The sequence below is a fragment of the Orcinus orca genome, chromosome 18 (genome assembly GCF_937001465.1).
Source record: "Orcinus orca chromosome 18, mOrcOrc1.1, whole genome shotgun sequence".
In the NCBI taxonomy this organism is placed as follows: domain Eukaryota; kingdom Metazoa; phylum Chordata; class Mammalia; order Artiodactyla; family Delphinidae; genus Orcinus; species Orcinus orca.
In genome coordinates, this window is record NC_064576.1 from 47,045,949 (window position 1) to 47,190,127 (window position 144,179).

A 144,179-nucleotide genomic window follows, 5' to 3' on the forward strand; every position below is an offset into this window, starting at 1 on the left:
GTTACAAACTATTAGCAATGTTCTCAAGGATCCAAAATCTACCAAAATATACAGGCAGCTGATGTTCATTCTTAATCTAGTATCTGGTTTGTGAAACGGAAAATCAAGAAACCAATTATGTCACTGATTTCAGAGATTGACCGAAAAGGTAGATGCTGGATGCTTCAAAAACTCTCAGGGAGAAAATAGATGGATTGAGTGATTTTTAAAAATAATGTTTGTACCATAAACCTCTGTCTCTGTCACAGAGAGTTTGTGGCTGGACATGCTGGTTGAGTATTAAGCCATAATCCATCTCTTGTTATCAGAAACAGAAATGTATAGAATGGAGTATTTTTGAAATAAAAACATTTCATCTCTCTGTAGAGATTTCTAGCCTGACATATCCAAGACTCATTTCTGCTGGTCTATTTCTGAAAATCTAGTGATTATGACCGGACCTTGGGAAAACATGAAGCTGCTTGAGGGAAAGTACAGATGATTACTATTGTGAAACATTTCATGTATCAACAAGAAATCACTAGGATTCTTGCCTTTGGTTGAATAAACTGGTAGATTTTATGATAAATGTCAATAACACTATGCTTGAAATTGTTCATTAAAGGAAAAAGTCAACGAAGATAACTATTTGACCTCATGCACTGAAACCACTGATCAACCAGAAAGTCAAAACATTTTTTTGTGTGTGTGGTTTGTTGTGCTTTTGGTTTTGTCTGCAAATATACGTATTCTAAGTTGACTTTAATGTATTTTCTAAGAATTTAAGCACACATTTTTTTTCTGAAAAAATAGGATAATATTAACTATCTTTTTCCTATGGGCTTCTGAAAATAAGATGCTTTAAATGGCAAGTATCTGAATAACAAGATTACTAATATGACTTTTTGTCACCAGAATTGGACATTTGTTTCCGATTTTCAATAAATGGTCTCCTTTGCTTCAGATTTTCAAAAATCTGCTCAGTATTCCAAATGTTTCTGATATTTATATGTCTCATAAAGAAGAATTTTTGAATGAAGTGAAAATAGGAAGTTAAGCCAAGTCCTTTAAACTATTTCCTATTTATATTGTTCTAAATGTACTTCTTCTCAAGGTAGACTTGGAATTCCAGTTCAAAATTTCTATTTAAATTATGAATAGCTTATTGTACACAAAGCCTGTGAACTATAAAATAAATAATAGTGGGCTGCACTTCCATTGCCCTTTGGTTTACAGTGGTGATATCTCATCCCAAAGGGAGGGCACCATTGATTGATGACACTTGCCTTGTGCCTTTGAGCATTTCTCACATATAATGTACCATGGTACATATAAAAATTCATTTCAGAATCTGTCATTCCTCAGTAAGGCACATGTTAATGTAAATTATGTTTGCTGAGGGAGGAGCTTCATGATGGCGGAAGAGTGAGAGGTGGAGATCACCTTCCTCCCCACAAATACATCAGAAATACATCTACATGTGGAACAACTCCTACAGAACACCTACTGAATGTTGGCAGAAGACCTCAGACTTCCCAAAAAGCAAGAAACTCCCCACGTACCTGGGTAGGGCAAAAGAAAAAAGAAAAAAAAGACAAAAGAATAGGGACGGGACCTGCACCAGTGGGAGGGAGATGTGAAGGAGGAAAGGTTTCCGCACACTAGGAAGCCCCTTCGTGGGCGGAGAATGCCGGTGGCGGAGGGGGAAGCTTCGGAGCCACGGAGGGGGGAAGCTTCGGGGACACGGTGGAGAGCGCAACAACAGGGGTGCGGAGGCCAAAGCAGAGAGATTCCCGCACAGAGGATCGGTGCCGACCATCACTCACCAGCCCGAGAGGCTTGTCTGCTCACCCGCCGGGGTGGGCGGGGGCTGGGAGCTGAGGCTCGGTTTTGGAGGTCAGATCTGAAGGAGAAGTCTGGGGATGGCTGCGTGAACACAGCCTGAAGGGGGCTAGTGCGCCACGGCTAGACGGGAGGGAATCTGGGAAAAGGTCTGGAACTGCCTAAGAGGCAAGAGAGTTTTTCTTGCCTCTTTGTTTCACGGTGCACAAGGAGAGGGGATTAAGAGCGCTACCTATATAAGCTCCAGACATGACCCATGGCTATCAGTGCAGACCCTGGACACGGGCATGAGACGCTAAGGCTGCTACTGCAGCCACCAAGAAGCCTGTGTACAAGCAAAGGTCACTATCCACACCTCCCCTCCCGGGAGACTGTGCAGCCCACCACTGCCATGGTCTCGTGATCCAGGGACAGCTTCCCCGGGAGAACGCACGGCTGCCTCAGGCTGGTGCAAAGTCCGACTGACTGCTGCCACCACAGGCTCAACCTGCATCCGTACACCTCCCTCCCCCAGCCTAAGTGAACCAGAGCCCCCTAATCAGCTGCTCCCTTAACCCCATCCTGTCTGAGCGGGAACAGACACCCTCAGGAGACCTACCTGCAGAGGCAGAGTGAAATCCAAAGTTGAACCCCAGGAGCTGTGCAAAAAAGAAGAGAAAGGGAAATCTCTCCCATCAGCCTCAGGAGCAGCGGATTAAATCTCTACAATCAATTTGATGTACCCTGCATCTGTGGCATACCTGAAGAGACAACAAATCATTCCGAATTGAGGCGGTGGACTTTGGGAGCAATATATATATATATGTATCTTTTTTCTCTTTTTGTGAGTGTGTATGTGTATGCTTCTGTGTGTGATTTTTGTCTGTATAGCTTTGCTTTTACCATTTGTCTGAGGGTTCTGTCTATCCATTTTTTGTTTTGTTTTGTTTTTAGTAGAGCATTTAGCACTTGTTATCATTGGTGGATTTGTTTTTTGGTTTGCTCTTTCTTTCTTTCCTTTTTTTAATTTAATTTTTTTCTTTTTAATAATTATTTAAATTATTAAAAATAATGTATGGATGACAGGGTCTTGGTGCTCCAGCCAGGAATCAGGCCTGTGCCTCTGAGCTGGGAGAGCCAAGTTCAGGACATTGGTCCACCAGAGACCTCCCAGCTCCACATAGTATCAAACAGCAAAGATGTCCCAGAGATCTCCATCTCAACAACAAGACCCAGCTCCACTCAACTACCAGCAAGCTACAATGCCAGACACCCTATGACAAACAACTAACAAGACAGGAACACAACCCCACCCATTAGCAGAGAGGCTGCATAAAATCATAATAAGTCCACAGACACCCCAAAACACACCCCAGATGTGGACCTGCCCACCAGAAAGGCAAGATCCAGCCTCATCCACCAGAACACAGGCACTAGTCTCCTCCATCAGGAAGGCTACACAACCCTCTGAACAAACTTTAGCCACTGGGGGAGACAGAAAAACAACGGGAACTACGAACCTGCAGCCGGTGAAAAGGAGACCCCCACACACAGTAAGTTAAACAATATCAGAAGACAGAGAAACACACAGCAGATAAAACAGCAAGGTAAAACCCCATCAGACCTAACAAATGAAGAGGAAATAGGCATCTACCTGAAAAAGAATTCAGAATAATGATAGTAAAGATGATCCAAAATCTTGGAAATAGAATGGAAAAAATACAAAACGTTTAACAAGGACCTAGAAGAACTAGAGAGCAAAAATGGCAATGATGAAAAAAATGATAAATGAAATTAAAAATTCTCTAGAAGGAATCAATAGCAGAATAACTGAGGCAGAAGAACAGATAAGTGACCTGGAAGATAAAATAGTGGAAATAACTACTGCAGAGCAGAATAGAGAAAAAATGATGAAAATAATTGAGGACAGACTCAGAGATCTCTGGGAAAACATTATACATACCAACATTCAAATTATAGGGGTCCCAGAAGAAAAAGAGAAAAAGAAAGGGACTGAGAAAATATTTGAAGAGATTATAGTTGAAAACTTCCCTAATATGGGAAAAGAAATGGTTATTCAAGTCCAGGAAGTGCAGAGAGTCTCATACAGGATAAATCCAAGGAGAAACAGGCCAAGACATATATTAATCAAAAATTAAATAAAAGAAAAAATATTAATAGCAACAAGGGTAAAACAATAAAAAACATACAAGGAAATCCCCATAAGGTTAACAGGTGATCTTTCAGCAGAAACTCTGCAAACCAGAAGGGAGTGGCAGGACATATTTAATGTGATGAAAGGGAAAAACTGAAAATCAAGATTACTCTACCCAGCAATGATCTCATTCAGATTCAATGGAGAAATTAAAAGCTTTACAGACAAGCAAAAGCTGAGAGAATTCAGCACCACCAAACCAGCTCTACAACAAATGCTAAAGGAACTCCTCTAGGCAGGAAACAGAACAGAAGGGAAAGGCCTACAATAACAACCCAAAACAATTAAGAAAATGGTAATAGAAACATACATATTGATAATTAGCATAAATGTAAATGGATTAAATGCTCCCACCAAAAGACATACACTGGCTGAATGGAAACAAAAACAAGACCCGTATATATGCTGTCTACAAGAGACCCACTTCAGACCTAGGGACACATACAGACTGAAAGTGAGGGGATGGAAAAAGATATTCCATGCAAATGGAAATCAAAAGAAAGCTGGAGTAGCAATTCTCATATCAGACAAAATAGACTTTAAAATAAAGACTATTACAAGAGACATTGAAGGACACTACATAATGATCAAGAGATCAATCGAAGAAGAAGATATAACAATTATAAATATTTATGCACCCAACATAGGAGCACCTCAATACATAAGGCAAATGCTAACAGCCATAAAAGGGAAAATCAACAGTAACACAATCATAGTAGGGGACTGTAACACCCCACTTTCACCAATGGACAGATCATCCAAAATGAAAATAAAGAAGGAAACACAAGCTTTAAATGATACATTAAACAAGGTGGACTTAATTGATATTTATAGGACATTCCATCAAAAAACAACAGAATGCACTTTCTTCTCAATTGCTTATGGAACATTCTCCAGAATAGATCATGTCTTGGATCACAAATCAAGCCTGGGTAAATTTAAGAAAATTGAAATCATATCAAGCATCTTTTCTGACCACAATGCTATGAGACTAAATATCAATTACAGGAAAAAATCTGTAAAAAATACAAACACGTGGAGGCTAAACAATACACTACTTAATAACCAAGCGATCACTGAAGAAGTCAGAGGAAATTAAAAAAATACCTAGAAACAAATGGCAATGAAAACATGACAACCCCAAACCTATGGCATGCAGCAGAAACAGTTTTAAGAGGGAAGTTTATAACAATACAATCCTACCTTAAGTAGCAAGAAATATCTCAAATAAACAACCTAAACTTACACCTAAAATAATTAGAGAAAGAAGACCAAAAATACCCCCAGAGTTAGCAAAAGGAAAGAAATCATGCAGATCAGATCAGAAATAAATGAAAAAGAAATGAAGAAAACAATAGAAAAGACTAATATAACTAAGAGCTGGTTCCTTGAGAAGATAAACAAAATTGATAAAGCATTAGCCAGACTCATCAAGAAAAAGATGGAGAGGACTCAAATCAATAGAATTGGAAATGAAAAGAGAGAATTAACAACTGACACTTCAGAAATAGAGGATCATGAAAGATTACTACAAGCAATTATATGGCAATAAAATGGATAACATAGAAGAAATGGACAAATTCTTAGAAAAGCACAACCTGCCAAGACTGAACCAGGAAGAAATAGAAAATATGAACAGACCAATCACAAGCACTGAAATTGAGACTGTGATTAAAAATCTTCCAACAAACAAAAGCCCAGGACCAGATGACTTCACAGGCCAATTACATCAACCATTTAGAGAGGAGCTAACACCTATCCTTCTCAAACTCTTCCAAAATACAGCAGAGGGACGAACACTTCCAAATTCATTCTACAAGGCCACCATCACCCTGATACCAAAACCAGACAAAGATGTCACAAAGAAAGAAAACTACAGGCCACTATCCCTGATGAACACAGATGCAAAAATTCTCAACAAAATACTAGCAAACAGAATCCAGGAGCACATTAAAAAGATCATACACCATGATCAAGTGGGGTTTAACCCAGGAATGCATAGATTCTTCAATATATGCAAATCAATAAATGTGATACACCATATTAAAGAATTGCAGAGTAAAAATCATATTATCATCTCAATAGATGCAGAAAAAGCTTTCGACAAAATTCAGTACCCGTTTATGATAAAAAAAGCCTCCAGAAATTAGGCATAGAGGGAATTTACCTCAACATAATAAAGGCCATATATGACAAACCCACAGCTAACATTGTCCTCAATGGTGAAAAACAGAAATCATTTCCACTAAGATCAGGAACAAGACAAGGGTGCCCACTCTCACCACTATTATTCAACATTGCTTTGGAAGTTTTAGTCACAGCAATCAGAGAAGGAAAAGAAATAAAAGGAGTCCAAATAGGAAAAGAAGAAGTAAAGTTGTCACTGTTTGCAGATGACATAATACTATACATAGAGAATCCTAAAGATGCTACCAGAAAACTACTGGAGCTAATCAGTGAATTTGGTAAAGTAGCAAGATACAAAATTAATGCACAGAAATCTCTTGCATTCCTCTATACTAATGAGGAAAAATCTGAAGGAGAAATTAAGGAAACACTTCTATTTACCATTGCAACAAAAAGAATAAAGTACCTAGGAATACACCTACCTAAGGAGACAAAAGACCTGTATGCAGAAAATTATGACACTGATGAATGAAACCAAACATGATACAAACAGATGGAGAGATATACCATGTTCCTGTATTGGAAGAATCAACATTGTGAAAATGACCATACCACCCAAAAGCAATCTATAGATTCAATGCAATCCCTATCAAACTACCAATGGCATTTTTCACAGAACGAGAACAAAAAATTTTCACAATTTGTATGGAAACAAAAAAGACCCTGAATAGCCAAAGCAATCTTGAGAAAGAAAAATGGAGCTGGAGGAACCAGGGTCCCTGACTTCAGACTATACTACAAAGCTACAGTAATCAAGACAATATGGTACTGGCACAAAAACAGAAGCATAGACCAATGGAACAGGATAGAAACCCAGAGATAAACCCATGCACATATTGTCACCTTATTTTTGTTAAAGGAGGCAAGGCAATAATATACAGTGGAAAAAAGACAGCCTCTTCAATAAGTCGTGCTTGGAAAACTGGACAGCTACATGTAAAAGAATGAAATTAGAACACTCCCTAACACCATACACAAAAATAAACTCAAAATGGATTAAAGACCTAAATATAAGGCCAGACACAATCAAACTCTTAGAGGAAAGCATAGGCAGAACACTCTATGACATAAATCACAGCAAGATCTTTTTTGACCCCCCTCCTTGAGAAATGGAAATAAAAACAAAAATAAACAAATGAGACCTAATGAATCTTAAAATCTTTTTCACAGCAAAGGAAACCATAAACAAGATGAAAAGACAACTCTCAGAATGGGAGAAAATATTTGCAAATGAAGCAACTTACAAAGGATTAATCTCCAAAATTTACAAGCAGCTCATGCAGCTCAATATCAAAAAAGCAAACAACTCAATCCAAAACTGGGCAGAAGACTTAAATGGACATTTCTCCGAACAAAATATACAGATTGCCAACAAACACATGAAAGAATGCTCAACATCATTAATCATTAGAGAAATGCAAATCAAAACTGCAATGAGCTCTCACCTCACACCAGTCAGAATGGCCATCATCAAAAAATCTACAAAGAATAAATGCTGGAGAGGATGTGGAGAAAGGGAACCCTCTTGCACTGTTGGTGGGAATGTAAATTGATACAGTGACTATAGAGAAAAGTATGGATGTTCCTTAAAAAACTAAAAATAGAACTACCATACGACCCAGCAATCCCAGTACTGGGCATATACCCTGAGAAAACCATAGTTCAAAAGAGTCATATACCATGATGTTCATTGCAGCTCTATTTACAATAGCCAGGACGTGGAAGCACACTAAGTGTCCATCGACAGATGAATGGATAAAGAAGATGTGGCCCATATATACAATGGAATATTACTCAGCCATAAAAGGAAATGAAATTGGGTTATTTGTAGTGAGGTGGATACACCTAGAATGTGTCATACAGCGCAAAGTAAGTCAGAAAGAGAAAAAGAAATACCGTATGCTGACACATATATATGAGATCTTAAAAAAAAAAAAAAAAGTCATGAAGAACCTAGGGGCAGGACAGGAATAAAGACACAGACCTACTATGGAATGGACCTGAGGGCGTGGGGAGGCCAAAGGGTAAGCTGGCACGAAATGAAAGAGTGGCATGGGCATATATACACTACCAAAGTAAAACCGATAGCTAGTGGGAAGCAGCCGCATAGCACAGGGAGATTAGCTTGGTGCTTTGTGACCACCTAGAGGGGTGGGAAAGGGAGGGTGGGAGGGAGACGCAAGAGGGAGGAGATATGGGGTTATATGTATATGTATAGCTGATTCACTTTGTTATAAAGCAGAAACTGTCATACTATTGTAAAGCAATTATACTCCAATAAAGATGTTAAAAATAACTAACTTAATAAAATTATGTTTGCTCCTGTTGAGTGGTTAAATTCTTTCTGAATGTGAAATGAGATACTTCTTTTAAAATGTATATGCTGAAGCAGGTTTAGAAATGTGGCAAAGTTGACATTTGTACACAGATGCCCAGCTGTGCAAAAATTTATCTGTAACTGATTTGAACTTTCTTATAACCACCATCCATATAGTGTTAGATGAAATATAAACTTACTAAGTAAATATATCAGAGTGTCATCTAGCTTAAGCCCTTCTCCTTTTGGATTCATATTGAGTCAATACAGAGCTCACCCTGTTTGGGGGGTGTTTTTTCCTTGGGAAATATTACAAAGTGCAACACAGACTGGAGGGGGAGATTTCTGTGGCCTTTCTCAGTGTGTGGGTGGAGAGCTTGAATCTAGGCATGGGCCCTTGTGTGGACTTTGGTTTCATTGTTCGCCTCTGTGATACGTCTTTTGTTCCATCTACTCATTGAGCTTCCAGCCATCATTTTGGGAAGAGCTGGGAAACTTGGTGACACTTGGAGTACCTCCTGGGCTGAGTTGGCCTCTCCTAGGCTTTCCTTTTTTCTATGAATTCTCTTAGTCTCAACCAAATTCTCCTTTTGCCCTTGGCTTACACTTTTCATCTCAGCCTCTGGCAGTGTCCTGTGGGAGGCAGGCTAGCTTTTACTTCCTAGTTACTTCTAGTGTCCCCTGTTATTATATCACATCTCACAGTAGCCCTGGCAATCTCAGTGACCTTAATCCCAGATCTTCCTTTCCCTACACACATCCCACCATCTCTTCTGTGCAGCGGTTAGTTCATGTTGGTGGGAGACATTCTAGGTGGTATCTTCCCAGTAGGGCATACAATTACTTACAGGACCTGATCTCCTTAGGTTACTTTCCTCATAAACTGTCTAGTGTCTTTTTATCATACCTCCTTTCTACTCACACATGCTAGGAGAGCAAAAAATGAGGATTAACATTTCTCTTTTAGTCTCTCTCTTTTTGTCCTCTACCTTGGATAAAACTCCTATTCCTCCCTTCTCCCCCCTTTTCTTTTGTCTTCAGGAATGTTTCCTATATTGTATCTTTCTCAATTCAATATAACATTTCCTAGGGAGGTATCTAATTACTGAGAAGAAAATTATGTCAGGAAATATTAGAAAACATTATCCTCATTTTTCACTATATTGAGTGGACATGAATTACTGAATTATATCTTAAGGGAAAATTCTCTAGTGCCATTAAGTTGATATATATATATATATATATATATATATATATATATATATATATATTTTTTTTTTTTTTTTTTTTTTTTTTTTGCGGTACGCAGGCCTCTCACTGTTGCGGCCTCTCCCCTTGTGGAGCACAGGCTCCGGACACGCAGGCTCAGCAGCCATAGCTCATGGGCCCAGCCGCTCTGCGGCATGTGGGATCTTCCCGGACCGGGGCACAAAACCATGTCCCCTGCATTGGCAGGCGGACTCTCAACCACTGCGCCACCAGGGAAGACCAAGTTGATATATTTTTATATATTATATGTTTTAGTTCAATAGTTACCAAAATAGCCCAATCATAAGCAAAGTAAATAAATTATTTGCTTTTGAAATTTTAATAACAAAATTTAGACATGCCTGTGAAGAGATGCTTTGCTGAGACCTACCACTGTCATAAATATATGCCACATGATTGAGTTTTGAAAAATATTTTTAATAATACTTATTTGATACTTTTTATTTTTCAAAGTACTTTTACATTCATTACCTTATCTTCTAACCTTCACAACATTCTTGTGATGTAGGCAAGGTAGCTGTTATTATCCCATTTTATAGATGGGGAAATGAAAGTGAAAAATGATTAGGTGAATTGCTCTGTATCACATGGTAAATGGATGTTTGTGTTTGAGCAAGGAAGGATCTATAATCTCCCATTCTGCTTCTGATTTGGTATTACATCCTTGAAACTATGTTTGTAATATTTTATTACCTGATAAATAAAAATGAAGAGACAGGGAAAAAAAGGAAAATTAAACCACATTTTTCTCATTTTCTTAAAAAGAGAATTACCAATACGCTTGCTTCTTCTGCACAGACCTTATATATCTGTGCAGGAGTCTTTAACCCAACTTCCCTTGCTCCAAATGCAGGTAGGCTTCTTTTCCTGTTGTACTGACAGCCGTGTCCTGCACACCTCCCAGCCTTGCCCATTTTAAGGTTCCTCTGGACATTCTCACCTCCTCCTTTCTTGACCTTCTACTTGTTTACAGTCTTTGTTTATCACTTGGAAGTGACATTAGGTGTTGTCCCTCCAACTGTGACTCTGTCCTCTCCATGATCATATCTAATGTTGATTTTATTACTATATTTTCAGTTGTTCTGCTTACATACTTGTTGAATCTACCCTGGTGTTTGATATCCTACACAATTTCTCACAACCTATTTCTTCTTTGGTCTAATCTGACATACATGCAAATCAGTACAGAAAAAAAAAGTTTTATTCCTTGCTTCAGATGAAATGTTAAATGTATAGAGCCTATTGGCCTGGATGACTGCATATGCTGAGAATGTCAGGCACTGATTTGCCTTGTTACCATCAAATCTACATAGCTTTCTTTAGTTTTGGTGAATCTTGGAAACCAGCACATTATTCACAATGAACAATAATTCATCACAGTGAGTAGAAAGAAGAGTGATTAAATTCCCTTTATCACCCTTCGTATCAGTCAGCATCAAGGAAGTAAACAGATGACACACTTAGAGGGAACCATTTACTAAGGTGTGGGCAGCATTTAAGGAATAAAACAAGAGGTGTGGTCAGCAGCTTCTAAGATGATCCCCAGTGATGCCAATTTTGTGGTAAACACTGCCTTATGTAATCCCATCCTCTTGATTAAATTGTTTATAATCCATAGAATATCTTTAGTTTGAGGGTGTGCCACCTCTATGATTAAATTACACAAGATTCTGATTTCTGTGTTGCTAGCAAATGCTTTCCTTTGTCAGTTTTGATGAAGCAAGTAGTCATGTTGAGGAGGCCCACATGTCAAGGAACTGAGGATTATCTCTGGTCAACAGCCAGCAAGAAATGCAGGCCCTTGGATCAACTGCTGAAAAGGAACTAAAAACAGTCAACAACGATGTAAATGAATTTGAAATAGATTTTTCCTAGGCTGAACCTTCAGATGAGCTCCAGCCTTGGTCAACACCTTGATCTCAGCCTTCTGGGAGACCCTGAAGCAGAGGTTCCAGTTAAGCTGTGCCTGACTCCTGACCCATAGAAATTTTGTGATGATAAAAGTATGTTGTCTGAAGCCACTAACCCTAACCCTAGCCCAATTTCTTATGTAGCAATAGATAGTATAGATGGTAAAAGTTGGCAACTGCTAACACCCAGGAGCCTGAAGGGGAAAAGGAATAGGCAGTTCCAGACCCAGAGAGCATAGATGTATGGAGAGGGATAACTGTGGCCGTAGAGGGAGAAATGGCCTAGTCAAAGCAACTATCAGGAGGGAGCTGGGAATAAATACCTGTCCCCACTCTTTCTCTGCCTCTGAATTTCCTGCTAGAATTTTATTTTGGCCTAACTGAACCAGTTGTGAGAAGCTCATTGTTGCAGCCTGGATGGATACAATGCAGGATGGACAGTGTATCTGTTTCTTAGGGTTGGAAAGAGCTACAAACCAGGTGGCTTAAAACCACAGAATGGTATTATCTTATAGTTATGTAGGTTAGAAGTCAGAATCCAAGATTTTGGCAAGACCATGCTCTCCTTGAAGCCTAGAGGAGAGCATCCTTCCTTGCCTCTTCACAGATTCTGGTGATTTGCCCATAATCCTTGATGTTCCTTGGCTAGCAGCTGCTTTGACCTCTGCCTCTGTCACCATGTGATGTTCTCCTGTCGGGTATTTGTGGCCTCTTCTTATAAGGACACCAGTCATATTGGATTAGGGCCACCCTCATGCAGCATGACCTCATTTTAAACTTGATTACCTCTGCAAAGACCACATATCCAAAAAGACCACATTCACAGGCACTGGGGATTAGAATGTCAACATCTTTTGGGGTGATACAGTTCAACCCCTAACAGACAGGAGGCAATGTATGTCTGGAGGGGCAAATAGAAGACATTCAGTACAAAACTCCATGGAAAAAAGGTACATTCTGGGTGCTTACTTATGATGTTGCTATTAAATGTAAGCTTGTCACTAATAAAATGAACTGAATGAGCATTTTTCTCATCATTCTTGAGGACAGATTTCTTTTACAATCTATGCTTTGTGCAGAAGAGCTATCACAGGAAAGTGACTGTACAGCTGCCTGAACACAACAGACACAGAAGACAGGTTTGTGGCCTTCATTGAATGCACCACCCTGGGCTTTGAAATTGGCATGTCTTTTATAAATCTTCCAAACCCACTAGAATGAGACTCATGCAGTTTTGAAAGTTGTGGGAAGAGAAAACTATATCACCCGTAGTAACTACATCTTACAGGACAGAATATCTAGACTTGTGAAATGCATTTTATAAAGGGTCACACATTATTCAAGCTATTCATTTGTTCTCTTTTTTTAAAATTTTGCATATTTAGATTGGAAATAATTTCTAGCAGGAAAATGTTTCATGGATTCTGTGGCTATATTTTTATTTTATATAGACTTTTCATGACATTAATAGAAAAATATCTGCAGTTTAGCTACTGTATTTTTTTCTTTTCAGAGACACTAAAAATGATTTTCTTCAAGTAAAAATAATTGGGTAAATTTCAGTGGCATAAGAAAGTAGGAAATATCCCATTATCAAATATTAGGACTTTCCATGTTTAAATTTTAATTACTTAATTTGGGAGACAGCTATAGTGATTTAAAATTGTGGTAAAAGTCACTGCAAGCCTTCAAACTCACAGTCAATTTACAAAAATATGCCAGTTCTGAATTTATTGACCATCTGTCAGTCTTCATTCACTACTAGCTAGTTGTCAGTGTTTATTATTTGATGCAGTCTATAATGAGTCACTGTAAGGAGCAACCCATATCTCCATCACAATGATTAATGAGGTCATTTTCTATCCACAACCACCTCAGACATCATTCTTTCCTTCCAGGCAGGGACAAATGGCAATTTCCAAATCAGAGGGTGATTCCCAGAGCCATCCCAAAGCACAAAGTTACTTGAGTAATGTGCTAATTCAATTAGCATGTAATCAATGCAGCTACACTCAGTCAAACCTCTTCTATGACAAAGCTTTCCAAAAGTAATCATTAAAAGGGACATTCTGAAAATTCAGGGCTTCTTTTTTTACCCACACACTATAGTTATTTGCCTATAATGTGCACCATGTTGAAAGATGATTGAATTTGAAACAGATGAAGTGAAATCTTGGGGTACTGTTGGCTCTGGTTTTTTGTGAGATACCACAGGTAGACTTAAAGCATGCATACAGCTTTCTCATTGTGAGGCAGGCTGTTACAGTGGAAGGGCATAGACATTTGAGTCTGGCAGGTTAGAATCTGCTATCGATTAACTCTGATGCATTGGACAGCTATTGTTCTTTCATCTTCACTGCCTCTGCATGTAAAATATGGATAATTTTCATTACCTGGTATACTTGTTAGTAATATTAACTGAAATGAGATTGGAAAGCACCTGGCATACAGAGACACTCAATAAATGTCTGTTCCGGGTCTTGGTATTAGTGGCAAAAGAAAGTAGAGTACAGGGAACCAAAGGGAAATGATTTGGGAAAAAAATCTCAAGTCCGAGTTTCAGCCAGGTGAACCTCCATGTAAGAAAGTTATAGAACTTTATATCTTTTAAAAGAGCAAACTCTTATGGTTTAGGACAAGAAACTCTAGGATTTATGTAAGGACAGTGCTGATCATTTGATAGTTCCCTTAATCTGTTTTAAGGGACATAAAAACACTTAGGAGAAAGGGCAAAACATAGAGACAAAATGAATAAGGGGATATCTGTCTATCTATCTATCTATCTATCTATCTACCTATCTATCATCTACCTACCTATTAAGATATATGAGTATATATTTGGAGTGTGTTCATACACTTGTGCTATTCTTAAAATAGAAGCAGAGCTATCATATTGGAGATGGAAGGCATCCTGAGACATAAATAATAAAAAAAACAGAAGGAACAAATATGGTTGTATCTAGCTAAGAGCCATACCATGTCAACAGAGGGTGTATTTAATATGATTTGAACTATTAACATATCCCTACTCCTTTTAGTAATATATGACAAAAAGACCCTTCTTCCAGACAAGTGATTGTTATTACCTGGATGCATATGTGCAGAATATAGAGTAAACTAAAGCAAGTGATGAAAGTAGCATGGCAGGAAAAGTTTGGTCCAGAATGAGGATGTCTACTTATTCTGACAAGGCTAAGTCAAAATTAGATGTAGAGCTTCTCTAAATGGAAAAAATCCATCATTTGAGGTGAAATAGTTCTTCAGGCTGTGTGTACAGAGATGAGCTTCCAGGTTCTGGTGTTAGGCATTTAAGTTATTAGATAAGTCTTGATATTGGGTATAACTTAATAATTTGAGCTGTAGTTCCATCATTCACTTTAATTCCTGATCTGGAATTAGGTATTTGCCATTATGATTGTAACCTTCTCACATTTTCTTAATATTTATATGGGAAAAGTTGAAATTTCTGATTGGTGGTTCTTATCTAACACTATTTTTCTATCAAGTAATTCCCTAAGAATTAGGTCTGACATTACAAGAGCCCATTTTTACCTTAACAACTTTGATAGTTGGCTTGAAGCTTGCAAAATACCCAAGGTAGAAGTAGGAAATTACACAATCCAAGAGAAACTTATGGTGAGGTGGGGTCATCACTGGAGCAAGGTCTACTGACTCTCTATTATCAGACTTCAACCATCAGATCTCATCAAGATCCCTGGATGAATTTATCAGGGCCTAGGCATGATAGTTTTGTTGATCCAGTGGTATAGAAACTTGATTTTTGCCAGTATTCTAGAAACATCAGAACCTGAAGGGGTTGTTTCATACCTACCAAACTCACATGAGAATAAAATATTCACCAGAATGCATTTTATGATATTGTGGGAATTATCAGGCAGATTAGAATATTTGCGAAGCCCCTGTATGAAAGCAAATTTTCATGGAAGCAACATTATAATCAGAGGCAGTTTGGTGAGAAAAGAAAGAGGGAAATATTTAGTTGAATAACACAAATATTTACTAACATAAAGAAAAAGCATGCATAGTAGAATCTCGTGATTTGGATGTTGATAATTTGAATTAGTGATATTTTATTTTGGACCATTACTAATGCAGAGTTAATGATATTTTAGGCTGAAGTTACACATACCTAATCTATTAAAAATAATAGACATAGGAAGTTAAGTTAAATATATGTAAGGAGCAAGTGGTTTGATATATATACAAAGTAGAACAACATCATTTGAATACAATGTGTTAATTAGAAATATAACCAGAATCACAATAATTTTTCTTTAGAATGAAAGGATTTTAGGTCTGGAAAACCCTCAAGAGATCATATTATCCACTTCTTTTCTTTTACAGATAAATAATCAGGGTGAATGATGGTTATTAACTAACCCAGTATCACATAACTAATTAGTATTGAGCTGAATTTGGATGCCGGGTCTCCTGACTATTAGACTACTAGAGCTTTACTCGATCTACTTATCCAAATCATCTCTAATCTGTACAGGCAGCAAAATGCATTTAGCAGGAAAAATTAGTTTGTTTTAAAATAAGTATTTGAAAGCTGTAAGTTTTATCAACAATTAATATAAAATTTAGACTTTTTGCTAATTTCTCAATCAGTCCATAACAGTAAAACTTTACTCTACAACCAAAAAGTAAATAAATTTCCCATTATCATAAAATAGTAAATGTGATGGCTAATTTTATGTGCCAACCTACTTGACTGGCCTAAGTGATGCCCAGATGGCTGGTAAATCATTATTTCTGGGTTTGTCTGTGAGGGTGTTTTTGGAAGAGTTGAGCATTTGATTCAGTAGACTGAGTAAGGAGATTTACCCCCCAATGTGGACAAGCATCATACAATCCTCTGAGAGGCTGAATAGAACAAAAACATGGTGGAAGGGCGAGTTGTCATTCTCTTTGCTTGAGCTGGGACTTCCATCAGTTCCTGCCCTCAGATATTGACACTCTTGGTTCTTGGGCCTTTGGTCTTTTATTGAATTTTATTTCCTGGTTCTGTAGCTTGCAGAGGGCAGATTGTAGGACTTCACGGTCACCATAACTTCTTGAGTCAATTCCTATAATAAATCAATCTCTCTCTCTCCCACCTCTCCCTCTCTCTCTTGCTCTCTCCAAATATATATCTCCTATTGATTCTGCTTCCCTGGAGAATCTTGTATATATAGTACACTTTTCACATTTTCTTATCACTCATTGAACACTCTATTGTGCTGTTCAGAAAATTTGTGTTGAGAATTAGAAGTAAAGTGGTATCATAAAAGCCAAAATATAGTGGCCTTCAGGAGTAAAAGCATAAATTACAATTTAAAAAAACCCTGAACTCCCAAGCATTTAGAAAATCACCTTTGAAGAAATTTCTCCACATATTTTCTTAGTGAAGAAGAGTGTCCTCTTTCTCTACTATTGTGCTGATAACAAATCTAATTGTAAAAATATAGAGTGATTTCTTCAATTTTCTTTTAAGCTTCACAATAAAGATAGACTTAGAGATTTCTTCAGGAGCAGGGAGACTTTAAAAAGAAAGAATAATTGATGACATGTTAGTGAATATATCTAGATACCCTTCTCTTACTTCTCAGGTGCACTCAGATCATTTAAGTAATTGTGTTCTTGGTAGTTTTTCCTCCTGGTTCTTATTAGAGACTGTTAGTTTTGTTAGGATTCAGTGTTCTTTGTGCTGGAGTTTTAATGTAGTTTTAGAATTATGATGTTGTCTTGAGAATGTTTACCTAGTAAACATCTCAAGATGTTGTCTTGAGGATGATTACCTAGTAAAAAGATGTATATAATACATAAAACATTTTCTTCTAATGTTTAAATCAATGCTTTCTCTTAACTTAGTTAGATACATCTATTAACTATTAACTATTAACTATTAGTTTATTCACAATTAATAATGACTGCTAACATATGATCTAATAAATATAGAAGGAATCAGAAAATCACCATTTGACAATTTTCATATCAATAACTGTTTCAGGTACAAATCATCATTGTATGGTAAAACTAGTGGATATAAGTGTAGTAAGCAATAGGACATTTACATAGCCTCAGAAGATCTCCTTATAAGGTACTTATTGATTACAAATGGAGATGCCCATTACACCATCTTAATCTAGTGATAAAGTTAATATCACAATTTATGGGACAGATTGACTTCATGTGCCTCCTGATATGTTGCAATGAGGAGAATACAATATCACTCTTGTGTTATTTTTGCCAAAAGGGCAAAAACTGAACTGAGTCTAATCATGAGAAAACCTTGGGGAAACCAAAATTAAAGACATTCTACAAAATCATTGGGCTACATTCCTCTTCTTCTTCTTCTTCTTCTTTTTTTTTTTTTTTTTGAAGGAGGTAAGAATTTAAGGGATATGCACAATTAAACTAAAATTTCAACAAAATGTCTAATAGAAGTCTTCATGACTAGGTTCAAAGTAGCACAGAATGATGAATTCTGTCCAGGGTCAAGAAAAGGATCATTAAAAGGAGATGCATACATTAAGTTGAATATGAATAAGGGTTCTTATGTAGGGTATATAGTGGGTCAGGGGTGTTGTGAGAAGAGAGTTCTGTCAGTCATTCTAGTGAGTTCTCAAACCTAAAGTTTGAGAAGCCCCCAGATTTGTATTCAGTTGATAAGAAGTACAGATGGCCTAGGGATCCCCAATGTGGCTCGTGTGGCCTATATTCTTTAAAATGTCCAGGTTAACAAACACAAAGAAATATACAGAAATTTTTCCAGATTGAAGGAAACTAAACTGACCTGACAACTAAATGAAATGTATCATTCTGAAGTGGATTTTGGACGAGAAAATGTTGTTTTCTTTTGCTATGAAGGATATTAGTGAGATAAGGGATGAAATTTGAGTAAGGTCTATAGATTAGGTGACAATATTTTATCATTGTTGGTTTCTGAGTTTGATAATTTTATGAGGTATTTGAAGTAGTTTCACATGGTCCTAAAAGTAGGGCATCATTATAACAATTACACAGATAAGGACACTCATACCTAGGAGCAACCACTTAACTGAGACCTGTTCAAGTCACATAGCCAGAAAATGGCAGACATGAAATATGAACTGAGATTGCTTAATTTCATTTCCAACACTTTCTCTACCACATCAGACCATCAGTCTACATTGTAGCAAATGACTTCATCTTCTAAGAGCATTGAATGGCTTTAGAGATAAATGTGTGGAGAGGTCTATCTAGGAGTGATTTTAGTCTCCTGGGTTATAAAGTCAACACATCATGGAAACTGTAGATTCTGAAAGTTTTTGAGTTCCCTGGACAGGGACTTTATTATCTTGATGTCTTTTTTTGAAGCATCTAGAAGAGTGTATAGCAGTACTCAGTGAATAACTTTTGAATAAACAAATGAACGTGAAACAAAATTTTGATATAAGAGACACAGAGGCATGGTGGAGAACAGGTCAGGAAGATTATCAGAGGACTCTAATAATAACAAGATTAGAGTTAGAGTTTCCATTTCCAGTCAATGGAAAGAACTTCTCCCTCTGATCTGTACACAGATTGTTTTGGCAACATGTGTCTCTTGAAGGAGTAAAGACAAACACACCCACATTGAGACCCATGGCTTCTGAAAGGTAGGAATTGAGACAGCAGTCTAAACTACCACAGAGAGCCAAGAGGAAAGATCAGTTTTGAGGTGAGAGTGAAGGGAATTACTGGATCCTCTGTATGAGGTGGAGTCCTGGGAAATTCTGGGAAACTGAACACAGTCTCGAAGTGTCATCCAAGGCCTCCAATTTTTCAGGGTTGCAGAAAGCATCATCGCTGGTTGTCAATGTGGTAAATTAGTTTGGAGGTCAAGCCTTCCCAACAATTTTCACTGTTTATTTGGATTCTCTTCACTATACATCTGACATCTGTGTAATCTATTTTGTTGTTGTTTTTATTGTTGTTATTTAAACAAAACCTCTTAAGTTGGTTTTAAGAAGTTAGTCATTCAAATATTGAGAAAGGTGGGATGAAGCAGGTATGACATAATATTATTTGCCTGTGGAAGCTTATGAAAAATTGAATTCATAGATGTGTTACAAATGAATGAATTTCAATCACGTAAGTGTCACCCTAAAGTTTATGACAACACAGGGTCCTGGCAATCCTCAGACAACATATGTGCCAGAGCCTAGCCAGACATGAGACATTTAGGTCCAGTTGGATCATATGTCTTTATTATTTCTGATATCAAACTTGAATAGGTGGGAAAAAATAGACTTTCCAGTCACAACTAAAGTTGAATGATGACTGCATTATAGGCAATGCAGTGACCTATAATTCAAATAGTTAGAGATCCCCATTTATTTTCTAGTTTTCTGGTATTTCACCATTGAAAATTTTAATCAGCATCCTTTGGTAAATAACACATTCCTAAAGTAAAAATGCGCTGAAACTAGCTCCAACGACATCCAGTATCTTTAGAAATAAATTGGAAAGCATCACCACTTTAAGACAACGTTTCATGAAATAGCAATGCAATGTTTCACTCCAATTAACTGAATTGTAGTGCACCTTTGGATACCAGTTCAGTAGAGCAGATACAACTAATGACAGGGTCTAATTATAACATTGGTGATATCACTGACATTAATAGCTTTATCTAATGGAGAAAAAATTAGAATAACAACAGACTATGAGATGTACTATGAATCCACTGCACTTGAGGAAATGAGCTACTGGTCTCAGCTGTATAATCAACTGATTTATGAACTCAGTAAGTCACAATCTGTTTCCCATCAGTAAAATGTTGGAGATTGTACGAGATCTTGAAAAACTAGATTGTAAATTCTGTTATTTGAATTGTGTCTTCATTATGGTACAAAGTAGTGTGAAAAATGATAGAATGAGTTTAGCGTTTCTACCTCAATAGGTACGTATTTATTTACCTTGGGCCTTCAATTTTTCATCCTTCCATTTTGCCCAAAGATGCCACACAATAGAGGCCACTGCTGGCCTTATAAGATTAAGAAATATTCAATTACTCCGTTTTTACTCTGCTTTCTGATGCCCCATTCTTCTAAGGTGCTTAAATAGACAAGCTCTATAGGTCAAGTCCTTTACCAGGACTTTTTGCTTTCATTTTGTCATTAATTGCTCTCTCTCAGACTTTAAAAAAGAAGTAGAAGATTACTAAAATTAATATGCCTTTAAAATAATTTTTAAAAATTGCTGGTTGTATTTCAAACATTGTAACTGGTGGTAGACATAGTGTGGGGAAGGTGCTTATATCTGTCTTCTTTGGATCTCATTGTAGGTGAGCAGACTGCTCCTCTAAATTTGTGAGAACAGCCCTGATTTACACTGTTTCCATGGCTTTTGAATCATGCATATTTACCATCTATCTGATATAGTATTATAGACAGATAGTCCTGCATTTTTTATTATTGCTTGTTATTACACTGTGCTATTTGTTAAATGTTGCTTAGTTGTAAAGAATTTTTTATAAGGCAATGTTTGCAAAATGATCAGAAATGTTCAACTTAGTAGATACAAACTATTATTTTCCCTTACTCTTTTTTGTGATAAGTCATATTCCTCATTTAAGAAAATTAAACAAATGTGAATTAATGAAAATTAAATTCCTTTTTATTAACAGCTGTCTCTTTCCCCTTGGTATTTCTACTGAGAAGTTCTCATTACAAATTTTTAGCCAGAGGTCTGCTGAAAATCATCGAAGCCCTTTAGAAATTTAGGTGTCAAATCCTTCTAGATGTATATTTTAACACTCCGGACTTGTTTGAAACATTTATTCCCTTTAGACCTTTCAGTGTCATGCTTTTAATCAATTTACCTTGAAGAACTTACTTTTTTTCATTTTCTTTTGACTAATAGCCCTGGATTTTTATTCTATTCTTTTGCCCTTCCCTATACAAATTCACTCTGCCAGTTCCTGTCAATATCAAGGGGAATAAACATTATATCAAATAATCCCCTCTCCTCTTTAAAGCACAGGACATTTTTGTGAGGTGTTAGTGAGGGCATTGGGTATTGAGACTTACAAGGCGATCTGAAGACAGCATCTGGGTTACCCATCACCAAATTTCTTTCAGGTTTACTTTTTACAGCAACATAAACTTTTAAATATTTTTCCATATATCTGCATTATGATGAAAATTTATTGAATTAGGATCATCTTTTTAAAAATTAGCTTAGTATTTCATGTTGTTATTTTTGAATTTTCTTTTGTAGCATTGGAAATATTTCTGTGTTCAGTAATCAAAGTGCTCACTCCATGTATTAATTGACCTTTCTCCCTTTATTCACTCATTCCATGCCTTTGGCTTATTATCCCTTTTCTTTGGATATCAATATATTAAGTGTAAATAATTAGTCATTTAGCCATTTTTCTGGTCTCACTTTTGCTAAATTCTTTCCATTTATAATTGTGCTGGTATTTTTAACCACCTACATATTCTTCATATTCTTAGTGTCTCCCCTGAACTTGTTATTTTCTGTTGGGTTTTGAGTGCCATCAGTTGCTTAGCAAGAGGTACTTTTGGAGTGTGGCAGGAGGGACTCCTCTGGGTGGGACATGTGTGAAAGATGTGTGACAGCTGGTTGCTTAAGCAGCTGCTTGATAGCAAACGGAGGAGGGAGCCTTCAAGTACGTGGGCAGAAGGACACAGTGAAGCAAAACTCAAGCAGTGAGGCATAGCTGTGAAACCTGGGAACGTGTCAGCAAGACCCGCCAAAACTGGAAATCAGGGCCTCATTTAGAAATTCAAAATAGCAGCTAACTTTACTGTCTCTTAAGACATGTCATTTTCAAACAAGGCACATTAACTGTCTGGTTTGTAATCAAGGGCAGTCTTCTGTTCTTCACCAGATGAGCAACATTTGCTGGCTGAATATCAGTTTCCTTAGTTCCAAAGGTAAAATTTGATTCAAAAGATCTTATATCTGAACATTTTAGTCAACTGATTGTTTACAAAGACATTTAACTTACGGTGTGAAATGCTCTTTCTTTTGGTAGGTTAGTAGGTATACATCTGATAAGATGATGTTGCCTTAAAGGCAATTTACAGAAAGATTTGGAGAAAGCTTTAAGGAACACAGCTCTGTAAAATAACTAGTTCAAGTATATCTACAGTCAGGCAAAATATAGAATATATGAGCTCAGATACTAAGGAATTTGGCATTCTAGAAATACTGTATATGAATTTAAGATTTTATATGTCTAGGGTTAAAATAAAGGGATATTTGAGATTTAAAACCTGAGGATCTTTATGTTTCCTGTATTACCTCTGAATTAGTGTCTATTTATTAATCCAAAGCAAATATTTTTTAGTATCATACTTGTGGGCTAAATATTTAGTGGGATAGGGTAATAAACAATGCTAAGTTTCTTAAGGTGCTATCACTCCATTAGAAGATAAAAATCCACATCAGTAAAGTGTGGTATAAGAAGGGTACAAATTAAAACCTCACATTTGATCTAGTAAACAGTCCTGGCAATTTTCAAGATAAATTGGAATTGGAGAAATGAATAAAAAATGTCTCCCTTCTGAGAGTGGCCGGCATAGTCAGAAGTGCTCTTACTCTGGGCCTGAACATCATGATGTCATGAGGAGCTACAAAAGTGCCATGGGACTGTCAGAGTACCATGCTCAAATGGTGACAGAGACCAAGTCATGATATACATGGGGTTCACCTTCTACAAAGATGCAGAGGTCTTTAGGAACCTGATGAAATCCTCCGCTTTATGATGATTTATTATTTCTATGTGCTACAGAGCATTTAAAATGCCTTGAAATTATTTTTAAAAATCAATTGCACCATAATTTTCTTTCCATGAAGTGTTTTGTTTCAAGGGTTAGTTCTCCTGTAACTTTCCAATTTCTTTTCATAGCTCTTAGGATAGTCAGGTTTTTTGAGGCAGATTTAATTTGTTTTTTATTTACCTAGAAGTCATAATTTTCAATCATATTTTCCAATTTGCTTTCAGAGAGTTGTAAAAATAGTTTTAGGGATCTTTCAATTCCTGTGGAGATGTATATATATATATGGCTATATGCTCTATATGCATATGCTTTATAGAACATATATTTTATATATATATATATATATATATGCTCTAAATTTGTTTTACTGTTTTTTTTCAATTCATTTCTTGATATGATAGCAACTTTTTTTTTAATTTTTGAATTTTATTTTATTTATTTTTTTTATACAGCAGGTTCTTATTAGTCATCAATTTTATACACATCAGTGTATACATGTCAATCCCAATCACCCAATTCATCACATCAACATCCCCACCCCCCCGTGACTTTCTCCCTTTTGTGTCCATACGTTTCTTCTCTACATGTGTATCTCAACTTCTGCCCTGCAAACCAGCTCATCTGTACCATTTTTCTAGGTTCCACATACATGCAATAATATTTGCTTTTCTCTTTCTGACTTACTTCACTCTGTATGAAAGTCTCTAGATCCATCCACGTCTCAACAAATGACCCATTTCCATTCCTTTTTATGGCTGAATAATATTCCATTGCATATATTTACCACAACTTCTTTATCCATTCGTCTGTCACTGGACATTTAGGTTGCTCCATGACCTGGCTATTGTAAACAGTGTGGCAATGAACATTGGGGTGCATGGGTCTTTTTGAATTATGGTTTTCTCTGGGTATATGCCCAGTAGTGGGATTGGTGGATCATATAGTAATTCTATTTTTAGTTTTTTTAAGGAACCTCCATACTGTTCTCCATAGTGGCTTCATCAATTTACATTCCCACCAACAGTGCAAGAGGATTCCCTTTTCTCCACACCCTCTCCATCATTTGTTGTTTGTAGATTTTCTGATGATGCCCATTCCAACTGGTGTGAGGTAATACCTCATTGTAGTTTTGATTTGCATTTATCTAATAATTAGTGATGTTGAACAGCTTTCATGTGCTTCTTGACCATCTGTATGTCTGCTTTGGAGAAATGTTTATTTAGGTCTTCTGCCCATTTTTTGATTGGGCTGTTTGTTTCTTTAATATTGAGCTGCATGAGCTGTTTATATATTTTGGAGATTAATCCTTTGTCCATTGATTCTTTTGCAAATATTTTCTCCCATTCTGAGGGTTGTCTTATCATGCAGTTTGTAGTTTCCTTTGCTTTGCAAAAGCTTTTAAGTTTCATTACGTCCCATTTGTTTATTTTTGTTTTTATTTCCATTACTCTAGGAGGTGGATCAAAAAAAATCTTGCTGTGATTTATGTCAAAGAGTGTTCTTCCTATGTTTTCCTCTAAGAGTTGTATAGTGTCTGGTCTTATATTTAGTTCTCTAATCCATTTTGAGTTTATTTTTGTGTATGGTGTTAAGGAGTGTTCTACTTTCATTCTTTTACATGTAGCTGTCCAGTTTTCCTAGCACCACTTATTGAAGGAACTGGCTTTTCTCCATTGTATATCCTTGCCTCCTCTGTCATAGATTAGTTGACCATGGGTGCGTGGGTATATCCTGGGCTTTCTATCTTGTTCCATTGATCTATGCTTCTGTTTTTGTGCCGGTGCCATATTGTCTTGATTACTGTAGCTTTGTAGTATAGTCTGAAGTCAGGAAGTCTGATTCCTCCTGCTCCATTTTTTTCCCTCAAGACTGCTTTGGCTATATGGGGTCTTTTGTGTCTCCATACAAATTTTAAGATTTTTGCTCTAGTTCTGTAAAAATGCCATTGTTAATTTGATAGGGATTGCATTGAATCTGTAGATTGCTTTGGGTAGTATAGTCATTTTCACAATATTGAGTCTTCCAATCCAAGAACATGGTATATCTCTCCATCTGTTGGTATTATCTTTAATTTCTTTCATCAGTGTCTTATAGTTTTCTGCATACAGGTCTTTTGTCTCCCTAGGTAGGTTTTTTCCTAGGTACTTTATTCTTTTGGTTACAATGGTAAATGGGAGTGTTTCCTTAATTTCTCTTTCAGATTTTTCATCATTAGTGTATAGGAATGTGAGAGATTTCTGTGCATTAATGTATTCTGCAACTTTACCAAATTCATTGATAAGCTCTAGTAGTTTTCTGGTGACAGCTTTAGGATTGTCTATGTATAGTATCATGTCATCTGTAAACAATGACAGTTTTACTTCTTCTTTTCCAATTTGTATTCCTTTTATTCCTTTTTCTTCTCTGATTGTCATGGCTAGGACTTCCAAAACTATGTTAAATAATAGTGGTGAGAGTGGACATCCTTGTCTCATTCCTGATCTTAGAGGAAATGCTTTCAGTTTTTCACCATTGAGAATGATGTTTGCTGTGGGTTTGTCATATATGGTCTTTATTATGTTGAGGTAGGTTCCCTCTAGGCCCACTTTCTGGAAAGTTTTTATCATAAATGGGTGTTGAATTTTGTCAAAAGCTTTTTCTGCATCTATTGCGATGATCATATGTTTTTTATTCTTCAGTTTGTTAATATGGTGTATCACATTGATTGATTTGCATATATTGAAGAATCCTTGCATCTCTGGGATAAATCCCACTTGATCATGGTGTATTATCCTTTTTATGTGTTGTGGGATTCTGTTTGCTAGTATTTATTGGGGATTTTTGCATTTATATACATCAGTGATATTGGTCTGTAATTTCCTTTTTTTGTAGTATCTTTGTCTGGTTTCGGTATCAGGGTGATGGTGGCCTCATTGAATGAGTTTGGGAGTGTTCCTTCTTCAGTCTTTTGGAAGAGTTTGAAAAGGATGGGTGTTAGCTCTTCTCTAAATGTTTGATAGCATTCACCTGTGAAGCCATCTGGTCCTGGACTTTAGTTTGTTGGAAGATTTTTAATCAGTTTCAATTTCATTATGTGTGATTGGTCTGTTCATATTCTCTGTTTCCTCCTGGTTCAGTCTTGGAAGGTTATAACTTTCTAAGAATTTGTCCATTTCTTCCAGGTTGTCCATTTTATTGGCATAGAGTTGCTTGTAGTAGTCTCTTAGGATGCTTTGCATTTCTGCAGTGTCCGTTGTAACTTCTCCTTTTTCATCTATAATTTTATAGATTTGAGTCCTCTCCCTCTTTTTCTTGATGAGTCTGGCTAATGGTTTATTGATTTTGTTTATCTTCTCGAAGAACCAGCATTTAGTTTTATTGATCTTTGCTATTGTTTTCTTTGTTTCTATTTCATTTATTTATGCTCACATCTTTAGGATTTCTTTCCTTCTGCTAACTTTGGAGGATTTTGTTCTTATTTCTCTAGTTCCCTTAGGTGTAAGGTTAGATTATTTATTTGAGATTTTTCTTATTTCTTGAGGTAGGCTTGTATAGCTATAAACTTCCCTCTTAGAACTGCTGCTGCTGCATCCCATAGCTTTTAGATTGTTGTGTTTTCATTGTCATTTGTCTCTAAGTTTTTTTTCTGTTTTTTTTTTTTTTTGCAATACACGGGCCTCTCACTGTTGTGGCCTCTCCCGTTGCAGAGCACAGGCTCCAGACACGCAGGCTCAGTGAACATGGCTCACGGGCCCAGCCGCTCCGCGACATGTGGGATCTTCCCAGACCAGGGCACAAACCCATATCCCCTGCATCGGCAGGCGGACTCTTGACCCCTGGGCCATCAGGGAAGCCCCTGTGTCTAGGTATTTTTTGATTTCCTCTTTGATTTCTTCAGTGATTTCTTGGTTATTTAGTAACATAGTATTTAGCCTTCATATGTTTTGTGTTTTTTATGTTTTTTTCCCTGTAATTTATTTCTAATCTCATAGCATTGTGGTCAGAAAAGATGCTTGATATGATTTCAATTTTATTAAATTTACTGAGGCTTGGCTTGTGAGCCAATATGTGATCTATCCTGGAGAATGTTCTGTGTGCACTTCAGAAGAAAGTTTAATCTGTTGTTTTGGGATGGAATGTCCTATAAATATCAATTAAATCTATCTGGTCTATTGTGTCATTTAAAGCTTCTGTTTCCTTATTTATTTTCATTTTGGATGATCTGTCCATTGGTGTAAGTGAGGTGTTAAAGTCCCCTACTATTATTGTGTTACTGTCGATTTCCTTTTTTACAGCTGTTAGCAGTTGCCTTATGTATTGAGGTGCTCCTATGTTGGGTGCATATATATTTATAATTGTTATATCTTCTTCTTAGATTGATCCCTTTATCATTATGTTGTGTCCTTCCTTGTCTCTTGTAACATTCTGTATTTTAAAGTCTATTTTTTCTTATATGAATATTGCTACTGCAGCTTTCTTTTGATTTCCATTTGCATGGAATATACCTTTCCATCCCCTCAATTTCAGTCTGTATGTTTCCCTAGGTTTGAAGTGGGTCTCTTATATACAGCATATATATGGGTCTTCTTTTTGAATCCATTCAGCAAGCCTGTTTCTTTTGGTTGGAGCATTTAATCCATTCACGTTTAAGGTAATTATCGATACGTATGTTCCTACGACCATTCTTTTATTTGTTATGGGTTTGTTTTTGTAGGTCCTTTTCTTCTCTTCTGTTTCCTACTTAGAAAAGTTCCTTTAGCATTTATTGTAGAGCTGGTTTGGTGGTGCTGAATTCTCTTAGCTTTTGCTTGTCTGTAAAGCTTTTGATTTCTCCATCGAATCTGAATGAGATCCTTGCCGGGTAGAATAATCTTGGTTGTAGGTTCTTCCCTTTCATCACTTTAAGTATATCATGCCACTGACTTCTGGCTTGTAGAGTTTCTGCTGAGAAATCAGCTGTTATCCTTATGAGAGTTCCCTTGTATGTTATTTGTCATTTTTCCCTTGCTTCTTTCAATAATTTTTCTTTGTCTTTAATTTTTGCCAATTTTATTTCTGTGTCTCAGCATGTTTCTCCTTGGGTTTATCCTGTACGGTACTCTCTGCCCTTCCTGGACTTGGGTGGCTATTTCCTTTCTCATGTTAGGGAAGTTTTCAACTATAATCTCTTCAAATATTATCTCTGGTCCTTTCTTTCTCTCTTCTCCTTCTGGGACCCCTATAATGTGAATGTTGTTGTGTTTAATGTTGTCCCAGAGGTCTCTTAGTCTGTCTTCATTTCTTTTCATTCTTTTTTCTTTAGTCTGTTCTGCAGAAGTGAATTCCACCATTCTGTCGTCCGGGTCACTTATCCATTCTTCTGCCTCAGTTATTCTGCTATTGATTCCTTCTAGTGTAGTTTTCATTTCAGTTATTGTACTGTTTATCTATGTTTGTTTGTTTGTTCTTTAATTCTTCCTAGTCTTTGTTAAACATTTCTTACATCTTCTATGTCTTTGCCTCCATTCTTTTTCCGAGGTCCTGGATCATCTTCACTATCATTATTCTGAATTCTTTTTCTGGAAGGTTGCCTATTTCCACTTCATTTAGTTGTTTTTCTGGGGTTTTATGTTGGTCCTTCATCTGGTACATAGCCCTCTGCCTTTTCATCTTGTCTATCTTTCTGTGACTGTGTTTTTTGTTCCACAGGCTGCAGGATTGTGGTTCTTCTTGCTTCTGCTGTCTGCCCTCTGCCTTGTAATTTTTAAAAGTTATACAGGTTTGTTTAAAACTGAACTCCTAATTTTTTGTCTATTTTTTGATTGTGTGTGTTGTATATTTTATAATTAATAAAATTCTCTCTTGTTTTTCTTCAGATATGTAAACATTTACAAATATTCAAAGACTTAGAATATACAAGTACCTTGTCTTAAGTTGTACTAGTGTTCACAAATATTTGCTGTCACATCCTGAAGGAGGGATATATTTCTATGTCCTGTTGACAGTAGATGTCATCATGTGACTTACTTTGAGCAATGAAGTATGAGAAGAGTAGATGTCATTCTAGTTGAAAACCATATGAACTAGTTCACAATTTACTTTGTTCTTTTTATTTTTTATCCTTCTGCCATGACAACCAGAAATGTTTCATATAGAGGATGCTCTGTCAGCCTGGTGATATGGAACAGAGCTGCATGCACCCCAGAATGCAGAGCCAAAAGGCAGAAAACAAAACACAAAACAAAACAAAACAAAGAAAAAACTTTGTTGCTATAAACCAGTGAGATTTGGGTTTGCTTCTTACAGAAGCATAACCTAGATTCTCTGCCTCATGTATATTACTGAAACAAATAAAAAAGAACATAAAGAGTCAAGTTAACAGTGTGAGAAGTTAAATATCTGAAGAGAGTATTTCTTGATATACAAACTATTGTATTATTGGGCAGAAGTTTGGAATAGATTTTAAAATATCAAATTCTGAATTAGAGAGACTTAGGTTTGGTTCTCCATTCTGATACTTACCATACATCTGATCTTGAAAATTTTGCATAACCTGTTTAAGGTTTATTTCCTCATTTATAAAATGCAAGTAATAACACCTGTATTGTATAGTCCTGATAGAAAGACTTTAGTGAAATGAAATGTTTAAAGTCCCTGGCACATAGCAAATAGTTGTAAATGGTAGTTACAATATTGTTGACAGTACATTAAGACTATTTATCACTTGGAAAGTATCTTTTTCCTTAGAGTCATGTGTACTTTGGATTCTTGGAATTTGTATTTGGCTTTGGAGATATTTTATTTGTAGTTCTCAAATATTATAATGATTTACTAGTATTATCCTTTAACTTTTTAATCTGTTATTTCCAAAATTCTGTTTTACTTTGGGACCCCATGACTTCTTTCCTCTGCATTTCTTATTTATTGTGCTGTTGATTACCTTGGAGTTTAGGATTTCTCAGATTTTTACACATCTTACAGTTTCTTAAAGCATTAATAATTATGTATATACATAACTGAATTTACTCCCAAAGTCATCAGGAGGTAAGCACAAGCAAACACACAGTTTATGCTGTAATATGAAAAGCTTTCAGTAGGCACTGTGAGAAAAGAAAGACTTTAATGAACTCTCAAAGTTGCTTTGATTTTCTCCAACCAAACAGAATAATTAGAGACCATTTGAAATCAATTTTCAAAACATAAATCTGTTTTTTTTTTTCATTACCGAACAAATTTAGTGATGTAAGACAACACCTCTAAATTATTTCACTGTTTCCATGGGTTTGTCAGGAATCTGGGTGTGGCCATCAGGGGTCTCAAAAGAAGTTGCCAGGGCTGCAGTCTCATTTGGAGCTCAGGGTCTTCTTCCAGGTTTATTCAAGTTGTTGGTAGAATGCAATCTCTTGAGGTTATAGAACTGAGGCTCTCAGCTCCTAGAGGCTACCTGCAGTTGCCTGCTATGTGACCTTCTCCACAGGCAGTTCAAACTGTAACAGCTTACATCTTCAAGGTCATTAAGAAAGTCTCTTTTGTGGGAGGTGGTCAAGATAGTGGAATAGGAAGACCCTGAAGGAGTTTATTACAAGTTACTGAATATTGTTCCCTGTGCTATACAATGAATACAAGTTTTAAGAAGAAAAAAATGCAAATTTAAATCTCTTTGAAAATTAAAGATGTATGCATCCAAGTCTTTTTATTGTTTTTGCTGTCTCTTAAGAGGGCAATACTTGAAATGGACGGTTTACTACATCCTGTTTCTTCTTTTTCTTGAATAACCAGTTTTCCTCATCTTATTTCAGCCTTCCGAACCTTCACAATTTTAGACCATATCTATCTCATCAAGCCATTCCAGGACAACTCTCTTAGAGGCAATCTGTAGCCACATTTAGTGTGTGTAATTTGGAGATATTGGGATTTCTTTAACTTTCAAACTTGACTTAGAATTTCTGTCATTTCTGGGCTTGTTACCAGCAGTCACTAGTACTAAAATCACCAGGTAATGAAGAGGCTTAGTTACTCTGGTCATTAGGTTCAGGGCTAGTGCTTATCCCAAAGTCTTTTGAAAGTGAAATCATCATTCTCTTAACACAATTTTCATCAGTCACTGACCAAAGTACTAGGCTATGCTTCTCACTAGCATCCCCAGAATGCTTGGGAATTCATTGCCCTTGGTTCCATCTTCTCCTTTTTCTTTTAAACACTTTCATTATGCCCCTGGAAACATTGCTTCATAGTCATTACTCCTATGTCCTCATCTTCTTCTTCAAGTGACTATCTGCTTCCTTACCTTAACAGAAAAGAGAGCGCTCCCATGATACTTTTTCCATCATAATTTTTTCAAGGGGTGGTTTTTCATTCTTTCAAAATTTGAAACCCAAGGTCAGCCATAGGATTAGTGTCTTTGTCTCTTCTTATTTGCATGTCAATACATTTATCTCCCTATGATTTTCTAGAAAGTTCTGTGCTTCTCATGTTCACACTATTTAACTTTCTCTCTTGCCTCACACTGTCATTCACCAAACTCTGTCACTCTTTCTCATTAAATAGACACTTTAATGAGCCTTTTCACTCCCAGTCTTCCCCTCATTCAAATTATTATTCTGACTGATTTAATCATTCACACAGACAATGTTCCAGTACAAGACCCTCATTTTCTTCACCTCCAATCTCCAGTGACACGCACATTCCATTTACTTCAGACATGCTGTTCCACAGTCTCTCCCTGCACTTTGTTATCATCTGAAATTGCTCTGCTTCCAAAATCACTAATCAAATCCCCCAGCTTACTATCACCTTTTCTCTTTCTAGTCTACACATCACTACTTCCACAATCATCATACTTCCACCACATTAGGGTCTCCACAGTCAACTGACATTTTAATTTTCCCCAATCCCTCTTCTTCACTTTCTTTATTTTTCTTCTGCTTTTTTTATTAACCGATTTTAATTGAAGTATAATTTACAATGTTGTGTTAGTTTCAGGTGTACAGCAAAGTGATTCAGTTATATATATATATATATATACATATATATGTATATATATATATATTTTTTATTTTTCTTTTTCAGATTCTTTTTCCTTATAGGTTATAACAAGATATTGAATATATTTCCTTGTGCTATACAGTAGGTCCCTATTGGTTATCTATTTTATATATAATAGTGTTTATGTATTAATCCCAAACTCTCCTATTTTACCTCCTCCCCCACTGGTATATCTTGAGTTTATTTCTGCTTTGTAAATAAGTTCATTTGCACATTGTTTTCAGATTCCACATTTAGTGACATCATATGATATTTGTCTTTATCTGTCTGACTTACTTTACTTAATATGATAATCTCTAAGTTCATCCATGTTGCTACAAATGGCATTATTTCATTCTTTCTTATGGCTGAATAATATTCCTTTGTATATGTATAGTACATCTTCTTTATCCTGAATCCAACTTTCAGCAATAATCTTCCTATTACCTTAAGGAATTATTCATTTTTCATTTTCTTGCCTCCCCTGGAAAACTCTAAACCAGGTTAAATGTTATTGTCATCTTTCTTCATGCCTACCTGAGTATCTGGGCCTTGGAGGCACATCACAGAGAAAGTTAGTGTCAGTATAAATTCATGATCAGTAACCTCAGCTTGGTTCTTAATCCTGCCCAGAAATCCATTACCCATCACTTTCTTTGGCTTCTTCTAATCTCAACAAAAACTATTTCAAGTCTTCCCCACTATCATTAAACCTCATAATTCCCACATTTCCTCTTGCTTTCTCAACAGATATCTTTTCTCACTTGTTTTTTTCTTTGTAATCACACTTTCTGAAGGATTATCTATGTTGCTGTCAGCATGTCTCTACCTTCTACTCCTGAGTCACTTCAGTCTAACTTCTACATCATTACTCCTCAAAAGAACTTGCATTACATCACTAAATATCTCCATGTTTCTATGTTCAATGGGCACTTTTTAGTTATCTACTACTTTGGCCTTCTAGCATCATTTAATGATGCTGACTATATCCTTCTTAAAACTTCCTCCTCCTTTGCCTTTCTTAACATCATATTGCTCTGGATTTCTGCTGCCTAAGTGCCTTCTTCTTTCTCTTTCTTGTCAGGCTCATCTTCCTCCACCTGGCTTGTAAAGTTGAAATTTCTTAAGGCTTAGTCTACTATTCCTGCTTTTCTTATGCCATATTCTTTTCCTAAGCAGCTCCATTCATGCCATAGCCTTAGTTACCACATATAAAATGATGATCCCTAAATATATATCTCTACCTCAGTCCTCTTCTCTGATTTTCAGAACTTACTGCCTGAGTGCCAACTTAACATTAGCTAGTTGACTGTTTCAAAGTATCTTAAAGTCATCAGGTACAAAATTAAACTCTTTATCACCAAACTATTGCCCAGTTTAGAACATTTATTACACTTTACTTGTTAAACAAGGAAGTTGGGAACAATCCCTAAATACTTCAACTGCCATAGCAAAACCATTCTATTTTCTTTTCTAAATATTTCATGATCAATCCAGTTCCCTTTATCTTCAACAACACCATGATAATCCAAAATACGCTTGTAAGTTGCATGTATATTGTTCAGGGTTCTTCAGAGAAATAGAACCAATAAGATATACATATGTGTATATATAAGAAGATTTTTTTTTATAAGAATGGGCTCATGCAATTATGGAGGTTGAAAAGTCCCAGGATCTGCCATCTGCAGGCTGAAGAATCAGGGAAGTTGATGACATAAGTCTCAGTCCAAGTCCAAAGGCCTGAGAAGTGGGGGGGTTAATGATGTAAGTTCCAGACTGAATCCAAAGGCCCAAGAACCAGGAAAGCTAATATCCAAGGGCCCAAGAAGATCGATGTCCCAGCTTAAGCAAAGGGAGAGAAAATTTGGCCTTCTTCTGTCTTTGTGCTCTATTTAACCCCTCAGTAGATGGAACTACACCCACCCACACTGGTGAAGATCGTCTTTTTTACTCAGTCTGCTAAATCAGGTGCTAATCTCATCCAGAAATGTCCTCACAAACACACTCAGAAATAATGCTTTACCAGCTGTCCTGGTGTCCCTTAGCCTAGACAAGGTGACACAAAATTATTCATCACAGCCTAGAATACAGAATTAACCAATAACAGTTAACTTTTCCCCTGTGATATATTCTTTTTACTGCAACAAGTAATTTTAAAATACCAACCATGGAGACCCTCATCAAGCTTAAAAAATTTTAATATCACCAATTTTAGAAAAAAATAAAGACTAAAGTCCTTATAATGGCCTGGAAGGCCCCAGTAGCTGACTTCTTGCTACCCTTGCAGTCTCTGGTCTCCCATCTTCGTCTCTGCTTTTCACTACATCGACCTTCAGTCCCTGGGAACTGGCTGTTCATTTCCACCATTTCTCCCTCTCACTTCTCCCTCTCACTTCTGCTCATTTCCTCCCTCTTTGTATGTTAACTCATTCATTCTTAATATCATAGCTAATTATTTCTCAGGAAACTTTACTTGCTTTCCAGTATAAATCAGATATATGTGATATATTTCCTCACAGAACTGTGATTATTTCCCTCAGTACCTCTATCTCAATTCATAACCGTACATCATCACTGTGATTATTTGGTTAATATATGACTCCCCTATTAGAATTCAGACTCACTGAGAATAGGGACTGTGTACTTTTTACTCATCATTTATATCACCAGCATATAGCCTAGTGGTTGTCACATTATAGACATTCTATAAATATTTGTCTAATTAATAAATTAATCTTGGCAGATAATACAAAACAGAGGGGCATCTACTTAAGTTAAACAAATTTGGAAGGAAAATTTACCTGGCCAGATAAAATTAATTACTAAATTCAAATCCTGTTGCAAAATGACTTTTTTTTGCTTTTTCTAGTTTGTTCCAATATATGTGTCTATTAAGGTTGGGTATATATTGGTAATTTTTAAGTAAGGCAGAGCAATAAAGAATGACTAGGGGAGTTTTTCCAAATAACCATTCTTTCCCCCACTCTCACCCCTAAGGAATAAGATATCCTTGCTGTGAAGTGCAATGAGGTGGGGGATAGGGATAGTAACAGAGAAATCTGTTGTTTTAGGGTGGCTTAGTAAGTGATCCAAAAGTCAATGAATAAAATACTCTTAACATGACTATTTGGGAGACTGAATCAATCTACCTGGAGAGCAAATGATTTGTTAAGTTCAGCCACTCAAAGCCATTAAATTACTGAAGATATTTATGTGTTTATATTCACACACACACACACACACATACACACACACACATATGAAAAGAGTTCTGTAATGCTGTAGGGTATAGGATGAGACAGGAATTATTAAGTTGGTGACATAAACATAGATCTGATCATTGATAGCCATGTGTGCCACCTTAAGGAACTGTTTACAGGTTATCAACAGGGAAGCAACAAAGTCAAATTTTTGCCTAGAATTCCTGATTCTCAAACAGTAGGAGAGTGTGGGGATAGAAGTAAGAGGCAATGCTTCAGAAATTTTTGTGGGATTCATTCAAATTACCTTTGCCTGTATAACATCTGGAAGTTATCGATTATGCATCTGGCAAGGAGGGTGTCACCTCTTGCTTTCCTGTATAGTTAAGAATTTTTGGAATAAGTGGAAATGAGCTCTACCTTTGAGATGTGATGAGGATAAACAATTACAAAACTTTAGGAACCACTTAAAAATGTTATCCCTCTATTGGCTGAATGGAGATGGGTTTGAGAAAGGAGAGAGACCATTTGTTCATTCCACAGATATTTGTTGAGGGTCACTGTATCCCAGTTAATATACAGCTACTGCATGACCATGGCATAGTTTTATATCTTCCTTCATGGAGCTTGCATTCTGATGAGGAGATAAATAAGAAACAAGTGAACATATATAAATGAAATTTTATTTAGTGATAAATGCAATGAAATAAATAGAGTCCTATGTTTGAGAGTAATAGGGAGAGGTGAAAATTATTTTTTTTATGAAAAGCCTTTTGGAAGAAGAAATATCTAATCTTATCACTGAAGGACAAACATCCAAAAGAAAGGTGTTCAGACAGAACAATTGAGCCCAAAGGTGAGCAGAGGGTAGGAAGTTACTGTACTGTAAGAACTGAAAGACATTGTAGCCTGTGGCACAGTGAGCTGCAACTACAGATCCAGAGAGCAAGTGTCATGCCCTGAGGTGGAAGGGTGACCAGGGGCCAGGTCATGCAGGTTTGGTTCATGATGACAAATTTGTACTATGTTCTAAGTGAAAGGAGCAGCCGCAGAAATGTTTTCAGCAGTGTGATAAATGACATTATAGCTCCCTTGTGGAGAATGATTGGAGGGGGCAGGAGTGGAAGATCAGTAAAGAAGTTACTTCAGAATTCCAGAAGAATTATGGATGGGGCTTGGGCCATAGTGAAAACATTGACAGTGAGTTGGTTTGAGATTTATATCAGATCTTGATTCTTCACTCTTGTTTCTCTGTTGCCTAGAAAGGAGATTTGGTTGTTACTTGTTAGAGAACAACAGCAGAAGTGGCTATGGAAAGAAAGGCTAGGGTTTTAACTGAATGAAGAGGAACAGCTGATAGGTCAGAAGATGGCAGAATTGAAGTGGAAAACTGGTAAAATGGCTAAAATGGTTTGTACTTCAATGAGCAGAATTTTGCAGGCAGGAAGGGGAGAAATGATCTGGAAGAAGCAGGAGGACAAGACGGACAACTACTCCATCTCTTCACTGAGACTGAGAAAAAGAACATCTGCTTGAAAGGGCTAAAGGAGAACTTGTGACTTCAAAGCATTTCCAAGTTAGAGTTAAGGCAAGGAGGTGTAGGGATTATTCAGAGAGAAGGATGAGGACTCAGAGGAGTTTACTAATCCTACACTGGGAGTGATGGAACAAGAGAGGAAGCATGTGGGACTGTGGAGAAAATATTCTTATGTTTCTGCACAGCCAGGGCTTTCTGAGAAAATTTTACTGAAACTTGGGATCTGAACTAAAAGACAAACCTGGAAGTTAAATTACGACTGAGTAGATAGTGAGAAACCATCCAGAGATACTGACCTTTCTGGAGGTATGTGTTTATATTTTAAGTGGGGATGAGACCTGGGCCGGTGGTGATACCTCTGGGTTGTGGATATGAGTGTTACCTTTCTCCTTGAGAATTTATTTACATTCCAAAGGGTTAGAACCCAGGATCCTTTCCTTCACATTTCTAAGGAAACTTTCTCAGGAGGGGAGGCAGCAGCTGTCTCTCTCTTGTATAAATGCATAGATTTATGTTTTCTAATTTCTTCCCCTACAGTAAAGAGGGCCTATGAGTAGAATTTTATCTACCTTTCACCATATTCCCTAGAGGTAAAAATTGGGACACAAGAGAACTACACATTTATTATTTGTTATAAATAAATAACAATAATTTATTCTGCTTCAGAAACTTTGCCTGTTCATTTAGGATATTAATACATATAGATATAAAAACATAGCAGAGATTTTTTTTCAGGAAAAAAAAAAGATAGTGAATTCTGCCAGATTTTGGCAATATCCAGACGAGCCCCAGTGATGAAAGGAGGAATGGGGAGTCTTGTTATTCCAGAGGTGATTTCAGTACAGTTTTGCTTTATTTTTTTATTGTTTAATATCTTTATTGGAGTATAATTGCTTTACAATGGTTGTTAGTTTCTGCTTTATAACAAAGTGAATCAGCTATACATATACATATATCCCCATATCTCTTCCATCTTGCATGTCCCTCCCTCCGACCCTGCCTATCCCACCCCTCTAGGTGTTCACAAAGCACCGAGCTGATCTCCCTTTGGAAGCAGCTATGCGGCTGCTTCCCACTAGCTATCTATTTTACATTTGGTAGTATATATAAGTCCATGCCACTCTCTCACTTCGTCCCAGCTTACCGTTCCCCCTCCCTCCGTCCTCAAGTCCATTTTCTAGTAGGTCTGCATCTTTATTCCAGTCCTGCCTCTAGGTTCTTCAGAACAATTTTTTTTAATTCCATATATATGTGTTAGCATACAGTATTTGTTTTTCTCTTTCTGACCTACTTTACTCTGTATGACAGACTCTAGGTTCATCCACCTCACTACAAGTAACTCAATTTCATTTCTTTTTATGGCTGAGTAATATTCCATTGTATATATGTGCCACATCTTCTTTATTCATTCATCTGTCAATAGACACTTAGGTTGCTTCCATGTCCTGACTATTGTAAATAGAGCTGCAGTGAACATTGTGGTACATGACTCTTTTTTAATTATGGTTTTCTCAGGGTATATGCCCAGTAGTGGGATTGCTGGGTGGTACGGTAGTTCTATTTTTAGTTTTTTAAGAAACGTCCATACTGTTCTCCATTGGGGCTGTATCAATTTACATTCCCACCAACAGTGCAAGAGCATTCCCTCTTCTCCACACCCTCTCCAGCATTTATTGCTTGTAGATTTTTTGAGGATGGCAATTCTGACTGTTGTGAGGTGATAACTCATTGTAGTTTTGATTTGCATTTCTCTAATGATTAATGATGTTGAGCATTCTTTCATGTGTTTGTTGGTGATCTGTATATCTTCTTTGGAGAAACGTCTGTTTAGGTCTTCTGCCCATTTTTGGATTTGGCTGTTTGTTTTTTTGATAATAAGCTACATGACCTGCTTGTAAATTTTGGAGATTAATCCTTTGTCAGTTGCTTCATTTGCAAATATTTTCTCCCATTCTGAGGGTTGTCTTTTCATCTTGTTTATGGTTTCTTTTGCTGTGCAAAAGACTTTAAGATTCATTATGTCCCATTTGTTTATTTTTGGTTTTATTTCTATTTCTCTAGGAGGTGGGTCAAAAAGGATCTTGGGCTTCCCTGATGGCACAGTGGTTGAGAGTCTGCCTGCCAATGCAGGGGACATGGGTTCATGTACCTGTTTGGGAAGATTCCACATGCCGCGGAGTAGCTGGGCCCGTGAGCCATGGTCGCTGAGCCGTGTGTCTGGAGCCTGTGCTCCGCAACAGGAGAGGCCACAGCAGTGAGAGGCCCGTGTACCAAAAAAAAAAAAAAAGGATCTTGCTGTGATTTATGTCATAGTGTGTTCTGCCTATGTTTTCCTCTAAGAGTTTGATAGTGTCTGGTTTTACATTTAGGTCTTTAATCCATTTTGAGTTTACCTTTGTGTATGGTGTTAGGGAGTGTTCTAATTTCATTCTTTTACATGAAGCTGTCCAGTTTTTCCAGCACCACTTATTGAATAGGCTGTCTTTTCTCCATTGTATATTCTTGCCTCTTTTACCAAAGATAAGGTGACCATATGTGTGAGGGTTTATCTCTGGGTTTTCTATCCTGTTCCATTGATCTATATTTCTGTTTTTGTGCCAGTACCAGGCTGTCTTGATTACTGTAGCTTTGTAATACAGTCTGAAGTCAGGGAGCCTGATTCATCCAGCTCCATTTTTCTTTCTCAAGTTTGCTTTGGCTCTTAGGGGTCTTCTGTGTTTCCATACAAATTGTGATTTTTTTTTGTTCTTTTTCCGTGAAAAATGCTGTTGGTAGTTTGCTAGGGATTGCATTGAATCTGTAGATTGCCTTGTGTAGTATAATCATTTTCACAATGTTGATTCTTCCAATCCAAGAACATGTATATCTCTCCATCTGTTTGTATCATCTTTAATTTCTTTCATAGTGTCTTATAGTTTTTGGCATACAGATATTTTGTCTCCTTAGGTAGGTTTATTCCTAGGTATTTTGTTCTTTTTGTTGCAATGGTAAATAGGAGTGTTTCCTTAATTTATCTTTCAGCTATTTCATCCTTAGTGATATAGGAATGCAAGAGACTTCTGTGCATTAATTTTGTATCCTACTACTTTACCAAATTCATTGATTAGCTCTAGTAGTCTTCTCGTAGCATCTGTAGGATTCTCTATGTATAGTATCATGTCATCTGCAGGTGAGACAGCTTTACTTCTTCTTTTCCTATTTGGACTCCTTTTATTTCTTTTTCTTCTCTGATTTCTGTGGCTAAAACAGTTTTGCTTTAGTTAAGTCAGAGAAGATGAGAGTCTGGTCACTTTCTCTAAGGAGGGGAGGAATTTGAAGACATGTTTTAGAAGTTTAGATTAGCTGGTCTTGGCGATGGACTAGGTGTGGAATTTTAGGAAGAGAGAAGAATCAAAAGCAACTTTAGATTTTTCCTTATATAACTAGGTTATTGGTATAAATTGACATTAAAAATATAGGTATAAGAAAATATTAAGGGAGAAGATAACAAATCTGAATTCATTTGATATTTTGGTTTTTTAATACCAGGGTTATTAAAATATAATTTACATGAAATAAAAACAACTCTTTTGGGGAAGTATAGTTCTGTAAGTCTTGACAAATATATGTGGTCATATAACGTCTACCAAAATCAAGTTAAAGAATACATTCATCACCATATGTAAGTCCTTTTACAATAAATCTCTCTCATAGATCTTCTATATCTGATAAACACTTAGCTGTTTTCTGTCCTTAAGCCTTTGCTTTCTAGAATGTCATATAAATAGATTCATACAGTATATAACATTTTTTGTCTCACTGCTTTTAATTAGCTTCATGCTTTTGAGATCCATGGGATGTTGTTTCATATTATCAGCAGTTTGTTTTTCTATTTATTTATTTATTTTTTGTTTACTGCTGAGTAGTATTCCATTGTATAGTTAAATTACAATTTGTGTATTCATTCTTTAGTTGATGGGTATTTGTGTTATTTCCAGTGTTTTAGTGATTATGAGTAAAGATACTCTAAACATTCATGAAAAGTCCTCAACTCAGAAGAGAAACCTGAGCTAATTAAAACTTTCAGAGAAATCGGCTTATGTGGAATATATAAACCTTATGAAGTATGTGTACATTAAGGTGATTAAAGGGCCAAAAAGGAAATCCTTAGAAAATCAGCTTTTAAAAAGCAGACAAAGAAGAGGAAGCCCTGACAGAGACAGAGAAAAGATGATAGGGAGACATAGTATGCACCATAACAAAGTGTTGGATCACAGAAACACAGAGAGAAGAGTTATAAGCAGTCAAACAAAGTTTAAAAAGAAAAAGATGTGAAAACTGTCTCATGAAACAAAAGCCAAGTTAAAGTTACCAATGGTGAGCAGGGTTGGGTAGATTCGTCACTGTTAAAAAAATGAATTTAAGATAATTGAATGTAGGGAATTAAAAATATCTTCAGTTTTAGGTGGCATCAGGTTTAGACTACCACCTTCAGAAAAAAATGTTTTGGGGTTTGAGATTCCATATTACCGTTCGTATTCATTGTCACCTTACTGAGACTCAGGTGTAAGAGGAAGAGTTGGACAACTCCATCCAGGAGGTCCAGTTTCTACTAGATCAACTGTCCTTCCTGACCTGTCTTTAACTTAGGTAGGCAAGGGTTCTAGTGAAGAGGACTCATCAAGCTGGGAATGAGTAGAAAATCATGTCTTTAAGAAGACTGAATTCTTCCTACAATCTTGTAAATGAGTCTAGAAGTGCCTCCTTGCTCAGCCAGGACTTTGATCTCCAATGAAGGCTCAACTCAGCCATGCCTGGATTCTTTACCAACAGACACTATGAGAAAATAAATATGTATTTTTTTAAGCTGTTCAGTTTGGGAATAATTTGTTATACAGCAATAAATAACTAATATATGTCCAGGTTCTACATTTAGGAAGACTCTTTGTAGCTTGAATTGGTCTCTGGTGGACATTTTTGCATTAAAATTGGTAAATGCTATAAATCAGAGCTTTTGCTCCCCTTGGAGAGCTGGTTGCTAAATATTTACTAGCACACCACTACATACAAAATCAAGGATTTTGGAAGGCAGAGCAGGGATTCCCTAGATATGGGAATAAAGTTCAAGAATGGAATTGTGTGTCTGGGCAAGGAAAAGAATTGGCCTCATAAAGCATGAGCAACAGACAAAGGGTGCCAAGAATGAAGCTTAATAGAGAACAAAAGGCATCTTATACACTTCACATCCAAGGCCAGAAGTGGTCTCTTCAGGCAGGTGTGCATGGCTCAAGTATGAGAATACAGTGGCAGGTGCCCAGGTATTATTATGTGGAGCATGAACTGGTGAGCAATGTAAATTTCTTCTGCTTTATTTTCCAACAAGCAGACTTATCACTACTAAATTATCATTTTTAAAATAGCATGATACTTAGCATTCTACTGAGTGCAAAATTCTAATTATTATTTTAAAAAATCCCTGAATATGATTAAAAATTGCCCCAAACAGAAAAATCTAGAACATTAGAAAATTAGTTTAGATTAAAATAAAAAAACAATTAATTTACTCTGTTAATGAAATTAGCAAATGAGATTTGTCTAACAGCAATTAAATATGTTACATTCATTTAGGATTGTTTTTCTTTAATGTGGGATATTCTATTTTAAATTCATGTATACTATTAATGATAATTATGAAATAAACCTCACACCACTATCTTTGTATTAAAATTAGAGAGGCATTTTGTTTCTCTGAATTTTATTAATTACAGCTACATATATATTACTCATCATTTGTGGTAGCAAGCTGCTGCTATTGGAAAGATTGAATAATAGAGTGTTTCCACAAGCAAGGAGACACAACACAGAAAAAAATACAATGCTCGAGAAACTAAGTATATTGACACTCAGGGAAGCAGACAGGCGGCCAGGTAAATAGTGTCAGAGGTGTCAGCATGAAGCAGAATATGGGATTCAGAAGCAGAAATCTCCAGTTCCTGGGGTGAGAGGAAGATGAATGGCTGGTAAAAAGACGGAAAAACTCATGCCACAGGAACTAGAAAACTGGTCACATTATAAAGATGGGACTAAAGCCAACACAGGGGAGAAAGGTGGGAAAAAGCTTCAAATTAGACTCAGGAAGATGACAGAAACTCAATTCTACAAGTGAGCTGTAAGGCTAGACCCTGGTTAACAGCCGGGGTCTGGGCTGTCAATCTCAGTCTCTATAGTATTGGACAGAACTCCTTTGGTGTCCACCAGCTACAGAGTCAGGATTGGCTCTTGGAAGAGTGAAGCAAAGCTGACTCCTCAGTGAGCCCTCAAAGTGCTTAACGGCAAAGAAAAGAAGATGGCTGAGGACAAATTAATTTCATGGTCTAAGCCTGAATTTAACTATTTGTCTGCTATTGCTCTGAACACCTTATAAAATTTTTGCTTTCATCTCTATGGGCAAACAAAAAATGAAGAATATTGATGAAATTTAAGCAAAAAGCCACCTTTGTCCAATTTTCTTGATATTTTAAGAAATGGTATCTTCGCAATATAATGTTAAGCATTATTCTATCGACTTTGTTGTTGAAATACAAATTCTGTAGCAGTCCTTTTTTGTGTGTTTCCAAGTTTATTACTGAGCATATTTGAACTAAGTACTTTGGGCTGACGCCTTTTATAGATTGATTCTTGGATTAAATGGCACAAAGGATTTAATTAACAGGTTGTCTCTTCTTTCCTCCTGATCATTGATGAAGTTTTTAAAAGAGCCTAAAGGGACCTAACATCAGTCCCAGTGACACATACAAGACCCTTCCAATCAACTCGATAAACTGTATTTGTCACTACTCTTTAATAACTTTTCAAACAGCTTTTAGTTCATGTGTTAATGTCAGCATGCAAACTAATGTTTATTTTTCAAGCATTATTTCTTGAGACACCCTGTCAAAATATGTACCTAAAATCAAATTTACTATCTCCAAAATATTGCTTCTAAAATAATACAGTCAAACAAAAATATAAACTTTACAAATATTTTAAGATATTATAGATATCAAAATTTTGTAAATTGGTATTTAAAAATTTTTTCACAAATATTATCATTTTGTAATAATACAATGAAAGATGAATTAATCTTAAAAAAGCAAACATGATGAAAATACAGCCATTCTAATTCTTGATTCAACATTCGATCTAACAGGTGAACTTTGTAGTTGAGAGAAAGAAGTTTCATATAAAATTTTTAGATACAATTAGGAAATCAGAAAATTATTTAAATAATATTTTCTAGGTAATAATTCTCAAGAAGACTTCTTAAGTGCAATATGTCCTTCTTTTCCAGTTATCTAAACTTCCCAGAATCCTTTTAGGTAACATTTATATAAGTAAAATAAGCAATATGTGCAGATATTTTTGGTGAGAATTAGAAGCTGATTTGCAATTGCATTTCTGAAGAAAAATAATGACATTGGTGGCACCCAAGAGTATGACATTTTTAATGTTTTCTTTTGTAGGCAGAATAAGCTTGGCATTAACTGCCAATAGAAATTCATTTTTTTAAAAGAATTTATAGAGTGCCCTCTATCTGTCACTACTCTGAGTTGACTTATGCAGCCATTTTATGAATAATGGTATTTTATTTCAAAGATACAGTTTACCAGTTTGACTGTGTAGTCAAGCATTAGTCTACATTAAGCATTATTATCTATTTTCAGGTTTTATATTCCCATGGTTTTAAAACACATTCTTGGCCATTTTCCAAACTCAACACTATTTTAAGACCAAGGTCTTTGCCAAAGTTAGAATATTTATAATGAAATGAACACTCTCTGCTGTTATCAAATGACAGTATTTCCTACTAGTTATCTTAAATTATAAATACAGTTTTCTATTTTACCAACAAATAAGTAATCATATCCTAAAATAAATTTGAAGCCTATGCCTTTGAAATGATCTTTCCAAGATTTTTATGGCTGCTCATTTTTCTTTGAATAAGCAATTTATAGCAAAAAGAGATTTAAAATATTAAATAATTATACCATGTTCATTGATGAAATAAAAACTGCTACTTCCAAGTGAGAAAGGATAGGAAAAACTTTAGAAAGGGACTTGGTAACAGGGCCAGGGAAAAAAGATTTTTAGATTCTTATCATCAAATACTACAAGGCTTGATGTTGGTAAGACCAAACAAGGAAAGGCTTTCTACCTTATATGAACATTCTTTCCTCTATCTCAGGATATCTTTTCATGAATTATGCGAGAGAACAATACTAATGATGTACATGCTGATTGACTGGGATGTTCTCACTATGTTAATCTGGCCAATCACATTGAGTTTTGTCTCATCATCCACACAGTTCCTAGCAGAGAAAATTGTCGATAATCAGAGAAAATCAAGGTAGAAAATTGATGCTTTTTGGACACTTGGAGCAACATAGGTCAGGATGCCCTTCAGGAACGCGCTAACAAGATCATCTAGGAAAGGTACTGCCAATTTGGTTGTGCAGTGTCATTTGATTGTTGTTAAAGCTTTCAAAAGACCTGAAAGTTAGACAGACAGTTTTCTCAAGATGGTTACAGGCCCAGGATTAACTTTTCACTGTCACCCTTTTCACTGCTTTTTTTTTTTTTCCAGTATTGCTCTGTCAATAAATATGGAATAAACAATCTACACATTTGCAATTACATAAAAGAATTGGGGATAGTTTATCCTTCTCTTTAAATCAATATTAAGCAGCACTAGAATGGAACACTCTTTCACACACCTTTGTTACATTATTTTCAGACATAGCACTGGGCTGAGAGCTTAGCTTCATAACAGTAGGGAAAGTAGAACTGGTTCAAACTCTTTCACAGCCTTGTGTGACATCAAGCAAGTTACTCAACCACTCAGTTTCCTTATAAGTAAATTAGAGTAACAAGATACACTTTACAGAACTTTTATAAGGATTCAGCAGATAAGAAATACATAGCATTTGGTATCTCTAAAGTTATTTAATTCAGAACATACTTATTATTGTTGACTGTGTTGTCAGTTTCCCTCTCTGAACTTTATGTTGTAAGAAGTTGGCAAAGAATTTCAAGCACACAAGGTCTCATCTCCAAGCACTAAAATCCTTAAACAATACAAATACATAGGAATATAGACACATGCAAAACATTAAAATATAGAAGATCTATACATGAACACTTCATTTTTCAACACTAGCTTTAGACCTAGAATAGAAACATGTTCTTTGGTTTGCCCATGTAGATTTTCCTTTACCTAGGATTCACCTCTGTAATCTTAATAAGCACAGTTCCTTTTATTTGTTTTATAACACCTTATGGCTTAAATGTATAAACAAAATTATAAAGTGTATTTGAAGTGTGAGATATAGTTGAAATACATTTGTGATATGTGTTATAAGTGTTAAGGAAGTGAGAGTCATGTGATTTGCTCAGGAGACCTAGAATTTCATCTCTGTTATAACAGAGTGTTCTTCAGCTGCTGAGATAGTAACACATAACATGTGTCACACCTCTCACTTCAGTAATCAACAAACATACAACAGTACCACTGTTTGAACAACACCGAATGCAATGCATTGGTACCATAAGGGTGTTATACTGCTGTTCCACATATTTCACTGATTAAAATTCTCTTGAATCAGATTGTATCCAATTCAACAGGTAGTCTCATACAGCACCTACTATTTACATTTCAAATGACAGCATTTGCTTAGGCAAAGTTCTTATTGAGAGAAAAAGTATGCACCACCATAGCATAATTCCATGGATAATATTCTCATCATGAAACATTGCTCATTTTTACAGTGAAATATGTGAAATTTTAATCAATACTGTCACATAACTTTGTTGACCCATCTGTATAGGTCTTGTTTTTCCACTGAATTTATAAGTGCTCAAAGATATTAATATTTACTAGGATCCATTCAGAGCAAATAAGAGGGTTTTTTTTTCCAAATCTAGATATAAGGAGTTAACCTTTTTAGTTATATTGTTACCCATCAGCTTCAGCTTTGTGTAAAAATCGGGAGATTCTATCTGAAAAACTATACCTTCTCCTCATTTAGGTACTTGATATGAATAGGCATTTTTAAACAATCATGCTTCAATAATCTGGAAGTCAAAATTTGACCATATCAAACACAAAGAGAAGCAGCAATGACTAGAATGTAAGTAATATGGACCACTGACTATCAAGAAATATTATGAGTAAAGCTCCAAATTTGGTGTATTGAAGAACACATAATTCAGAATTTGGGGATTTTTTTTCACACAATTCTAATCATATTGCTTATCTAATTTTTGAACTATGAATCTAATAATTTGAAAGCAGGTATCTAGCAAAACATTTTTAATAACAGAAGTAGAATCTCACAGAATGTATAACAATACATTAATGCATTCAACAAATATTTATGTGCTTCTACTATATATAAGGGGTGAGATTCAAAGATGAACAAACAGTATCTTTGGCATTAAAGAAGTTAAGAATTACTGAATTTTGTTAGTTATCTTCTTCTTAGGAAAAATAATTAAAAACTAACACATAAAGAAAGTTAAATTTTATGAGTTGCACAATTTTCCTAGGTGAACATCCTCCCAAGAATCATACAAATTAGGTGATAATGTATAATTAATCTACTGCTGTAAGTGAGAGTGGATAACACCACAGCATTGAACCTTAGTTTCATTCACAGAAATTCTGTTTACCATACTTCCTTTAGGTATGTATTTATACCATGTAATGATACATTTGTCATAATTTTAAGTTCATAATTCCTACAAGTGAGTTGTTCTTAATCTCTTTATCTGCTCATCCACTGTATGTATTGCTTCAGCAGTCTCTCCTTATGGTTTTCTGCAGTGTCCCAGATACCCCAGTGGGTTCTAAAGAGGAGAAAAAAATGAAATTTCTTTGTAGAAAGTATTCTTATTCTAAATGTAAAGGCTAAAATGTAAATAATGCATAGTAAAAGCTGTAATACAAATATGAAGGAAGTTATTAGTGAGAAAGCTGGGGTAAACATTTCCAGCAGGTTAGCTGGACAAAACTTCATAGGAGATGGGAAAATTGAGTGGGGTACTGAAATATGAGTAGGAGTTTGTCAGATGGAGAATGATTGGGAAGAAAATATTCCAGAGTATGGAACATAGAGTTTGGATGTAATGATAAAAATTGATAAAGTATTGAGGATTTCTTTAGGCAAATAATCCTAGAAGTGAATAAAAATATTAGCCAAGGGCATGGATTGTTTCATGTCAAAGAAGTTAATGTCAATGTGGCTTTCAGTTAGGGCAAATATCAAAGAGATTATTGAAATAAAAAGCTATTGTCCCTAGACATTCTTATTAATTTGGAAAAAAGACCCCATCAGTCCCTACTCTAAGCATGGAAATCTATTATTCAAATCATTGAAGACTCCTAACTCTAACTTTTTTATGTTTTTGTTTGTTTTGTTTTGTTTTTGTTACAGGGATGTTCTATCAGTTGCTAAGGAACTCTTAATAACATGTATTTCCAGCATAACTAGCTTCTTCCTAAAGAATAGAAACAAATACCATGTAGGAATAGGGACGTAAGATCTTAAAGTCTGTTCTTTAAAAAGAGACACATACTTATTAGTACTTAAGATAATAAAATTGGTAGGCAGATACCTATATGAGGCCTGTGATATACCAAGAATTATACAAAATATAGGACCACAAACTTTTAGAGTTAAAAAAAATATAGGGATTATGAAGTCCTACTTCTTTCACAATTAAGAAATTTTTTCACAATATCCTGACAAATGGTCATTCAACATTTTATCAACTTTTCCCAATGCTGTCTTCTTTTAAGGAAATACATTTACCAGTCTCTATCATTTAAATGTCTTTCTTAAATGGAGATATAATCTGCCTCTCTATAACTTTGCTCACAGATCTTAGTTTTAACCTCTGAAAATGTTTAGAATGTCTACTTCCCTTTACACAAAATAGGCTTTCAAATATTTTTTTGATTTCAATCAGGCACTCCACTCTCCAAGCTAAATATTCCACATTCTCAGCACCTTTATAGACATGATTTTGGGGACCCATTACCACCCATGCCCCCATTCCCTGCTCATTGCTGAGTTTGTTAACTCCATGAACTAAAGGTATAGAAGGCTCACACTATAGCCTTGTTCCTCTTTTTGGAATGGCTCCTACTGATTCCATGTTTACTTAAACCTCTTATTTTTTACCCAAATTGCAAACAATTACAGTTTCTTCCAGCCTGAATTTTTATACTTAATTGAATCAAACAAGGATATGTGAAATTTAAATGAAAACTTTAAATGTCATGTTTCTGCTATCCAAAAATTTAGCCATCCCACTAAGATTATTGCACTCTGAAAATACACTAAATATGGCTTCTATGGCTTCATCTGACCTGTGATTAAAAACACTGCACAGGACAGATGCATCAGAAATACATCTACACATTGAACAACTCCTAGAGAACACTCACTGAACGCTGGCAGAAGACCTCAGACCTCCCAAAAGGCAAGAAACTCCCCACATACCTGGGTAGGGCAAAAGAAAAAAGAATAGACAGAGACAAAAGAATAGGGACTGTACCTGCACCAGTGGGAGGGAGCTGTGAAGGAGGAAAGGTTTCCACACAATAGGAAGCCCCTTCGCGGGCGGAGACTGCTGGTGGCAGAGGGGGGAAGCTTCGGAGCCGTGGAGGAGAGCACAGCAACAGGGGTGTGGAGGGCAAAGCAGAAAGATTCCCGAACAGAAGATAGGTGCCAAGCGGCCCTCATCAGCCTGAGAAGCTTGTCTGCTCACCCGCCAGGGCGAGCGTGTCTGGGAGCTGAGGCTCGGGCTTCGGTCAGAGTGCAGGGAGAGGACTGGCAGCGTGAACACAGCCTGAATGGGTTAGTGCACCACGGCTAGCCGGGAGGGAGACCGGGGGAAAAGTCTGGACCAGCCGAAGAGGCAAGAGACTTTTTCTTCCCTCTTTGTTTCCTGGTGCGCAAGGAGAGGGAATTAAGAGCGTTGCTTAAAGGAGCTCCAGAGACGGGTGCGAGCCGCGGCTAACAGTGCGGACCCCAGAGACGGTCATGAGACGCTAAGGCTGCTGCTGCTGCCACCAAGAAGCCTGTGTGCGAGCACAGGTCACTATCCACACCTCCCTTCCGGGGAGCCTGTGCAGCCCGCCACTGCCAGGGTCCCAGGATCCAGGGACAACTTCCCCAGGAGAATGCATGGCACGCCTCAGGCTGATGCAATGTCCCACCCACCTCTGCCGCCACAGGCTCATCCCGCACTCCGTGCCCCTCCCTCCCCCCAGCCCGATGAGCCGGAGCTCCCGAAATCAGCGGCTCCTTTAACCCTGTCCTTTCTGAGCGAAGAACAGATGCCCTCAGGTGACCTACAAGCAGAGGCGGGGCCAAATCCAAAGCTGAGCCCTGGGAGCTGTGCGAACAAAGAAGAGAAAGGGAAATTTCTCCCAGCAGCCTAGGAGCAGCGGATTAAATGTCCACAATCAACTTGATGTACCCTGCATCTGTGGAATACCTGAATAGAAAACAAATCTTCCCAAATTGAGGAGGTGGACTTTGAGAGCAAGATTTATTATTTTTTCCCCTCTTCCTCTTTTTGTGACTGTGTATGTGTATGCTTCTGTGTGAGATTTTGTCTGCATAGCATTGCTTTCACCATTTGTCTGAGGGTTCTGTCCATCTGTTTTTTTTTTTTTTTTTCACTTAAAAAAATTTATTTTCTTAATAATTATTTTTATTTTAATCACTTTATTTTATTTTATCTTTATTTTATTTTATCTTCTTTCTTTCTTTCTTTCCTTCTTTCTTTCTTTCTTTCTTTCCACTTTTTCTCCCTTTTATTCTGAGCCGTGTGGATGAAAGGCTCTTGGCGCTACAGCCAGGAGTCAGTGCTGTGCCTCTGAGGTGGGAGAGCCAACTTCAGGACACTGGTCCACAAGGGACCTCCCAGCTCCACGTAATATCAAATGGTGAAAATCTCCCAGAGATCTCCATCTCAACACCAACACCCAGCTTAACTCAATGATGAGCAAGCTATGGTGCTGGACACCCTATGCCAAACAACTAGCAAAACAGGAACACAATACCACCCATTAGCAGAGAGGCTTCCTAAAATCATAATAAGTCCACAGACATCCCAAAACACACCAACAGACGTGGACCTCCCCACCAGAAAGAAAAAATCCGGCCTCATCCACCAGAACACAGGCACTAGTCCCCTCCACCAGGAAGCCTACACAAACCACTGAACCAACTTTAGCCACTGGGGACAGACATCAAAAACAACGGGAACTACGAACCTACAGCCTGCAAAAAGGAGACCCCCAAACACAGTATGATAATCAAAATGAGAAGACAGAAAAGCACACAGCAGATGAAAGAGCAAGATAAAAACCCACCAAACCTAACAAATGAAGAGGAAATAGGCAGTCTACCTGAAAAGGAATTCAGAATAATGACAGTAAAGATGATCCAAAATCTTGGAAATAGAATAGAGAAAATGCAAGAAACATTTAACAAGGACCTACAAGAACTAAAGAGGAAACAAGCAATGATGAACAACACAATAAATGAAATTAAAAATACTCTAGAAGGGATCAATAGCAGAATAACTGAGGCAGAAGAACGAATAAGTGACCTGGAAGATAAAATAGTGGAAATAACTACTGCAGAGCAGAATAAAGAAAAAAAGCATGAAAAGAACTGAGGACAGTCTCAGAGACCTCTGGGACAACATTAAACACATGAATATTTGAATTATAGGGGTTCCAGAGGAAGAAGAGAAAAAGAAAGGGACTGAGAAAATATTTGAAGAGATTATAGTTGAAAATTTCCAGAATATGGGAAAGGAAATAGTTAATCAAGTCCAGGAAGCACAGAGAGTCCCATACACGATAAATCCAAGGAGAAACACATCAAGACACATATTAATCAAACTGTCAAAAATTAAATACAAAGAAAACATATTAAAAGCAACAAGGGAAAAACAACATAACACACAAGGGAATCCCCATACGGTTAACAGCTGATCTTTCAGAAGAAACTCTGCAAACCAGAAGTGAGTGGCAGGACATACTTATAGTGATGAAGAAGAAAAACCTACAACGAAGATTACTCTACCCAGCAAGGATCTCATTCAGACTTGATGGAGAAATTACAACCGTTACAGACAAGCAAAAGCTGAGAGAGTTCAGCACCACCAAACCAGCTTTACAACAAATGCTAAAGGAAATTCTCTCAGCAAGAAACACAAGAGAAGGAAAAGACCTACAAAAACAAACCCAAAACAATTAATAAAATGAGAATAGGAGCATACATATTGATAATTACTTTAAATTTCAATGGATTGAATGCTCCCAACAAAAGACACAGACTGGCTGAATGGATACAAAAGGAGGATCCATGTATATGCTGTCTACAGGAGACCATTTCAGGCCTAGGGCCTCATAGAGACTGAAAGTGAGGGGATTGAAAAAGATATTCCATGCAAATGGAAACCAAAAGAAAGCTGGAGTAGCAATTCTCATATAAGACAAAATAGACTTTAAAATAAAGACTATTACCAGAGACAAAGAAGGACACTACATAATGATCAAGGGATCAATCCAAGAAGAAGATATAACAATTGTAAATATTTATGCACCCAACATAGGAGAACCTCAATACATAAAGCAAATACTAACAGCCATAAAAGGGGAATTCGACAGTAACACATTCATAGTAGGGGACTTTAACACCCCACTTTCACCAATGGACAGATCATCCAAAATGAAAATAAATAATGAAATACAAGCTTTAAACGATACATGAAACAAGATGGACTTAATTGATATTTATAGGACATTCCATCCAAAAAAAACAGAATACACATTTTTCTCAAGTGCTCATGGAACATTCTCCAGGGTAGATCATATCTTGGGTCACAAATCAAGCCTTGGTAAATTTAAGAAAATTGAAATTGTATCAAGTATCTTTTCCGACCACAATGCTATGAGACTAGATATCAATTACAGGAAAAGATCTGTAAAAAATACAAATGCATTGGAGGCTAAACAATACACTACTTAATAACGAAGTGATCACTGAAGAAATCAAAGAGGAAATCAAAAAATACCTAGAAACAAATGACAATGGAGACACGATAACCCAAAACCTATGGGATGCAGCAAAAGCAGTTCTAAGAGGGAAGTTTATAGCAATACAATCCTACCTTAAGAAACAGGAAACATCTCGAAAAAACAATCTAAGCATGCACCTAAAGCAATCAGAGAAAGAAAAACAAAAAACCCCAAAGTTAGCAGAAGGAAAGAAATCATAAAGATCAGATCAGAAATAAATGAAAAAGAAATGAAGGAAACGATAGCAAAGATCAATAAATCTAAAAGCTGGTTCTTCAAGAAGATAAAAAAAATTGATAAACCATTAGACAGACTCATCAAGAAAAAAAAGGGAGAAGACTCAAATCAATAGAATTAGAAATGAAAAAGGAGAAGTAACAACTGACACTGCAGAAATACAAAAGATCATGAGAGATTACTACAAGCAACTCTATGCCAATAAAATAGAAAACCTGGAAGAAATGGACAAATTCTTAGAAATGCACAACCTGCCAAGACTGAATCAGGAAGAAATAGAAAATATGAACAGACCAATCACAAGCACTGTAATTGAAACTGTGATTAAAAATCTTCCAACAAGCAAAGGTCCAGGACCAGATGGCTTCACAGGCGAATTCTATCAAACATTTAGAGAACAGTTAACACCTATCCTTCTCAAACTCTTCCAAAATATAACAGAGGGAGAAACACTCCCAAACTCCTTTTACGAGGCCACCATCACCCTGATACCAAAACCAGACAAGGATGTTACAAAGAAAGAAAACTGCAGGCCAATATCACCAATGAATATAGATGCAAAAATCCTCAACAAAATACTAGCAAACAGAATCCAACAGCACATTAAAAGGATCATACACCATGATCAAGTGGGGTTTATTCCAGGAATGCAAGGATTCTTCAATATATGCAAATCAATCAACGTGATACACCATATTAACAAACTGAAGGAGAAAAAAACATATGATCATCTCAATAGATGCAGAAAAAGCTTTTGAACAAAATTCAACACCCATTTATGATAAAAACCCTGCAGAAAATAGGCATAGAGGGAACTTTCCTCAACATGATAAAGGCCATATATTACAAAGCCACAGCCAACATCATCCTCAATGGTGAAAAACTGAAACCATTTCCACTAAGATCAGGAACAAGACAAGGTTGCCCACTCTCACCACTATTATTCAACATAGTTTTGGAAGTTTTAGCCACAGCAATCAGAGAAGAAAAGGAAATAATGGAATCCAAATTAGAAAAGAAGAAGTAAAGCTGTCCTTGTTTGCAGATGACATGATACTATACATAGAGAATCCTAAAGATGCTACCAGAAAACTACTAGAGCTAATCAATGAATTTGGTAAAGTAGCAGTATACAAAATTTATGCACAGAAATCTCTGGCATTCCTATATACTAATGATGAAAAATCTGAAAGTGAAATTGAGAAAACATTCCCATTTTCCATTGCAACAAAAGGAATAAAATATATAGGAATAAACTTACCTAAGGAGACCAAAGACCTGTATGCAGAAAATTATAAGACACTGTTGAAAGAAATTAAAGATGATACAAATAGATGGAGAGATATACCGTGTTCTTGGATTGGACGAATCAACATTGTGAAAGTGACTCTACTACCCAAAGCAATCTACAGAGTCAATGCAATCCCTATCAAACTACCACTCGTATTTTCACAGAACTAGAACAAAAAATTTCACAACTTGTATGGAAACACAAAAGACCCCAAATAGCCAAAGCAATCTTGAGAAAGAAAAAAAGAGCTGGAGGAATCAGGGTCCCTGACTTCAGACTATACTACAAAGCTACAGTAATCACGACAGTATGGTACTGGAACAAAAACAGAAATGTAGATCAATGGAATAGGATAGAAAGCCCAGAGATAAACCCACACACATATGGACACCTTATCTTTGATAAAGGTGGCAGGAATGTACAGTGGAGAAAGACAGCTTCTTCGGTAAGTGGTGCTGGGAAAAGTGGACAGGTACATGTAAAAGTATGAGATTAGAACACTCCCTAACACCATACACAAAAATAAGCTCAAAATGGATTAAAGATCTAAATGTAATGCCAGACACTATCAATCTCTTAGAGGAAAACATAGGCAGAACACTCTATGACATAAATCACAGCAAGATCCTTTTTGACCCACCTCCTACAGAAATGGAAATAAAACCAAAAATAAACAAATTGGACCTAATGAAACTTAAAAGCTTTCACACAGCATAGAAAACCATAAACAAGACAAAAAGACAACCCTCAGAATGGGAGAAAATATTTGCAAATGAGGCAACTGACAAAGGATTAATCTCCAAAATTTACAAGCAGCTAATGCTGCTCAATAACAAAAAAACAAACAATCCAATCCAAAAATGGGCAGACGACCTTAATCAACATTTCTCCAAAGAAGATATACCGATTGCCAACAAACACATGAAAGAATGCTCAACATCATTAGTCATTAGGGAAATGCAAATCAAAAGTACAATGAGATATCATCTCACACCAGTCAGAATGGCCATCACCAAAAAATCTAGAAACAATAAATGCTGGAAGGGGTTTGGAGAAAAGGAACACTCTTGCACTGCTGGTGGGAATGTGAATTGGTACAGCCACTATGGAGAACAGTATGGCGGTTCCTTAAAAGACTACAAATAGAACTACCATATGACCCAGCAATCCCACTACTGGGCATATACCCTGAGAAAACCATAATTCGAAAAGAGTCATGTACCAAAATGTTCATTGCAGCTCTATTTACAACAGCCAGGAGATGGAAGCAACCTAAGTGTCCATCACCGGATGAATGGATAAAGAAGATGTGGCACATATATAAATGGAATATTACTCAGCCATAAAAAGAAACGAAATTGAGTTATTTGTAGTGAGGTGAATGGACCTAGAGTCTTTCATACAGAATGAAGTAAGTCAGAAAGAGAAAGACAAATACCATATGCTAACACATATATATGGAATGTAAGAAAAAAAAATGTCATGAACAACCTAGGGGTAAGACGGGAATAAAGACACAGACATACTAGAGAATGGACTTGAGGATATGGGGAAGGGGAATGGTAAGCTGTGACAAAGTGAGAGAGTGGCATGGACATATATACACTACCAAACGTAAAACAGATAGCTAATTAGAAGCAGCCGCATAGCACAGGGAGATCAGATTGGTGCTTTGTGACCACCTGGAGGGGTGGGATAGGGAGGGTGAGAGGGAGGGAGATGCAAGAGGGAAGATATATGGGAACATATGTATATGTATAACTGATTCACTTTGTTATAAAGCAGAAACTAACACACCATTGTAAAGCAATTATACTCCAATTAAAATGTAAAAACAAAAACAAAAACAAAAAACACTGCACAGGAAAAGACCAAGGACACCTTCTTGGTCTTGCCCTTAGAGACTGGTTTCTAGATTGAACAGAATTCATAAGTCAACTCTGTTCAGCCATTTATGAGTCTACCTGTGTTGAATATCATGTAGAAATATCATGAGGGATTGTCAAACACCACTCTCCCAAATGATTTCATACTAAACCTAATGACTGGTCCTTCTCCACCCATGAGGTGAGCTGTATTTTTGCCTTTTTCTTTGTTTGTAACAAGTTTTTTTGTTCATTCAGTTTTTACTGAATAGAATGTAAGACATGCAAGCGGTGACCTTATTATGTAAGGGATACTGTTATGCAGAGATACAAAATATCTTATCCATTCTTCAAAATATTTAAAATAACATCAAAGAGATTTGAGGATACTTGAAATAAGAAACATATACAAAGAAAATTACTAAAATAAAGGGTCAGATTCATGTTAGTCAAGAATACTTGTTGAACTTGTATATTATAATAAACTAAGGCGTATAATTTGTTGCTACTTATTGTCTGTTCAAAGCAAGTGTTAAATAGAGTGACTTTTTTTTCCCTTAGTGTCTATACCATATTATGACTCTAGATAAATTATACGATTTTGGCCTTCAGCATTAGAATATAAGTTTCTTAAGGGCAGGGACTAAATCTTCATCATTAAGCAGTCTCAGATTCTTCTAAGTACAGAATCTGGTACTTAGAATCTATTTTTTTCAACAAAGATGTAATAAATGAATGTTTATGAGTTTCTTGGATTGCTAACTGCAAGTTGTATCACTGCTACCACTAGCCCAGACAGCTAAATTAATAATCCTGTTGGATGGACTTCACTCACACTTTTTATCTGCAGGTTGGGAGTGTCTGTCGAAAATAATTTTGGTTTTAGCACAGTAGATATTAAACTGACAGTATTTAGCCAGCAGGCTAGTGGCTTATTAAGGCAGCTCCTCAAACCTAATGAGAAATCCATGTCATCAGCACAGAAGTAGGTGCTTGTCTTCTCATTTCTTGTGGCAGGAAGATATTCATTCAGATAATTTGAAAGCTGTATCAAATTATTTTCACATAAATTAAAAAGAAGGAGGGCTAGGACACAAGTCTCTTTCTTGACTTTTGATTGGAATTTGATGTTGAGAGTATGTCCCTACCTGCTCTGATTCTCACAGTGGTATGGTTCAAACTTTGAAGGAACCTTCACAGTCTGAGATCTGTGCTGAGATCACATAGTTTGGCCCATAGTGATTCCCGTCTATAGAATCAAAGCTTAACTGTAGATCAATACTGCTGACAAAGGCTTACATTGTTCTCAAATATTTTTCCAGTAAGGTGAAAATTTCTCCACAAAGCACAAGGTGAAAAATTGGGTAGATGTTTAGCAATGGTCCACAATGGAATAGCTTCATCTGAGACCCACATTTCTCTCATAAAGGATATTTTGTTGAGGGATCCAGTTCTATAGCATTCCAAAGGATAATCGTCCCCAGGGAGGTTCTCATTCACCCTGTCTAAATTAAGAGTTGTCTGAACATATTTGCAATTTTTAAATATGCTTTTAGCAAACACAACCCTCCGCTCAAGTCAAATAATTTGGATTTATCTTTCTAAATCCAAGAACCTAAAATAGTACTTTTTAAAAAAAATAAATTTATTTATTTGTTTTTGGCTGTGTTGGGTCTTCCTTTCTGTGTGAGGGCTTTCTCTAGTTGCAGCAAGCAGGGGTCACTCTTCATTGCGGTGCACGGACCTCTCACTATCATGGCCTCTCTTGTTGCGGAGCACAGGCTCCAGATGCGCAGGCTCAGCATTTGTGGCTCATGGGCCCAGTTGCTATGCGGCATGTGGGATCTTCCCAGACCAGGGCTCGAACCCGTGTTCCTTGCATTGGCAGGCAGATTCTCAACCACTGCACCACCAGGGAAGCCCCCTAAAATAGTACTTTTTTACCCACAGTTAACAAATAGATTTTGTCAGTTGTGATTCCTTGAGATGTAAGGGACAAAACATCCAACTAAAACCAGAATTAAAATGAAGAATATGCTGGCTCACTTATCTGAAAAGTCCTGAGGTATGGCTAATGTCAGTCTAAGCCAGATCCAGTGGCTCAGCTGTTGCTGCCCATTTCTCTTTCTACTCTGTGCCCAGCACCCTGTTGTGTTTGTTTCAGCTTGGTCCTCACACAGTCTCGCTTACTGTCCACTGAAGTGCCGCCCTTCTCTACACTTTCCCACTTGGTCCCTTCTTTGGTCCAGAGATAAGTGGGAGAATTAATCAATTTCCAGTGACATTGAAACTATGGCTTTTTAGTTTATAGACTTTCTCAAATGAGCAACAGTTACTTAACAGTCTTCAAGACACTTTTAGATCCATGATTTTACCTGATCCTGACAACACTCCCATGAAGTAGGTAGAGCCCTAATCATTGTCTTCATTTCACAGTCAGGGAATTAATTTCCTGATTGAGGTCACAGTTAACAAGGGTCTAAGCAGAGAGTAAGTAAAGTTTCTCATCCTAGACCTTATGCACTTTTACCTCTATCATGATACACCTGAATTGTTCAGAAAATGAGATGACACTATTGTACAAAAAGGAGCCCAGTTTTGATTGGGGTTGATTGTACTGTTCTGGCATATGCTAGCAATGAACCTGACTTCTCATCTTATGCTGGCACATCCTGTTTCACGTTTGAAAAGGAAAGAATAAAAAGGTGCATGAAAATAAATAAAACAAAGATACATTGACAGATAGTACTTTAAAGGAAAATGAGATGAAACAGTAAAAGTAGACAAGGTGAAAACATAGAATTCAACTGAACAGACAGAATATCCTCAAAAGCCTAAGCTAAGTCTTTTGTCTGAATTTAAAATAGTTAAAAGCAAGAAGTTAGTGCACTGCCAGAGCAAGACTGGGGGCTATTGTAGCAATCAAAGACTAGGGTTGTACAGAAGACTATAGGTGGAATTTCCTGATCTAATATCAGCAAATCACTGTGGCATGTGAGGATAGAAATAAGGAGGTTTTTTCAAAAGTTAGAAGTTAATCAAAGGTGAAAAGAAGAAACATAAATCCCCAAAATTTTACAAATTTGGATTTCCTACAGTTTGAACCAATTTAATCTAAATCTCAGAGATAAGGTAACTGTAACTAACATTTTGTTTAAGAGTGAAAGCATTACCTGCTGTCAGAATGAAGAAACTCTTTTAGGAATGTAGGTATTAGCTAATAATGTGGGTTTCCAACCTCAACTAGAAAACAGAAGTAGTTGGAACTCCTATTAAAAATGCAAATTACGACTATGATAAGTGTCTAGTTTTTTCCAGAACATTGATTTGTTCATTTCATCAAATGTCAAATGCAATGTTTTGTCATTGTCAGGCATCCTGACCAATTCCACAACACGTTAATGCTTCTATGAGTTGAGCTTAATGTGTTTCTGTGCTTATCTTGATCCTTACAGCAACAGAAATTAATAGTAAAACTTACTATGTATATGGCTCTTTTCATCTTCAAAATACTCTAGAAATATTAACTAAGTTATGTCCCTCTGCACAAAATGTAGTACAAACCTTATTACTGCAGGGGAAGAAAATCTGTCAGAAATCTGCTCTGGGAGCTGTTGTACTGCTTGCTGTGGGTTATGCAGACCCAGCACTTTGTCAGAGTGCCAGTGGACATTGACAGATAACAGATAGAATTTGGCAAGAAAAAGCAAGAGGGTCCCAGAGCCAGAAGAACAGAGGTTGTAGATATAATATTCATATGCCTTCCTTTGATATTCTGCTTTTTACCAAAGTTGGTATAAGTATACAAGTGTATTATATGGTATTTATTATAGATTCAAGCCCAAATCACAAAAAGGACCCAGTTATTAAGAACTGTTAAGGTCTCATAATAAAATCTTGTTGACTTTTCCAATGAGAAAAATACTTATATATTTAAATGAAACTTTTCTTTTGACTCAATATTCTTGTCCTTTTGTTTTAACTATCATGCAAACTGATCTGAAAGTTTCCCTTTTGTGGGGGTGTTGTAAAATATTCTAGAGTATTATTATAGTCTATATCCACAAATTACCACTGATTCCTCTAACTCTCTATCTGGGTTTCAGCATTGTGTTTCTATCACAAGTTTTGTTGGCTACTCAATAACCAAGTTCATGTTCCAGTTTATCTTTAACAACTTCTCTAAACCAACTTTATAGAAAGGCGAAACTTGAATGAGGTATGATTGGTAGTATTTCCTCTGTATACATATTATCTCACCAATACATTGCTTCACTCATTATTCAGTCAGTCAAAAATTTCTATTGATGAAATAATGTACACAGAATACTTAACATGGTCACAAAGTGAGTACTCAGAAAAAAATGCTTCCTATTTCAATTATATAATATGTACTGAAAAAAATATTAAGTGCCTAATATGTGCCTGTCACTATTTAAGTTGCATTATTTCTTTATCTTTTTACTCTTACATGAAGAGCCTCAGTGCTGAAAATAATTATATAAGCATCTGGATACTGTCCACCTGCTTCTATATCCTGTATCCTTCTAAACTTGACCAAATTCTTTCCTTATTTTGCTCTTATTCCAAAAATTACTTAGTCTTAGGGTATGCATTGATTCTTTCTTACCCAATGTCTTATTTCTGAAATTATCACCTACAATGAGCCCTGTTGCCTAGCTAGAAGTCACTGATTTCTTATTCCTTTCTAAAAACATCTGTTTGCCTCAGGTCTTGACCTCTACTTTTCATAGTCACATGCTTCCTGCAAGGCTGATTCCATTTACTAATACAAGAGTGCATTTTAACTGGTGTAGCCAGTCAGTGCCTGGAAATCCCCAGGTGACTGTTAACCTTCTGGAGGTGAGTTTGAGCTTATATCTTTAAATGACCCAATTGTATTGAAGGGAAGGACAGTTGAGAGGGAAAAACTTATGAAACAGAAAGCATGCTTCCTCAGTTGTTGCTGGCAGCCATTTTAGGACCATGAGGAAAACTCACTTTAGGATGAAAGTGACCCGGCTGATGGAAGAAGAAATAAATTTCCTGGATACTATCTCTAAAACACTAAATCAACTATTCCTATCTATTTTGGGACTGTTATGGTTGAAATAATTATATTTTCTTATTAACTGAGCCAGTTTGAGTGGAGGAGTTTGCTACTTGAGCAGAAGACTTTCTAACTGTTCCATTGTGGAACACTCCTAGTCTCTTCAGCCCCAGTGACATGACACCAGCTATCTGCTGAAAGATCCCTCTAACCACAACTGTGCAATAATTTGGGGGTGAATTGTAGATTCATAAGGTGATAGATCTTAATGTTTTATCATCCAATCACCCATCTGATATTTGACTCTTTTCTATTCATCTCCATCAAATGGACATCTTTTCAAGGTGATACGTTTTATCTTTGAAAAGCAAAACTCAACAGATTTTTAAAAAATTGAGCCAAGAAAGATAGATCATTATGCTAAGAACTTTTAATAAACTTTCATTTAACCATAACCACCATATAAAGAAGGTTACTGTTACTGTTGCTGTTGTTTTTATACCCATTATAGAGTTAAGGAAATAAAGAGTTCGAACAGTGAAGTTGTCCACAGCTATAAGGCTTTTAATAAACATCACAGATTATACTTTAGTTTCGTTCAGATTCTCAAGCTGAATGATGTTCTTTGTAATTATTCTTTGAATATGGTGTTAAACCAGTTACTAATTCATTGGCCTTTCTTCTTTCAAAAAACTTTTATCACTACAGCTCTCCTTAATTCCTATTCTACATGAGAATCTTTGTCAACTGTTTTGATAAACAGTGATGTACTCTATCACAATTTTTTCAGTCACAATTCTAATAACTTGAAAGATTATTCTGATAGAATTTATAGTAAGATGATTTATCTTTGAGGCTGACAGCTGAAGGGAAAGCCAGGGACAGGATCTAATAACCTCACACTTGATCTGAATCATCATAAACATCTAGAAAGGGTGTGTGTGTATGTGTCTGTGTAGGTGTGTGTGAGAGAGAGAGTGAAAGATACTATGAGTATGTGAATGAGTGTGTGACTGTATTTGTGTGAGTGTGTACAAGATGTTTGGAGCTAGCAAGAATTGCCCTTGACCCCGTCTTTTCCAAACTTTAATACTTCAAAAGTATATCCAGAAATGTCCAGGTTTTGCTCCCCTTTTATTGTCTCCACATGGAAATTAACACACTAGTAAATCTGAAGCTCCATGTATAGGCCAAGAAGGATTCAGAATTAATCTCTCTTATACCCTAAATTAGCTGAGAAGTGTCAGACTGTTTCCACAAATTGGCTGAAATTTCCACAAATTATTTTTGAAAGCAATGAGCATTCCAACTTTTCCATCACCTTTCAGCGTTCATTTTCAATTCCCAGACAACTTGCTGAGTCGGGCTGCTGGGTCCCAGTCCTATTGTCTGCTCAATACCCTGAAAGAATTTCCCCCACTTTGCATTCCCTGGAGCTCTATTTTGACACTGTCTCTCAGTGTCAGTTGTAAAATTCAGCTCCTCTTGCCTGCAACTTATCTTGTTTTCTCATATTTTTTTGGTCAGGTTCCACACTTTATTCCATATAAGTTAATTATTGCCATACCCCCAGCTTACCTTGCAATCAAAGTGGGTAGGTGATTAATGGCAATCCACAGCAAATTAAGACTGGGAGCTTAGGGTTAGCTTTAGATACTGAAATACCAACAGAAAATAAGATAGTCAGCCAGGCATATTTACTGGCCTAACACAGAGGATTTAGGAAAAGGCTACAGCTTTGGGAAAAGTATGGAGACATGGAGACTCAGGGTTTATTCAAAGCACATGGGCTTCCAGACCTTAGACAGTTCAGTGTCATTTATGCTACATCTTACCCAACAGTAGGGTGGAAAATTCTGACATATTCTTTCCTGGTCAGTCTTGACTAAATAATTTTGTAGGGACAGCTGGACTGATCTGAAAAAAGGCAGTCTCATTTTACCAAAGACTAATTTCATTTTTATTATCCAAAGGTAAAAAGAAAATCCTGGTTAAAGAGACTGAAGAAAAAAAGGACCTTCTAATATCTATATATTAACTTTTAGCAATGCATTATGATTCACAAGCAGGGGGGCTTACTTCATCCTGTCTGAATATCATCATAATCATCATGTTCATCAGCCTGAAGTGACATTTCTTGATTATTAGAACATCCCACATATTGTGCATAACACTTTATGTACATTGTTTTCTTGGTTGTCTACCAACTCTGGGAAGCAGAAAGTGAAGTTTAGGGAACTTGAGTAAATTGTCCAAGGTTAAATAGGTAAAAAGTGACTGATAGTAGTCAGCACAAGCCTTTTGGATATAAAGCCTGTGTTGCTCACCACTGTCTTTCTAAAGTGATTAGAAATCACTCCCTGACATACCCCATCCTTTTTGTTTTTTTTCTCTAGGATAACTGTCTGCCATTTGGACTTCCAGATGCTGTTTTTGGTTGGATTGTTATAGATCATTGTGAATTCTTCTCAGCTACAGGTTATGTGCACCCATCTGGCCTCCTGTCCCTTGGACAGATTTCAGGTTGATCTTCTGGATTCTTCTGGATTCTAAACCCAAAGTCAAGGCTGCCTAACTTTGTCCTTTGGTTTTGACCCATAACCTACCTGGGGCCTTGGCACATCTTCCCTCTCCTTAGCCTGGCCTACCTTCTATTGCCTGAGCATTAATTCTGACAGCCCACACCCTAACTGCTACCTAGTTTCCATTGACAATTGCTATAAATTCTCAGTATTACTTAATAAATAAGAGTGAGCTACCAGTGTTGTATATTAAAATGTCAAAGTTAAGTTGAATCTAGGTCTAACAATATTTTTCGTCTACAGTGCTGCATTGTTACTTACATGTGTATGAGATAGTACATGAGAAGGGAACTGATGCCAAGTAATTAAAATGAAATGTTTTTATGCAAACTATTACATACAGAATGGATAAACAACAAGTTCCTACTGTATAGCACAGGGAACTATATTCAGTATCCTGAGATAAACCATAATGGAAAAGAATGTAAAAAAGGATGTATATATATGTATAACTGAGTCACTTTGCTGTAAAGCAGAAATTAACACAACATCATAATCAACTACAGTTCAATAAAAAAATGAAATGTTTTAATCTCTGATTTCCGTCTTTCAAAATTTCATGTCTGAAGTTTATAATCATCTGCTCCATGAAAAGTGATAGTAAGTGTTATGACTCTGGCCTACTGATCCTGACTAGCCTTCATTCCTAAAGACTGGAAACCCCAAAGCTGAACAACAAAATGTTATAGCTCATGATTTGCCCATAAGCTTAGACGGAGCCCTGTTAGGACCCAGTCTCATACTTTAAACTTATGTTTTTTATCTAGCTGTTTATTCTGGATGAAAAATAGTGTGTAGGGTTCAGATTGCTCTTTTTATACCCCAAGGAATCCACTTTTCAGCTGTGAGACTCTGAAAAAATTACTATTGACCCTTGAACAATATGGAGGATAGGGGTACTGACCCTCCATGCAGTTGGAAGTCCAAGTATAACTTATAATTGGCCCTCCATATCTGCACATATCTGTGGTTTCCACCAATCACAAACTGTGTAGTACTGTGGTACTTACTATTGAAGAAAGTCCCCATATAAGTGGGCTTGTGCAGTTCAAACCCCTGAGTTCAAGGGTCAACTGTACTCATCTTCTCTGTACTTCACTTTTCTCATCTCTAAAGTGGACTAAAAATAGTACCTATACCATAGTAAAAATTAACTGTCTAAATTTCTTAAGAAATTGTCATACAAACAGAGGTATTATTATTTTATTAATGTGTTATTTATAAATGATTATTACCAACATTTATTATTTATTATTATTAATATTTTTCATTAATGTCATGTTTGAAGTTCCAAACCCATATATCTTACTGTTCACTCAAAATCTTCAGTCACTGAAAAATCAACACCTCTGATCTGGGTACATTCTCTTTTCTCTCCACCTTCTACCTTCCCCCCAATGTTTCCACTTTAAGTGGAGAAGTCCATGATTCATCCAACAGCTCACGTCAAAAATCTGATTTTCAACCTTGCTAGTTCCCTCTACCTCAATGCAAACCCTCCAATCTGATAATTCATCAAGTACTATCCATTTTACTATGTAAATCGGTCTCAAACCCCTCCACTTCTCTCATTTCTACTGCTGTCTTCCTACTCTACTAATCCAAGTGTGCTCCATGGGCTAGTGCCAGCCCACAAGCTTTCTTATTCTTGGGGAGATAAACATTGAAATGTAGAGTAACAATTTAGGAATTTTTAATGGAATTTTAAATTGCAAGGCATTCAAGCATGTGATCATTTTCCTAGTCTTTCACATTTTACTGTATTTAAGATCATTTAAACTACAGCAGTGCCCCCTAATGTGTCTTTCTTCATCATTTACCCCACTTTGACCCAGGTCTCACTAAAGCTGAGGGCTTTTTCAAATGCCAATAGTTCTATTACAATCCATGGCCTCTTAGGTTCCCTCAATAACCTCTCATTGATATTAGCAAGAAATTAAAACTCCTTATCAAGAATCACCTGCCTCTTGGCTACTTATCTAGATTCCTCTTACACCCCCATCCTTTCCCACCTAACATCACTCACTCTGGCCCTCTCTTCTGGGGTCTTCAAACATGCTGTTGCCTTTGCCTTGTGTCCTGTGCATCTTTCAGTTTTTCCTAAAGCAGGACTTTCTCAAGGGGCATTCCCTGAACCCCAGAACAGGCAGAGTCTTATATGGCCTTATATTACCCTAGAGTTTCCTTTTGTGGCTCTTGTCACAACTTTAAGTAATTATTTGTGTAATTTTGTCTTCCAAAACTAATGCCCTCTGCCATTGGATGTGTATCCTTGAGGACAGGTGGTGTAGTGCTGTGTAAAGGTTAAGAGCAGAAGCTCTGAAGCTATGGGTGGGGTGCCCGTGTTTGACTTTAGGCTTTATCTTGTATGTCCTTCTATGTTTCACTTTCTCCATCTTAAAATCACGATGACTGGACTTTCCTTAAAAGACTTTTACAAGGAGTAAATTAATACATTTTATTAGTTAATGGTTCTTCAGAGAAACAGAACCAAGACAGTTATTATAAGGGAATCGCCTCACATAATCATGCAAGCTGAAAAGTCTCAAGATCCGCAGTCAACAAGTCACAGACACAGAAGAGCCAACTGTATAGTTTCATATGTGATCAAAGGCCTGAGAACCAGGGATACTGAGGGTGTAAGTTCCAGTTTGAGGGTAGAAGACTGATGTCCCAGCTCCAGCAATCAGGCAGGAGAGGTTCCCTTTTACTCAGCATTGTTGCTCTTTTCAGGTCTTCAGTTGATTGGATGAGGGCCACCCACTTTAAAGAGGGTAATCTGCTTTACTCAGTCTTCTGATTCATATGTTAATCTTATCCAGAAACACGCAGAATACTGTTTGACCAAATGTCTGGGCATCTTGTGGCCCAGTCATTAATATTTATGAAACTCTTTGTACAGTGCTTGGCACATGATGAAAGATAGGAAATATTGGTAAGTAATGGCTCTGTCAGCTTTACGTAACAGTATGCAGTTAGTAAGTGCTTAAAGAATGAATCAGTAACAAAGGGAGTAGGCAGTATGTGTTTTTAAGCCACTTCATCAAAGAGAAGTTATTCTTCTTTTGGAAAAGCCTCAGTGAATTATTTTGTGTGTCTCATTCAAATGTCAATATGTCTAACTGGCCAATCTGGCTTTGCTCTCATCATTAATTTGAGCCTGACTCTGAATCTCCATTGAACCCATTTTTTCTTCTTCCTTTTTTCCATCTTATGTAGCTTTCAGGTATGTCTCCTTCTCAGCTCAAGCCAGCATCTTCCTCTGTTAGACCACTTTGGTCCGATTCTAGGTGGTCTCCTGTCTCAAGTGGTGTCCTTTTCATTCTTCCCCACAGCTGCTTGAGTACTTTTCTAAAACAAATGTACAACCATGTCACTTCTTTGCTAAAATATGTATAATCCTTCCCCACTGCTCACCAGATGAAGGCCTGATACCTTGACATGAGATAGAAAGTGTCAAAATTTGGGGCCCAACCTTGGCTTTCTAACTTGAATTTCAATCTCTCTTATATATACCATGTCCAGATCCATCAAGTCCATCTTGCATCCTCTCACTGAAATCTTCCTTCCCTCCTTGTTTACTAAATAAAGCAATACCTAACCTTTAACATTTTGCTCAAATATCACTCTTTTCCTCTCTCCCAGGAAATGTGACTTGCTTCTTTCTATATTTCATACCTCTTAATACATTTGACAAGAACCCTTTGTTATCTGCACATTGTGCTTTAACATTAAGATCTTAATTACAAATACATGCATTTATTTTTACACGCCAGTCAGTTTGGATCTTCTCAAGGATAAGGGTTGCATTTGGTGTACATTTGACTACCCTCTCTCCCATAATCTTGTGCCTGGAACAATAGTTGGAACATAATAAGTGTTAGTTAAATATGTATTGAACACTTGTATCCTGGGCTCCTCCATGTACTCTCCTATCCCCCCACTGACCACCCTGTCATCTTCCTTCCATAATGAAGTAATGCACTTCATTACTTTATCAAACTGGTATTGTTTCTGAAGGCTTTCCAGAGGGCTCCTTCAAACATCAGAACTTGCATTCACCAACCACTTTCCAAATTCTACCCTAACCAGTGGTTGGGAGTGATGGAGATAAGGATGTGGTAAGAAAGTTTTGCCCCAGTTGATATCACACCTGCTTTGACTTCCAGGGCATTATAAGCAATGAGAAGCACATCAATACTTTGTGAATTATCCTTCTGTGAACTTTAGCACAGACAAAACATATCTCAGTAAACACATGTAGATAAAATTTATTTCTTCTTCCCACTGATTAGTTTATTTTTCAAAACATGTAAATAAAAACTGTGATCACAGTGGGAAATGGTGAAGATAATCATTTTTCCCCTCAAAAATTCTGCTCAAGAAGAAAACAGTAATAAAAACTAATGTGCATTGTGCACTTGATGTATGTCAGGCACTGCATCCTGATGGATTTATATACACCATCTCAATTAATAAACACACTAAGCCTAGGAGGTGGGCAGTTTTAGGATTGCCATTTCACAGATGAAGATCTGGTGCTTACTGAGATTAAGAGAAATATGCCAGACTCACAAACATAGAAAACAAACTTCTGGATACCAAAGAGGAAAGGGGGTATGAGAGGGATAAACTAGGAGTTTGGTATTAGCAGATATACACATTGCTGTATATAAAACAGATAAAAAACAAAGACTTACTGTATAGTGCAGGGAAATATATTCAATATCTTGTAATAAATGATAATGGAAAAGAGTATGAAAAAGCATATCTATGTATAACTGAATCACTTTGCTGTACACCTGAAACTAACACAACATTGTAAATCAACTATACTTCAATTTAAGAAAAAGAGAGAGAAACATGCAACAGTAGTAGAGGAAGAGGAGAGGATATATTATCTTGAGATTTGATTTGCTTGGAAACTGAATTTTGACAGTATGCTTGTTCTGCTGTCTTTCAGGCATTATTTAAAGAAAATAATATAACTGCATGAAAAAAGTTGCAACTGCAATGTCCTAGCTTAGGAACAGACTAGCTTGATTAGAGTTGCTGATGATGGGTTAAAGGAGCAGAAGATATGTGTCACAATTTGTTTGCTCACTAAATTAGCCATTCAGGTCTTTATATAGAATGTCTGTCTCCCTCAGGATTACACATCTCTCATGTGAAGGTGTTAAGACAAAAAAAAAATAATACCATCTACTAGGATAGGAAAAAGTTAATTTCACTGTGACTCTCTTCTTTGTAGTACAAGTTCCTTGGTTTAAGATCTGAGGCACTTCAAAAGCATTGTGAATTTGGAGAAGTAATACATCAGCTAAAATCTAGAGGCTGAAGGCTTGCACTCCTTCACCCCATCAGGCTTTGTGTGATATGTAACAGAAAATGTCTTTTCATTAGTGGAGTTGATAAAGTTAAAAGTTTTCTTGATTAATATTCTCTTGCAAACATCAGTTACTGCCATGGATTTACACTGCAGATTTGCCATAGCAGTTCTAATTTCTTCTGTACTAAAGATTCAGCTGATACAGATTTTATTTAATAAGGATAATTGTTGTTGAAGGGCTGAGTTTGTTAATATTCCTGAGGTATCTCTGCTTGCAGATCTAAAAAAAGTTAGAATCTCTGCTACTTGACTATGACCGTCAGTGATATTATGGGGATTTTTACAAGTCTCATTTAGGGAGATGGTGTGGCAACAGGCTGTTGCATTGTTGGAGGCAATGCAATGTGTAGCAAAGGTACATGCCAGATAACTGTATTAAATCCCAAAAAAGAACATGAAAGTTTCTGCTATTCCACTTACCTTTTTGAATTGGCACTTTGTAATAATATATCAGTGAATGTATTTAATTTCATGTATAAATCAAGTTTATTTAATTTCGCATTCTCATGTAAGGTATTTTTTAGAAGTAACTTTCTTATCCCTATAAGGTAAATTAATCCTATCAAGTCTTCATTTGTTGCAACAGGACAACTAATTCACAGGTGTTCCATGTGATTAGACTCATTTCGTATGGTTGATCACTGGGTTTTTTCTTCATCATCCTGTCCCATCTCTAGTCTTCTCTCTCACTCTCTAATTGTGTTCATTTCTTTCCATAACTTCTTCTGAAGAAAAGTGTATTTTTCCCAAAACCAGATTTATAAAAGTAAAAATGATTAATTCTTCAAAGGAAGGTTTACTTTTAAGATGAGTTATTTATAAAATTTTTGAAGGCTATCTAAATTTGTGGTCAATTATCTTAAATCCTTAGATATATAACAGAGCAGAAAAATGGGTGCATTAGTCAGGAAAGCATGACTTTTTCCTGGCAAATTCAATCCAAATTAGGTTTGTTCTTATTTTATAGAATTAAATATTCTTATTGTATTTTCCAAGGAGGGTCAATTACACTCTTTTCAGGAGGAGAGTCTTGCATTCACCTCCCAGTTTTATCTTTTAATAGGAATTGAGATCCATTAAAGAAAGAGGCTTTTCTGTGGCACTCAGTATTTGAGGGCAATTTCTTGAAGAGACGTTTTCTGTATTATTTCAAAAGCTAACGTCACTCCTGTGTTTGTAAAGCCTGCCTCCTCCTTCCTATCAGGCCACCCAAGTTGTAAGTTTGTAATAGGTATATTTTCTTTTCCCACTAAACTTCTTGAAGCATTTTTCCTCAAAAGCAGAGAATTTACATTAACTACCTACAGTAATACTACCAAGACAAGAAGATCCTCAGTGCTGATGATCAATCGTTTTTGAGTCAGCCTCTTTTGAGACCCTTGAAAGACTGATTAAAGCAATGGACTCTGTCCTGAGTTCAAGAATGTAGGATATTTACATTAAAATTTTTTTTTAATAATTTTATTTTATTTGGCCGTGCCGTGTGGTATGTGGGATCTTAGTTCCCTGACCAGGGATTCAACCCGTGTCCCCTGCACTGGGAGCTCAGAGTCTTAACAACCGGACCGCCAGAGAGGTCCCTATATTTTTTGAATACTGTTTCAGGAAGTTCATCTTCAAGAAGGCTATCTTTGAATTCCAATTAAGAATTGCCATTTTAGGACTTTGTTCAGTCTAGTGTCCTAGGATCTCTAATTTGGAATATTATTGAGAAGAAATGAGGAAGAATTAAAAGGACATTATTATTTGTCAAATGATGCCATGTCAAATGACAATAGCTACCATTTCCTGAACCATTATTAATGCCAACTACCACTTCCTGGAATTTATGTGCCAGACACACCTGCTCTATACATGTTATTATTATTATGTTTAATCCACTCAACAATTCCTGCAAGTTGCCAACATTACTCACATTTAAAAATTGTGAAAATGGAGTTTCAAAGACAATAAGATGCTTGTTTACAGACATGCAGTGAGAATATCTTCAGTTGCATGAAAGACATCACCTAACAAAAGTGTGCAATGTAATAGAGGACTGTTGTTCTCTCATGGCTAGAAGTCTGCACATAGGTAGATGCTGGCTTTGAGCAAGAGCTTCAGAGCACTGGGGCTCTTGATCAGTATGCCAGGTATGTTTTGACTTTCTTCTCATGCTTAAAACATGGCAGCCTCAGCTCTAAGCAAAGCAGTGACCAAGACAGAAAAAAAAAAAGGGGGCTTTCCTGAGGGAAGACATTCATTTCCAGCATTTTTTCATCATATTTTCCTTACATCTCATTGATTAAAACTGGGTCACCTTTTCCTCCCTAAACTAGGAGGGATATTGAAAAAGTTAATCTTGTCTTATGTATCTTCAGTGGTTCTAAACCAAGGGCAATTCTATCCTTCAGTGAACATTTGGCAATGTCTGGAGACATTTTTGCTTGTCACAACTTTGGGGTGAAGGTGATATTGTAAGTATCGGATAAGATTTCACAATATTATGTATTACAGTTTTGCATTTTCTTTTTCAGTGTCTCATTTTTAGTTAGTACTGAATATCTGCTTGAAAATTTCTTTGGCATCTTATAGAAAACATGAAGCCTCAGGTAAGATTTGGGGTTTGCTTCCTAAACATAATTCTCCTACAATATTGAAAAGATTTTGTTATAAGTACCTACATGAGGCTCACTATATTTAGGTTAAATTTAATTAATTTATATTAAATAAGAGAAAATGCAGAATATGTATTTTTTACCTTGCACAAAGCTCAAAAAATAGGATACAGGTTTTATTTGATCAATCTTTAGCCTTATCTTAAGTATATTATTTGTAAAACTATTTCTATGGATTCAGGGAGTAGTCTCCCTGAGACAGCTGCAGTAACCCTGACTAAAAGGTAAATAGAAAAAAATGAAGGCTCAGGAGCACAGAGTATTTTTAGGTGAGACTACTCTATGGGTACTATAATGGTAGATACATGTCATATTAAATCTGTCCAAACCCATAGAATGTACAACATCAAGAGTAAATTCTAGGTACTTCCCTAGTGGTCCAGTGGTTAAGAATCTGTCCTCCAGTGCAGAGGATGTGGGTTTGATCCCTGGTCAGGGAACTAAGATCCCACATGCCGTGGGGCAACTAAGCCCGTGCACAGCAACTACTGAGCCTGCATGCTCTGGAACCCGCGTGCCACAACAAGAGAGAAGCCCACGCACCATAACGAAAGATCCCACATGCCGCAACTAGGACCCAATGCAGCCAAATAAATAAATAAATTGATTTAAAAAATATATACATGTATATATAATAAAAGAGTGAATTCTAATGTAACCTATGAACTTCCGGTGATAAACATGTAACAGTATAAGTTCACTAGGTGTTACAAATGTACTACTGGGGAGGGGGTGTTGATAACAAGGAAGGCTATGCATGTGTGGAGGCAGAGGGTGCATGGGAAATCTCTGTCCTTCTGTTGTTCAGTTTTGCTGTGAACCTAAAACTTCTCTAAAAATGAAAGTATTTAAAAAAATGAAGGATCAATAATAGGTCAGCTAATAGAATATATAAATTGGGATGGGTGTGTAGAGACTTATTCCATGGTATTTAATTATGAGTTTCAGAAAGGATGGCTCATTTTCTTAAAGGTCTTACTGAGAATCAGCTACAGATAATGAAAACTAGTACAGTTTCAGAAGACCAGTGTCCTACTGATCTCATCATGTCATTAGAAAGGAACAATTGCTTGTCACAAAAAAATGTGTTCTTTTTTAACTTTACATAGTTTGTTATTCAGATATTCCTGATTCTCTTGGATTGTGTCAATTACTCTAAATTTTTCATTAATAACATTAATAAAATTTCATAAATAACATAACTTTTATTTTTTTTTACATCTTTATTGGAGTATAATTGCTTTACAATGGTGTGTTAGTTTCTGCTTCATAACAAAGTGAATCAGTTATACATTTACATATGTTCCCATATCTCTTCCCTCTTGCGTCTCCCTCCCTCCCACCCTCCCTATCCTACCCCTCTAGGTGGTCACAAAGCACCGAGCTGGTCTCAGACAAAATTAGTTAACACATGTTGCTTTTGGCCACGAGGAAATGAGGCTGTAATTGGGTAAAAGCTTCAATGTGTGAGTTTCTGAGGTTGTGGGTATATGTGTCTGTTAGACTAGTGTATAAATGGATAATTTAATTGATCTTATTGATGGTGATTTACTTATATGGCATTTTAATTTAGGGATTTAAAAAGACTAGTCTCTCTTCCTTTTGGGCAATCATAAAAAATCAAGCAAAGGAATGGTAGGGAAAAAATTCTAAAACTAAAAGGCAATGCTGGGAAACAAATCCAAATCTTCTGACAGTAGCAGCCTTTCATGCCAAAGTCTTGCTTCCTCTGGTAAATCATGTCTTCCTGTGTTTTTCTTTGTGTCAAAGTGTGTCATAATAATGGAATATTTTCTGAGCACCCCTTTGCAGCAGGTGCATCTGTTAGGATTCATTTACTGTTTGCATCAATCTGAAGAGGTAGGCACAATTATTCACCCCATAATACAGATGCAGTCACAGAAGCAGCAAAAGGAACTTGCACATGTTTATTTAGCTGGCAATTAACCGGGGGAGGTAGAATTCAAAAGAGGACAAGGTCTTGGGTTAGACCTTTTCTTAATTCTTATGTTGTGAAAATGAAATGTTTGCAAAATTATCTTGGACTTTCTCCTCTTTCTCATCCCCTTGCAGCTGGTCAATCAACAAATTCTGTTACTTTGACATTTGAAAGTTTCACATCTCCTTCCTTTAATTCCTTGCTAGGGTTTCAATATGTCTTCTTCTTTACATCTTCTACATTCTCAGATGCATCATCTCACTGATTTAGATGCTCAAATAAAGCTCATATCATGTCACAACTACCCACAATGCTCAGTAGCTCTCAATGGCTTTCAATAGCTCTCCTCCAACCTCCAAATCCTAACTCGGACTTGCCCTGTCCCCAGGGATCTGTCCCAAATGAACTTTCCAGTTTTATGGTCCATGATTCTTTCTCAGATTCTTGAGATATATTACTCCTATTTCTTGAAGATGCCCTTTTCTTTCTGACCCTGCTTCTGGTTATGGTGTTTCTTTACCACCATCTATCTTTGTCTTTACAAAGAAAAGTGCTTGAAATACAAAAGGTACTCAACAAATATTTCCCTGTTGAAGAAATAAAAATTGAGCTCAAATGTCCTGTCCTTCACAGAGTGTCTCCTGAAACTGTCTCCCTGACCTCACGTACATTTTTGGTCCCCTTTATTAATTCCTATGGACATAATGCCACTCACCATTTTCAAAATGCTGGTATTTCCTTCAGAAGGCAAGAGAGGTATAAAATAAGATTTGCTAGTAATCACTAGAGTATCCTGAAATTATAATTTATTATTTTAAGGAGTTGTGGTATAAAGATAAAGATACTGGAATTGTTCTCAGATATCTTAAATTTGAGTCCTGGTTCTGTCAAATAAGTCTGAGAGTTTCCCAAGCTTCAATTTTTTATAATCAATAAAATATATCCAATAATATTTTTGTCACGAGGCTATGGTGACAACTAAAGGGATATTAAATAAAACATTTTATAAGGTGAAAAGTGCTGCATGCTTTCAAAGCAATGTTATTCTCAAGTTTAAAATTTTCCTACCATTCTTAAAGGCCTACTCTAGGCCAGGTACTTCACACGCTTGATCTCATCTTGTCCTCCCAATAGCTTCATATTACTCTTCCTATTTTACAAATATGTACTGTAAAATCAAGTTACAAACTCAAAAATCATAAGGCCAGGAGGTCAAAGCACTTATGTTAAAATCAGTCTCCTTATTCTAAATCCTGCATTCTTTCTGCCACCCATAGGAATGCCTTCACCTGGCAAACATTCACAGCACGGAATGTCGAGGTTTAGAGCATGATCTCTTGAGCCAACAGTGCCTGAGATCGAAGCCAAGATTTACCATTTATGAGCTAGGTGACCTGATCCATGCTCTTGATCTCTCTGTGCATTAGTTTTCTCATTTGTGAAATGGGTATAATAGTAGTAATTTCTCTATAAGGTTGAATGAGTCTTAGCCTTTATGTGTCTTAGGTCTGAGTTTTGAGAAAAAGAGCTGCAGGCAGAGCTTACTGTGCAAATAATTTGTAGAAAGAGAGAGATATCAAAGAAAGGAGAGAGAGGGAGGAGGAAGGGGCAGGGGAGAAAACTAAGCAAAGACAGGTTCTCAGCAGGAGACTAATGTCAGCCTTATCCCACTGGGAACCATGAACCACAAATGACATCACAGAGTTGGCCCTACCTTGGGCGAAGGTGATCTTTCTGTGTCAGTCATTGGCTGCAGCTTGGTCCAGGGAGGGCACAGTGCATAAACTCCTAGGCTCATTGGCTTCCTTTCTAAGGAGGGCCCTTTTCTGGAAAATAGTGAGCTTTGAGCAATTTGCAGCCAACGCATATCGCAGCTGGGTGTTGGGAGCACCATGTCACTGACGCAGTTCTGGGCAGCACACCAACAGAATCCACTGCAACATACAAAGTGCTTACAAACGTATCTGGCTCATTGTAAGCTGCCAATAAAAGTTAACTTTCATTACATTATTTTGCTCGTAAGTCTTCTCACACTGTTTCATATGTTTAAATTTGGCTTTCTAACTAGAATGTAAATTCCTTAAGGTCAGGGACCAATTCTAATTCTACCTACTGTGCAGCTATAAATCAATGCATTGTGATGGCTGCCTAGCAGCTCTGATTTATGTCTGGCTCTGAGGGTATGACCTCAGCCTACTTTCTTTTTTCCTACTCAAATGCATGTTTTTTATTAAAAAATGAAATGATAAATTAGAAATTTATTATTAAACTTGATCTTGGGGGGGAAATCTTCCCTTTCAGAGGTATGTATGGAAGAATATAATTGTATTTTTATCTGTACCAGACACATTTTTGGCTAACTTTGTGCTCAATACAATTCCTCAAAATGTGTTATTTTATTTGTGAACTGAGTTTGTCAATATTTAAAGTGGAAATGCTTACACAAGGCAGACATACTTTTATTTTTGCCAATGCAGACTAGTTCTGGAATAATTACTTTTTAATATCTAAAGCAATTCAATTGATCAGAATATTGATCCTGTTCTCATTTTTGATCATTGTGCCATTGATTTAACATTATCACTGCCTTACCAAGTAGAGTAGACTATGAGATGTCTTGCGCATTCATCTTTGTTGAAAGACCAACGCATGAGACAGGATTTAAAAGCTTTTTAAAATGCAAGTTGCTGGAACTGCATTTTCAATCTGCATTCTCTCCTGCTGTTATATGGAATTTATTGAAAATGTGCCTCTTAGAGGTCATATCATTTCTTTCTTCAAGTGGAAAAAAAGATATAAGTAATATATTAAAAGACCTCTAGGATAATATCAAGAAATTAGAAAAACCTCATTCTATATTCAGTTACTCCTCCTCTTGAACATTATGACTCATCAAAAATAAGAATTGCAATTCATCTGTTTCTAGATAACTTCAGAATTTTGCATTTTTACGTTTTATTAGAACCAGGCATATAGGACATCTTTTTTCCCCCCTTTTTTTCCTCTGTATTTTTCCCTTTTGTCAGTCTCCTCCTATTAAATAATTTAGAAAGACACAGACTGAATTAAAAAGGAAACTCTTACCATTTTATCTAATTTGAAATCTATTAATTGATTAAAATGCTTCTCAATTCATCAGTTTTCCTGAATAATTTAGTGTATTATTCTTTATTAGGAAAACATTCTCCATATGGACAATATTTAAAATGTATCATTTGCATGGTGCTTTTCAATAAGTGTAACATACAAAGAGTTGGTGTCTAAAAAATATTTTTTGGTATTGAAAAAAATGATAAAGTTTTTAAAAATAAGAATGTAGCTAGTCTAACTTACGTATTATTCTAGTTTTCTAATCTACACATGTGCTACAATAGATTCTCTTTATGACTAAGATAATATATACGTATGTATTAATTTATTCAGGGCTGAGTGCTGTTCATTATTTGCCCTTCTAATCTGGAGAGAAGTTCTTAATCATTTCTGGTCACAGTTGGAAGAAAATATTTCCACCTTTTTTGATTGCCTGTCTTACAGTTTGAAGTACTTTAGTAAGTCTTTAAACATGAACCATTTGCTTTCACCTAGGCAGAGAGAGTCCCTTTTCATTTAGTCTAATTAATTGTTAATAGATTTTTCTCTTTTAGTTATTAAAAAGTTTAATGATTCAAGAGCCATTTGGGAAAGGATCCTATTTTTAAGTATTATAGGTGAGCCAAGCATGAAAATGTCTGAAGCCAAAATAGGAGTAGAAGGGGGTGGTGGGATTCAATGGCAGTGTTGAATCTGGGGGGGATTTATAAAGCAGTGCTTGAGGGAGATCCACCTGGTTGATGGGGACAAAACTGTAGGCAGAGAGAAAAGTATAGTATAGACTAATGCAGGTTACCAGGATGTGAAAATGGAGCTCTTTCTGTTCGATTTTTGCATGAAGTCCTAAGACTGAGAAAAAGGATGTCAACTGCCTGTATGACTTGCTTATAGCACTTGTCAAGGAACTCTCCCCAGACTGCCTTGTGAGGCTCATCCCCTCTCCCAGGGATGGATAAAGCAGGTCTAGGGCCTTGTCGGATGGCAACAGAGGTTAGGATTCCTTGGGAGGCATTGTCAAAACTCAGAGCACTTCCTCTTTCGTCTGAGATGCTTCTGTTCCCCTTAAACCCAACATGAAGAGCTTCAAGGGGACATTTTGAAGAGCTTGATATTTATCTTCTGGGGTTTGAGGAATCCAAGGGAATGTTTTTATACATATCTGAGAAATCTTAAGATGAGAGATTGTGACTGTCAAGATGGCATAGTTTTGAGAGTGAGGGTGGAGGGAGGAGGGAGGAAATGGCTAGAGAGAGAGAAAGAGAGAGACAGAGAGAGGCAGAGACAGAGAGACAGAGATTGAGTCAGGTATGCTTTGGAAGTGAGCCCAAAGTAGTGGTGTGGGGAAGGGTTGCAAGCACTTTCCTTGAAGTCAGGTGGACCTCTGGGAGGGTGTTGGCCTGAGGCCTTGAGAGTGCCTGAGGTCCAGGTGAGAAGGAGGTAGTAACCAATCAGAGCAGTGGTGCCGCCTGAGGCCCAAGGAGTGAACGAGAGCATTATGGTGGGCTTCCCCGGGAAACCACTTATATCAAAGTTACTGCAGAAGAGCTGAAAGACCCAGAGAGAAAGTATCAGTTTTGAATGCCCTCTTAAAAGCCAGAGGATCCAAACATAGATCACCAAATTTCTAGCCCCTAACTCTTTCTTCCCTTGGGCCTAATCCTGGAAGGGGCAACTTCCGGGTGGAGGCAAGAGCTGGCCGACTACAGAACAATGAAGTCCACCAAACCTCACCCACACCTGGTATAGGTTTACAGATTGACGTGCTATCAATCTGGTTGTGGGAGAATTTCCAGATTAGATAAGAGCTTAGAATTTTGATTATTACACTGAACTGGAGTTATTAGTACCAGAATGAAGTGTTCTTGTGAGTCAAGGTACCTGAAAAGCTAGTCAATCTGACTGAAATGTATCAAAGGACAAGGACAGAATTACTCTACAGAGTGAGTTTGAAGAGACATTGAGACAAAAGAATCAAGTGACTTTGTGAGCTTGTCTGAAGTTCAGTTCATTCAATAAGATGCTTACACAGATGTGAATGATTTAAATTCAGAGCCAGGATTAAGACACTGGGAATGAAAAAGTAAGAAATGGACAACATAGAAATAAGAGTAACGATAGGCGATGTGTGATCAATACTTGATATGTTCCAGGATATCATCTCATTTATTTTTTACAACAACGCTCTGTTGTAGGAACCATTATCCCCATTTTAAAGAGGAAGAAACTGAGACACAAAAATAATCTGCATACAGCTGCAGAGTTAAGCAACTTTTATTCTTCTTATTTGAACCCAGCTTATGTTGCTAACTACTACCTGGTACTACACTTGTTTTAAAAAAGGAATCAATAGAATTTGGTGAAAAAGCAGATGTCAAGAGGGAGGCAGAGGGACAAGTCCACAAGGACTCAGAGGTTTGGAGCTGGTCTGGATAAGTAAACATTGATTCTATCACCATGAATTAGAAAATGAAGGGAAATTAATGTCAGTATGAGAATGAAAAGTTTGGTTTTAAACATGATTTCTTCAAAGGCATTGCGGGGCAGGTATCCAGCAAGAAGGAAGAAAGGTGGACCTAAGTTGCACAATGGCAGAGATGCAGACACACAAGGGTAAGACATCCTTAGGAAAGTGATACTGTCATTTCTTCTAGGGAGTTTGCGCCTGCCTTTGTCTACATTCCCCTCCCATCTCGTAGATGATGCCAAAGCAGTGTACGGCTTTATCTATGCACTTTCTGCTCTATTTCATAACAGATGTCTCTGTTACGTGCTCTTTCCTAAAAGACACTGAGTTCTTTGAGGGCAGGGCCTGTGTCTTATTCCCTTTTTTGATCACCAGGTCCTAGCAGAGTGCCTGCTGTTTAGTAGTCAATCAATTAATATGTGTTGAATTAATGAGGGAGTAGATGAACAAGTGAATGTGAAATAGTGAGTGGGGTGACCTCATTGAAGAAGACAATATAGAGAAAAGTGAGGTGTGAAGGCAGAATTTTAGGAGCTGACACCAGAGATGAAGTAATAAAGAATGCAAAAACGGATGACAGATCAAGCGAAGGAAAGTAGGAAGAGTTCTGGAATAGGAATGCAGAAAGAGCTTCCAGAAGATTTATGATGCCCTGTGCTTCAGAGAAGTCAAGGAGGGTGTGGGCCCAAAAGACCAGAGGACTTAATGAAGAACTGGTTGACTGTGATTTTCAGGAGTGTAGCTACTACAAAATGGTGGAGATAGGAGACAAGGAGCTCCTAGAAAGAGGGACTAAAAACAGCGACAGTAGAATTAAAAAAAAAAAAAAAAACAATTACAGGGCTTCCCTGGTGGCGCAGTGGCTGAGAGGCCACCTGCCAATGCAGGGGACACGGGTTCGTGCCCCGGTCCGGGAAGATCCCACATGCCGCGGAGCGGCTGGGCGCGTGAGCCATGGCCGCTGAGCCTGCGTGTCCAGAGCCTGTGCTCCGCAACGGGAGAGGCCACAAGAGCGAAAGGCCCGCGTACCGCAAAAAACGAAAAAACAATTACAATTGGTGAAAGAGAAATAGAGAACAGTGGAAAGGTAGATTAGTCAAATGAAGGATTATTTACTAATTTATGTGCTAATTAATTGAAGAGAGAGAAATAAGCATGTTTAAAGGAAAGAGCCACTGTAACATGGCAAAATAAAGTTGCTGCTGAGAAAAGAGTTGTGAAGTCCTATCACTAAGGAATTATTCTTTCTAGAGTGACTTGTTTTTGTTCCCACATAACGCCTTTTAGAGAATCACAAACCTGGACAGAACTAAGGCTTGTGAGAGCAGTGTTCTGTGAGTTGAGCTCAATAGTGGGTATTTGTCATATTTTGTCACTTAGCATCTTTTAATCACACTCTCTCTATATTTTTTAATTCCCTGCATCAGAAGGCAGTCCTCATCTTTTCTGCCTCTGTGGCAACTGGGATGAAGACTTAGGATCTTGATTCAATGACTCAGATGCACCTGAGCTCAGACACACCTAAGCATCAAGAAGTACTGTGGTGGATCTGCACTGCTGCTGTCCTTAAACGAGCGAAGGTTGAAGACGTGTCCGGTTTCAGCTGTAGTGAGGTGATTGTTCTAGGGATCATGCTCTGGATTCAGCTTTGGTAATACTTTAATATATTGCATATTCCAAATACGGATTTTACCAGTCCTTCCTCAGTGTGCAGGGTTTTCTATTTCAGCATCGCTTAGAGACCCTCTCTGTCCAGATGCTATCATTCTTTATACACATGGCTATTGTTGCATCATTTTTAACAAGAGCAGAAGTTCACATCTAAGTCCTACTTTCCCTCACATTTTATTTTATTTTTTCAGGTTTTATTAAAATAACCTCTTCTTTTCCTCCACCATTCACTTTATCTCATAGTTCTTACATCCTCCAGTTAGTTCTCTCTTTTAAAAAAAGTTCCCAAGAGAATTGAAGAGTGACTTTTGATAGACTATGGCATAGTCATATGTGTGTATGCATGTGTGCATATTTGTGTGTGTGTGTACAAGTATATGTGTAAGTCTGTGTCTATGCTTATGTCTACCTCTATGTATATGGGGGAGTTGGTATAAACTTGTAGTTTCTTTTCACTAAAGAATTGTTGAGTACCATACCGAACAGAGCCAGGACAATACTTTTAGTTTGTTTTTGCCTGGACTCATTCTTCTTCCGGTACTGTGAAAATCAGATGCTCTTCCTCTGTTTATGCCACATTATGCTCGCTCTACCACTGTCTATGAGAAATGTCACTTCCTTGTATCACTATTTACAGGAAATATTTGGTTGTTTCTTACGCGTTCACTCAAAGGTTACAAAAGACAAATTTGATAAAGGTCACAATATTCTGTTGCTATTCCTTTCAAAGTGCTGATTTGGATAGTAATTTTAAAATTGTTTTTGTTATAATCCAAAGAACAACAAAATTATTTGAACCTTGAGTCAATGTAAATAGAATAATGTAAGTGTTAATTTATCCACTTACTCAATCAACAAGAATTTATTTAAAATGTACTAATACTTATTTGGAGGCGACAATGTAATTTTTTAAATGAAAAATGACATAAAAAAATCTGTACTTCATGGATCTCAGCGGGTCCAAGTATGAGAATTAGGGGCATTTGAAATAAAACTTTTAATCCCATGATGACTACATCAATGTTTTAGCTAATTCCTATACATAAAGAATTCATAAACCAAAGACTAGGGAATAAGAAAGAGTCTATGGATGGGCTTTAGAAGGTCTATGAACTCACTGGATCTATATGATATTCTTTTCCTTTAAAGGGAGAGGGTCCATAGCTTTTATTATATTTTTTTATAAGTCCATATTATGTTATATTTTTTATAAGTCCATATTTCAAGAAAGTTATGAACCCATAATATAATACAATATAAAAGTAAATAGCTTAAGAATGCCATAAAAATTCCCCAAAGTATCTTTCATTAGTTTATCTTATCAAGCATATTTGGATTTTTTTGCTGAAGCTCTAGAGATTTTTAACACAAAAAGCAAAAACTATAACTTCCTTATCTCTTTCCTCCTTTTCCCTCCCATTATTAGATATTCTGATAGAGAAGGACAGAGCTGGGATACATATTTGGTAAAAAAAAATCAATGTTACCATCTAGATGCTGGGTTTTCTAGCCAGTTGCCTTTGTTTTCTGTCCTGTCCATTCTATCCTTGTAAAATAAGAATGATGGCATTATTCCTCACTTTTAATTGGAAGGATATCTACTACTTGAGGTCTGAGCAGAAAATAGATCACCCATGGGGAGCAATATAGATTTTATACTCCTTGCGTATTCCTATATGAGGTACTTCCAAGTTTCAGTGGTTAAGGAAGTTATTTTTATAAATATTTCTATGTCCAACCTGTGCAGATTTATACTTGTAATATTATTTTTATAATTTTCTATTTTTATTACTATATTCAATATAGTATTCAAACAGACCACCTGAACTCTGTAAAGGGAATCAAAACTTGGTGATTACTTACTATGGTTTAAATGCTGAGTTAGATATTTTACATGTAAAATTGTATTCACTATTTGTAATAATCTATGGTATGGATATTATTTCACAAGTGAAGGAACAGGTTCAGAGTCAAAATTATTGTCTTGTGTGGCATTTCTGAATGTTTGAAATATTTGAAAACTATATTTATTGAGTAGGGTTTTTTCATTAAATGTTTTGAACACAGTCTCATTTAAACATGAAAGCCAGCAAAAAGATATTCACTGAACCCTCTTTATATTTTCCAGAATTAGTAGCTAAAATTTAATATGTGATAATATAATCAGGGAAGAATGAGAACCTTTATGGGTGATGGTTTAATTTGAACTCAATCATTAATTATTCTAAGGTATAACGTCAGAAGTTAATTAATTTTGTTTTCTCTTTTTTCCCAAATTTTTGTCTTGCACTGCAGAGTATTGCAATGATGCTACTAAAATTTCAGATATTTTTGTGTACTAAGGCTCTCTAAGGTTTGCAATGAATTCACATGCATTCTTTATGCTATTAGGAAGAGAAGAACAATTGTTTCACAGAGCAGGTGAGGGAGAAAGTACTACTGGACAGGGCACCCAAAGAATGAAGCTGTAAGTGGCATTCTGCCTTTGCTTTGGATGGTGTTGTTGGCATCAGAAAGAACAATACCAATGACTAATTTTATAACCTAGTTCATGGTTTCATCACATATCTTTTTGTTTGTTATGCTGCGACATGAATGAATTATACTTCTGAACCTTTTCCTAGGTAATTACAGAGTAAATGCAAGTTAGATTATGTGAGCTACTATAATCTTGTCAGTATGTTTGGCTAAAGTCTTTTTTATTTAATGCTTTTTTTTGTGAAGGCTTTTCAAAGAACTGCAACTTTTAATATTGTTATTCTTCATTGACCTAATAATGGGGAAAAACAAAAAAAATTAGACAATTTGAAAAATAAAAACTTTCTGAGATTAGAAAAATGTTATCACAGAACTTCATTAAGTAATATTCTTTTATAATTTCACAAAGACTCATGACATGTTTTCCTGTTTATAATGTAAACTTGTAGGAAGTTGTCCATATTCAGATATCTAACTGAATCCATCATGGCATTTGAGAAGCTCACACCAAAATTGATTACAATTGTCACTCATATCGTTTGAAAGGACATCAAATATATTTTTTCAGCTGAGCATCTCAGACAATAACACAGACTATAAAGTCCCTTAGTTCAACAAATAACCCACATTTATTAATATCATATATAGCAGCAAGCACTGTGATAGGTCCTGGATGGGGAGAGGAACTCAGCACCTGTCTAAGAGGAGTTTAAGTAAGATATAAGGACACGATAGTACAGAGGAAATCAGTTAGGCTGATTTAGGGGGTGATAAAATAGAGTACTGAATTTCAAATAGAGCTCCTCACAGACCACTCCAAGTTGTATAATATTACTGCCTTGCTCCTCCCCTAATTGGCTTCAGTCTATGCAGTGAGTTATCTGATGTCATCTGCTTTACGTATTGGGTTAACTTTATGTAGTGCATCAGCTGACTAAGACTTTGAATCCAGAACGTCGTGACTAAACCACTGACTTTGATAACATTAGGGAATGTTCTGAGTTTACAAAAATGAACCTCAAAATTCCTTTATCTTTTCTTTTATAAAACTGTACTGTGATGAGCCCCTCTGTGTATCTATCCTTACCTTCTGGTGCTTTTGGTTATATGAGACAAATCTCAGGAACTGGATTGTTGGAATGAAGGGCATGTGCATTTTGAATTTTAGCAGATATTGCAGGGTTACTTTCCAAAATTGCTGCAACAATGTATGAGAGTACATTTTACATTCTGACTCAGCATTAAGTGGCTGTCTTTTTTACTTAATTCATACTTTCCTGACACCTATAAACACGGAGCATGTTTTCACATGTTTATCAGCAATTTGGATTTGCTCTTTGCTGAATTGTGTGCTCATATTATTTTCATTTGTATGTTGTAGGTTGTTAAGCTCTTTGTTATCATTTTGCAAAATTTCTTTATGCATTCCAGAGAGTTAGTCTTTCATCTGTCATTTGCATTGCAATTTTTTGTAAATTGTTACATTTCTAGCGTTTAATATATTTTGCATAAAAACATTTTTATAATATCTATATTTTATTTCTTAGTTTGGAAAGATCTTTTCAATCTTGTAAATAGAGTCTCCTAAATATTCGTCTAAGATTTTTTATTGGGCCTAAATTTTTTGAATGTTTAAGTAGTTTCTTTTTTTTTTTTTTTGCTTTTATAAATAGCAGTGTGCTCTAAAATAAGTTACATGATGTTTACCCACCAGACCACTAACATGGCTAGTTATTAAATCAACCAACCAACCAACCAACCAACAAAACTTCAATCATAACAATTTCTCACATTAATGTATTTAAATATTTTTGAGAGTCTATCCTGATCGAGTCAATTCTAGGGGACTCCCTAGTCATCATGGCATAAATAAAATACTCAAATTTCATGACTTAGAATTATCTCAAGTGGAAAAGTGTTACCGAACTTGAAGAAAGATAAGAGATAGAGATATACCTATGAGTTCTCCATTTGTGCTCCTATAATACTCCCTTAATTTATCTTATTGCATTGTGTCAGAATAATTGTTCTATACTATGACTTCCTGCCTATAAAGATCTAGGTTATAGTCTTATATTCTTTGCATCCTTGGTGCACAGAAGGATATCTGAAACATAGTGGGAGCATAGTATATGTTGGACTAAATTAATAAATAAGTTAAAATTTAACCAGTGATAAGACTTCATACTAAGAATAGTAGACTAAATTGGATCTGACTAAGGCTCTTTCTTTTTTTTTTTTGTACTGAATGTTTAAATTTTATTTTAGTTATTTTTTTATACAGCAGGTTCTTATTAGTTATCCATTTTATACATATTAGTGTATATATGTCAATCCCAATCTCCAAATTCATCCCACCACCACTGCCACACCTGCCACTTTCCCCCCTACCGTGGTGTCCACACGTTTGTTCTCTACATCTGTCTATTTCTACCCTGCAAACTGGTTCAACTATACCACTTTTCTAGGTTCCACATATAGGCATTAATATACAATATTTGTTTTTCTCTTTCTGACATACTTCACTCTGTATGAAAGTCTCTAGATCCATCCACATCTCTACAAAAGACCCAATTTCGTTCCTTTTTATAGCTGAGTAATATTCCATTGTATATTTGTACCACAACTTCTTTATCCACTCATCTGTCGATGGGTATTTAGGTTGCTTCCATGGCTATCATAAACAGTGTTGCAATGAACATTGGGATGCATGTGTCTTTTTGAATTATGTTTTTCTCTGGGTATATGCCCAGCAGTGGGATTGCTGGGTCATATGGTGATTCTATTTTTCGTTTTTTAAACTACTTCCATACTGTTCTCCATAGTGGCTTGATCAATTTACATTCCCACCAACAGTGCAAGAGGGTTCCCTTTTCTCCACACCCTCTCCAGCATTTGTTGTTTGTAGATTTTCTGATGATGCCCATTCCAACTGGTGTGAGGTGATACCTTATTGTTGTTTTGATTTTCATTTCTCTAATAATTAGTGACTTTGAGTAGCTTTTCGTGTGCTTTTTGGCCATCTGTATGTCTTCTTTGGAGAAATGTCTTTTTAGGTCTTCTGCCCATTTTTGGATTGGGTTGTTTGTTTCTCTAATATTGAGCTGCCTGAGCTGTTTATATATTTTGGAGATTAATCCTTTGTCCATTGATTCTTTTGCAAATATTTTCTCCCATTCTGAGGGTTGTCTTATCATGCAGTTTGTAGTTTCCTTTGCTTTGCAAAAGCTTTTAAGTTTCATTACGTCCCATTTGTTTATTTTTGTTTTTATTTCCATTACTCTAGGAGGTGGATCCAAAAAGATCTTTCTGTAATTTATGTCAAAGAGTGTTCTTCCTATGTTTTCCTCTAAGAGTTTTATAGCATCCAGTATTACATTTAGATCTTTAATCCATTTTGAGTTTATTTTTGTGTATGGTGTTAGGGAGTGTTCTAATTTCATTCTTCTACATGTAGCTGTCCAGTTTTCCCAGCATCACTTATTGAAGAGACTGTCTTTTCTCTTTTGAATATCCTTGCCTCCTTTGTCATAGATTAGTTGACCATAGGTGTGTGGGTTTATCTCTGGGCTTTCTATCCTGTTCCATTGATTAATATTTCTGTTTTTGTGCCAGTACCATATTGTCTTGATTACTGTAGCTTTGTAGTATAGTCCAAAGACAGGGAGTCTGATTCCTCCACTTCCTTTTTTTTCCCTCAAGACTGATTTGGCTATTCGGGGTCTTTTGTGTCTCCATACAAATTTTAAGAATTTTGTTCTAGTTCTGTAAAAAATGTCATTGGTAATTTGATAGGGATTGCATTGAATCTCTAGATTGCTTTGGGTAGTATAGTTATTTTCACAATATTGATTCTTCCAATCCAAGAACATGGTTTATCTCTCCAGCTGTTTGTATCATCTTTAATTTCTTTCATCAGTGTCTTAAAGTTTTCTGCATACAGGTCTTTTGTCTCCCTAGGTAGGTTTATTCCTAGGTATTTTATTCTTTTTGTTGCAATGGTAAATGGGAATGTTTCCTTAATTTCTCTTTCATATTTTTCATCATTCGTGTATAGGAATGCAAGAGATTTCTGTGCATTAATTTTGTATCCTGCAAATTCATTGATTAGCTCTAGTAGTTTTTTGGTGTCATTGTTAGGATTCTCTATGTATAATATCATGTCATCTGTAAACACTGACAGTTTTACTTCTTCTTTTCCAATTTGTATTCCTTTTATTTCTTTTTCTTCTCTGATTGCCTTGGCTAGGACTTCCAAAACTACATTAAATAATAGTGGTGAGAGTGGACATCCTTGTCTTGTTCCAAATCTTAGAGGAATTGCTTTCAGTTTTTCACCATTGAGAATGATGTTTGCCATGGGTTTCTCATATATGGGCTTTATTATTTTCAGGTAGTTTGCCTCCATGCCCACTTTCTGGGGAGTTTTTATCATAAATCGGTGTTGAAATTTGTCAAAAGCTTGTTCTGCATCTATTGAGACGATCATATGGTTTTTATTCTTCAGTTTGTTAGTAGGGTGTATCACAGTGATTGATTTGTGTATATTGAAGAATCCTTGCATCCCTGGGATAAACCCCACTTGATCATGGTCTATGATCCTTTTAATGTGTTGTTGGATTCTGTTTGCTAGTATTTTGTTGAGGGTTTTTGCATCTATATTCATCAGTGATGTTGGTCTGTAGTTTTCTTTTTTTGTAGTATCTTTGTCTGGTTTTTGTATGGGTGATGGTGACCTCATAGAATGAGTTTGGGAGTGTTCCTTCCTCTGCAATTTTTTGGACGAGTTTGAGAAACATGGGTGTTAGCTCTTCTCTAAATGTTTGATAGAATTCACCTGTGAAGCCATGTGACTCTGGACTTTTGTTTGTTGGAAGAGTTTTAATCACAGTTTCAATTTCGTTACTTGTGATTGGTCTGTTCATATTTTCTATTACTTCCTGGTTCAGACTTGGAAGGGTATACCTTTCTAAGTATTTGTCCATTTCTTCCAGGTTGTCCATTTTATTGGCATAGAGTTTCTTGTAGTAGTCTCTTAGGATGCTTTGTATTTCTGCAGTGTCTGTTGTAACTCCTCCTTTTTCATTTCTAATTTTATTGGCTTAAGTCCTATCCCTCTTTTTCTTGATGAGTCTAGCTAATGGCTTATCAATTTTGTTTATCTTCTCAAAGAACCAGCTGATCTTTGCTATTGTTTTCTTTGTTTCTATTTCATTTATTTCTGCTCTGGTCTTTATGATTTCTTTCCTTCTACTAACTTTGGGGTTTGTTTGCTCTTCTTTCTCTAGTTCCTTGAGGTGTAAGATTAGATTGTTTATTTGAGGTTTTTGTTTCTGAGGTAGGCTTGTATTGCTATAAACTTCTGTCTCAGAACTGCTTTTGCTGCATCCCATAGGTTTTGGATCATCGTGTTTTCATTGTAATTTGTCTCTAGGTATTTTTTTTTATTTCCTATTTGATTTCTTCAGTGATCTCTTGGTCATTTAGTAACATATTGTTTAGCCTCCATGTGTTTTTGTTTTTTTACGTTTTTTTCCCTGTAATTGATTTCCAATACTATAGCATTGTGGTCAGAAAAGATGCTTGACATGATTCCAATTTTCTTAAATTTACTGAGGCTTGATTTGTGACCCAAGATGAGATCTATCCTGGATAATGTTCCATGTGCACTTGAGAAGAAAGTGTAATCTGCGGTTTTTGGATGGAATGTCCTATAAATATCAATTAAATCTATCTGGTCTATTGTTTCATTTAAAGCTTTTATTTCCTTATTAATTTTCTGTTTGGTTTATCTGTCCATTTGTGTAAGTGAGGTGTTAAAGTCCCCCACTGTTATTGTGTTACTGACAATTTCCTCTTTTATAGCTGTTATCACCTGCCTTAAGTATTGAGGTGCTCCAACGTTGGGTGAATATATATTTATAATTGTTATATCTTCTTCTTTGATTGATCCCTTGATCATTATGTAGTGTCTTTCCTTGTCTCTTTTAACATTCTTTATTTTAAAGTCTATTTTATCTGATATGAGTATTGCTACTCCAGCTTTCTTTTGATTTCCATTTGCATGGAATATCATTTTCCATCCCCTCACTTTCATTCTATATGTGTCCCTAGGTCTGAAGTGCGTGTCTTGTAGACAGCATATGTATCGGTCCTGTTTTTGTATGTATTCAGTGAGCCTGTGTCTTTTGCTTGGAGCATTTAATCCATTCACGTTTAAGGTAATTATTGATATGTATGTTCCTATTACCATTTTCTTAATTGTTAAGGTTTTGTTTTTGTTTTTGTTTTTGTTTTTGCCGTAGCGGGCCTCTCACTGTTGTGGCCTCTCCTGTTGCAGAGCACAGGCTCCAGATGTGCAGGCTCAGTGGCCATGGCTACAGGTCCATCTCCTCTGCGGCTTGTGGGATCTTCCCAGACTGGGGCATGAACCCTTGTCCCCTGCATCAGCAGGCAGACCATCAACCACTGTGCCACCAGGGAAGCCCCTATGGGTTTGTTTTTGTAGGTCCTTTTCTTCTCTTGTGTTTCCCACTTAGAGAAGTTCCTTTAGCATTTATTGTAGAGCTAGTTTGGTGGTGCTGAACTCTCTTAGCTTTTGCTTGTCAGTAAAGCTTTTGATTTCTTCGTTGAATCTGAATGAGATCCCTGAGGGGTAGAGTAATCTTGGTTGTAGGTTTCCGTTTCATCACCTTAAGTATATCATTCCACTCTCTTCTGGCTGGTAGAGTTTCTGCTGAGAAATCAGCTGTTAACCTTATGGGAGTTCCCTTGTATGTTATTTGTCATTTTTCCCTTGTTGCTTTCAATAATTTTTCTTTGTCTTCAATTTTTGTCAATTTGATTACTATGTGTCTCAGTGTGTTTCTCCTTAGGTTTATCCTGCCTGGGACTCTCAGTTCTTCCTGGACTTGGGTGGCTATTTCCTTTCCCTTGTTAGGGAAGTTTTCGATTATAATTTCTTCAAATATTTTCTTGGGTCCTTTCTCTCTCTCTTCTCCTCTGAGACCCCTATAATGTGAATGTTGTTGCATTTAATGTTGTTCCAGAAATCTCTTAGGCTGTCTTCATTTCTTTTCATTCTGTTTTCTTTATTCTGTTCCACAGCAGTGAATTCCACCATTCTGTCTTCCAGATCACTTATCCGTTCTTCTCCCTCAGTTATTCTGCTATTGATTCCTTCTAAAGTATTTTTTATTTCAGTTATTGTATTTTTCATTTCTGTTTTTTTGTTCCTTAATTCTTCTCAGTCTTTTTAAAGCATTTCTTGCATCTTCTTGATCTTTGTCTCCATTCTTTTTCCGAGGTTCTTGATCATCTTCACTATCATTATTCTGAATTCTTTTTCTGGAAGGTTGCCTATCTCCACTTCATTTAATTGTTTTTCTGGTGTTTTATGTTGTTCCTTCATCTGGTACATAGCCCTCTGTCTTTTCATCTTGTCTATCTTTCTGTGAATGTGGGTTTTGTTCCACAGGCTGCAGGATTGTAGTTCTTCTTTCTTCTGCTGTCTGTCCTCTGGTGGCTGAGGCTATCTAAGAAGCTTGTGCCAGTTTCCTGATGGGAGGGTGGTTGGTAGAGCTGGGTGTTTCTCTGGTGGGCAGAGCTCAGTAAAACTTTAATCTGCTTGTCTGCTGATGGGTGGGGCTGCGTTCCCTCCCTGTTCATTGTTTTGTCTGAGGCAACCCAACACTGGAGATTACCTGGCTCTTTGGTGGGGTTAATGGCAGTGTCTAGGAGGGCCCACACCAAGGAATACTTCCCAGAACTTCTGCTGACTGTGTCCTTGTCTTCACGGTGAGACACAGCCACCCCCCACCTCTGCAGGAGACCCTCCAACACTAGCAGGTAGGTCTGGTTCAGTCTCCTATGGGGTCATTGCTCCTTCCCCTGGGTCCCAATGTACACACTACTTTGTGTGTGCCCTCCAAGAGTGGAGTCTCTGTTTCCCCCAGTCCTATCAAAGTCCTGCAATCAAATCCTGCTAACCTTCAAAGTCTGATTCTCTGGAATTCCTGCTACTATTGCTGGATCCCCAAGTTGGGAAGCCTGACATGGGGCTCAGAACCTTCACTCCAGTGGGTGGACTTCTGTGGTATAAGTGTTCTCCAGTTTGTGAGTCACCCACTCAGCAGTTATGGGATTTAATTTTATCATGATTGTGCACCTCCTATGATCTCTTTGTGACTTCTCCTTTGTCTTTGAATGTGAGGTATTTTTTTTGGCGAATTCCATTGTCTTCCTGTTGATGATTGTTCAGCAGTTACTTGTGATTCTGGTGCTCTCTCAAGAAGGAGTGAGCACACATCATTCCACTCTGCCATCTTGAATTAATCTCCTGACTAAGGCTCTTGAAGACAACAATTATAAGCTCTGAACAAATTAAGAACAAGTATTCTAAAGCAATGAGAGTGATTGAAACAGGCAGAAATTGGGAGAGAATTTAAACTTAAGACAAGGGAATTAGATGGGTAAAATTTCAAATTACATAAATTTTCATCTGATGGAAGTTAGAAATGAAGCAAAAAACTTCAAACTTCGTGTCTTTTAGAAGTTTAGAGCTTTCAGGGCAGCTGAAAAGTAAGGAGAAAAATGCTGGCAGTAAGAGACCCACAGAAAGATCAGTTCCAAAATGTGCCTATAACCTCCACCTTATCCACTCAAACCCTCAAGGAACACTCCAACTTTCTGACAAAAAGCAACAACCAGAAGGCTGAAAGAAATGGGGAAAAATTTCAGCTGCTGATCCCTGCAAGACAGAGAGAATTTAAAGTTTGAGTACATTCAATTTAACCAATTGATAGAAAAGAAACACTTTTGTATTATCACAATATTCAGTGTATAATCAAACATTCCTAGACATGGGAAGAAATGAGAAAATGCCATTTATACTCAAGATAAAATCAGTGAATAGAATTTGATCATGAATGACAAAAATATTGCAGTTAGCAGGAAAGAATTTTAAAACATCTATTATAAATATGTTCAAGAACTAGGAAAAATGTATTCATAATGATAAAATAGATGGAGAATTTCAACAGAGAAATGGAGCTTATAAAAGAGAACCAGATGGAAAGCCTAGAACTTAGAATTGCCAAACTGATAATGAAAGATTCACAAAATGACCTTGTAAATTGGAGATAGCAGAATACAGGATCAGTGAACTTGAAGATGGATCAAAATACATTACCCAATCTGACAAACAGAGAGTAATTGTTAGAAAAACCAGACAAAAAGTCAGTAATGGTATAGATGTGAACAAGCCTTCAACCACCTTGACCTTATTTATATTTACAGTACTTGACCTCCTAAATATTTATAATACACACACTTATTCAGTATGAAAGGAACTTTTATTAAGATAGACCATATTTGGGGCTCTAAAAAGAACCTCAGTATATTTAAAAAGATTGAAATCTTACACATATATGACCAAAAACAAAATATAAATCAATTATAAGGTATTTGAAACAGTTTTAATGTTGGTGATTAAAAAACATACTTATAAATAACATAAATAATGCATGAATAAAAAACTGAAAAGAAAATTAGAAAATATTTCAAACTGAATGATAAAGAAAATGCAATATATCACAATATGTAAGGAGTTACTAAAGCAGTATTTACAAGGAAATTGATGACATTTAATTAAGTTTAAAATGAATTATCTAAATTTCCAACTTAAGAAGCTAGAAAGAAGAGAGCAAATTAAACTTAAAATAAATAGAAAGAATAAAATAATAATAGCAGAAATCAATGAAATCAATGCTAGTGGGAGTCTAAAACAGTGCAAACGATATGGGAAACAATTTGGCAGTTTCTTATAAAGTTAAATATATACATACCTTAGGACTCAGCAAATGTGTTTCTAGGTACAGTCAGTTCTGCTATAATGCTTATTTTAAAAATGCAAATTTTATTCAATGCCATTGATATATTAGGGAGCAATCTGAGCACAATACACATATTTTACTTGTTTATTTATAATTTTGTCAATGAAAAACAGTGCAGAAAACACTAAGTTCGGCTGAAATGAGCTGTATAGAAATATATGCACGTAAATCAAATACACATATGTACATATATCAAACATCTACAAGTTACTTCACAATTCATCCCTGTGTTATGAGCCACACCCATCCACATCTGGTATTACAGCTTTTCTTCTTATTTCTGATAACCCTTAAAATAACTCTCAAACTGCAACCCTTTGAATTCCCACTTCTACAAGCCATCTTCTTTTTCATGAGAAATGAGATCCATACTTGTAGTTTTTGTACTCTTAGTCATTAAATGTGTATAAGAGTTTAACTGTTTTCATAAGGGTTTTTTGTTGTTGTTGTTGTTATGTTTTACTGACAACAGTATTGAGTGTCATGCCCCAAATCTCATTTTCCCCATAAGCCCTGTCTTTTATTATTGCACAATTTTTCATAGCATGGTAATTTTTAAGAACATGTATGTGACATTATAGCAGAAATGACTGTATTTATCTAATGGAAATGACAATAAATAACCACAAAGATATTGTTCAAGAATGTTCATAGAAACTTTATTCGTAATAGTAAAAACTTGAAATATCTAAAATGTTTATCAACAGGATAATGGGTAAAAGAAATTGTGGTATATTTATATATAGAGAAATACTACCCAGGAAGAAAATTAAACTACTGATTAAGTACAATACATGCATGAATCTCATAGATATTATTATGAGCAAAAAGTGCTAGACACAAAGTAGTACATAATGTATGATTCCATTTATATGAATTTCCATAGCAGAAAAAACGAATTTATGTCACCTAGTAAGAGGGGAGGATTGTATAAGAAGAATGCTAAGGAAATTTTGAGGGTAATGGACATGTTCTATATCTTATGAGAGTATGACAATTAAATAGGAGTGTTTATTTGTCAAAACTAGCTAAGTTATAGATATAAGACATGCATTTTTCTTAATGTATGTTCCCCCCTCTCCAAAAAAATAAGAGGATTATAATAAATCCTGAACTCTAGTTAGCAGGTTTGTATTTTGCAGGTGTATGGATTAATAATAATACTGAAACTGCTCTTGATGTATCCTAGGCTTGGGGAAATGAGCAATTATTTTGACAATGATGGAAGTCAGGTTTGTCAGTGAGAGGGAAGTTACAAAAATGAAAAAGTGAAGACAAGAAGAACCTGTGGTTTTGGATTGGATTTGGATTTATCAGTATGAACTACATATACTATATACATACACACATTTTATATAGCTATATCTAAATCTGTATATAGATATATGGATATACATAGATTGAGAAAAAATTATAGACATTATGTGTATATGTATGACTTAGCACATATATCCTCACTGTCTGCTGGGATAGCTTAGAAGTAATGACATAACAGTAACTAAGCTCACCTAATGACCGGACTTTAAGCTTATAAGGGATGTCTGATACTAGCAGATGATTTTGATTCAATGTCTGCATTTTGACCGCAGCCTGGTTTGGTTTGGAATCATAGACTGCCTGGGTTGAAAGGGACCTGAAAGGTTATCTGGTTACCTTTGCTATTTGGTGTTTAAATTTCCTGTTCACCTTCCTTGCCAAGCAGAATATATTAATATTTCTCCAAATATATTCTTTTAAAAAGTAAGAGTGAGTTAGATTAGTGAGAATTCTGTTTTTATTAGACACACCCCCTCTCCCCAAGAAGTTAATAAAATCTACTCCTTTAGAAAAGAATATCCCACTTCCCTAAGAAAATGAAAATATATCAATAGGGCGAAACTTAGGTGAATCATATGTAAGACCCTGTAACACTGCATTATGACTATCATGATTTTGTTTGGATCGTCTAGGCTGGACAGGCTTTCTCGTTTTATATTAAGAGAAAACTTGCACATAATTATTTCTTGGTCTAGTTTTTTAGAGCAGTTTTTTTTTAACATCTTTATTGAAGTATAATTGCTTTCCAATGGTGTGTTAGTTTCTGCTTTATAACAAAGTGAATCAGCTATACATATATCCACATATCTCCTTCCTTTTGCGTCTCCCTCCCACCCTCCGTATCCCACCCCTCTAGGTGGTCACAAGCACTGAGCTGATCTCCCTGTGCTGTGCAGCTGCTTCCCACTAGCTATCTATTTTACATTTTGTAGTATATATAAGTCCATGTCACTCTCTCACTTCATCCCAGCTTTCCCTTCCCCCTCCCTGTGTCCTCAAGTCTTGGTCTAGTTTGTGTTGGATTTACATTTAACATCCTATCTTTATAACATTATTTTGTCATGGAGAATGAGATGCTTGGGTCAGTTGCTCCTGGGGTATTTTAAATTTCCAGTCTTTATTTACTTGTCAAATTTAGAGTCTAAATTGTTTGGAAGATATTCATCAGAAATTAAGAATGTATTAAGTGGCAGTGAAACATTGGACCTGGACATCAGGGTCCTATTGAAGTCTATTACAACATTAGTGTTTATATCACTATTCTTCCTTATGTCTTCCTTTTTTGACTTAAGCATGCAAATCCAACTTCTTATTTTTTATATTTTAAAATATTTAAAAGTAGTTAATGAGTTCAACACCCTTTTCTGCCTTTAACTGCATTCATATTCTTTCGCTTGATATTTTAATGAAGAAGACCTGTCCTTTGTGTTAACTTAAAATTCACATCCTAGGTTTTTTTTTGTTTTTTTTTTTGTTTTTTTTTTTTTTGCGGTACGCGGGCCTTTCACTGTTGTGGCCTCCCCGGTTGCGGAGCACAGGCTCCGGACGCACAGGATCAGTGGCCATGGCTCACGGGCCCAGCTGCTCTGCGGCATGTGGGATCCTCCCGGATCGGGGCACGAGCCTGTGTCCCCTGCATCGGCAGGCGGACTCTCAACCACTGCGCCACCAGGGAAGCCCCACACCCTAGATATTTTTTCAAGTACCTGAGCTTATATTTGGTGTTTGGGGACTTGCAACTCTCCCTCCTTTTCTTTCGATGTTCTCCCTCTCTATTTCAAATTTTCCCAGTGTCTTTCTGAGGAAGGAATCCTAAATTGTTCACCTTTAAATATAATTAACAATTACTTAAAGTGCTATATACTTTAAAGCGTTATACATTTTAATGAAATCGTAAGTTTAAACTAAAGGCAGGTATTCTTCCAGCCATCAGTTAGTAGATGAGGTAAATACTTTCAGTATCTCCCCTTTCCTTCTGAACTTATAGACTATTTTCTTACTCTGCTTTTGAAAAAAATAAATAAATAACCAGGAAAAATTGCATAATTATTAAAGTAGTTGGCTCTTGGAGATGTCTAACTTCAGTCTTTGTCAGATAATCCTTTCAAAAATACATTTTGATTTTTAAACACTGAATAAATGAAAATACTTTTTTTTTTTTTTTTTTTTTTTTTTGCGGTACGCGGGCCTCTCACTATTGTGGCTTCTCCCGTTGCGGAGCACAGGCTCCGGATACGCAGGCTCAGCGGCCATGGCTCACGGGCCTAGCCGTTCCGCGGCATGTGGGAACTTCCTGGACTGGGGTACAAACCCGTGTCCCCTGCATCGGCAGGCGGACTCTCAACCACTACGCCACCAGGGAAGCCCGAAAATACTTTTATTGAAATATCCAAACATTCCAGAAATATATGGAATAAAACATCTAAGTTTTATTCAAATCTTTCTACTCTTCTCTCCTCCCCTGGAAAATTTGATATTCAAATTTGAGTACATTTCCAATGTATTTAATTGCGTGAATTCTTTTACACATGTAATTATTATCATTATTTTTTTTTGCGGTACGCGGGCCTCATCACTGTTGTGGCCTCTCCCGTTGTGGAGCACAGACTCCGGACACACAGGCCCAGTGGCCATGGCTCACGGGCTCAGCCTCTTCACGGCATGTGAGATCTTCCCGGACCGGGACACGAACCCATGTCCTCTGCATCGGCAGGTGGACTCTCAACCACTGCGCCACCAGAGAAGCCCACATGTAATTATTTTTAAAATATGAATTGGACATAGTTTCCATACAGCTCTAAAACTTGCCTTTTCATGTAAAAATATGTCTTGGAGATCTGTCCATGTTATTAAAATTGCAGGCTATTCCATATTAAGGATGCACATAAGTCTTTTTAACAACTTCTTTGAGGCAGGTATTAAAATCCACAGCCAAAGACCACCAGAAATACACCTGTGGTCCAAAAAAAAAAGTAGTTTTACTGAGCTTGCTGCAGCTAGGGAGAATGTACCTCAGAGCATCTGTAGGTCTTTTTTTTTTAAATTAAGGGATAGGCTTAATTTTTTTAGATGCTCAGATTTTGAAAACTAGAGGAAGTAGCTATATTTCAAAATTTACAATTCAATTTTTTAGTTTAATTAAATTTTTGTGTCTTTGAAATGATCATACATTACCCTGCTTTTAGAATAGGGAATATATATATATATATATATATATATATATATATATATACATTCATACACAAATATGTATGTTACTTTTTATATTATTAAGTCTTCTATGTCCTTTTTTGTCTACTTGATTATTGTTTCATTTTTACTTTAGTTGTTTCCTCCTATAGGTGACTTCCTTATTTAATATATTAAATCCAATAACATTGCTAGGTCATGTCATAATACTAGTTGTTAGGCATACATATTTCCAAGAGATGCTGTTCCCTTGATATGCATATTAAATTTCTCCTTTATTTCAGAAAATATTTTTTCTTTTCTACCTTTGAAAAATTTTTCTATTCCAATTTTTATGTTATTTTAATTTGCAGTTCACAAAGTTTTTGTAAATCTATTTATGCTTTTATGAGTTTGTCGGCCTTTTAATCTATCTGAGCTCATTGTAAATAGTGAAAGTTAGATTCCTTTTCTTTTAAAATTTTTATTGGGGTATAGTTGATTTACAATGTTGTGTTAGTTTCAGGTGTACAGCAAGGTGACTCTGTTATACATATACATATATCCACTCTTTTTTAGATTCTTTTCCCATATAGGTCATTACAGAGTATTGAGTAGAGTTCCCTGTGTTATACAGTAGGTCCTTATTAGTTATCTATTTTATATATAGTAGTATGTATGTGTCAATCCCAATCTTCCAATTTATCCCTCCCCTGCCTTACTTCCTGGTAACCATAAATTTATTTTCTACATCTGTAACTATTTTTGTTTTGTAGATAAGTTCATTTGTAGCCTTGTTTAGATTCCACATATAAGTGATATCATTAGGCTCCTTTCTTTTTAATAAGCATATTGATAATTTATTTTTCAAGTTTTATTGTGCTTTCTAAAACTGCTCTTAAAATAGTGAATGATGGTATGATAATCACAATTTTTTTTTTGATAATCACAATTTTAATATGATTATTTCTTATTTTTTTCAGGTTATAATGTTTTCCTTATAAATTTCTATAGATAAACTTTATCTGATCCTACATACTTTCCTTTGTTTTTAGAATCAGAATTTGTTGTGTCTTTTTCTCTTTATTTGTTTATTTTTCTTCATGGAGCTGTTAACATTTGACATTGAAGAATGTCAAAATTTTTATTTATAGATTTCCTATTGTAACCTTCCATGTATTGAGGGTTACTATGTTGATTGTGGTGTATTATTCTTTAAATTCATTTAACATTTAATAACATTTAATTTATTAATATTTTATTTTAGTTTGTAAATGTGTATTAGTCTACTTTTTATTTTTGGGTGCTAAGTTTAACAGCTTTTAGAATTGGATTGATGTTAGTTTCTTATTGACAGACTTGGAATCTTTCTAGTTTTCTGTTCTGAGTGTTTTCATAGATATAGGAGTTAGCTGTTCATTTTAAGTTTAGTAAAACTCATTTGTAACCCTACTTGGGCCAGTTTCTTTATAAAGCAAAGACCTTTCTACTTTCTTAAATGGTTATACAACTATTCATGTTTTCACTCTTTTTGAAGTTAAATGTTAGTAATTTTTTCTTTCTTTTTTTGAAGTCCAGAAATTTTTACCAGCATGTGGCTCAGTATTGATGATCCCAGATCAGCTTTTTCTGAGACATGATGCAATGCTCCAGTCTATATATTTGGGTCATCTTTTATTTCTAGAAAATTTAAAATAATATTCTTAAAAGTTATTTTAAAATGTTTTAAAATTACATTTGTTCTGTGTTCTTTTTCAGCTATCACTGTCTTTTAAGTCTTTGATAATTTTAACTTTTATTACCTCTCTTTTCCCAAGTCCTCACTGCAATCCTGACTGTGTCTTTTCCTCTCCTGTCCTCTCCTTTCCTTTCTTTTCCTTTTGAACAACAGAAATATATTGTCTCACAGTTCTGGAACCTGGATGTCTGAAATCAAGATGTCAGCTGGAGCATACTCTCTCTGACTGGATGGAATCTCTTCCTGACTCTTCGCAGCTTCTGGTGGTAGTTGTGGTGGTGCTGGTGGGAAATCATTGGCATCCCTTGGCTTGTGGCTTCCTCAGTTCGATTTTTGCTTCTGTCTTCACATGGAGTTCTTTTTGTGTGGCTTTACACCATCTTCCCTCTGTAAGCATCTGTCACTGTATCCAAATTCCCCCTTTTTACATTGCATTAGGGCCCACCTTAACTTCATTTTAAACTTGATAACCTTTTAAGGCTCATATTTCCAAGTAATTTCACATTGTGAGGCACTCGGGGTTAGGACTTCAACATATATTTTTTGGGAAACATATTTCAACCTATAACAATAGAATGGTTGACCTTTAAAAGGGAGTTTATCCAGATGGGCCTAATCTAATCACAGAAGCCCTTAAAAGCAGAGAATTTTCTCTGTCTGGTGGCAAAAGAGGAAGTCGGAGAGATTCAAAGCATGGATGGGATTTGATGTTATGTTACTAGCTTGAAGGTGAGGAGGGCCATTGTCAAGGAATCTGGGCAGCCCCTAGGACAAGAGGGTGGACTCTGGTTGACAGCCAGCAAGGAAAGGGGACCTCAGAATGATAGCTGCAAGAAAATAAGTTCTGCCGACAATCTGGATGATTTTGAAAGTGAATTCTTCCCCTGAGACTTCATATAAGAATCTAGCCCAGTCAACATTTTGATTTCAGCGCTATGCAGAGAAACTAGCTGAGTTTACCTGGACTTAAGACTGTAAGATAATAAGTGGATATTGTTTTAAGTCACAGAGTTTGTGGTGATTTTTTATACAGCAATAGAAAATAAATACAGTAAGGTATAGGGAGTTGTGATTATCTCTCTAGAGTTGATGCTGAAAGAGCCACACTGGGATCCAGAACCATTTTTTCTTTATTTATTTATTAAAATTTCATTTTATTGTGGTTAAGAAAACTGAACATGAGATCATCCTGCCTAACAAAATTTTAAGTGTACATTATTGTTGACTATAGGTACAATGTTGTGTAGCAGCTCTTGCTAAACTGAAACTTTGTGTTCCTTGATTAGTAACTCCCCATTTCACCCTCTCCCTAGTCCCTAGCAACCATCATTCCACTCTTTGAATCTGTGATTTTGACTATTTTAGATATCACACACAAATGGAATCAGGAAGTATCAGTCTTTCTGTGACTGGCTTATTCCACTCAGCATAATGTCCTCAAGGTTTATGCATCTTGTCTCATATTACAGAATTTCCTTCTTTTTAAAAGCTGTGTAGTATTCCACTGTATGCATATACCACATTTTCATTATCCTTTCATCTGTGGATGGGCACTTAGGTTGCTTTCACATCTTGGCTCTTTTAGATAGTGCTGTCATGAATAGTGCTGTCATGAACATGGAAGTGCTAGTATCACTTTGAGATCTTGACTTCAGTTCTTTTAGATAAATATCCAGACGTGTGCTTGCTGGATTATACAGTAGTTCTACTTTTAATTTTTTGAGAAACCCTTTTACTGTTTTCCATAGAAGCTGCATTATTTTGCATTCCCGTGTACAGTGTGCAAGGGTTCAAATTTCTCTACATCCTCAGCAACACATGTTGACTTTTGTTTTTTTTTTTGATATTAGCCATCCTAACAGGTATGAAGTGATATCTCACTGTGGTGTGACTTGCATTTCTCTGAGAATTAATGATATTGAACAACTTTTCACATGCTTTTTGGAATATTTGTATGTCTTCTTTGGAGATAGGCCTATTCAAGTCTTTTGTTCATTTTTAAGTTGAATTACTTTTTTTGCCATTGAGTTGTAGGAGTTCTTTAAATAGTTTGGATATTAACCCTTATCAGATATATGGTTTGTGAATTTTTTCTCCCATTCCATAGACTACGTTTTCACATGGTTGATTGTTTTCTTTGCTGGGCAGAACTATTTTGTTTGATGCATTTTTGCTTTTTTTTACTTATGCTTTTGGTGTCATGTCCAAGAATCATTGCTAAACCAATTTCATGAAGTTTTTCTATAAGTTTTATACTTCCAAATCTTATATTTAAGTCTTTAATCCATTTTGAGTTGATTTTTGTATTTGGTATAAGATAAAGGTTCAATTTTGTTCTTTTGCATATGGATATTCAGTTTTCCTGAAACCATTTGTTGAAGAGACTGTGCTTCCTCAATTGTGCCTTCTTGACACCTGTTGAAAATCAGTTGACCATATATTTATGAGCTTATTTCTGAGCTCTCCATTTTGTTCCGTTGGTCTCTGGTCTAATTTTATGCAGGCACCAGATTATTTTGATTATTGTAGCTTTGCATAACATATTTTGAAATCAGGAAGTGTGATACCCCTAGTTTTGTTCTTTTTTCTTAGGATAGATTTGGCTGATTGTGGTCTTTTGTGGTTCTATATGAGTTGCTTTTTTCTATTTCTGTAAAAAAAAATCATTAAGATTTGATAGGGATTACACTGCATCTGTAGATTACTTTAGACACTGAACATTTTAACAGTATTATTAAGTACAACATATGGGATGTCTTTTCATTTGTTTGTGTCTTTTAAATTTTCTTTCATCAATGTTATGTATTTTTTAGTATACAAGTCTTTCTTCTCCTTAGTTAACTTTATTCCTAAGTATTTAATTCTTTTTGATACTATTGTAAATGAGATTGTTTTTCTAATTTCATTTGCAGATAGTTAATTGCTAATAGAAATTGCAATTGATTTTGTATGTTAATTTTTGTACCCTACATCTATACTAAATTTTTTTTATTAGTTTTAACAGTCTTTTAATGGAGTCTTTTATGTTTTCCCTATATAAGATCATATCATCTGCTAAAAGAGGAGATTTTACTTCGTCCTTTCCAGTTTGGAAAGTGGAAAGCATTTTATTTCCTTTACTTGCCTAATTGCTCTGAATGGGACTCCCAGTACTATGTTGAAGATAAGTGGTGATAGTGGGCATCCTTTCCTTGGTCCAGATCTTAGAGGGAAAGCTTTCAGTTTTTCCCCATTGACTATGATGCTAATTTTTAACTTTTCATACATAGCCTTTATTAGGTTGTGGTACATTTCTTCTATATGTTCTTTTATCAACAGGTGTTGATTTTTGTCAAATGTTTTTTCTCCATTTATTGAGATGATGATGTGATTTTAATTCTTTATTCTGTTAATATTGGGTATCACATTAACTGATTTTCATATGTTGAATCATCCTTGCATCTCAGGGATAAATCCCACTTGGTTATGATATATGATAATTATAATGTGCTGTTGGATTTGGTTTGCTAGTATTTTGTTAAGGATTTTTGCATCTATATTCATCAGAGAAACTGGCCTGTAGTTTTCTTTTCTTGTTATGTCTTTGGCTTTGGAAACAAAGTAATGCTGACTTCATAAAATGCATTTGGAAAAGTTCCCTCCTATTTAATTTTTTGGAAGATTTTGAGAACAATTGGCTTTAATTCTTCTTTAAATGTTTTATAGAATCCACTAGTGAAGCCAGTTGGTCCTGGACTTATCATTGTTGAGGGTGGGTAGGGGAGGGTTGATTCCTCACTCAATCTCTATACTAGCTGTAGGTCGGTTTAGACTTTCTATTTCTTCATGATTTAACATTGGTTGATTGTATTTTTCTCAGAATTTGTACATTTCTTCTAGGTTATAGATTGCTGGTGAATAATTGTTTATAGTAGTATCTTATTAACCTTTTATTTCTGTGGAATCGATTGTAATGACGTCTCTTTTATTTCTGATTTTATTTATTTGTCTTTTTTTCTTAATTATTTTAGTTAAGGGTTTTGTGATTTTGTTTATATTTTCAAAAAAACCCTCAGTTTTATTGAGTTTTTCATTTTAATTTTCTATCTTGCTTATTTCTGCTCTAATCTTTGTCATTCCATTCCTTATACTAACTTTGGGTTTACTTTGTTCTTCATGAGCTCCTTGAGATGTAAAGTTTAGTTGTTCATGATGTTCCTTATTTTTTAAATAAACATTTATTGTAATAAACTTCCTTCTTAATATTGCTTTTACTATATTCCATAAATTTTGGTATAATGTGTTTTAATTTTTATTTATTTTGAGATATTTTCTGATTTCTCTTTTGATTTCTTCTTTGACCCAATGATTGTTCAAAAGTGTGTTGTTTAATTTCTGTGTATTTGTGAATTCAGTTTTCCTTCTGATATTGATTTCTAGTTTCACTCCATTGTATTCAATAAAGATATTGATATGATTTCAATCTTTTTGTCCATTTTCTTACTCAGATTTGGAAATTTTTCAGCTATTATGTTTTTGAATAATCTTTCTGTTTTTTTTCTGTTTCTCTCTTCCTTCTGAGGCTCTGATAATGTATACATTTCTGTTTAATGTTGTCTCATAAGTTCCTTAAGCTTTCTTTACTCTTTTTTTTCTTTTAAAATTTTTACTCCTTTGAATTTTTTTCCAGTGTCTTGTCCTTAAGTTTACCAGTCCTTTCTTCTACCTGATTTAGTCTGCTGTTGAACTACTCTAGTGAAATTTTCAATCTAGTTATTGCATTCTTTAGCATTGTGATTTCTGTTTGATCCTTTTTTATACTTTCTATCTCTTTGTTGAAATCTCACTTTGTTTATAAATTATTCTCTTGACATCAGTGAGCATCTTTATGACAATTATTTTGAATTTTCTGTCTGGTAAATGTTATAACTCCATTTTATTAGATTCAGTTTCTTGAGATTTATCTTGTTCCTTTGGAACATCTTTGTCTGATTCTTCATTTCCTTGGATCTGTATGTTGGTGTCTGCACATTAGACAAAGCAGAGACCTCTCCCAATCTTTACAGACTGGCCTTATACAGGAAAAGCATCCCACTAAACAGCTTAGCCAGATTCTGGGGCTGTTTCTTTTTAAAATTTTACATATTTGATTGAAATAAATTGTTGGACCAGTATTTGCAGGAGGATCACATGGGGGTCAAGGTAGAGCCATGTTTCACACTACCAGGTATTCTTGTTCATAATGAAGTTTCCTTTGTAGGTGCATTACATGTAAGTAAAATTTTTGGCTCTTATCTTCTACTGGTCCAAGGAGATCAGAAGCTGTAGAGTTGCCAACAATGTAGAATTTCTTTCTTTTGCTCTGCCTTGCTGAAAGACTGCTTCCTGAAAAATTGAAAACAATTTTTCAACGGCAAAATTGTTTTGCCATTGAAATGCCTCATACAAGTTAATCTCTCTGGCATCAACTTGTTGCCATCTAGGTCCGGGAAGCTTCCTGCCACCAGCTTGTACTTATTTTGTAAATAACAAATTGCTGGATTTCTTCCAAAAGTATATGCCATCTACTATGGAAAACTACACTTTGCTGGTTTTGTCTGAGATCTGAAACCTTGATATCCTTTTTCAGCAACTTTCTGCATTCTTCTTTGACCTTTATTATGTTTAGGGTTACAGATATCTTCTGGCTTCACAAAGATTGAAATTTATCTTTTGATTATATTTTATTTCATATTGTGATAGCCAAGGAAAGAAAGGGAAATTCAATGATTGTTTTACTATCAGAAAATAGGAAATTGAAATTTTAAATTAAAAAAATACCATTCTAAACATTAGCTATGTAGATTATGTGCAATTGTTTTCTAAATCACATTCTGGTTAAATTTCTTTAAATTGAATTATGAGATAAAGGCCATAAATACTTAAGAATCAATACAGATTGACAAATTGTGGAAAATATGCATCAATTTATGCTTCCTCTAAAATTATATAAAGTTTCATGATCTCCATTCCTTCATGTACATGGGTATTATTATATATTGAAATCTTTGCTAATTTCAAATCAAGATGTTAGCTTAGATTTTGATTTGCAATTTTAGTAAAAAACAAAGGATAAAGAGGGCTTCCCTTGTGGCGCAGTGGTTGAGAGTCCACCTGCTGATGCAGGGAACACGGGTTCGTGCCCCGGTACGGGAAGATCCCACATGCCGTGGAGCGGCTGGGCCCGTGAGCCATGGCCGCTGAGCCTGCGTGTCCGGAGCCTGTGCTCCGCAACGGGAGAGGCCACAACAGTGAGAGGCCCACATACCAAAAAAAAAAAGGATAAAGAATTTTTTCATATTTTAGTAGAGTTATTTTTCTTTCTTTTGGAAATTGACTTTTCAAATCTTTTGCTTTTTTTCTCTTTTCTGTGTTTTTCTACAATATTTTTAGACATTTTCTATTAAGAAACAATGCTTTATAATCTATACTGTATTTTAATAGAGTTTATCTTTTGTATCATAATTTTATTTTTATTTATTAAAACTTAGTTACCTCTTTGTGTGATTTCCTGATGATTCTTCAAACCCAAGTCCTTCATTTCCAAGTTTGCAATGGCATTTTCACATGAGGGGAGGTTTGCCAGTTTTGCTAACACAACATACACGGATGCCGCTCATCATTTTCACCTTACAATTTAGCTCCTCCTTCTGATTTTTTGCAGATGATTTCCAATATTCACTTTTAGTCAAAGAAGCTCAAGACCTCTGAGTGTTCTTTGATTTACCTCTCTTCTTCCTCCCATTACCAATGATTCATCAGGGGCTGTCAATTCCTTCTTCCTACTGCCTCACACTGCCCTTTCTTCCTGTACATTACCCTAGCCCTAGTTAACAGTCTTATTACTGCTTACCTAAACTATTGCTATAACTCTTCTCCCTGCCTCCAGTCTTGTTTCTAATCTAATCATTCTGCATTTGGCTGCCAAATTAATCTTCCTATAGTACAGCTTTGATTATGTCACCCCTGCTCAATAACCTTCAAATCTCTCTTCTTTGCTTACCAAATAAAGTTCAAACTTTTCAGCCCTTGACATTATCATCTAGGCTTATTTTTATGGGTTTAGCATTAATATTTTCCTTTTGTTGAAACTCTAGCAAAACTGAACAATTCAACATTCTGCAACCAAGCCTGGAAACTTCCTTCCAGCAAAGGTTTTAATAATTATTTTTTTTCTACCTAGAATGTTTTTTATGCTATCTATTAAAACCCTCTTCAGCTTTTCAGTGGGAGCTTTGGCTTTCACTGAAAGATCTTGGATACACAGGCTGGAGTATTCTCACAAGGACAGATGAGGACCCAAAACGAATGAAGTAGAACCAGAGATAGAAAAATAAGGGAAGAAGATGGAGTAGTAAGGGATGAAAGCCAGAGGCAAGGAAGTTTGAGAATTCTAATATGAATCCAATCTTCCAGGTCATTGTGAAATTATGCTCATCAAGGTAGGATGATGAAACATACTTTATTTAATAGTTTGTTAGTCCAATTTCTAAATATTCAGGCATGTGATATTGAGGTCTCTATTTATATATTCTTGCTCTGGGCCAAACAAGTATTAGAAGCAGGCCTACATTTTATCCATGAAATCCAAGGCTAGAGCACATTGTCTGTCATCTGGTAGACCTTTATTAATATTTGTTGACTGTAGGAAATAGTCTGCTGCTCTTTCCTTGAAACTCCAGAGCATTTTTTATATACCTTTCCTATGGTACTAATCACAGTCCTCTTTAATTTCTTGCATTTTGTGTATGTCTTGGCATATGCATGTGTAATCTCTGTGAAAGAAGTATGTGTAAAACTGTACATCTTGCATTGCTTGCATAGGAATGGGGGTTAAAAATTATTTGTTGGATGAAAAATAAAAACCCAGAGTTTGCTTTAGAAGAGATATAAGGACCCGTGGGATTTGAGAGCTACAAAATAGCTTAGACATGAGAAACTAACTCCAGAAAAGTTAAATGGGTTATATAGGGCTTGTGACTATTAGTAGCCACTGTGTGGCTAGAATTCAAGCATTATGATGCCCTCCTTTCCCAGTGAAGGCTGTGTTAGCACACTGTATTAAACATTAATCGGGAAGTGTCATTAAGAAAGATGTAGAATTAATATTGTGAGTATCTGTAGCAGTACTTCCTTTCATGGATGCTACAGTCAACTTCTGGCATAGAATAAACTCAGATACAGATGCTAAGCTTATAAAGATTGAAACGTTCCAGAAAAGCTTAGTTTGGTCACATCCATAATTGCCACGCAATGAGAATTTAGCCAAGTGTACCCAGTGTTGACATACAGTTCACTCAATAGACAGCAGGATTATGTTGTGGCAGTTATCAAGATTTAGTACTAATGTCATTTAGAACACCCGACCTGCATTTGTGTTTGTATAGGGCATTACTGTGAGCAAATAGTGTCAGCTAAGGTCTAATTTCTATAGCAATAAGGCACTTGACAAAGATGGTTTACAACCCTAAAATCTCTTTAGGTATATAAAACACAACAACCCTAAAATCTGTTTCATCACATGAAACAAAATTCTTGGAGATATACATATATAATAGCCATGTATTGCAATATACCCATCTAACAGGTGGGGGTGAGGAAACATAATATTTGAAATTGTAATGGCCTGTGAGAGTGATCTCAATACTGGTCCTATAGCACTTGATAAGTCATTTATTTAGTAAAATAAATCATAGTTGTTTTTCATTGTTTCAAGCTGTTACCAAGAGAAAATAAGATTAAAGTGTTTGGCAATGTATACACATTATTTGTGTTAAGAAAATATCAAGTGAAGGAAACTTGGTGGTAAGAAGACATGATATTGCAATTATTTCCAAGAGGGATATTTCCTTCTAGCACGTTGATACTGTGATAGCACTTAGCCTAGGTGTTGAATATATACACTGAATTGTACTGTTTTACTTTTAACACCTTAGTTCAGATATCCTTTCTCCTTGATAATACTCAATAATACTTAAAAAAATAGGAGAATGGAGTTAGGAGTGCTTCTGAAACATATGAATGAGACTAGAAAGCTAGGTGTCTTGATAACTCACCTGATTGGACACTTTAAAGTCATTGTTGTCTAGAATGAGATTGTGAGGTCTGCTCATCTTGTAAAGGAGGATAAACCTTAGCCACCTGTTATAATTTTGATTGGATGATGCCAAAGTACATTAGACAACAATAACGAAAAGAAAGGTGGATTATATAGGGGAGTGCTCACATTTGTGGTTTCAATCATTGGAACACACAGATTCTGGAATAAAGTGGCCCTAGACTGTGTTTCAGTGTGAGGATTTTGAACTTAGTATGGCTTGAAACAGGGTCACTGAAGTGCCACACTAGGATGGAAATGACAGTAGAACGGATGCATTTCCAGGGCATGTCTATAGTGCACCTTGCAAAGACGAAGAGAAATGGAGCTGTGCTCTTCAGGGAGGTGTGGGAGCATTGCCATATCCCTCTCCTCCCTAGGGTAGCAACCTTGTTTCCAACTACTAGCTGGGGTTCCTTAGCTCATCTTGCTCTCTCAGGTATCAGGCTGCAAACCTGCTGGGAAGTGGTTACATGAGCCTCAGGAGGCTCCTGTGCAAATCTAGGGAACTATTAATTGTGTCCCTTGCCATCTAACTTAGACACCTACTTCCTTTTCACTTGGCCAGTCTCCACCTATGCCTCGAGACTAATGGCTTCAGTGTGATCTCATGTTTTTCAGTTACGCTCCTGGTATTGCAATTAAATGATACCCTGGTATGCTATCTGCCATAGAGAGAATTCAGCATCAATTTTGGACCTCATTGCTCACCATTTAGACATCTGGGTACCAAAGACTGCTCCATAAGAGAGAACAGGGATGTTCAAGTTCAGATGAAAGAGCACTGTCCATCTTAATATCTTGAAGTTCTGATTTATTGAATTTCATTCATTTAAAAATTAGATATTGTTATTCAGTATTGGATAATAGACTTCTATATATAATTATTTCCCATGAAATGTGACACAACATAGATAAAATAGAAAAAAAGTGATAAATGCCAACCTAGATACATAATTATAGCTATGCCATTGAGTGTTGTCTCTGGCTGTAGGCTGCCTGGGTTTGAATATTGCCTCTTCTACTGATTGGCTGTGTGACTTAAGCAACTTATTTAACATCCTTGTGACTTACATCCTCATTTGTAAGATGGCAATAATAATGGTACCTAATTCATGGGGTTGTTAAAGGGCTTAAATGAATTGACATATTTAAAATACTTAGAAAAATGACTGGAACTTAAAGAACATTGAATCACCATTTTTAAAAATGTTATTTTGTTCTACTTCCTGTAATTACTTTTCCTGTTATTTTTTTGTATAAATTACATTTTGGTTATATTTTATTTTAATTATGTAACATTATAAATAGCTTCATGTGTAACATGTTTTTCTAAACAATATTTTAAATTTATTCATTTATTTATGTTAGACTGCATTGGATCTTTGTTGCTGCGTGCGGGCTTTCTCTAGTTGCCTGTTCTCTAGTTGCGGCAAGTGGGGTTTACTCTTCATTGAGGTGCGTGGGCTTCTCATTGCAGTGGTTTCTCTTGTTTTGGACCACAGGCTCTAGGCACTCGGGTTTCAGTAGTTGTGGCACACGGGCTCAGTAGCTGTGGCTCATGGGCTCTAGAGTGCAGGCTCTGAAGTTGTGGCACACGGGCTTAGTTGCTCCACGGCATGGGGGATCTTCCCGGACCAGGACTCGAACCCATGACCCCTGCATTGGCAGGCAGATTCTTAACCACTGTGCCACCAGGGAAGTCCCTAAACAATATTGTAAATAGCTAAATAATTTCCAATTGAACGTAGGTGTTAAAACTTATTTAACCATTTTCTGCTTGCTGGTTACCTAGGTTGTTTCCTGTGATTTGTTGCAATATATAATGAATTGACGTTTCTTTGTAGATAGAATAGCTTTCATACTTGAATTAATTTGTAAGTGGAATTTTTGAGTTAAATGGTATGAATATTTTAAAGATTTTTAAACTGATTTTCTAAAACATAGTGGTACTTTAAATTGCCATGAACTATAAATAATCATTCAAATTTAAATGAAACTTAAATCATGCAGTGGGATATAGTTTAATTGCTTTATTTTATTCCTAAGTTGAAGAAGCTTATTTGATAAATATCTACGGTGTTTAATGTATTATGTTCCCAAGAAGAGGACTTAACAAGATGGCAGTAAGTGAAATGTCCACATTGAAGCTGAAGTACATTCCTCAGCTTAAATATACCACTTTTTCTAGCATGCAGCTCAAACACTTGAAGTGTCTTATGACCTAATTCTTCTTAAATCTTACCTTAGTTTAGCGATTTTCTGATATTGATTTAAAGATTTGTGATTGTGCATTTTGGAATTATTTCATGACTCTCCTTACTTCAAAATCTGTTGAGTGGTTCTTGTTTTCACACAATTTTATTGCAGATTTTACTTCTTTATTCACTCAACAAATAATTCTTTTTTAAAAATTGGCTTTTTAATTAATTAATTTATTTATTTTTGGCTGTGTTGAACCTTCGTTTCTGTGTGAGGGCTTTCTCTAGTTGCGGCAAGCGGGGGCCACTCTTCATTGCGGTGCCCGGGCCTCTCACTATCGCGGCCTCTCTTGTTGCGGAGCACAGGCTCCAGACACGCAGGCTCAGTAGTTGTGGCTCATGGGCCTAGTTGCTCCACGGCATGTGGGATCCTCCCAGACCAGGGCTCAAACCCGTATTCCCTGCATTGGCAGGCAGATTCTCAACCACTGCTCCACCAGGGAAGCCCAACAAATAATTCTTGAGCTCCACTGGTTGCTAGGTTCTAAGACATAAAGGTGAATAAGAAATGGTCCTTGTCCTCAAAGAGCTCTCAGTCTAGTGAGAGAGAGACACAAAAATGGAAGAGGGAGGTGATAAGTAGAAGGCTATCTACAGTGGATGATCTGAGACCTGAGAGATATAAGACTGTCTAGTTAAAGAGAGTGAGATGGAAGACATTCAAAAAGAGGAGATAGACTGCTACAACTTTGTGTCCTGTAAAGAACAAACTGTTTCTATTTTCTTTCACGGTGTTCTCTTTAAAACTAAAAACCACTTCATAATTCTACCAAACTTATGTTAATACACATTACAGGTCATACTTTGAGGCTGGTGGGGATTGTGTAATAACAGATACTTTTATTCTTAATCCCTCCCATTGACAAGATTGATTACCTAAAGCGAAATCGGGGCAAGGAGGGGACTATTAGTATCATTTTTAGTATTGACGTTTCATCTGGATTCTCATCTCCCAAACCTCAACAAGCCTGCTGTAAATCACCCCTCCTTTTTCCACCTCTCCAGGCCCCATAGGCATTTAGGTATACATCCCTAAATGCAAGTATGCAGTCTCTAACCGGGATTGGAAATTGGTTTTAAGTCTCTATACCATTTCCTGTCCTACTGTTATGAACTCAGATGAGCAACATGTCACTCTTGCCCTTTAATCCAATCTAAGGTTGGCAGTGTTAGAAAATAAAAATATAGAAACAATTACAGAAAAAAACTGAATTTCAGATTAAAAAATGATTTTTAAGTATAAGTATGTATCTTGCAATATTTAGAACATACTTACAGTTAAATAATATTTATAGTTTATTTGAAATTCAAATTTAACTAGACATCCTGTATTTAATCTGGCAATTCTAATCCAATCTTTAGAGCGAAACTCACTTAAACTGCTCATATCATGGGTCCTTACTCTTCATTCTACCTTCAATAAAGGAGGGCTCCTTCAAAGTGGAAACCCACACTGGATTCATCTCAAGTAACATGGAGAAGAGAGAGACTGGTGAGAAAATACAAAAGAAAGTATCCCTTGAGAAAGAAAGACCTTCCCTACTTCATTTCTCCCACAGAAGCTCCCTGTTTCTACAAACTGCATTTTTGAACAATATGAGGAGTGCTTTATCTAGAGACTAGTCATACTATCAAAGATACATTTTCTAAGATGCTTTCTCTTGTTCCAACTGCAAAGTAAGCAAAACAGACCTAGAGGTTAAATGAAAGGAAAGATACTTCCTCCCTCGTTTGCCTCGTTGCTAAGAAAGTGAAAAATAGCAGCCCTGAATATTCCCCAAAGAAGTGCTGCTCTGCCGAAGTGTAACATCTGGGATGCACATGACTGACGATGTAGCAGGCAGCATGTGTAAGGCCCCTGGAATATTCATTTTGACCTCTTGCAGGGTGTAATTGTTGAGAGAAGTGGGAATCACAGTTATAAAGAGTCTTTGCTAGTGACAAGTTCCAGGGTGGCCTAAATCACAGAGGCAGAACCATATACTAAAGCCAAGGGAACAAAGTCAGATGGAATCAAAGTATGGCATTATGTACCTGGGCGGTGGGTGGGGCTACATGGCAGGAGAGTCTTTACTTGTATGTGACCTAACTTAGGGTACAAATGTTCTTTAAGTTTCTGAAGATGTTTAAGTACAAAAAGAAGAAAGTCTGTATTCACCTATCACCCTGAGCAAAGATTTAGCAGATGAAACCACAGGTGTTTTACTCAAAAGAACGTGAGGGGAAGACTGGAGTCAGTTAAATGTTTCATTTGTTCCTCATAAAAATCTCTAGTCGAGGACATTCCTAGACTTTTATAGATTTTATACAGCATTTAGTCTTTGAAAAAATTTTTTCCAGGACTTCTGTCTATTATTAGATAGTTATACTTAGCTTAATTAAGCCTAATCATTTAAAATATACTACATACTGTACAATCCTGAATGTAGGTTTGCAAATACATGAACATTTTTATTAACGGTATACTGCTAGAGTCTTTTATTTATTGCAGGCAAATGGTTGTATGTTCTACACTCTCATTTCTTGTGCAAAGAAAATTCTCATCTATGCAAAGACTCAAAATTATACAGCACAATGCCTTCTGGATTTTAAGAGGAAACAAAATTAAAAGCTCAAAATAAAGAATCATAATATAAAAGGGCTTGTAATATATATTACTGCCAATTAAACATTTTGTCAAGTTTAAATAATTGTTGTAGATATAATTTTATATAAATATTTTTAAATTAATATTTTGTAACTAAATTAGAATGATGCAGCTAGGAAGTGAGGAAAGTGGAGAGAAGAAATCTAAGGGGATGGACCAAAAGGGGCACCTCAGTTTTGGTGTTTACAACCAAAGATATGTGGGTGGAAGTGTAGTTTTTAAATTTTTAAATTGTTTATCTCTATAGCCCTGAAACTTTACATTGATAAAGAAATATACCATGCAGCATAAGACCAAATAGAGAGAGCAAAGAAAAAAAGATGTTTAAAGTCTCAGGGGACATATACAAAATGTATTCTTATGGTGAATCAAAAATTATCTCTGTATTCTTCTCAATGTTGAAATTGAGGAATGCTTTAAAACTTTAGATGCTCTAAAACTTTAAATAAACTACTCAAAAATTAAAAATCCTCTGAAATAACTAGTTGGTACAACTGGAGATCTAAACTAGTGTTAATGACCTTTGACACAACTTTTGTGAATGTTGTTTCCATTTAAGAGACTGTCAAAATTGTATGGTTAGTAATGGTCATACATAAGATAAATGTGCAAAAGTCAATCGCTATCAACCATTAGAAGGTGACCATTAGAAGGTAAAATAAATGACCATTAGAAGATAAAGGGGACCATTAGAAGATAAAATAAATAGGAACCATTGCTTATACTCAATAGCAACCAAAAAAACTTATATATTAGTTAAAAATAATCCTAACAAGAAAATGGGTAGGACCTATAGGGAGAAGTTTATAAAACTTTACTGAGAAAGATAAAGTATTTAGGTAAACAGAGAGCTATATCAAGTTTCTGAATGCAAAGCCTGAATAATGTAAAGATAGCTTTTCTTTCCAAATTAATGTGTGGATTTGTGATGGGACAAAAGTCTCTTAGAAAACACTTGATCTCTACATATTCCTCACTGCTTATGTTATTTTGATCCTACATATGCTTCCACTATCAAATGGAATTATTAAAGATTTTTCTGTGATGATATCTTGAACAATATTACTGAATCGTTAAGTTACAATTGTTCAGTTATGCCTTGGAATATCACATACCAGGTTTAAAATGTGTGTGTTGGGAAGGGTGTGGGGATCAAAAACTCATGAATTTCTCGAATGCACAGAAATAAAGATATGGGATTTCTGGTAAGGGATGATTTGCCCAGATAATTTCTTTTATTGCTTGTCCATATCACTTAAATTTTGTCCCAAATTAAGCATTAGATTTTTCTTTTTTTAATTTAATTTTTATTTTATATTAGAGAATAGCTGATTTACAATGTGCTAGTTTCAGCTGTACAGCAAAGTGATTCAGTTATTCATATACATATACCCATTCTTTTTCAGATTCTTTTCCCATATAGGTTATTACAGAATATTGAGTAGGGTTCCCTGTGCTATACAGTAGGTCCTTGTTGATTGTCTATTTTATATATAGTAGTGTGTATATGTTAATTCCAAACCCCTAATTTATCCTTCCCCTCTCTAAGCACTTCAGATTTTAAAGAACCCACTAAAGAAAGCCTGAAGTTCCTTCACCAAGACAAGTGGGTGAAATGATTGGGATAGATGGGTACATATTTACTGATTTGGAAATAATGATTGTGGCCTCTCTCTGTGCTTATAGACCTTCTCCAGAGTGGACAGTGGTACAGCCCAAGCTGAGGTCAAGCAGGTCAGTAATGATCTGAAGAGCTTATCTAAACTCACACTGTTTTTTGTAGGTCTCGGCATATAAGAGAAGCCTGTCTCTAAAGGAGAGGAGTGGCAATAAGAACAGTCATATGATCTCTTTTTTCCTACGTGACTACTGAATCCAGAATAACTTTGTGTTTTAAAACAATGCGTGCCCATGTGTTGCTTAGGGAACATGAAGAAAGGCTATGGACTTTGCCCAACCAGTTTTGATTAAGCTCTTTGAACATCTGGATTGAAAAGCCTTTGGGGTGGCACCCAGACAAATACAACCTAAGCCTCTTTGTTTGGGCTGCACTAATGAGATCAGACTCACCTTATTCTCTGACACACATCCTGTTAGTTTACTTCATATCTCTTATCAACATCAAGTGGTTAATTATTATTCCAGTTTTTTGTCTAGCTGTTCTTGCTATTTTCCCCCAATAGATTCTCACCTTATTGCGGCAGAAATCATATCTTGTCCTCCATTATACTCTCAGCTTCTGCCGAGGCAACTCAAGAGCATTCATTAAATGAACAAATGAATGAATAAATGAATAATAAAGAGATGGTCTATTTAATAGATATTTTAGTATGGAGACATTTGGCCTTTGAGGGGAAAAAAGGTAATGTTAATCACATAATCTCTATTAACAATATAGATTTGTAATCTGGGTACTTGCTGCAAAGACACACAAAAGAAATGGATGGATTGCCACCAGATTTTGAAAATATATTTCGTGTTATCTGACGTAAGTTATATGTTCTACATGAAACTGACCTGGAGAGCCCTGAAGGCACTGTGAAACCTTGTATTCCTCAGGGTCAGAGAAGCGGAGGAGGACTGAGGGGGCCGCTGAGTTGCCTGTCCAGAAAGACATGCCACACATATTGGGACATCCTGAACAAGGCCATTAACAGTTGTTTGAGTCTCAAATTAAAGGTCGCTGAGACAGAGGCACTTGCTTGCAGCAGTGATTTGTCCTTAAGATGCTTTTTCTTGGACAGCTCTATATACCAAGGAAGCTCTGGGGAGGAGTGAATACAAGTGTGGGGAACCAGGGTCCCCACTTCTTGATGTTCATGCCTTTGAGTAATCCACGCACTCCCTTGGGTGTAGATGGGACCTGAGACTTGTTTCCAACCAATAGGATATGGCAAAAGTTACAGAAGTTACTCCATGATTATGTAACATTATATAAGGCTGTTCTTTTCAGCTCTCTCTCTCACTCTCTTTCTGGCCTTGAAGAAGCAAATGACTTGTGAACTGTTTATGGCAAGAGTCACGTAGCAAGGAGGGACTGATGACCCCTTGTGGCTGAGGGTAGGTAGCCTCTGGTCCACAGTCAGCAAGACATTCAAGAGCTCTGTTCTACAGCAGTAAGGAGATGAATTCTGCCAACAACTTGAGGGACATTCAAAGCAAATCTCTCCCAGTGGAGCCTCTAGATGAGAAAGCAGCCTTCCCAATCTCCCAATTCATCCCACTCCTCCCTTCTCCTACTGTGTCCACACGTCCGTTCTCTATGTCTGCCTCTCTATTCCTACCCTGCAAATAGGTTCATCTGTGCCATTTTTCTAGATTCCACATATATGCCTTAATGTACGGTATTTGTTTTTCTCTTTCTGACTTACTTCACTCTGTATAACAGACTCTAGGTCCATCCAGGTCTCTACAAGTGACCCAATTTTGTTCCTTTTTATGTCTGAGTAATATTCCACTGTATATATGTATATACACTACCATGTGTAAAACAGTTAGCTAGTGGCAACCTACTATATAGAGCAGGGAGCTCAGTTCGGTGCTCTGTGGTGACCTAGATGGGTGGGATGGGGGGGTGTGAGGGAGGTCCATGAGGGAGGGGATATATGTATATGTATAGCTGATTCACTTTGTTGTACAGCAGAAACTAACACAACATTGTAAAGCAACTATACCCCAATTAAAAAAAAAAAAAAAAGAAAGAAAGAAAGAAAGCAGCCTTGTGGACATATTAACAGCAGTCTTGTGAGACCCAGAGCAAAGGACTCACTTAAGCTGTGTCTGGTCTCTGACCAGTAGATACTGTCATAATAAATGTGTGTCATTTTTAGCCATGAAAATTCTGATAATGTGTCATATAGTAGAGAAAACTAATATAAACAGATTAATGAATTTAGTATTAAAGATCTCATTAAGCTCCTGAGTAAGACTGAGTAAACCTGCTATGCCTATATCTACAAAATATAGCAATTATTAAATAAATTGTGATACAATTAATTGGCTATTCAAAAGCATGCTCTGAATGAAGATTTAATGACATTAGGAAATGCTCGGTCTATTGATAAAGCAGAGCTTTGTAAAACCAAAAGTAACTATAAGAATATTCACCAAGATATTAACTATTACATCTGGACAATGGACTTACAGAAAATGTTTATTTTCTGCCTTATCTTTTTCTGAAGTTTCCATATTTGGAAAGTATTTTGTATAGACAGAAAAATATCTTGTTCTTCATTTCACTTTGGTCATATATTAAGATCTTCTGCATTTGGTTAGTGCGAGATCCATGTCACAATCTCTTCTTTGAGAGGTGGAGTTCAATCAGTGTACCATCTAAGCTTGGAAACTGACTACTTGGTTGGGAAACCCATCTCTGCCACTTAGGATTAGTGTGACCTTGGTAAGTTACTAACTGCCCTTTCTAATTTTTCTCAATCTGAAAAATCAGAATATTATCATAATAGCTTACCTTATAATACTGTTTAAAAGATTAAGTAATTTAATAGATAAGGGCTTATAAGAGTGTTTGACAAATAATAATCAATCAATCTTCTCATTCCTTTTAAAAACAACTTTGATAACTAAGATGTGCAGACAAGGATTTCAGGCCCCTTCCAACCAAATTCTGTTACTTTTCAGTGTATTGCTTAGAACTAGTGAATTACAAATGTATGTATGTACATATGCATATATGTATCTGTATCCTCTCACGTAAGTCAAATGATGTAGGATATTTATTATGAGAGGACTAGAGACTGTCATTCTCCACCTTTTGATATTTATTTGACATTTATCTTCCATTCTATTTTGTTCTTAATATATTAGGGTAATAAAAATTTGGAACTGACAAGACCTTGGGCATTGTCTGGTCCATTGTCTGGTTTTCCATTTCTATTTTGTGAATATAACTAGTGACATAACTGTGGGAATGTTAACACTGAAGCCACACAGAATATCAGAAGATCCAGGAATTAATCACCTTCTCATTCTCTCTCTGTCTCTCCCCTTCTCTCTCTCTGCTCCCCTCTCCACATATACATAAAGTGAATATTTATGCACATGTTTATTTTCCATTTCTTTAGTTACAAGCTCACTTATCAACAGTGTCAAAGCATTTCCTTTCTTGGCTTCATCCTGAAGGAAATGTTTATTATGAATTTTTAAAATCCACAAGCAACATAGGATTTCATAGAAGAAGTGCTGACAGAAACTTATTTATCCTCTTGAGAATGCAACACTGTGCATAATAAACATTTAGTAAATTGTTAAACAGCATATGATGAAATGTTAACATAAATAAAAGAGAGTACCTAAATGAATTTTCATTCCTTTTGTTTTCTCCTTGTTGAGCTACAGAGCCATTTCAATAAATAAGAAGAAAATAGTGGGAGAAGTGACAGCAAAACTTACAAAAAAAGCATGTCTATCCTCCACTCCAGTTCTGTTTCTTTCTTCATGTCTTTTCATTGGTAAGAACTTGTTTTATCAGTGAACAATTAAAACCACCACTATAACAACAATAACAGCAATAGCAACAACAAAAGGTAGTTCCCAAAGACTAAAGCAGTTTTAATAGGCACTTAGCACAAATGTGGACAGTTTAACTACTTCAGGAATCTCTTCATTCAGGGTAATAATACTCTATCAGACACAGAGGAGCCTTTTTTATGAGCAGGGTCATTAAAACATACTCTCATGAAGATTTGCTGGAAAAAGGAACCAATGGGCACCACTTGACATATTGAAACATTCATTGTAAAATACAATTTAAGTATAATTTTGAACAAAGCATGGGTACCACTTATAATTAATTAAATGCTCAAAATATTTCAAAACTCTCCTTTACAATTACATTTTAAAAAAATACAACAGGAAAAATTCTGCTAAGATTTCAAAAGGAATGTGTTCACAGAGGTGCATTTGTAGAACTTTTAGAATAATAAGCAGCTGTCTTGCCTCTGATTTATAAATTTACTATTACTGCTACTTGGGAGCCAGCTGCTAGCTTTAAGTGTCTCATTTTCCTTGCTTACGTGGTTTAAGAATTCAGTTGTGGGTGGTCTTGGAGCTCATTTTCTGAAAACACTGGGATGATATTCCTACTCGAAGATCTTCAACTCGGGATTTAGGGTGTGTTTCTTTCACTTGTCGCTGGTGAGGATTTTACACCTATTACATTCTGAGGTTTGGCACTTTTTTTCCAAGTAAAAGCTATAGCTTCTGAAATGGTTTCAACTAGCTAATGTTTAAAACAATTGCAGAAGTGATCAATTCCAGGGTGTAGATATGATTAAGGAGATAATGTTTCATGTCTTTTGGAAAACTCCCAAATATGAAAAGTGGCTTTCTTAACATAGTGTCAATAAGTTGCCTGCATATCTGCCTCACCAAACTGCTGGCTGAATTAACACCTTTGACCCTGTACTTCAGGTCCTCTTTTGCAGCCTGAGACCAACAGCCCTTTCTCTGAAGGGAAATATGACATTTTCTCTCTCTCATATTTCATATGAAGGATTTTTTTTTCAAAGTTTATGTGTAGGATTTGACTATTGTGCGTCTTTCTTTTTCACTGCTCTGAGCTGGGGTGGATTCTATCACACAGAAAAGGTAGAACTTGTCTTACAGAGGTGGTAATGTGGAGGCAAGGAGGTAGTCTGCAGTCTTTACCGCATATTAACTATAGGATGTTTAATGAGATACATTTCCATTTAGATTTTCATTTCTTAACATATAAACATCATATAGCATATATGCTATAAATATATATTGAGGAATAAAATAAATACTACATGTAAAGTACCTGGCATATAAGTACTCTTCCATATTACCACACTATCTACCTTCACTTTCTTTTTTTTTCCCTACAGGATAATAGAATTATTTTCATTGAGTATTCTAAAAAATGGATTTTAGAGCCAAATCACTTTTTTGTGCATAAGTTCTTCAAATTTCTTTAGATTATATATATGTGTGTGTGTGTGTTTATATGTTACCTTTAAACAGTAAAATAATCTCTATTCTTTTTTAAGCATATGTTTTATGTCTCAATTTTCCATTGACACCCAATAACTATCTAATAAGCCATGGAAGTTACCACTAACAACTTTGGGGAGGTTTCTGGTTTAGTGTCTCTAGACTAACAACTTTACATCATGATCTATGAAGTGTCCTTTGCCCCTCAAGAAACATAAACTTTCCTTGCTCACTTGTTCTTCCACTCTCACATGAATGAAAGAAATAATAGGGGAAAATATAGGAAAAATTATAATATTCCAAAGAGGTCCAGGAGGTAGACACATGCTACATCACTAGGGAAGAAAAGGTAGAAGAGCATCTTTGGATGAGACAGCCCTGATGCTTCCAAATAATTCATAAGCAGCCATTCCAAAGTGGAAGCTGTCAGTGAGCAGAAGATATATAAAGTATGTTAAGTGGGAATAAGATGGCTGCTCTATCACTTACAATTTACTAGGCTAATAACATTCTTATATTCTTCTTTGAAATATTAAAAATATGTATAAAATGGATCTGAGTGTCATTCCACTATAATGTAGCTCTGTATATCCATGTTGATATGTATCTAGGGATTTTATTTACTGATGTTTTGACATATGAGATTTTGGTTGTTGCTGAATGATAACTTAAACCTGCTACTCTGGAATTCAAACAGATTGGGCATGGCTTCTTTTTATACTGATGGTGATTGTTTCATAAACATTTACTGTTTATTTTTATATATTCTTATTTTGCTTAGGTACTTCAAAGTGAGGACTGAAGTTAGCTTTTCTACTCAAGAAGGACTATTAAGAAATACTGGTTACAGTGAGCAGAGATTTTTGTGCACAGACTATAGTGACCGAATGCCTAATCAGGGAGAGTCTGGGAAAAATAAAAGAATTGTTTTGGGTGCAAGAATATGCTGACTAGAGTTGAATATAAGCTCTACAATTTAGGGGCTTCTTTCCCTCTAGGTACCCAGAGACGAGAACATTCCTAGGCACATGGTGATAATAAAAGAACATTTGTTAAATAAATATAGTATTCATGCTTGATGTAAACTTCTATATAGTATAAAATATATATTTATTTGAATACAATGGGAAGGTATATAAAATCATGTAATATTACTATTTCATTTTAAAATGAAGCTCAGAAATTTGAAATGATTTTCTCAAAGTCTCACAGCAAAACTTAGCTTAATTATCTAGTACCAAAAGTAGATGGGCTTGGTAGAGATGATTATCAAAAAACGTTTCTTTATCAAGAGGGACTGAACAGTCTCTTTGGGGAGAATGTATCTAAGGAAAGAGGATCCCAGGCATGATGCATGTACCCTAGGAAATTTCTGAAACTGAAGGGACTCACTATTCTGAGTCCAGCTTGATGGCTCTGATTTGAATCTGTCCCCAGTCCAACCTCATAGATTCATAGGAGAAAGGTCCAGAAGAACATACCAAAGTTAGCTGATTCTCAAAGGTCTATATAAACCTTTGGGATGTAGTGGAATTGCTTTGAGTTACAGTTAACAATACAGAGTATAAAACAGTATTACAAAGAATTATTTTGTTAAAATCATGGCTATCATAGCTGTGGGGAAATTGAATTACATAAATTGCTAAATACTATAGAATATAAATATATAATACAGCCAGTATAATTTATGATTCATCTTCAGTAGTTAAGAAAATATGTAGATTAAGAGTCTGATAAATAAAACATATAGTCAAATATATTTAGTGACTTATGATATGAAAGGCACAGTGCTCCTGCAGAAGATTTAATGTATTTATTCTTCATTTTGGAGAAAGATGGATTAGATATAGATTGTTATAGAGGAAAATTATATAGTAAATATATTCAAAACATGTATGTGTACACAGATAAATGTTGAATCTCAATAAATACACTTAATTTATACTTGTTTGGATCAGTTCTTCAGGTGTTTTGTTTTTGGGGGTTTTTTTGCTATGCCATCAATTTGACTTCACAGCACAATTAATTTGACTTTGTTAAGGTGTAGAATTATTATTTATGATCAAAAAAAAATTCCAGGAAAGAGTCAAAATTGCATAACAATATTTTGCTGATATTTACTGGTCAGCAAGTGTTGAAAAAACTTGTGTTTTTCCTAACTTCCTTGAGTCCATAGATTTTAAAAAAAATTCTAAAATGATTTTTTAAAAAAGTAAAATTTTGGTGATATTGGAAACTAAGTTTAGAAGATGTCAAAGTAAAATAGGAGCAAAAGCCCTATTTAATACAAAATAAAGTTTATCTATTTTTTCCTCTAAACTATATCACTTTTAAAATGCTGTCACTGGTTCATTCTCTCATAGTATAGAAAAACATTTGTCTCAAGTTGTATACGTATGGAGACTTTGGACATATCATTTTGTTTTCTCCCTCTCTCATAAAATGATGAGTAAAGTGGTTACTTATAGATAGTATTGAACATTGTTCCCCTCATGGGTTAAGTGCAGCAAGTGGGAAGGAAGAGAAAAAAGTACAATGAAATGCTCATGGACCCTGCCAACACACTAAATTATTATAATTGGGGAGGTGTATACTAGTGCAGACACTTGGGGGCTCCCAGGAGCAGAAGTTTTATCTTGATTAGAGTACTACTAGTGCTCCATTCATGAATCCTGGCTACATGCATATAGCAAGATGTGGCTTTAAAAGTTGGGTTGTAACAATACAGGAAATATTCACTAATTAAAAAAAAAATCTCTTTGCTATGAGTCATCCTGGCCCTCATGTTGTTGTAGAGTAATTGATATCACTGTAATGGATGCTGTAAACCTCAGGCTCTCTTCCTTTTCTCTTCATTTCTAAAGCGAGCATAGTTGTTACCAGTGAGTATGAGCTTTGTGAGCAAGGATGCTAGGACCTTATGATGATGAAGTCTCATTACTGCATCATCTTTAACATCACCTCAGCTGTGAAACTTGAATTACTAAATTCTCCCCTTCTAAATTCAAGTCACTCCTTTATCTTTATTAATCTTTTCCCTAAAACTTGGATCCTTATCATTAACACATTCTATTTTAAATGCCAAGCATTAGGTAAGAAGCGTGTATATATGATTCTAGTCAAGTATACATTAAAATATTCAAATATTAGACTTCAACCATTATGAAGTCGCTTATCAAATTCCTTGCTGTTTGTACAAGGATCTGGCATCATATGGATGAATCACATCTTCTATTGTCAATGAACATTCTGTCCCTAGATGGATTTGACAAAAAGCTGCAACTAAAGGAAGATTCTTGACTGGCAGCAGAGAAATTGCCCAGAACCACTACAGAAACCCCACTGTTATTTGAAACTTAACTGCCCAAAACTGATTGGGTTGTCACTGGTATTTCCCCTCAGGGGCAGAGCCTCATAACTAAATTTATATTTTAAAAAGCCAATATTAGAAAGCCAGGAAACACTGAATTCAGTCTCTTAATTATGTCTTAATGCTAGTAAAACCATGTTATGCTCTGGGGGATGGCAATATCAATTTCAGTCTAGAGGAAAATGTAAAATGGGAGCAAGCAAAAGTGGTTGAAGTACAAATATAAAAGTAGGGGATCTATTTTTAAATGTACAAATGACAGCAAATATTAAATTAAAAGGACATTTTACACTGGCAAAATATATCATTTACTGAAATTCTTAGAGCTCAGTGAAAAATCACAAACCTGTGAGTGAAAATGAAAGAAATTATACCATTAAATAAACTTTCTAGAATACTACTAAGCAAATTGTCAGCAAACAAGATATTAAGACATTGGCAAGATGGTGGGTAGTCACATTTTAAATGAGAACTGTTGATTCAGTTTTTATGGCTTTAAAAGAATTATTAGAGGGGTTTCCTTTAAGCTGCTTTGACTTGCATCTTTCTAAGTATACTAATTTCACATCCTTTTCTTGCCTCAGTGCAGTTTTACCATCCCATGCGGGGTCCGTATTTAAGGCAGGGGGTAGAAGGAGTCACAGTAGGTTGGAAAAGCTTGCGATCCATTTCCACAGCTTAGCCTGGGGTAAAGTATAGTTATCCTGTGAGATACTACAGAGGAAATTCAGAAGCAGAATGATTTTCTTTAGAAAGGAGAAAATGGCAGGATGTTCCTCACACTGTTTTTAGGCCATTCATTGGGGATGTGTTTATAAAACAGTATGAGAAACTTGCATGAACGATTTGGGTAAGAGTGAAAGCAATAGAGTGACACCTCTCTGGAACAATTGACTAGGTTATTTTCATAATGTTGGGGCACAAAATATAAAAGGTAAATGTTATGGCTTGAATTTAAATGGAGAGCCAATTTTTATCTCAGCTCCTTTTCAATAAGAGTTGTAGATAAAATTTACTTTCCCCCTACTGCATTATGGTTTTGCCTTCTTTTTGCTCTCAGCTCACTTTTTCCGTTTATTAATTTATTTTTAAGTTTCTTACTTAAAAAAATTTACACCAAAAAACAAAATAAAGGTATAAAATGTCATAAACACCATCAATAGGATGTCAACATGACACCAAACAGCATAATATATTGTTAAGATGAGTGTTTAATCTGGTGACTAAAATTTCTAGATGTTTGGTATTTTCATAGAAGAGAAAAATGCAAGCACTTTTCCATTTTATTACCACCTTCTTCAGACAAATAATAATTACTTTGAATTCATTTCATTTTGCCACAGTGGGAACAGAACGCCTGGCATAGAAGGAATTCCACCTTGCAAAGCTCCTACAGTGGAAGAGAAAAACATGTGTTTGATAAAACTGAGCAAAGTCCAATGTTCCAGGTTGTAGAGAATTTAAGGTACCTTGTGTTGGGGAGACCATCCTCCATGAGCCCTGAGCATGTCTGCCCATTCTTGCTGAGTGCTCCAGATTACAAGGCTTATTATGCTTGTCACATAGGCCACTAAATAGGTCACAGTGATCAAAATGTGCCTATCTGGTCACGCTCAATCCCAGGCAAGGTAGACGTGTCTGCTGCTTGCGCAAACAGAGCTGGGTTCTTGACCTTGAGTTTCTCTCCTTTAACACGATTCACTGTTTATGTAGGTGTCATCTGTTCCTTTTTGTCCTCTCCAGGAATTGAGCCTAGAGAAACTGAGCCAAATTTGCTGACCCTCTGGCAACTGGTTCTGTTGTGAGTAATAAAACCTTTAATCTCTGATCCATCAGTCCTGTGTCTTCTCTCAGCGTTCAGAGAGCTGTAGCAAACTGAGTTGTTAGCTTGCAACCAAAGTAAAATCTAGACCTTTTCCAACTCTTGAAATGTTAGAGATTCAAAGGTGAAAATAGAAAATGTGTTCATAGAAATGTCTGGTCGATCTCGATATAAATATTGGAATCATATGTACATAGGTAGAAACTGAAGTTGTGGGCATAAGGAGAGAATAGAGTCATAAGAGTATAGGCTAGAGTTTGGGTTTTGGGTAACGCCAATAAACACAGGTTTGCTAGAAGAGCATGGGCCCAGACAAAGACAAGAAGAGAGAGACCGGAGAGGTAGGAAGTTAAACAAGAGAATACTGTGTCATAGAAGTCAAGAGAAGGGAATTTTTCAAAAAAGATAAATATTCAACACTGTTGAGAGTTAAGTAACATATGAGTAAAACGACCATTGGATTTAATGAGATGAGGAAGAGAGATACAGAGAGTTACTAGAAGGGAGGGGTTGAATAAAGCTTATTAAAATACTGGGGAAGGATCTATGGACAAGTTGTGGTTGACTACACCAAGGGAATACATAACCTATCCTCTAGAAACCAGGATAGGATGTCATGAGATGAAGAAACATAGATCCATGGAATTGCATGGATACATTGAAAGCACAGGTGAAGGGAATTCCTCACATAGAAGGAGGAACAACTTGTCCATTATTACAGGAAGAAAGGAAAACAAGATGGGTGTAATATTATAGGATTTAACATTTGTTAGCTGGAAGATTAAGTTTTAATGGCTTCATTTTCTCTAGGAATAAAGTCAAAACATGAATTGACATGTACTGGGCCTTAAAGTTTTCATCAAATTTTAAAAACATGTTTTGATAGAACATGAGCGAGTCAATCAGAGAGTTAGAGGACCACAGTTAGACACTGTTGAAGACCCTTTTCAAGGTTATGGCTTTGTATTACAATTTCATCGGTGACTTTGTTCACAGAATTTAGCTTTGAAGGTAGAGGAACTTAGTATACGGCTGGGTTTAGCAAAGGCAGTGGTTTTCAACCATGGGTTGTACATTAGCATCATGCTAGTAAGTTTTGAAAACCCTAATGCCTAGGACACATCCCAGACCAATTAAATGAGAATCTTTACTGATGAGACTCAGAAATTATATCTTTATAACTTCCTAGATGATTTGAGTGGGAAAGCAAGGTTGAGAATCACTGATGAAAAGAATGAAAGAGGTAAAGTTTAAAGGTGAGAGGTATAAGTTTCTTTGCATGTTAACAGGTAAGTCATTTGAATTTTTGGTTTCTCTGAGTGGAAGCCCTAAATGAACCCTCAAAGTGTCTTCTGCAGACAGGAAGCAGTCAACCAGTGATCTTGCTTCACAACCAGGCTAATAAACCAAACAAGGAATCCTACTAAACTTTTTGTCAGAGACAAAACTAGCAGGACCCTTCAAAATAAATCTTTATTATTCACCACAAAAATTTATAGTTTTAACTTATGAGTTATTTTCTTGCTACAATCACCACCAGGGGCAGGGAGGTGTGGGGATGGGGAGAAGTTGGTCAACAGGTACAAAGTTTCAATTATGTAGGATAAGTAAGTTCTAGAGCTCTAATTAACAGCATGGTACCTGTAGTTAATAATACTGTACTGTACAATGAAAATTTGCTAAGACAGTAGATCTCAGATGTTCTCAGCACAAATCAAAACAAAACAAAACAAAACGAAAGGTAAGTATACAAGGAGATGGATAACCTTAAATATACACAATTTTTGTTTTTTAGAAAAGTACAAAAATAAACCCTGCATAATATTGAATTTAAAATGGATAGAATGATTTCTTTTTTCAAGTATCATGAAAACATAATGAATAATCATTGCATATTTGATCCTACACATCACTTGAAAATATTGTATTTTGACACATTTTGATTTGAGAACATCCACAGCAATGTGAAACACATTTCCCCTCATATATCTTGCTTTAAGCCCACTGGAATCATTAGATTGTATTTACTCAGGGTTAGATGCTGCTGTTACAGCACAAGTACCATTGACACGAATGCTATTATGTCAATCTAAATTTACTTAATTATTTGAATAATTTCATCATTAAATAAATTTTTCATTGAACCATTTTAAAGAAAAAAAGCCCATTTAACTGATTATATTTTAATTGGGTTAATTTCAATTACTTTTTGCTTTCAAACTTATTGTTGCAAATTTTTTAAAAAATGTTGTTCCAGTTTTCTATTTGACTAAGTTTAATGTGGTAACCAAATAATCCAATATCTTCCTGACAATCTCATGCCCCTAGAGTGACTGAAAATTATAATTCAGACTGTCAATTTTAATTGTACAATATTACGGAACTAGAACACTGGAGAGCATTGTATTAGCCACAAACTACATCTAAAGTTTCTTTTTGTTTTGTCTTTTGTTTTTAGTTAAAATATAAGTCATGATACTTGTTTATTTTCTTATCACCCAAGAAGAGGCAAGACAATTCCACTCCTAGGTATGTACACCAGAGAAATGAAAATATATCCACACTAAAAGTTGTACACAAATGTTTATAACAGCATCCTAATAGTCAAAAAGTGGAAACAACTCAAATGCCCATCAACTGATCAACCGATAAGCAATTTGTGGTGGCCATACAATGGAATATTATTTGACAATTACAAAAATGAATTATTGCTATGTGCTATAATACAATATGCATGAACCTTGAAAACATGCTGAATGAAAAAAGAAAAGCCAGTCACAAAAGACCATGTATTGCATAACTCCACTTATATGAAATGTATAAAATATTGAAATCCATAGAGGTTGCAAGTAGATTAGGGGTTGCCTAGGGAAGGCAGGTTGAGGAATTGGGAGAAAATGGAGAGTGACTGCTAATGGGTATGGGGTTTCTTTGTGGGATGATGATAATGTTCTAATATTAGTGCTGATTGCATTACTGAATATACAAAAAAATACTGACTTGCACAATTCAAAAGGGTGAATCTTATGATAGGTAAATTACATCTCCATAAATCTGTGATTAAAGAAGAGGCAGGTAGTTTTAAAAATTATTGAGGATTTTTGTTAAAGTTTAATTCTAAAGAGATATATTTTCTTCTTTTTACTTATTATAGCTAGAGTAGATTATAGTTCCCCCAAATGATGAATTTTTAAAACATTCTTTGATATACTACTCCTAAATTTGCTTCTGACTCATCCGTTACTCAGTACTTCAGCTTTTCTCTATCAATAACTGCAGTCTTGTGAATCACTTTTCTAAGATTTGTTTCTGTCTTTCTTTTAAACAGTCTTCTGGAGCTGTTGTACTTGGTTTAGTGATAAAATTTTGTAAATTTTTTATTGCACAACTATAGATTTGCTATTGTAAGTACTACATTTCCCAGGTTTCTCTATAAATAATTCTTTCATCTTTTACTTTTGAAATATATTTTGAGGAATCTGTGTCTTTACTAAAGAATAAGCATAAAGCCCTGAAAGAACTTATTTGAATAGAAATAACAGAGTTAAAAATGTTGCATTCCAAATTTATGATTAAATGCAAATGCCTCATTAAAAAGCAAATCCTTCATTTAAAGTTGTTCAGTGGAATGGGACTCAAAATATTCAATCTGGTTAAATTTAATATGCTGAAAAATCATATTCAAAAATATTTAATGGGCTTAGAGAAATGTTAGATCAATCTGCTTCTACCTCTAAATTTCTAGTAAACTAGTGACTTCGTTTACACAAAACCTTCTTATTGACAGAAATTCCTTGCTTATCTTAATCTATTTACATCATTTTCTGGAAAAATATGGTTCAAGTTTTATCTCATCTGGAATACCTTTACAGATAAACCTGTCTTCAAGATGTCCTGATATTATACCATTTAAATACTGAAACACACCATTTGTGTGTTACACATTTGAACCTCATAATATCCTCTTTGTGATGGTTCTCAAGTTATTTCATGTTATATACTCTGTCTTATAATTAGATTTTCAGTATTTCAATGGCATATCTATGTGTCTGATTTGTTATATATTTTAGAGTGTATAGACATAAAATGGCCATTATACACACACTGGATTATTTACAAGGCAGATATATATAAATAAATTAAAATAACACATTTATCATAATATATTTTGTCTCCTACCTCCCTCCACTTCCTCAGTATTTCCTTTGTAACTATTGCCCTTCTAATAATAATAACAAAGGAAACACTGAGGAAGTATAAATGGTATATGGCTGCAGAAAAGGAGGTTTTCTGTATAATCATAATCTACTTTGTCAAAAACTGAGGGGAGATCAGAGAGAAGCAACACCAAAAAAATGAATTTTAGCTTTGGCAATATCAAAATTGTCATTAATAAGTGCAATTTTGCTATTGTGGAAATGACAGAGCCATGGTAGAGTTGCTTAGGGAAAAATCAGCCAGTAGGAAATTTGTAGTGCTGAGTTTCAGAGACAAATGCTGAGGGGAGAAAATATGCTGTTTATGCAGCATCCCAAACTTACATATTATTTTCTTCCTTTGAAAATCGGAGTGAACTAAGTGGAGAGAACAGGATGCCTGGCGAGTATATTGGATGGGTTGGGTTCTGCCATTGCCTACCCACCACTGTAACTGCCTTGCTTTCATTCATTTAGTAATTCACTCCTTGGCTGAAGACTTCCTTTGCCCTGCACCTTCCTAGGTGTTGGAGCTGATACAACATATGCCTCCGTTTGTGTCTCTTCAGCTTTTGATGAAATGGATAAGCATTAGCTCTTGAAAGTGAGGTAGCTGTGCATTGGGAAACAAGCAGGTTCTGTAGGAGGAAGTAACTAAGGTTTAGTGAAAGGGCATGTATATTTTTACAACAGGAAGAAAATGTACAGTTGGATGGGATCGTGTGTTGTAGGCTATAACTGGCTTATTTTTCCAGGAAGTTTTAGTGTATAATCCTCATCACATTTCATACTCAATGTCTTCAAATCCTGTTTGCACTTTTTATTTAAAGGGCTCTTTCATCCCACTGAGTTGTTTATCCTAAAACCTCATCATGCCTTGCATTAAGATATAATTCTCCACATGGGTATTTGTTTTTCAAATTAATTTATTTTATTTATTTATTTTTGGCTGCACTGGGTCTTCATTGCTGCATGCAGGCTTTCTCTAGTTGTGGCGAGCAGGGGCTACTCTTCATTGTGGTGTGCATGCTTCTCATTGCGGTGGCTTCTCGCTGTGAAGCACAGGCCCTAGAACACGTGGGCTTCAGTAGTTGTGGCTCGTAGGCTCTAGAGTGCAGGCTCAGTAGTTGTGGCTCATGGGCTTAGGTGCTTCACAGCATGTGGGACCTTCCTGGACCAGGGCTTGAACCTGTGTCCCCTGCATTGGCAGGTGGATTCTTAACCACTACGCCACCAGGGAAGTCCCTCCACATGGGTTTTGTTCACTGCATTTCAGCACAATGACCCTTTTCATCTCACCCGTGTCCTGCTATCCTGGGGCAAACCTGGCCTTAAAACATCTTCCTAAAGCAGACCATTAAGAGTATGTCACTCTATCTGGTTTTTTCAATTTAATATTTTGTAATTTAAAAGTTAAAAAAGTACTTTTTAAACAAAAGTTACATCCTTAATAGGATATCTCTTTTTCACTCTCAAGGAAACTGAGATGTGCCACGTGTTCATCTCCTATGTCAAACTCACCATGTGTTTACTTTGCCTGGTTGACTGCTTCCTGTACGTTTCCTTTACTCCATCTGGATGTTTACAATTGTTCCTTCCCGGGTAAACTACTCCAGTGAAATCTTTTCAAAGCCCTCTTTCTTGCTCCCTTCTCCTCTTGTTATATTCTCCTGCTTAAGCACGGGGAGCCACAGTTACAAATGGGAGACTGCAGACATATTTATTTCCATTAACACAACCCTCCAGTTAAAGAACACTTCAGTGGCAAACAAGGGATTGTTTCCATAACGTATCTTTTAAAGGACATTGGACCAATGTTTCTTGGTATGCTGAAGGTTTTTTCTCCCTATATTTAATTTAGTTCTCTCATTTGATGATTCATTACCCTCTAGTTTAAAAAAAGTGCTACACTCTGAATTAAAAAGAGATTCTAATTATCTCTCTTAGAAGGAAAAAAGAATCATCCAGTAATTTAAAAATATTTGAGCTATATTTTGATGTGTTAAGCAAATAGACATATATATATCATTTTAATGAAACATAGCAGGATGCTTTAAAACATGTTTTCCTTAAGAGAGTTGTAAGCACAGCTCTAGACAGATATATTTTCACTTTAGTTTCAAAGGCAGAAATGACAGTGCTCTATGAATAAAAATCAAAAGTAAATTTCCGAATCAGGGAGCCTACTTGCTGCAAACTCTTGTTCCATGGGATTTGAGATTATACATCAGGCAAACTAATAGCCTGCAGATTTCAACCTCAGTGAGTGACAGGTGACCAGTGGTGACAAAAGATCTAAAAATATATCAGGCTTTGGCCATTAAAAGCCTTATCAGCAAGTAACAAAAATCAACAGAGCTTTAAGATTGCCAGTGCAGGGATTTAAAAAGGCTCCTAACAAGGGAATATTACTAACCATCCTGATAATCTGTTGACATACAATGCAGGCCGCCTCTGTCACCACTTTCTGGCTGAGAGCTTTAGGTGATGAAAGGCAAAGTGGTTGGTGGTGGGCCGTCAGCGTTAATACTGACAGTCTACAGCGGCACTGGATCTGTGGTGAGGGGACATGGGCACTAAACCTGTGGCAAATTGTAGCCATGGTTCTGAAGTCAGCAGGTGTTTAGATTTGCATGTTTCTGAAAGAGGGCTATATCTATTTTCATATTCTCTATAGCATCTTGATAGCTAATCTTTAATTTTAATACTGTAAATCCTATTTAGAGTCAAAGCTTTTTCCATTAGTACAGTAAGTAATTGGTTCTTTGTCTTGTCCCCCAAGTGCATTTTGGCACAAAAAACTGTAAGGAAACAGAAGTGCATTAAAATGTTAAGTCACTATTTGTGAATTCTAACTATTCCCACTGAAGGGATATAAAAGTGGTGTGCCAAGGATATACTTGGGTAGAACCAGTAATTGTACAGTGTTTCCTGTTTGCATTTTCCAGGTCTGTCTCCTGATAGATTCTTTAAAGTGACACATCAGAGATCTGTTAATGGGTTGATAAATGACCAAGGTTGAAAACTGACATCTAGTGTAGTCTGTCATCTAGTGCAGAGATGGTTTTCTATCCATTCTGCCAACGCAGGCACATTTCTAATGTCTTCCCAGATATAGAGTGGAGATGAGAATCAAACTATTTAGCTAAAGAAATAGAAAAAATAATTTGCCATCTGATGCATAGAATAAGATACTTAGCTGGAAGGCTGAAAGGAAGAGAGAGAGAGAAAACTAGGGACAGTGGGTAAGACAGATGAGAAGAGAGCTGATGATAGTGGGAATATGAAACATAAACCAAAACAAACAATTAAACACCCACCAATGTAGCTACTACCAGACTCAAGGAGTCAACATACATCATCAATAGCAGAGAATTAGTGGGGGAGCCAGTTAATGAAAGATTTTATGACACCCTTATTGGCAAGTCAGTTGCCAAAATTTTCTAAAGATAGCTTCATGAATAGCAGTAAGAAAATCCTTGCCACACAAATAAATGTATTTTTTCCTTTTTGTTTGAGGTATATATAGTGGCTCCACTAGTAATTTCTGTCAAGAATCTGGTCAGGTGTCATCAATCTGATGTATAGTAATGGCTGAGTGGGGAAAAATCAGTGGAATCAAATTAAGGAGTAAAACACAAAGAAACACATGAAAAACTCCACAAAGAATGGATAAAATACAGCTGAGGATGTCCTGATGACTCTAAATGAATTGGTGCCAGAAATAATGTCATATTCTCTCTCCATCTCCACATTAGTGTCTCTCTCCCGTTACTTCCCCCCATTGCATTCTTCACCACTTTTTTCCAAAATGGGCAGATCAAAGGCAATCTTAAGGGGGAAAAAGCAGTTGCATAAGGGTGGACTTCAGCCTCAATAGAGTTCACACGGTGGAGGTGAGGGGGAGAGAACTTCCCCTTGTGTCTGTCATGGTGACGACAGGGAGATAGAAGAGCTTAAATTTTTCAGTGATGGAGGCCAGCAGGGTTCCTCCTCCCCTCAGCATCATCCCTCACATTTCCCTATCTGCCCCAGAGTCTGAAATTCACTAATTCCAATTCTGCTGTTTCAAAATATCTAAAGATAGTTCTCACTTGTGTTTTGGTAGATCAGTGATTGCCTCCTTCTATGTAACAATTTATTTGATATTCAATATTTCCAAAATTCAACTGAAATAATCCTTTGAGAAGATTTTCTCCTTGCTTTTACCCCTTATTTTGCATACCTCTTGCCATGCTAGTATTGACTTGTCTCATTCTGTGTCCTAGAGCAGGAACTATAGAAAATCAGAGAAATAATGATCTGCAACAATTTGGTTAGTAAGGGTCTAAAAAAGAAAGGTGCTTTTAGGACAGGGATGATACAATAGAGTGTAAAACTGCTAAACATTATGTTAAAAAATTAATTTCACTTGATAACATTTGTTTGCTTGCTCCCTATATAGCCCTATTACTAGTACAGTGCATAGAAAAATTCTTTTCATGGTCACAGACTATCTACAGCTATATTATAAGACGTGGTTGGAGTAGCAAAGTGTCAGGATGTTTTCTAGCTCTCATACCCTACGATTCTACAGCTGGTATTTAAAAATATGCATGTTGTTCCAAAGGAAAATAGAGAGAGGGAGAGCGTTCCTGGAAAATAACTCTATTTCAATAAGTGAATATATATTATCAACTTTGAAAAAAACATTTTTCTACTGGTATTAAAATCAAGGATGAGTAGATCCTTCAGAATTCTTTGCTTTATGCTAAGAATGTAACATAACCAAATTCCTAAGATGAAACCTGTTTTTGCAAGAAAGAAAGAAAGAAAGAAAAAAAGAAAGAAAGGAAGAAAAGAAAGAAATAAAAAAGCAGACCTCAGCATTTACTATATCTGGAAAATAACATATAGAGTATATTCAACTCTGTTAAATGTCTGTGAATGTAAAAATAACTTTCCCTCAGAGTATTGGATGAAATGATAAAAGCAAAAATAAAAACAAAACAAAGAGGGCTTTTTGAGCATTATCTGCACTTTCCTTCACCACAACCTGGTGTCCGTAGATTGGCTTTACTGTGCACAGGCTATCTCACTGGAGGTGTCCTGCAAGGTTGGACATACAAGGCTCAAAAGAGTGATCTGGGCTGGAGATACAGATAAAAGGAGTTGCTATCATACAGAAGACCTTCAAGATGGCAGAAATACATCAAAATACATCAAAAATACATCTACATGTGGAACAACTGCTACAGAACACCTACTGAACGCTGGAAGAAGACCTCGGACTTCCCAAAAGGCAAGAAAATCCCCACGTACCTGGGTAGGGCAAAAGAAAAAAGAAAAAAACAGAGATAAAAGAATAGAGATGGGACCTGCACCAGTGGGAGGGAGCTGTGAAGGAGGAAAGGTTTCCACACACTAGGGAGCCCCTTCACTGGTGGGGACAGAGGGTGGGCAGGGCAGAAGCTTCAAAGCCATGGAGGAGAATGCAGCAACAGCAGTGCGAAGGGCAAAGTGGAGAGATTCCCGCACAGAGGATCAGTGCCAACCAAAACTCACCAACCTGAGACTCTTGCCTGCTCACCTACTGGAGTGGGTAGGGGATTGAAGCTGAGGCTCGGGCTCCAGAGGTCAGAACCCAGGGAGAGGACTGGGGTTGGCTGTGTGAGGACAGCCTGAAGGGGGCTAGTGTGCCACAGCTAGCCGGGAGGGAGTCAGGGAAAAAGTCTGGAACTGCTGAAGAAACAAGAGACCATTATTTTGGGGAGTATGAGGAGAGGGGATTCAAGCTCTTTGTGCCAACAGAAGGCAGAGCACATCCTAAGTGAGCTTCAGAGATGGGCATGAGCTGCGGCTATCAGCTCGGACCCCAGAGACGGGCATGAATCGCTAACGCTGCCACTGCTACCACCAAGAATCCTGTGTGCAAGTGCAGTTCACTGCCCACACCCCTCTGGGAGCCTGTGCAGCATGCCACTGCCAGGGTACCATGACCCAGGGACAACTTCCCCAGGAGAACACACAGCATGCCTCAGTCTGTTGCAATGACATGCTGGCCTCTGCCACTGCAGGCTCGTCCTGCATTCCAATTATGACTATAGCACCCCTCCCTCTCTCCAGCCTGAGTGAGTAAGAGAAACCTTATCAGCTGCTAATTTAATCCCATCCTGTCTGGGTGGGGAACAGATGCCTGAGGGTGACCTACATGCAGAGGTAGAACCAAAACCAAAGCTGAACACCACGAGCTGGGAGAACAAAGAAGAGAAAGGGAAATTTCTCTATGCAGCCTCAGGGGCAGCTGATTGAATCCCCACAATCAACTTGATAAACCCTGCATCTGTGGAATACCTGAATAGACAACAATTGTTCCCAAAATTTAGGTGGTGGACTTTGGGAGCAACTGTAGACTTGGGGTTTGCTTTCTGCATCTGATTTGTTTCTGGCTTTAAGTTTATCTTCATTTAGTTTTTAGTGCTTGTTATCATTGGGGGATTTGTTTATTAGTTTGATTGCTCTCTTCCTTTTTTAAATTTTTAAAATTTCTTTTATATTTTAATTTTTAAAATTTATTAAAACATTTTTTCCCATTTTCTCTTTTTCTGATTGAGTATGTGCATGTTTCTTTGTGTGATTTTCTTTGTTTAGTTTTGCTTTTACCATCTGGTTTGCAGTTTGATCTGTTCTTTTCTTGATTTTCTTCTTGTTTTTCTTCCGAGCTATGTGGTTGGCAGGACTTGGTGCTCCGGCCGAGTGTCAGGCCTGAGTCTCTGAGGGGGTAGAGCCGAGTCCAGGACATTGTACCATCAGACACCTCCCAGCCCCACGTATTATCAATTGGCAAGAGCTCTCCCAGAGATCTCCATCTCAACACTAAAACCCAGCTCCACTCAACGACCAGCAAGCTCCAGTGCTTGATGCCCCATGCCAAACAACTAGCAAGACAGGAGCACAACCTGAACCATTAGCAGAGTGGCTGTCTAAAGTCATACAAAGCTCACAGACACCCCAAAACACACCACTGGATGTGGCCTGGCACACCAGAAGGGCAAGATCCTGCCCCACCCAGCAGAACACAGGCATCAGTGCCCTCCACCAGGAAGCCTACATAAGCCACTGAACCAGCCTTACCCACCGGGGGTAGACAACAAACATAACAGGAACTATGAACTTCCAGGCTCAAAAATGAGACCACAAACACAGTAAGTTAAGCAAAATGGGAAGACAGAGAAACCCACAGCAGATCAAAGAGCAAAGTAAAAACCCACCAGACCAAACAAATGAAGAGGAAATAGGCAGTCTACATGAAAAAGAATTCAGAGTAATGATAGTAAAGGTGATCCAAAATCTCAGAAATAGAAAGGAGAAAATACAATAAACATTTAACAAGGACCTAGAAGAAAAGAAGTACAAACAAATAATGATGAACAACACAATAACTGAAATTAAAAATACTCAAGGAGGAATCAACATCAGAATAACTTTAAAATAAAGACTTGTACAAGACACAAAGAAAGACACTATATAACGATCAAGGGATAAATACGAGAAGAAGATATAGCAATTGTAAATATTTATGCACCCAACATAGGAGCACCTCAATACATAAGGCAAATGCTAACAGTCATAAAAGGGGAAATTGACAGTAACACAATAATAATGGGGTACTTTAACACCCCACTTACAACAATGGAAAAATCATCCAAAAAATAAATAAGGAAACACAGATTTAAATGACACATTAGACCACATGGACGTAATAGATATTTATAGGACTTTCCATCCAAAATAATAGAATACACTTTCTCCTCAAGTGCTCAGGGAACAATCTCCAGGGGAGATCTTATCTTGGGGCACAAATCAAGCCTTGATAAATTTAAGAAATTTGAAATCGTATCAAGTATCTTTTCAGACCACAACGCTATGAGACTAGATATCAATTACAAGAAAAGAACTCTAAAAAATACAAACACATGGAAGTGAAACAATACTCTACTAAATAACCAAGAGATCACTGAAAAAATCAAAGAGGAAATCAAAAAATACCTAGAAACAAATGACAATGAAAACATGACAACCCAAAACCTATGGGATACAGCAAAAGCAGTTCTAAGAGGGAAGTTCATAGTAATACAGTCTTACCTCAGGAAACAAGAAAAATCTCAAATAAACAACCTAACCTTACACCTAAAGCAATTAGAGAAAGAAGAAAAAAAAAACCCAAAGTTAGCAAAAGGAAAGAAATCACACAGATCAGATCAGAAATAAATGGAAAAAAAAAATGAAGGAAACAATAGCAAAGATCAATGAAACTAAAAGCTGGTTCATTAAGAAGATAAACAAAATTGATAAATCATTAGCTAGACTCATCAAGAAAAAAAAGGGAGAAAACTCCAATCAACAGAATTAGAAATGAAAAAGGAGAAGTAACAACTGACACAGCCGAAATACAACTGATCATGAGGAGCTACTAAAAGCAACTCTACGCCAATAAAATGAACAACCTGGAAGAAATTGACAAATTCTTAGAAAAGCACAACCTTCAAATACTGAACCAGGAAGAAATAGAAAATATGAACAGAACAATCACAAGCACTGAAATTGAAACTGTGATTAAAAATCTTCCAACAAACAAAAACCCAGGACCAAATGGCTTCCCCAGGTGAATTCTATCAAACATTTAGAGAAGAGCTAACATTTATCCTCACCATCACCCTGATACCAAAAACAGACAAAGATGTCACAAAAAAAGAAAACTACAGGCCAATATCACTGATGAACATAGGTGCAACAATCCTCAACAAAATACTAGCAAACAGAATCCAACAGCACACTAAAAAGATCATGCACCACGATTAAATGGGGTTTATCCCAGAAATGCAAGGATTCTTCAATACATGCAAATCAATCAATGTGATACACCATATTAACAAATTAAAGGATAAAAAACATATGATAATCTCAGTAGATGCAGAAACTTCTTTCAACCAAATTCCACATCTGTTTATGATAAAAAAGCTCCAGAAAGTGGTCATAGAGGGAACTTACTTCAACATAGTAAAGGCCATGTTGGACAAACCCACAGCCAACATCATTCTCAGTGGTAAAAACCTGAAACAATTTCCTCTATGTGCAGTAAGAAGACAAGATTTCCTGCTATCACCACTATTATTCAACATAGTTTTGGAAGTTTTAGCTAGAAAATCAGAGAAGAAAAAGAAATAAAAGAATCCAAATTGGAAAAGAAGAAGTAAAAGTGTCATTGTTTGCAGACGACATGATACTATACATAGAGAATCCTAAAAATGCTACCAGAAAACTACTAGAGCTAATCAATGAGTTTAGTAAAGTAGCAGGATACAAAATTAATGCACAGAAATCTCTTGCATTCCTATACACTAATGAGAAAAAAATCTGAAAGAGAAATTAAGGATTACCATTTACCATTTCAACAAAAAGAATAAAATATCTGAATAAAACTACCTAAGGAGACAAAGAGCTGTATTCAGAAAACTATAAGACACTGATTAAAGAAATTAAAGATGGTACAAAGAGATGGAGAGATATATGATGTTTTTGGATTGGAAGAATCCATATTGTGATAATGACTATACTCCCGAAGGAATCCACAGATTCAATGCAATCCCTATCAAATTACCAATGGCATTTTTCACAGAACTAGAATGAAAAGTTTTACAATTTGTATGGAAACACAAAAGACCCTGAATAGTGAAAGCAATGGTGAGAAAGAAAAATGGAGCTGGAGGAATCAGGCTTCCTGACTTCAGACTATACTACAAAGCTACAGTAACCACGACAGTATGGTACTGGCATAAAAACAGAAATATAGATCAATGGAACAGGATAGAAAGCCCAGAGATGTAACCATTGACCTATGGTCACCTTATCTTTGATAAAGGAGGCAAGAATATACAATGGAGAAAAGACAGCCTCTTCAATAAGTGGTGCTGGGAAAACTGGACAGCTACATGTTAAAGAATGAAATTAGCATACTCCCTAACACCATACACAAAAATAAACACAAAATGGATTAAAGACCTAAATATAAGGCCAGACACTATGAAACTCCTAGAGGAAAACATCGGCAGAACACTCTATGACATAAATCTCAGCAAGATCCTTTTTGACCCACCTCATAGAGAAATGGAAATAAAAGCAAAAATAAATAAATAGAACCTAATGAAATTTAAAATCTTTTGCACAGCAAAGGAAACCATAAATAAGATGAAAAGGCAATCCTCAGAATGGGAGAAAATATTTTCAAATGAAGCAACTGACAAAGGATTAATCTCCAAAATATACAAACAGTTCATGCAGCTCAATATCAAAAAAAACAAACAACCCAAACCAAAAATGGGCAGAAGACCTAAATAGACATTTCTCCAAAGAAGATATTCAGATTGCCAACAAACACAAGAAAGGATGCTCAACATCAATAATCATGAGAGAGAAATGCAAATCAAAACCACCATGAGGTTTCACCTCACACCAGTCAGAATGGCCATAATCTAAATATCTACAAACCGTAAATGCTGGAGAAGGTGTGGAGTAATGGACACCCTCTTGCACTGTTGGTGGAAATGTAAATTGATACAGCCACTATGGAGAACAGTATGGAGCCTCCTCAAAAATCTAAATATAGAAGTGCCATACGGACCAGTAATCCCACTACTGGGCATCTATCTGAGTAAACCATAATTCAAAAAGAGTCATTTACCAAAATGTTCATTGCAGCATTATTTACAATAGCCAGGACATGGAAGCAACCTAAGTGTCCATCAACAGATGAAGGGATAAAAAAGATGTGGCACTTATGTATAATGGAATATTACTCAGCCATAAAAAGAAATGAAATTGTTAATTGTAGTGGGGTGGGTGGACCTAGAGTTTGTCTTACAGAGTGAAGCAAGTCAGAAGGAGAAAAACTAATACTGTATGCTAACACATATATATGGAATTAAAAAAAAAGTTTCTGATGAACCTAGGGACAGGACAGGAATAAAGACGCAGACGTAGATAATGGACTTGAGGACATGGGGAGGGGGAAGGGTAAACTGGACAAAGTGAGAGAGTAGCATTGACATATATACACTACCAAATGTAAAATAGATAGATAGTGGGAAGCAGCCGCATAGCACAGGGAGATCAGCTCAGTGCTTTGTGACCACCTAGATGGGCGGGATAGTGAGTGTAAGAGGGAGGAGCGTGAGGGGGCATATATGGGGATATATGTATATGTATAGCTGATTCACTTTGTTATAAAGCAGAAACTAACACAACATTGTAAAGCAGTTATACTCCAATAAAGATGTTAAAACAAAACAAGACAATACAAAACACCAAAAAACTTCAGTTTCACTCTGAATAGCAAATGTATCCAACAATCTCTAAAGACTTTGTGTTCATCAAATACCATCCTGAACACAAACATGAAAGGCAAATATTCCTATTATCTTTCAGTGGTGGCACAGGAACTTTGTGGATCACTCTCTCAAGCTGTGTCATACCACCAAGGTCAACGATTCAATAGAAAACATTCATAAGCAGTCAATTATAGAGTGTTTAACTCAGCCTGTGTGTACAAAAAAAAAGCAAACACGTGTTTGGAAAGTAATAAATCAGTGCATTCCAGAGTAGGCATTAGATTCTTAATGAGAGCTTCATATCAGCTCAGCAAAATTTTCCATCTGCCATTCTCTCTTATCTATTATTATTACTATCTATTATCACTATCTATTATCTGCCAGATCTCTCTATTTTAGCCTAGTTAGTGGAGAAATTAAGTCACACCAGTATTTCAAAAACTAATAATGCTGCCTCTCTGTATGTGAGAATTCCATAAGGATAGTGAATAATGAATGACGTTATCAAAGGAGACAAAAGGCCAATACGAGGCTGGATGAGGGTGATTTTTCAGATTATTAATTCCACAAATAAATTTGGTTTTCAAAAATATAGTTGGGATTTAATGCAGGTATGCAGTAAAAGGAAAATGAGTAGGAAAGGAACAGAATGTTCATTGTTGCATCTGAAAAGACTTCTTTTCAGTAAACAGGGTATGAAGACCCCACTCATTCATTTTATGCACAAGATATCCTCAGATACATGAAGAAATCAAATTATTTATATGAAAAGTGCTTCAGATAAGTTTGAAGGATAAAGAGAACTGTTACCTCTTTCATGCCAGGAAATGCATTTTGTATGTATTAAAAGAGAAAAAATATCCATGACTTCTATATTCAGGCTTTTGTTCCCTTTCTGGTTGCCCCAGAGACCTGGAGAGTGATGATCAGGTTTTGTGAAGGTGTTTTGAGTTCACAGAGTACACTTTTGAAAACAGCTGGGCACAGACTCCTGAAAACGCTGGATCTCAGCATACTAAAGCCCAACCCTGATTTCTCCCCTAAACACCATTGGTGAGACCAGTTTATACTACACTGGGACTTATCTAGAAATAAAGAGTCAAGGGTTTTCGTCTTTTTAAACGATTCTCTACTTTCTGGTTTTCATGCAAGTCTGAATCTGGATGCTAGAGTAAGGATGGGTTTGGACACTATTATACTGTGAGGGTGGTGGGGACTTCTCTGAGGCTTGGGGTGCGTATGCAGAGTTGGTGATGGGGCTTGTTTTCCTCTGATTCAATTCTCCTTTTGGCTGGGAATAGTTTTGGACCACCATCATTGAGTCTCAGCTTGAAGAAAAAACTTGATTGTGATCCTGGTTTTTAAGAGGATTACATTATGTCATATAGTCATATACCCATTGGAGGCTAGCTTCCCACAATGGTGGTGGTGGGGAAATTTGTATTTGTGTGAGGGGATGGAATAAATAAATCCATTGTAATTTCTTATGTTCTTTTCCTCATTCTCATATTTTCCCTATTTATTCCTAGGAATATAAACACCGTTTGTTTTTTTTTCCATGTTTTTTTTCTTTTCTTCTTTCTTTTCTTTGTATAAACACATTTTGAGCAGCTTGAAATATCATGACAAATTTGAGAGTTGAAAACTGAAAATTTAATAACTTGTCTAGTCTCAGAAACTAGATATCAGAATCCAGATCTTTTGTCTAGCCCCTCTTTTTGCTATAAGCAATCAAAGGCCTTGAGCTGTGAAGTGATTTGTTCATAGTCATACTGACCGAGTTACTGACAGAGTCGGAGTCAACTTTGAGTCTCTTGTCTCCCAGTTGTTGCTACTCAATCTTGCCAAATAATGAACTCAAGCATCACATAACAGTTTTAGTGGAATTTAAAATGACCAATTGTAGTACAGTCCTTAGGATAATGGAAAAGATAGCTTTTCAAAATTTAATATTTGTGGCTCACTAAATGATGTATCTGCCCTTTATATGTGGCTATTGCTTAGTAGCAAAAGCAAATTACTTATTTTGATCATTCATCCTATAATTTACCACTTGAGGGTGGATTATTTTGAGTCAACTGTCATAGTCAGTTCATTCGTATTTTATAGCCAAGTCTGTAGAAAGTAAAATTCATCTTTTTCAATGACATGGCTATTATGGTCAAAGCAATTGTGTAGGTTGACACAGTGAAAATATGACTATAGAAGATGTCTAGGGTGCAAAATTTTTAAAAATGTATACTTTGTGCTTTATGACATCACAGAGATTCAACCAGGTTCG